Source organism: Pezoporus flaviventris, unplaced genomic scaffold (assembly GCF_033815535.1).
Source record: "Pezoporus flaviventris isolate CSIRO_AGI_PZ_B2104156 unplaced genomic scaffold, CSIRO_AGI_Pfla_v1 ptg000066l, whole genome shotgun sequence".
NCBI lineage: Eukaryota > Metazoa > Chordata > Aves > Psittaciformes > Psittacidae > Pezoporus > Pezoporus flaviventris.
This window is the reverse complement of record NW_026892614.1, coordinates 14,627,926-14,772,104: the sequence shown is the minus strand read 5'-3', so window position 1 is coordinate 14,772,104 and position 144,179 is coordinate 14,627,926. Positions and strand designations below refer to the sequence as shown.

General features: G+C 37.4%; 5 protein-coding genes across 7 annotated transcripts; 2 read left to right on the top strand and 3 right to left on the bottom strand.

Annotated features, from left to right (window-relative positions):
• Window positions 1–35,523: 35,523 nt before the first annotated feature.
• WDR27 (WD repeat domain 27) lies at window positions 35,524–91,919 on the bottom strand. Its single transcript, XM_061471335.1, has 24 exons — window positions 91,503–91,919; window positions 90,486–90,627; window positions 88,498–88,622; window positions 87,922–88,035; window positions 87,281–87,332; window positions 86,125–86,195; window positions 85,114–85,228; window positions 83,609–83,741; window positions 81,401–81,504; window positions 80,853–80,920; window positions 79,765–79,898; window positions 78,740–78,816; window positions 77,067–77,145; window positions 76,477–76,548; window positions 75,651–75,754; window positions 75,199–75,288; window positions 71,969–72,090; window positions 71,238–71,371; window positions 67,097–67,194; window positions 66,670–66,791; window positions 59,412–59,509; window positions 47,881–47,983; window positions 35,987–36,085; window positions 35,524–35,889 (listed from the first exon to the last, which is right to left on the bottom strand). Exons 1-24 carry the CDS (start codon window positions 91,683–91,685, stop codon window positions 35,830–35,832), a joined length of 2,499 nt encoding a protein of 832 aa, XP_061327319.1. The 5' UTR covers window positions 91,686–91,919; the 3' UTR covers window positions 35,524–35,829.
• Window positions 91,920–95,071: 3,152 nt separating this feature from the next.
• On the top strand, window positions 95,072–98,435 carry CUNH6orf120 (chromosome unknown C6orf120 homolog). Its single transcript, XM_061471350.1, has 2 exons — window positions 95,072–95,225; window positions 96,601–98,435. Exon 2 carries the CDS (start codon window positions 96,653–96,655, stop codon window positions 97,208–97,210), a length of 558 nt encoding a protein of 185 aa, XP_061327334.1. The 5' UTR covers window positions 95,072–95,225; window positions 96,601–96,652; the 3' UTR covers window positions 97,211–98,435.
• On the bottom strand, window positions 98,415–117,482 carry PHF10 (PHD finger protein 10). 3 transcript variants are annotated; one of them, XM_061471339.1, is made up of 12 exons: window positions 116,823–117,482; window positions 114,151–114,257; window positions 113,474–113,604; window positions 112,649–112,732; window positions 111,123–111,256; window positions 110,859–111,008; window positions 109,558–109,667; window positions 107,881–108,034; window positions 105,335–105,490; window positions 100,505–100,613; window positions 100,033–100,221; window positions 98,415–98,621 (listed from the first exon to the last, which is right to left on the bottom strand). In XM_061471339.1, the coding sequence occupies exons 1-12, from the start codon at window positions 117,465–117,467 to the stop codon at window positions 98,536–98,538; spliced, it is 2,055 nt and encodes a 684-aa protein (XP_061327323.1). In that variant the 5' UTR covers window positions 117,468–117,482; the 3' UTR covers window positions 98,415–98,535. The 3 variants fall into 3 exon arrangements, with proteins under 3 accessions (XP_061327323.1, XP_061327325.1, XP_061327324.1); XM_061471341.1 differs by having other exon boundaries at window positions 112,649–112,726; window positions 116,823–117,000; XM_061471340.1 differs by lacking the exon at window positions 105,335–105,490.
• Window positions 117,483–118,723: 1,241 nt separating this feature from the next.
• DYNLT2 (dynein light chain Tctex-type 2) lies at window positions 118,724–126,250 on the bottom strand. Its single transcript, XM_061471351.1, has 4 exons — window positions 126,159–126,250; window positions 121,802–122,005; window positions 120,215–120,373; window positions 118,724–118,887 (listed from the first exon to the last, which is right to left on the bottom strand). Exons 1-4 carry the CDS (start codon window positions 126,189–126,191, stop codon window positions 118,777–118,779), a joined length of 507 nt encoding a protein of 168 aa, XP_061327335.1. The 5' UTR covers window positions 126,192–126,250; the 3' UTR covers window positions 118,724–118,776.
• Window positions 126,251–127,250: 1,000 nt separating this feature from the next.
• ERMARD (ER membrane associated RNA degradation) lies at window positions 127,251–142,779 on the top strand. The gene is made up of 18 exons (XM_061471352.1): window positions 127,251–127,349; window positions 127,667–127,835; window positions 128,821–128,960; window positions 129,472–129,573; window positions 130,054–130,143; window positions 131,236–131,333; window positions 131,917–132,053; window positions 133,910–134,024; window positions 134,542–134,644; window positions 135,085–135,114; window positions 135,636–135,704; window positions 136,030–136,200; window positions 137,093–137,176; window positions 137,966–138,045; window positions 138,859–138,987; window positions 140,455–140,664; window positions 141,596–141,709; window positions 142,361–142,779. Exons 2-18 carry the CDS (start codon window positions 127,667–127,669, stop codon window positions 142,518–142,520), a joined length of 2,001 nt encoding a protein of 666 aa, XP_061327336.1. The 5' UTR covers window positions 127,251–127,349; the 3' UTR covers window positions 142,521–142,779.
• Window positions 142,780–144,179: the final 1,400 nt, after the last annotated feature.

Sequence of the window (144,179 nt, the reverse complement as noted above, 5' to 3'; positions counted from 1 at the left end):
TCAAATCAAAACCACCCATACTGTAGTACTTACTGTTGCTCTTGAATCTTGCATTGGTTTGACAGCCAGCAACAATCAAGAGCAATAAGAGAAGGAGACATTATGGAGCTGACTTTTATTATATTTTTCCTGTTCAGAAAGTGGTGTCTAAAGCAATGTAGAATTCCCCACCTTTTACCCTGAAGATCTACAGTATATGAAGGGTTTACAAGCTCTGCTTTTGTGGTGTAACTCAACAACAGAAGACATGTAAGTAGCACTTTGAAAGATTTGTTTTGTTGAAAGATGATTACTTAATTTGACAGCTACACACCAAGCGTTCAATCAGTTAGATCAAAGCCACATGTTGTTTTTTTTACAGACGAAAGACAGAATACAAGTTTTTATTGTTAAGATAGCTGTCCTACTGCAGAAATGAGAACTGAGAAAACACAGAAAACAGGTTAGAAGCTTTTAACTATATAACCATGACGTGTTTCACTGGTTACCCTTCTTCCACCAAATTTGTGATAAGCCTAACAGATCACCCAAGGCTACCTTCACCCAGCCCCAACCATGCCATTTTCCCACCTTATTTCTTAGCATTTGTGCAAATGTATCACAAGCTCTGTTCTTGGCAGCCTAACTTCTATTTTCTACCTGTCTGTTTCTACAGATCTGTGACAATACAGAATTTCTGCACTTTGATTTTTCACAGAAATGTCAGCCGAAACCCAACCTTCAGTTTTAAAACCTTGGTTCCCTTATGATTCAGATTAAGCTCATCCCCTCTGTACAGATGTTCCTGGAACCTCCTGGGCAGTTTCCTCCAGGTATCATATTTCTAACTGTATTACCTGTTTCAGCACCTGCATCTCTTTGCTGTCAGCTTTTAGTATTATTCATGTGCTCAAAAAAAAAAAAGCCAGAAGCCTCATCTATATTTAACATGACATTTTAATAGGCAAGTAAAAACAGTAATTTCTGCACATCAAAACAAATCTTTGGATGTGCAAAATTTATTCGACCAAAATATAATGTGTGAAGCAATCTTAAACCTATGTTATTGTTTCTAAACTAAAATTCAGAAATCTTTTTCATTTAAATCTAATAATTGAAGGAAACCTGAATAAGATATCTCGAATAACTACAGACTCCTGAAACGGATATAATTTGTTTGGCTTTGCCTTCTCAAAGATAAGAATCTGTGTAAGCAAAATAATAAAAACCATATTAAATATCCTCATCTAAAAGAATGTAACCCACTTCATAATTTCCTGCCTCTAGAGATAGGGAAGAAATAAATATCTGACAGAAGACAGTTATAATGCTTACAACACTACTGGAAGACAGGTCAACACAACATCACTGCAGGGCTTATAGATGTGATGCAGAATAGGATCTTATGGAAAACTGCACATTTTCCAGCTTTAGGACATAAGCCAATGCTTGTTAAGCCCAGCAAGCAAGTTTCCTTTAATTTCAAGGAATTCAACTGAATCAGTTCTTAATGTAAAAAATCCAGTTACTGGAACAACACACTAGATTTGCTCTTTACAATTCACAATGATCAAAAAATCTAGTTTCACTGCTTGCTACTAGGCTATTAATGATAACTTACATAGGCCCCCAAATGCTGTTTTTATTTTAATAGGCCATGTTAAATATTTCCATTCCCAAAAGAATGCCATTTTGGCAGTAGACCCTCATGTGTGCAGAGCACTAGGACAAAGTAGTGGTAAATGTTCCTTACATAACTACATATCAGTACACCAAATCCCAGCAGCTAGAATAAAAGTGAAAGCAGACAACCTAAAAAATAACTGAAAATAAAAACATGTCAGACTGAACAAAAGGTTGTGGTGAGCAGTGGCAACACTGGAAAATGGTTCAATAAACACAACAGACATGATTTAAGTACTCTCATATGTGAAGTGTTGCTTGAACTTTGTTGTTGAAGTTGTTGGAGAACTATTGGGAGAGCGTCTCATGCAAAATTTGCATCATGAACCTAAAGAAATTATTTTTTTCCTTTCTTTAATGTAACCTTTGCTCACTACAGATGTCCTCTTTCTACAAACTTATTATTTTTACTGAAATAATTATATTGGCTTGAGCTTTACGACATCAGACATGGCTTTCTATCAAAAACAATAATTGTTTTTGTTATTGATTTCACAGTAAGCAGAAAGCTGAAGTTTAAAAGAATGGTTAATTTAAAACCCAAAACCATCCTAGTAATAAAAAGTGAACTTAGGAAAGGTCTCATTAAGTACAGTTGTTTTTTTCACACAATCTTTTATTTATTAAATTTAGTTCCAGCATAAAGTTCTGCCTCAGCAGACGTTCCATCCTGATGCTCTGACACCTTGGGGGGCTACTCCAAGATTACACAGAGCCTGGAGCTTTGAAGCAGCTAATTCCATTTCAGGTTGGTATTTATCAAATGCAGCATACCACTCACTTTTAAATGGGTGAGGGGGGAGGCTCACTCTGCTAATGGGAATGCATTTGTGCTACGTCAAGAAAAATCACAAATGGCAATACTGAAGAAATAGGTGCGAAATCAGAGGATGAACTATACTTTTCAAGATATTATACACCCAGGACGTGGTCAAGGTATTGAAGCACAACAATAAAGTGCAGTTCATTACTCTGTATGTTTTGTGATTAAAAGGGAAAGTTCTCTACAGACCACATCTCTTGTAACAAGAAAACACCATGCCCCACCTCCCATAACACAGAGTTCTACATATAATTGTTTTAGACATGTAGCTTAGTCCATTGCAGGGACTATCAGAGGTATCAATTTTCAGTTTCAGTAAACATTATTTGTCATTAGTGTAATTACAAGGTAACAGCAGTGGAAGTAGGTAGATATGCTATATATAAACTCTTATAGTAGCCTTCAATCAGAATATTCCAGTCCTTTCAAATGCACATCTCGGATTTTTCACTTTTAACTGAAATCATACATCGGTGTATCATTCAGTTTATCTACAAGAAAGAAAAAGATAACCTTCAACTTATTTAGATCCAGAAGAAAGTAATAAGGCTATCTATAGTGAATAGGGATTGATGGACGTGCTGGTTTTGGCTGGGGTGGAATTAATTTTCCCTGTGTAAGCTGGTGTGGTATTACGTTCCCACGAGAACTGACTTCAAGAAGAAAGCAAAAAGGGGAAAACAATCTCTCAACAGAGTAACCACTGTGCACACAGTTTATGAACAAAAATGCTAACAGAAAAAAGAGATAAACAAGAAGTGCAGGAAAGAATGGTACTAGAAGCCATAGTTCAGAGCCATTGTACACTAGGAAACGAGAAAATTTAGTAGTCAAAATGCACAGGAAGAAAAGAAAACCAAAATGGAGTAAACTAAGAAAACATTTGTTTCTCTGAAGGCACACGTGAGCTGACAAAAGCTCCAAGTGGAAAAAACATCACACAGCAGACATATAAATCATGCTCTGTCCCAAGAAGGAAAGGAATATACGTACCCTTCTTGAAATAACCTATGTTACAAAGCATCTGCCTTGAAGTGCTAATGAACACCTACCTGTGCTCTGAATGTATGTATGAGCTTCGGCAGAAACAAAAGGCAACATGCCGTGAACGTTTCCTCTTCTAACCATAACACTGTGCTACCACCCCACTGGTAATATCATGCCATACACAAACAATGCATGTTTATATGGGCATAGAGTTCATATCCATGCACATATACAAAGTTTATTTTTACTTTCTTCAAACTTAAAAAATGGGTTATGTGCGGGTTGTATTTCAGATGAATAACACCCCAGACCCTTTCTTACTGAACCCACAAAGGTTCAGAGAAATGCATTTAAACAGGAGTGCTATGTTTCTATTACCATGTCTTTATAAATACACATCAATTAACATATAAAAAACCACAACACATTGTAAAATACAGCTGCTTTGCCTCAGGATACTATATTGCAGGAATTAAAAATGTCTTACTTCACTGGTTCATGTACATAAAAACATCCTTCCATTGTTAGAATAATACAACCTAAACCTATACTATTTCTTCAGAATTTGCAGTATCTAAACAGCCTGTGAGCATTCATATCTGTTATTTCCTTTGAGAGTTCATACTCAGAGTTGGTGCTTTGTTTCTTTCTGATAAAAAGCTGAAGAATGACTATGTTCCTGGATGAAGCCCTGCTCCCACTGGGACTGAGAGGAAAGTCACCAGCAACTGAAAAAAGCTGGAATTAATCTGTAGGCATTTGTGGTTTATACCACCAACAAAGAATACTACTGCTTCAGGTATTCATATTGACTGCTACATCTGTTTTGCAGTCACAAAAATAGACTCAATGATCATTATCTTTGCTTAAAGATCTTGACGAGATTGAAATGTGGAATAGGAATGCCACAAAAATATTTTCAGTTCCAAAAACAATGAGAATCTTTGGAACAGATTCTCATTTCTGACCAGATTTAAACTGGATAATTCTACTGGTTTCCATATTGTAACTCCAAATTTTCATTGTTTTGATGATATCATAGTCAATATTTGAGTTGCAAATGATGATTCTATCACAAAATTTGACCATGCAGTTAATTCTCAAGATGCTCACCTCAGATATCCATAAAATGGTTTAAGGAAAAGTGTGCACCTCAGAATGGAATCTTTAAGAACAACATGCTGAGTAGGAAATTGTTTGCCAACAGACCATAGAAGCAGTGATGAAATCAGGGATATGCCTTAACTTCTGTCCTTTCCCAGGTTCAGTGGCTTACTGTGGACTAGGTAGTCAAAAGCTCACTTCACTCTGGATTCATGGTCTAGAGCATTTCCCTGAAAATATTTATGGGCTGCCTTGCTGTAACTGTTGGCTGGCAGTTCAGATCCCTGATCCACGAGGGATTTTTTTAATTTTTTTAAAGCTTCTGAATGTTTTATTTAGTATTAGATTCATACTTAACTTCAAATAAATATATAATATATATATTAACTTTATATATATATTATATATAATTCAAACAGCAAGCTCTCTGGATAAGGACTACTGTGTTTTGGGGTACTATCAAACAACTGATACTGCATAAAAGAAACTGATGCTAGGAAAACAACCACCAGTATATGTTAGGCATGTGGCTGCGATTCTGTGCTGAGTTGTTTCAGTGTCAGTCTTTACAGATGAACCAAATAATAATCTTCACTGACACTTTCCCACAAAGGGAGTATAGGACATGAAATAAAAGGAATATTCTAGGTCAAGAAATGTTGATCTGTTTCATATATTGTCAAGATCTATTTGTTACTAAAAGGTTTTCTGTCCCTACACCTCCAACTAGAAGTCTGCTCCAGGTCCCCGCTTATTTGATTACTGGTCAGGAAACTAAGAAGGAGTTTTTAAGTTTTTCCATGGCTGCTGTTTCTAAGGAATCCTTTTTGAAAGTTTCATGGCTGGACCACAACTTCTACTAAGAAATATGTCAGAATAAGAATATGTCAGAATTCCGTACAATTCTCCTTTCCTTGAAGTTCCCAAACACAAGTTCTGTGAAGCAGATGTAAATTTTCACAAATCAGAGGACAACTGCTAACCCAGCTCTTTACTTTTTCAGCCACATATCCACACATACCTCTTACTTATTCTATTTCAAATGTGCAGCACAGTAATAAAGGATTTGTCATAACTACAGTATACTGAAAGCAATCCCAAAGCAGTCAGATTGCTGTCAGGTTGCCCCCAGATTGTTTGGTTGCTCTTGCAGATGTTTAGACAGAGATGTCTGAAGATACCGCATGATGTACAACAACAAAGAGTGTAACAGAGGACTGTACTCAGTCATTAACATACGAGAAAGGAGGATGCCAAGGTTGGCTAAACTCTTGAGTACATAAAATCAAACTTCAGAAGAATGAAAACACATAACGAGCAGTATGAAAATGTGTAATAAACCATTTTTAATGTAGAAAATACTTTTACTATATTCTTACAATAGTGATTTTTTAAAGTCTGTAAAATACACTTAGAACTCACATGGCTGGACAAATAATCAGGAATGGTTTCCAGATCATTTTCTTTAACGATGGGTTTGAAACAACTTAAATGTAATCTCAGACATTCTTCAAAAGCCTGCCTTAATCTCTGAGGCTGCTAATGCTTGCATGACATCATTGTCATTACAATCCTGTCTCTTCACTCAGCAACTAGAAAAGCTAAGGGAAACATGAAAAGGAGTTTTTACTAGCATCCTACTCAGGTGTATAATTTCAAATTCCACTTCAAAATCTGGACATTAGCTCACAGAAAAATACACTGAAACCCCAAAATCCTTTCATGCAAACCTAGCCACACAAGCGTAGTCAAGCAGTCCCCTTCAAAGTACTTTTTTTATACCCCTAATTATCCTTGATACACTAGAGGAATGAACTTTTATTCCTAAAACCAAAGCATGTATCAGAACTTAGAAAGCTCACATTTCTTTTTTTGTTATTCCACATTCTATTGACTGAACATTTTTACTTAGAGTATATTGTTGGAATTTTTTTTTTCTCAAACCCTTGACATGCTCTACAACTTGCACATTTAAAGCAGTCACTTCATCATGAAATGATGCTTCGTAAGAGAATGACAGCTATCGAAAGATAGCCTTGTGTATGAAGAAATTTCTATGATTTCTTGCATTCAACATTTTCAAAACAAAATACAAGAGTAAATGGAAATGTTCAGTATGATTCATCTTTGATAGTGTTGTTTCTATCCCCATATGTTATTTACAAATTTTCTCCAATTGTTATAATGTTCCTGTGTTACAAAAGCTGAGAGAAAGAGCAATATTATTTAAAAAAGTAGGTGTTAACTACTGATCACATAGACACAAAGCAGCATAATGAATTCATCTATGCCTGGCAGATCTAGACCCAATTGAAAGTAACTGCAAGTGGGTGCATTTCTTCAGGACATCCACGTATGTAGTTCAAATTGTCACCGTAGTTTAAAAGACTTTAAAAAATACAAAGACCTCTTATTCATAGAAAACCAACACTGCCTCAGATTAGTTGTCTAAAAGAAAGGGGTAGAAAAGCAGACACAGCACTAAAACATTTAGCAGTTACTACCTTGACAGGAGGCATCTTAAATTTGCAGTGTGTAAGTATACTTCTGGGTCAGCAATTTAAATAAAGAAAGTAAACAGTGATTAGTATCAATCTTCTTACACGTTCATACCAAAAAATTTGCTGACATATAGTAAGTCTATTTAAATAGATAATTTATACTAAAAATAACACCAACATAATTTTTAAATAATGTTAAATCAATTGAAATGCTAAACAACCTCAGTTCTGCCCTGCACCTACAAAACAGAAAATGATACTTTTATGTAAGTTAAACTGACAGAAGTCTCTTAGCATTTAGTAATGAGTTTTAAGCAGACTAAGTAACAGATGTATTGCAAAATTTATTAAAGTAAAAGTACAGTCTTTAAATAAATAAAAAAATCCAGATGTCTATTCCTTTGGCTTAAAATGGTAGAAAAGAAGGAAATGTATATTTGCATTTTCCACAAATGTATGCATTCAACAAAGCTTAACCTGAGATTAAAATGTAACTTCATGCAATTCTCCATGAATAAGGGAATTTTACCTTGCTGATAGAAGTAATGGAAATGCAATTTCATTAAAAAAAAAAAAAAAAATAAAAAAGTTGCAGAAGTATTATAATATCACTTTCTCAAAGAAAGAAACAGATGGCCCAGGGAGACTTTACTATGTCAAAAATACTTCTGGAAGCAACTACCAAATGTAATTCTTAAGATGAACCTTAGAGAAAAAGGAGGTGCAAAATGTGTTTTCCATGTATAATGAAGTACAGTTGTTGGCAGTCAAAAAACATAAAACATAATAAGACTTCACCACATGAAAATATTATCTTCCCACTACTTAGTGACACACCACAACATCTTGTGCATGAAAGAGTCCAGGTAACTCATTAATAGCAGTGTGAATGTGCATTTATAGTCTCCACAGGCTATATTCTCAGAGTCATGGGCTATTGTTATTTGGAATCTAACACACTAAAAAGCACAGATGAGCCCTAAATCTATATCCCAGTTACATAATAGAATATGAAAAAAAAAGTCTTTAGTCCTATATTTTGATGAAATTTAGTTTTTAAGATTATTGTGAACTTCTGCAGATTCACCTTTAAGTAAGTCTTTAAATCCATACTGTAAGCCCTAGTGATATTTAAATATAAATGCCTTTTCGATAGCCTCCCATTCCTGTGCAAAATATGAGATGAGGGTGCACGTATTTTTTCTTTGTTACCTTGCACTGTTAATAAGAGTAGGTCATCACATCTGGAACACTCTTCACTTCTTTCACAAAAGCAAGCAGGAGTAAAAGGAGAGAATGAACTGATTTTCCTTTTCACATTACATTTTAACTTAGCAAAATTAGGAAGTTTAATGTTTCTGGTAGCTGAAATAAACCCATCAAATGTGTAACTTCCAGATTCATCACCATTGTAATTTGACTATGAAACAGTATGCTCTACATGTGGAATTACTTCTTTCATCATATGAAGATTATTTATAAACAATTCATTTAATATTTTTTGCTTCCATTTGGGAAGTAGGGACTATATTTTAAGTTCCTACAAATTATATGCTTTACTGTTCGCAATTTCCTCGTTAACCTGATATCTTTTGGACAGCATATATAACATAAATACATCACACTGGAAAACTGCACTTTGAAAAGGGATTATACGTATGGGGGAGGCAGAAGGGTCTTGATGAGAAGGTGTATTACATACCAAGTTTATAAACTGCCCAGAAATAAAATTCTCAGAAAAGAAGATTGCTACTAAATTGACACATTCCACAGATGTGACTTCAGTGCACTCACTGCTGGAGATACCAGTACTCAGCACATGAAGAACTGAGTGACTTGCCAGACTATTAGTAACAAACAGCTTTCACTAGACAGATACTAGATCAACAGTCATAAATTATTATGTGAACTGATTTCCATAGCCAAAGCCCAGGGACTTCAAATACAAGCATTTAGAGAAGTCTCACTAAGACAAGGACTCATATACCAGATTTGTTACTTTACAAGAGAAAATAAAATAATTTTTTGTAAGGCATATTTCATTTCTAAAAGAAAATTTTGCTGGTATACCATGGTTGGGAAAATCTATTATTTAATACCATACATAATCCCTCTGAAGTAAAAAGTTATATAAATGATCAGTTTGGTTCTCAATATGCATTATTAATTCTTCATGATTTCATACAGTTTTCTGTTCTTTTCAAACTAAAATGTTTCAGACTCTTTGAACTATATTTTTCTTTTCTACTTTAATGTAATTTCTAGTAGCAATTAATTGTGTATTCTGTATTAATGAAGGAAATACAATATCATTTATGTGAACATCATGTAAAATATCTTCATGCAAAAATGCAAAATAATTTTTTAAATCATCTTTTGATTTATTTAATCTATCATTTCATGCAGATTCCTACATATGCTTTTGACATCAATCCTATAAAATATGAAAGCCCCTAAATATACACTAGGGTAAACATTCTCTATAGCTAATGCATGGTGAATACATAATACTAAGAATATTTTTATTTTCAGAGCACTGAATATTTGCTAATTTCTGCTAACTTTTTGAAATTGTAAATAGGGAGAAATATTCTGCAGGAAAAAATGGAATGACACATTGCAATTTGGAACAAAAATATTGCTAAAATAATATACACTCACAAAATACTGAGAATACTAACAGAAGACTAACCAGAGTTAGTTTCCTGGAATTTCTTAACTCACAAAAGAAAAACAGAAGAGAAATTAGATTAATAGCTTTCTTAAAACGTGTTTTTCCTAAGTGCACGATTTGTACAGCCAAATGAGAAGTTTAAATGTAGCATGTCAAGTAACAAGCTCATTCAGTGTGCTGTACTTCAAATATATATATAAAAACGTTTGCATTAAGTAACTTAGGGGGGTGGCTAGAATGCACACATTAAATTTAAACCCAAGTTTTACAACAACTGTAAGTCTTGTAAGGAAAAGTCTGCTATTTATATTGTAACAGAAACAAAAACAAAGAACTTCAAGGTATGAAATTTAGGGCATGTCTATACTGTGAAATGGACCATGGTGCTGTTATCCTTGAGTCACCAGAGGACCAAGACGATATGTCCATATGGTTTAGTACAGTACTATGCAGTCTTAGTTGCATGAGCAACTCTTATGTGACAACAGTTATTAGCTCATTTATAATGCTGGAATAAAATGGTTATCCTAGGCCACAGACTTGTTGCCAGTACTGCAGTGGTGAGTTTAAGTCTGAATAAAGCAAGGGCAGATTCTTCAAGCACATCTAAATAAATGTGTTCTTACTGCTATTGGGACTTCAGTCTTTACTGACAAAGGGAAGCCACTTATTAGTAACTCTAAAGTGGAGTGGTCTACACAGACATTCACAGTCTGTGCATGTGTGGGTAGTCAAATATCTTAGACTAGGGATAGCCATAAGGTTTGTGCTCCCCTGTTTGCTGCCCTGCTGTCTGAACGTGAGATAAAAGCCACATAGAGTGACACACCTTTGGCTACAAACCTAACCTTTCCCTTTCAAAAGGACTTCAAATCAAGGGGAAGGAATGCAATTGTGAATATGGGCAACACTTTTCTAAAAATCCCCCCACCCCAAGTTTTTAAGGAAACACATTTTTCCTTCAGGTGATTATCCCTGCGCACTCATGCTCCGGGTGACTCCAAGCAGTATCATTCCTAGTCTAACTGATTAGACAAACTCAGAGATACTAGGACATGTTCACTTCAGCCGTAGCACAATTTGTAACAAAAGCATGGGTTAATCTTCAGGCAGCAAGTTACTCACCACTACCTTAGAAACATTTCCAGAATTTTCATGGGAGTCCCTTTGGCTTAAGCTGACATTTTGCTGATGATAGCTCTCTCCAGGACCTTCACAGCAGATAAGCACAAAGCTCGCACTACCGTGGAGGAGGACTTAGTGAAAGCCTTAAAATAATCACATCAGGAAAAAGAAATAATATGCAGCAATTCTTTTTAAAAAGCCTAAATCTATCTATTTTTTCCAGGGAAGACTACGGTCACCAAAAGGTCATTTGCATTGAAATATAAAGACACTAGGTACAGACATAAAGGTTCACAGCAAACTGACATCCCTTTCTGGAATATGGTCTCTAGAAGAAGAAAATTTCATTTACTTGAAGAGCTTAAGGGAGTCAGCATGTGAAAAAAATTAAACACTCTTCCACAAAAGTACTGAGCAGAATGATGCTACCTGCATCTTCACACAGTTCACAGAATTCCTCATGGTAAAGGGAGCCTAAATATTCGGGGGGGGCTGAAAGAAATCTGACTAATCCTACATTAGAATGCCAGTCCACTGCCTGTTTGCAGGTTCCTTTCTGTTATTAGTTATTACAGTGTTCCTTTCTGTTATTAGCCAAGTAAATTCGCTTTAGTCCTCAGAATCATAAAATATTCCAGTAGTATGGACCAGATTTATAAAGTCTGTGTGGATGCTTCATTCCAAGCCATTAGACAAGTCTGCCACCAAAGTTAAAGACTGCACTAGTAAGCAGAGTACATCCCAAAATCAAGACTTGTAACTACTATGGATGTGAAGTAATTTTCTTGGAAACATGCTGCCTTGCTTTCTTCTGTATTTATAGTACTAGAGGAAAACAGCTTGATAAAGCAGAAACAAAAAGACACATATCAGAGCCTCAGATAAAGACAACAGATAGATCCAACAGGGATCCATAGGCTAGCTCTGGAGTACAAAAACTGGCATCTTCCTATTGGTGGAAGAGCTAGCAGTAGAGGAAAACTGGGAAAAGGTCCATTATGGGGCCAGTTCCTGGATGGCAGCAGAAGCTCCTGGGTTCAAGCCAGTGCACAGCCTGAGGGCACTACAGACACTGGCTGTTTCAGGGGAAGCAGAGCACTGTACTTTTTCTTTCCTTTATATTCCCCTGAATTATTCTCATGTAACATAAAGAAGCACCAGTTGTTATAGGCTTCCTCACATAATGCACCAGTCATGCAGAAGGTGAGCATGACCTTCCTTACAAACCCTGGACCAAAAAAAGTCCTTGAAATCTAGAACCAAATTATCGACTGAAAACACCCAGATTTTTCTCTGCAACTAAATCAGAGTCCAAAACCTGAACATCCATGAGTGCCTGATGAAACAAACAGTTGTGAGAATGTCAGAGTTTTTCCTGATAATTCTGCCTAATTCAGGGTTTGGATATCCAAACACTTAGATGCATGCATTGTTCTTTTAAAGAGTGGAAACGGACCCCCAAAACAGTGGCACAGCTGAATCTCAAGCAGTTCATCTGGGAGACAATAGAGAGACCAATGATAGAAAAATATGAAATGAACACTGAAATGTCAACGTGAGAAACATAAACCAAAAACCAGTAAGTAAGGCAGAAGATTAACATATAGAATACAACTGAAACACTACAGCAGAAGACCTTTTCCTCCCCTGGACAGTTAAAAAGAGAGGTGGTATATTCTCTAAGAGTTTCACATAGTAAACAATGGAAGATTAGGAACATGCCTGATGCAGAGCGTATAAATGTCTGGGGTTTTGTTTACTGCCAAGTTTTGCAGGTCAGGCTTTAATTTTATCCTTTCACATCTAATCCTGTCAAGCTAATTAGAAGATACCTAGATGTGTTTGAAAACTTACGGAAATCAGTCCCATTGCACCTGTGTGGAACACTTACACAGGAAATAATGTCAAGAATCTTTCTTCGTACTTTCAAGCTTTTAACATTTCTTGAATAAGTTCTGAAAAAAAACCCTGGTTGTTTATGCACCTTTCACAAAGAACTGGGTTATTTTGCGTATTTAGATTCCCTATTAATTATGTTATATAACTGTGGCTCTAAGTACCACTCTAGTAGGCTTTGCTACTGTTTACTATTATTTCATGACAGCCTCTGGACACAATACTGCTCCAAATGAAACAGACAGCTGTTTCCACTAATGTCAATCAGAGCAAGGTCTACAGTTTTGATCCTGTACTTTCAGCATACAAAACATGAAAGCACCTTTACTTATACTTTGAAATCATTGTAAAATTAAGTCCAACTACAGTGATTAACCTTTAAAAAAAGATCTGTATTTAGAAAAAGATCCTGTCTCCAAATATCAAGATTTTTCACCATACATACTGTATAATGTCCTATTCAGGCTAATCAAACCCTAAGCTCTTGGCCTGAAATGCAGAATCCACATCCAAATAAAATAGCAGCGTGGATCTGTTATAAACATTTGATGAAAATTTGTCAAACCTAGAGTTTTCAATCCTGTGAGTATATTCTGTATTCTAAAGAACTGAAATTCCTTCTGAAGTTAATTAAGCTTTTTTCCAGTTTTTCTCTAAATTTTAACACGTATAAGAAGATGTCTCTGGTGTAAATTAGTAATATACTATTTCTTTTTAAATTAGAATACTTACTAAAACAATTTCCTTCCCAGAACTCTGGAATTTGAAACTATATTTTTTTAATTTATAAGTCTGGAAAATTGGATCTACTTACAAAAGTATGTTTGACACTACTACTATTATTAGTAGTCCTTATGCACAGTGGTTCAGATAATCCTTTGCATTTCAAGATGACATTAGAATCTACTGTTCCATAACACAAACTTTCTCCCATATGGCTATCAGAGCAAAATTCAATTTCTGTTGAATTATTACTATTTTTGGTGAAATGTAATTTCTAATGTCATTGTCTTGCCAATAAAAATCGCATCTCTTTTTTATTCACCTCATACTTACTGGTTTTTTTTAGTATTTTTTTTTCCATTACTCTGTTTTTGAAGAACTTTTCACCTTGTAAAAATAAACATTCTACCCTTTCCTGCACTTTAAAGCTTTACACTAAAATTGTGAGTGAATATGCAACTCTCCTTTGCTTCTTTCTTTCTTTTCTTTCAGGATGTTTTCGTCTTCTTCTTCCTTTTTTGTTGTTACATTCCATGAGTTTAATTGTATACAATTATCTTACATGATGTTTTAATACTGTGATGTGCTAAATTGCTAATACATCTTTTGAATGATAATTTTAAGTCAAATCACTGTCAAATATATTCCAGTATATACAAAAGAACAAACCTGTGATCTCAATAGATTTTTTTCTGTTATTTTTTCCTAGGAATTCTCCTTTTGGTCACAGAAAGAGCAGAAACAGGGAGAAATCTTATTACATACTTACTTAGTAGGTGTGTTTCTTTCTGGAATAAAAGGCTTTGCAAATGGAAACAAATAATCTTTTCTTCCTTTTTTTTTTTTTTTTATTTTTTTCTTAGGTGACAGTATAAAATCAAGAATGTTAAACTGTCAAGGTCTGAAAGGTGTACACAGTGCTAATACCTCCTTTTTTAAAGGTACCTTTAGAATAAACACAAGCAACCAGATTAATAATATGTTCCATGTATAACTGTAGAGTAGGATGGTGCAATTAGTCTTTTGGCAATCTAGAATTTCACATGGAGAATATAAAGTATAGCTATTTTGTCAAGTAATTATTCAAACATTTATTATTGGCATAAGCTAACACTAGTAAAAACTACCCATAAAGCAAATTTTTTTCCCTTGGTTCTTACTTCGTTTGAAAAAGTCGGAACTTAAAAGAAGTTGTAAGACTGATGGATCACTTTGGAACAGCGTGTCAAAGAGTTGCCATCATTCCTATAAAGTGTAATCCATAAAGATTATATTGGCCTATATAGCTAATAAAGAAAGATTTTAAGAGGCTCAAATGGATCTATGTTAAAATTGAGAAGAAAAGATTCTAGACACTTTTAAAGAAGATTACTCCATCCTCTTCCCCAAAAGCATAAGTTTCACAGCACTTTGCATAATGATACATAATATCAAAAAGATTAAACAAAGAACAATTGTAAAAATCTCTGCATACTCCACGAAGGGCTTCTATCTGTACTTTGTGTGCTCAAAGTACAGATCTCAAACATAAAGTCCACTGAAGATAAAATATGGAATACCAGGAAATGCAATAGAAAAAAAGACAACAAACCCCTTCCCTAATGACAGATAAAATCTGCTTTATATGTGTATGGGTCCAGGAGCAACAATTTAAACCCGACCTGGCAAACTGTGCTGCATCAGTTAAGCAGAAGAACAGCTTTAACTGTAGGAACTGTCAAGAAGTGTTTCAATTAAGATTCTGAGAACTATTTTTCTCTGCTTCTGGTGTGGTTACAACCTTGGCTAAATAATACTACTTTTCTAGCATGAAATTTCATGTCTGTAACCCCCATTGCTTCTTTCCTAACAGTCTTTATTTCTCCACAGTATTTTCCAGCTTTCAGCTTCCTTTTTCCCTACTGCAATGCCTGCTTCCTTGTCATTTGAGAAATTTCTCTTCTGTTCTCCTTTCCTGCCTCAAAGCCCCAGGCTCACAGATTAACTTATTTCCTTTATTCTCTCCCTTACTTATTAACCTATCAATGTCATCTGGCTCTTCCTCCTTCCAATGTAAACATTCCTTAGTTTCTGTGTCCTTAAAAGGCCTGCTGTTGTCCACACTTCTTTCTCCAGTTACAGACCATCTCTCATTTACTTAACAAAGAAAGTGCTGTTTGCAGTCAGGTTTGGTGGGTTTTTTTCCAGTCCTTTTCTCTAATGTACGTTGTGCACTGAATTTCATTGAAATGACTCCTCACAATCCCTCTGTTCCTAGCCATAACTGAAAATAAATATCATCCTTATTTGCTTCCACCTATCAAGCTGCCTTCAATATAGCTAAAAATGGTTTTCCTGGAATCTAGATCTCTCTTGGCTTCTTTGGTTCCTCTCTGTCCTGATTATCTTTCTGCTCCATAAATCAGTCCTTCAGAAGAGTATTCTCATTTTCCAGTCAACTCCCTACAACCTCTCACAGAAGTCTTTTTCCACCTCCCTCTTTACATCTTAATTTCAGATATCAAACCACTAGCTCTCTAAGCATGGCTCACAGTTAAACCTCTGTTCCTGTCCTATCTCCACATCTAATTATTCACCATTATTTCAAATCCAACAGGATTAGAACAAAGATCCTCATTTTAATTCTACTGAAATTTTTGCTCAAAACTTCTCCATCACTTTAGACAGCAACTTCTCACCGGTACAGGTAAGTTCGCAATTATCTACAACTTCGACTTCCTTCTACATCATCACTTCTAGGTTATGTGTTAGTCCTACAAATTCTTTCTGCTTATGGCATCAAGGACACAGTCTTCCACATTCATTTAAACATCTAAAACATTTCTCTAAGTCTAGGTCTCATTGCAACAATGTCCTTTTTTCTTGCCTTGCTAGTTGCTTTTGTCCTTCCTTTCCTTCACTATCGGCACCCCTTGATTCAAAACAAAAATCACAAGTCCATCACTTTGACCATGCCACCACCTTCCCTTCTTTTTTCCACTGCATCAGACCTAAGCTAGTCATTTTCACTACCAAATTTGCAAAGTTTGTTCCTGCATCAAGCTTTGAGCATCTTGCTTGCACGGGAGCACAACTCATCTGTATCAGGCAATTCTGCAATGAATGATTCATTAGCCTGCCTTTCTATTTAGAAAAACCAAAACAGTTCTTGTGAAACGCTCCAAAGTGTTTATTAGTGCTACACTGATCTCTTTTGACATTCAAAGGTAGAAACTAATCTAATTGGTTCAAAACTAAGTTAATAACCAAAATGAGAAAATCAAAAAGATGATATTTGAATGCCAAAGAAAATTACTCCTGAAAAGATTATTAATATAAATATAATTATCTTTGAGGTTTACTGCTATGTTAGTATAAAGTAAGAGAAAGCATGCAAGCAAGGTATACTGCTATTCTGTCAGAGTATTAATTCTTTTAGGTTATTAATAGAAAATGTGAATGTTGAATAAAGTTCTTTCACAGAATGACCAAGGACTTACAGACAGACAGGTCTGAAGAAATTATTTTATATTTACTCCGAGCAGAATAATGAAGACTCACAGGGAAGAGATTAAAAATGACTGTGATGTAAAAACACAAAGAGACATACCACTATTATTCTTTAATAACACAATAACAAATTTAAATTGAAAATATTTCCTAGTTTCATAACATGTCATCTATAACTATATTATTATTCTTTATATAACCTTTTGGTTTAAAAAGACCGTATTACATCAGCTATAATAATATGCGTTTCTTGTCTCAAAAAAATAGCCTAAAATAAGCATTCAACACAAATTGCTAATGTTAAACAGAGATTAAGTTTCTTTGGAACTTGGAATATTTAGCTTCGGGAATGCCGAATGTGGGTCTAATGTGAAATTCCAGTACTTACAGTTGCCCACACATTGACCATAGAATCCCTTTATAGCACAAGGACAAACTATAACAAGGCAGGGTAAGCAATCTCTGGATTTTCTTTAACTACATGCTATGGCAGGAAACTTTCTTACTCAAGCAGACACACAACGGATGCTCATGAAGTCATTTCTTTAAAAATACATTCTTACCTTGTTGCAAACTCTCTGTCTCATTCGTTGGAAGTTTAGAAAATTCCCTAGTGGGCTGGTCCCAAAGAAACACATCCTTAAAACATGTCAGGAATTCACTCAAAATAGGTAATTTTGCCTTTTCTTTTTTTTTAATTTTTTGTGGCTCCCTTTGTTTTCTCTCTCCTGTTACTCCTTCTTTATCCACATGCAATTCACTCTCATCAGCCTATTTCCATCTCTCTTCTCTCCAGCTCCACTCCTGACTCAGGATCCATGCAGTTTCTAAAGGGCACAGTTTCCTTGCAGATCAAATGCTGTGCAGAAGCCTAGATGGTGACTATATTTTGGGCAATCTCACTGCCCTGTCAAAGCTTTTCATGTATGCAACTCTTGACATAAAGCAATTTCTTGAGACATGGACAACTTACCAGTTTTCCATTATTACAATTTTTACAAAGAAAGTTGTTAAATAGAAACCAGAAGTGATGGAGGTAACAGGTTGGTTTTGTTGCAAATACTTTAATGATTGATCTTGTTCTGTCACTTGTTATAAGCAAAGAACAAAAGTACAGACTGTTGATAACATCAAACTACCATTCATTACTCATTCTAAGCACCCAAAGTCCATTAAAATGAGATAGAGACATATGAGCCATTCTGCAGATGCTTCACTTTCTGAAAAATTAGTTAGCGTGATATCCCTTAAAAATCCACAGGTGAATTGAATCAAAGCAAAGTAGTGTGCGGGGTTGTCCAGCAGAGCCAACAGATAATCACAGACTATTTGAAATGGTGATAGAGCAGCTCAGTTAAGGACACAGAGAAATCAAAAAGAGCTGCCAACAGTTCTGCAAGATTTAATTATCCCCAGCCTGTTCACCTCAGCACGGTATCAGATCATATATGGGATCTAGCTGTGTAAAAATATTTTTTCAGCTGTAATGACAGGAAAAGATTGCTGCCTAAATTAAATTTCCATTTAGAAGTGTTCAAGAACATGTAAAAGCACAAACAGGTCATTAATTTGCTTTCATTTTCTGCAATCCCAGAAAGATTTCTCTGTCATTACCAATCAGGAAAAAAAACAAAACAAAACCAAACAAACAAACAAAGAAAAAAACAAAACAAAACAAAACAAAAAAAAAGAAAGGTTTTCATTATGCCCAAATAATTAATTTACTTTTAAAAAATACCTGCATTTCTTAAATAGCATGAAGGAATAAATGTCTTCAGTGACAACTGACAATATTTATAGCACCATAGTTATAAGCAGGCTGTAATGGCAGCCACAAACAGAAACATAGAATAGTTAGGGTTGGAAAAGACCTTAAGATCATCAAGTTCCAACTCCCCTACCATGGGCAGGGACACCTCACACTAAACCATGTCACCCAAGAGTGTTCAGCCTGGCCTTGAACACTGCCAGGGATGAAGCATTTACCACTTCTTTGGGCAACCCATTCCAGTGCCTCACCACCCTCACAGTAAAGAACTTCTTCCTAATATCCAATCTAAACTTCCCCTGTTTAAGTTTTAACCCGTTACCCCTTGTCCTATCACTACAGTCCCTAATGAAGAGTCCCTCCCCAGCATCCCTATAGGCCCCCTTCAGATACTGGAAGGCTGCTATGAGGTCTCCATGCAGCCTTCTCTTCTCCAGGCTCAACAGCCCCAACTTTGTCAGCCTATCTTCATACGGGAGGTGCTCCAGTCCCCTGATCACCCTCGTGGCCCTTCTCTGGCCTTGTTCCAACAGTTCCATGTCCCTTTTATGTTGAGGGCACCAGAACTGCACACAATACTCTAAGTGAGGTCTCACAAGAGCAGAGTAGAGGGGCAGGATCACCTCCTTCGACCTGCTGTTCACGCTCCTTTTGATGCGGCCCAGGATACGGTTGGCTTCCACACAATCGAGGAACCTCCTGGATTGCTTAGTCCAGGCCATGTCATCCCTCCAACAGATATCAGGGCGGTTGAAGTACCCCATGAGGACCAGGGACTGTGAGCCGGAGGCTGCTCCTATCTGTCTATAGAGTGCTTCATCCACGCAGTCCTCCTGACTGGGTGGTCTGTAGCAGACCTCCACAGTAATGTCCCCCATTGCAGTTCTCCCTTTGACCCTGACCCACAAGCTCTCTGTTGACTGATCACCTGTGCTCAGACAGAGTTCCATACTCTCTAGCCAATCACTGACATAAATAGCAACTCCCCCTCCCCGTCTGTCAGGCCTGTCTTTCCTAAAGAGCCTATAACCTTCCATTCCAACACTCCAGCCATAGGAGCCATCCCACCATGTTTCATAAATAGCATACTTAACATAAATAGCAACTTCCTTGCCCCATCTGCCTGGCCTGTCTTTCCTAAAAAGCCTATAACCTTCCATTCCAACACTCCAGTCTTATTTACTCACATTCCAAACGACAGCAATGTGAATTCAAAAATGAAAAAGGGATAGTTTATTCTGTCATAAACACTAATATGCAGAGAAGTGACCATACCATTCAAGAAATCAGCTGTGAAATTAACCTGTTGTTAATTTATTTGGTTTCAGGTTCACATGAGGAATTTTGAAAACAAAAGACACCAAGAGCCAATTCTTCTGAAATCACCAGGCAAACTTGAAGTGAATTCAAAATGCTGTCAAATGCACTTGCAAAATCAATTATCAGTGTTTATCTTGGAATAACCTTCATGTTTCTAGCCTAATTAGGTATGGATTTCTAAACAGCAAGATGACAAAGAACCCTAATTACAGCTAAAAGAAAGACTTCAGTAGTCTGTTTCTATTTTCGTATTATCAGAGTAGTAGAGGGATAAGAACAGAGACATAGCGCAGATTTCAGAAACTAGTCTGATTCATATGCTTGCATAACTAACCATAAAATTACCAATAGCTCATTCTGAGCTGTCCTTAATGCTGTTTTCTGTGACAGAATTAACTAATACTAATGCAGTGTAGTTTATTGTTTCTTTCTTTGTGATCCTTTTTTCTCCCCACAAAATTAAGCAGCTTAAAGGCTCATGTCAGGTTTGTTGTACATGTGAAACATGATGCAGCAGACAACTGCAACTGTCTCTTCTCCTAAGCCAATGAAAGACACTTCATGAAAATACTAGATCCTTGTTATGATTTTAGTCTCTATTTCATGCTGCTGAAGTATTCATATTTTTCAAGACAGACAAGAACAAGCACAGAAAACGTGCAAATAAGAAGTCTTTTTGCTCACATTAAAAATACTGAAACTTTTTTCTTGAGAGCTGAGAAGAAAAACATGTGTTATTAATTTGCCCAAAAAGCAAAAAAAAAGTCAGAAATTAATAAACAACTGATGTGCTAAAATGAAAACATTCACAAAACTCTAGTATGATTCAACCTTAATAGCTGTTTATAGCAACATGCTTCTTCTGTTTTTATTTCGTTTCACTTAGCATAATTGTTTTTTATTATTGGAGGATTGACATTTTACAAAAAGACATGAGACTACTACAGTTTATGCGGAATAAACATACATTACTCAGACTGCTGGAATGAAAAAAAATAAAAAATGCTACTTTGCTAATTTGTCATTGCTGAATTTTACAGTTTACCATCTCTGACATAAATATGTTGATATAAACCACTGAGAATGGATAAATACACTGACATATGGGCAATCGATAGAAGAATTGAAACCATTAACAGTAGCACCACTGATTTTTTAAACAAAAGGAACTGTACTACTGGAGGTAGTATCATTCTTAAGAAACAGTCAGCAAAAAGAAACTGCTCTAACAACAAGGCAATCAAAGTGATTCACTCGCATACTAAGCAAACAATTCAAATCAACATTTCCCTACAGAAGTCTGGCACACAAATTCCCTTCAGCTTCAAGGTCTGGAAAAGTTCTGTAGCTTGACAAGAAAGAAGCACAAGGGTGCAACTGTATACAGTATTAAGAAGCAAAACTGTATTCTTTCAGAAGAGTGTCACTATGATAATTAATGCAAAGAGTTTATCTATTTTACAGATATTACAAAGTGTGTAATCAGATGTTCTGATCTTTCACTATCTTACCACAATCCAGTAATTATGCCTGCCTCTCTAGTTATAAATTTAGATTTGCAAACTCTGATTTTCTTCACTGAAAAATAAAAATACAGTTAAACACAGCATGCCTTGAGACTGTGACCTATAAGACCATTTCATACGGAGTTATTATGTATGCAGAATCTCCTTTTCCACATTTTCTATAACGTTTCTCTCCTTCCCAGTGGAGTGGCTGTCACAAGGTCAGCCATGCTTAGGAGAATAAATGGAGAACACATCTATGACCAGAAAGCGTTACTCCCATTCTAAGCAGTGTATTCCTGAAACTGTCCCTCCCAGGAAACCCTTGGACCACCCACGATACATGCTATTGAGAGCTATTTGTTGTTGACGGACTCTCCCAGACCGCCAGTGTATTATGACCACCCATTGTGGGTTTGCTTGAGGAATGCAATTCAGGCCATTCAACAAAACTGGGAAGAGTCTCCATGAGTTAAGCTAAAGGACTAAAAGCTCAAACCCCGAATAAAAGATCTAACAAATTAATAAATGATAGCTAAAATATGACAATCCCATCTTCAAAAGGATCTTAAAAAAGCACTCAGAAGCCTGAATCACTTGAGCATCTTTATGTCATGTGACTTAGTCTTTCAGCCAACATGTGTAGTAGATGTCTTGCACTCTTACGTATAAAATCCTGGAACAGTACAAAAGCCTCTGATACATTAATATGGATTGTATGTTCTTGCAACCTACTTATATTTCCAGACTGCAATATTACTACTGATAAGGTGTCTCTTTATCCATATGAATAGTTGTCTCATGAGTATGTCATGAATATTGGCATATGACCTATTCTAGCTATAAACCAAAATACTGTCCCTACCATGCACTGAATAAATCTCAGTCACTTTTGATGTTCTGTTAGTTTTAATTGTAGCAGTATTTATTTTTACTTTTAAATCGTTCCAATTTTTAGTCTAGGAATTTGTAAGGTAGAAGCATAGTGGAAATGTAAATGGAACAAGAGGATGCACAGTGGATATGGTTTGAATATTGACCATTAATGACCTGTAACTTAAGTTTAGCTCTTAGGTAGCCCTTCATTCTAGGTCTTGAATATAATTCTGATAGACCCTCTCATTTGTTCTTCTCTTGAACTGTGAGGCCATACTTTGTACTCATCAGGCACAAAAGAGCAAACAGTAAATCAAGTAATGTCAGAGAAACGGTATACATGTCTAAGTTGAAAGGCACTTTGAAACTAGTATACACTATTCTACTAAATTAAAGTAAGTGCATTTCATATATGCTTTTTATACTCTGCTCACTGGCATCACTTCTTTCAAATCACTGCCCATCAAAACTCCTAAAATAACTCAGTGGAACAGGAAGTGCTTACAGAAGTGGAAGCTTAAAAACTATGACTGTTTTTCAGTTCAGCTGTAAGCACTGTAACAGGTGGGCCAGCTGTAGTGGTGTCAGTCAAATGGATTCGAGACCTGATATCATATAGATAGTTACAAAACTATTTAATGAAATATATAAAAATCTCTTGTTTCTTTACAATTTCCCATATAGTGCAATAGATTAAAGAAAATCATCTCTTCTCTAATACAAGTCTGAATTAGTCTTTACTAATATTAGTCTTTACTAATATTAGTCTTTACTAATACAAGTCTGAATTAGGCAATTAAGCAAATATATTAACATTTGTTTTCCTTATCTTGGTCCTCAAGAATCAAAAAAAAAGTCTCTTCCTCCAGACTCCATCATGGTCTGTTTTGTTTGCATCTCTTTTTTGAAGAGGCCAGAAATGCTAGCTCTAGTCCAGGGCTCCTTTGCATGCACACAGGAGATAATATGGCTCATTTCACTGTATAAAATTCCCTCACACTGATCAGTTTTTATTGGTTATATAATAGTCATATTTTCATGAAATGTTAATAGCGATTTGCCTTTTAAAATAACCTATCTGAAAGAAATATTTCTGCCATTCTAACACACCCTGTAGTTCTTAATTCGCAACCTCATCATTCCATCTGAATGACTTAGATAACAACTGGTTTTATTAAAAAAGTACTGTTTCCTTTTTTTAGAGGTTTTGTTTTACTCTGGGTGGTACTCACTTATTCTCTGTGGCTGAGAGTTTTATAAAGTATTTATGTGCCTGGATGATATAGCCTGGGACCCAAAATATATTTTATTTCTGAATTATTCCTCCCCATATCTATCTACTGACAGAAAGTTAATTTTATTTTTGGGTATTCCACCTTTTCCTCAGGAAAATATTTGCAGACCATAGCAAATTCAAAAGCCAAACCATGGTCTTAATTGACATACTGCATATTTAAACATTTTCAAGAGAAAGGGATATTCTGTTGTAAAATAATAAAGGCATATAACTGACACTTACAGAAAGTGGAGTCATACTTATTCCATACAGACCTTTGTAACACTTACAGGAACCTTGAAATAATGCATTTCATTTTCAAGATGGGCCTTATTATTTACAAGATGTTCTGAAACCTCTGTTTCTGTATCTAAAGTAAAAGTAACAGGAGCTGTTAAAGTCATGAGATAGCAATGCTTGCATAACACTTGGTAAAACAGTGGGAAAACCAGCTAAACCTGCCAGATTAGCAGCTTCCCAATGGAGAGTATATCATATTCTGCAGTGCAAACAAAACATTTTGAAGTTGAGTCATTCATAGACAGAATTTGTTCCAACCTTCAAATATAGAGTAAATCTGACATTTGGAAAGAGAATGCACTGAGAAGTGAAAAACACTTCACTCAATAAGTATCATAACTGCATGCACACATTATTGATGGAAGAACCTCAAAAGTTGGATTTCTGAGTAGATGCCAGCTAGCTAGCTAGAATTTGTTCAAAACTTTCAGATCTAATATAGATTACAAGGAAAACAAAGTGGTAGTGTGTGTTCATACTTCATACTAAAAATACAACATTCTGCCACACAGAGCAGGAATTTTGGAAATCCTCATGAATTTTGAAAGTAATCACAGTTTGGGTGTCCTTTATTAGGTTATTTTTAACCTTAGGATGAGTTCTAATAGATATTTAACTAAAATAGCAAAATGAAAAGGTTATTTTTCCCAAATAGCACCTTTTTTTGCAAGTATTATTACTTGTCAGTAGGTAAATTATATATGATAGGTGTTTATAGGCATCTATCGTTATCATTGTGTTCCTCTAGACTTTTGAACTGCTTTGTAAGCGAAACCAAAAAAGATATTTCTTAATTTTGTATCCGACTTCATAGTAAAAAGGCCCTGAAAATAAAATGGAAGCAATGCAATTTTTAGTTAGAATCACAGGAGAAAATGTCACGTGCTCCAGATGCAACAGAATGCTGCCAGATGTAGTGTGATATTTGGTTTACAGTACAATTGCTTGGAAGTTCTCAAGATTCATCTGATGGCTCTATATCTACTACTTTTAAGAAATTCTAAAACAAATATTAACACTTGAAAAAGTAACCTTCATGTCATATTCTTCATAAATTTGTAAGAACTGTAATCTTACTTTATGCCTTCTCTTAGAATGACAGCTCTGAGATTTATTTCCTTTTCCTTATTGTATTATTAATTATATTTGGATCTATATATATATTTTTTTAAAATCTCTACTATAGCAAAGTTAGCTAAAATCTGATAACTGGAATCAGCTGTTGCTTTTCACTACTGCAGGCTTTTCAACCCTAGTTCGGTTCAAATTCAACCTGGGCAGCTCAATTCTGATTATTCTGTTCTACAAAGGCTCCTCTACTACACTCCTCATCACATCTCAAAACCAGAATTTTGATTGTAAAAAACATAATCTGCACTGGCACATGCTACATTTTAATGTAAACTAAATGAGTGAAGAACAACCGGTGACTTTGCAGGGCTACTGCTGAGACAGAGCTAGTAAAGTCTAATGGACTCAAGCAGCCTCCATATGATCAGTATCTGTACCAGAATCCCTGGCCTATAATAAAAGTGTCCATATTACATAAACTTTTTCATTGCCTGCAGTATGCCAGACCTTATAGAACTAAAAGAAGAAACTGGTGTGGAATAGCTGCCTTTCAAAACTTTTGAACTGCAGTAGATGCATGATAACAATTCTCTCTATGAGGTCCATCACTTATACTGGATAATATGCTGTTAGCATATGAATCATTTTACTTTTAACATTTTTACTAGCAAAGGATGTTTCATATCGATAGTAGAAGTATTTTCACCTTACCTGTGAGGCTTACAAGTGTTAAAATAAATCCAGAAAATTCCAGTGTTCTGAAAGGTCCCTTTTAATTTTTCTCAAATGCTTAAAAGGAGACAAAAGCCAAACCACAGACCAACAGAAAACTCAAAGGTGACAAAACCAGAACTGCATGATGAAAGATCTAGTGTTCCCAAAGTTAAAGCATGTTATTAATGGCATTGTCCAAATGCCTCTTAAACACTGACAGGTTGGGACATCGATCAGTTCTCCAGGAAGCCTGTTCCAATGTTTGACTACTGTCTCTTTAGTGAAATGTCTCCTCACATCAAGTCCAAACCTCCCCTGACAGATGAAGCTTTGAGCCATTCACACATGTCCTGTCACTGGATACAAGGGAGAAGAGGTCAGAACTGTGTCCACATCCCCATCTCAGGAAGTTGTAGAGAGCAGTGAGGTCATCCCTCAGCCTCTTTTCCCACACTTGACAAACCCAAAGGCCTTAGCCACTCCTCGTAGGAGATGAGCTTAAATGAAAGTCATGAATGTTGAAGTCCCATATGTGGATCTATGGTAAGGTATGGCATGGTAAGATACGGTATGGTATGTCAGTTGGAAAATGATCTATTTCTTTCAGGTAAGGCTCTTGACTGAATAAGCAACTAGCTGGATTGAATACAGCTACAGTTCTGTAAAAAAACTTGTCATAGGGTGTCTCAGCTACTATGATATTCTAGACGAAGTAGATATATTGCATCTGAATTATGAAAAAGCTTAGATGAACCAATCCCCTCAGATTACAATGCCAGTATTTTAATGCATGAATTAACGTAATCATTAAGCATCTCAAATACCACTCTTTAGAAACACAGTGGCTAGGAACAATGGTGATTCCAGCTGCTGAATTTTTCTACGGGGTAGGAAAAAGGATCACAGGATCCCCTTCCCAGCCTTCTCCAGTTCACACTGCAAGCCTGAAAGGAAGAAGGCAAAGGAGAAGTCCCCACAGCTGCCAGATCAGCTCACAGGGGTAAACTTGTTAGGGAGTGCAGAACCAAGCACGTATGAGCCTGCTGTACTTTATGCAATGAACTGGAAAAAAGAGGCACAAAAGGTAGCTTTAAAGAATTTTTGCTTCCCTCCTTCCCCTCACTATGCTGTACACAGTTCACATACAGCTAGGAGCTGGGCCAAAATGCTTGGTGTGGCTATCATACTCCTTCTGACAGCTGGAATCATTCTATGTTGCTATTTTAATTTGAGACAGAAGAAGTTGTGTCTGTTTTTCTTTTCATATTTAATCTGTTAGCTAAGACTCTTCCCTTTCCAAAAGCTCATTTAGAATGCAGTTCATTCCATATTTTCTTTCCCTTATATTTTAACTAATTGTATATTTAATGGCTGAACTCTGCTTTTTATACATCCTCTATACATTTACATCATAATTGCCAAGCATTTTGGCCCTAAGTTTCTTAAAGACCGTGTAAAAAGGAAGAATCTTCTTGGAATGCGAGTACTTGAATTTTATCTAAGTGGGAAAGTGAAACCTACTCCAGAATGGCTTTTAGTATCAGCAAATGTCCAACTGCATTCTATGAATGTTGAGCAAGAGAAACGCATGATAGACACTTTTCAAGATGGCAAAAAAAAGAAATGAGATACCGTAAGGACACCTTCTTAGAGGGCTATGTGAGATAATTAAATTCTAATTTATACTTCTATATAAAAGGCATAACTGAACAAACTCCTAGTGATTTGTCCTTTAGCTCTTCCCATTTGGCAAACCTTCCTCACTTTAGCTTCTCAGGACAGAAGAGGAGACTGTATTCAAAATTCAAAGTACACAACATATATTTCTACATGCCCCTTCATAGAGCATGCACACTTATCCCTTTCAATAGCGTATTACTGGCTCCTGGAAGACAGTTGTGTAGTGTGTGAAGGGAGTAAGAGAGGTTTATTTTGTCTGGCAGTTCTCTTCATGCCCTTTGAAAAAGCATTTTTTTTTCTGAGGCATTGAATACACTGATTTGCAGAACTGTTAATTCAAGAGCAACCTCTTCTAGCTCTCAGGAAGTCTGAAAACCAGGCCACGGGCATCTCAGTTTTCAGAAAAAAAGGCTTAACTAAAAGTGCAGAAAATACAGTTCCCAACCTTGCAGCTATCTTCTCTCTGCAGAGCCTTCAATCCCTCCCTCTAGTCACTCTCGTAATCTCTTCATTATCATCACTTCTCTCCCCACACATGATCTTTCCATCCAGTTCTTACATAGTTAGTCTCCACCATTTGCTCTTCACTCTCATTTTCTATCATCTGATGATTTCCAAGAAGCTGTCTGCTCTCCAAATTATCCCTATGACTACAGTTAGTGCCTTTCCTTCCTACTCCCAGCCAATACTTTCTTTTCAGTCCAGAGGGGACCCCCGCCCTTCATGTGTAGATACTTGGTAAACAGAATTTACATTAAACAGCTGAGTAATCAACTGTTTAGTACCACCCCTTTCAACCTAGTAGTACCATTCAATAAAGTATACCCTTGTAAGAAATGCAGTAAAGATTTTATAACAAACCTGCTATGAATTGAGAAGCATGCCACTGCAAGATTAATCTAAAATCATGTGGTGTACAGCTGTTATTTGTTGGCGACACACTTAGAATGGCCAGAGTATCCCATGATTAAGCTGAATTATAATATCCCTTTTACTTTACAGAAGGCTTTTTCTTTCTTTTGTAAAAATCTGCCATCCTTCTTCAGAGTTGTCATACGTATTGACAAGAATTTCTTTGGTACAAACAATTTTTTCCACTAAACATCAATTCCTATATTAATTGGCACACAGCACCACAGGGTTTTCTTAGAAACTGCAGAAGAAATGATCTTCCTGCTATAAGTAGAGATATACATGTGCAGTGAGGAACTCTGATTCTGAATTCTCAGGGATTGGAATAAATTCAGTAGGACTATCTGTTGTGTGACATCAATAGGTTCTCCACAGGCTTGACCACTCTCATAGCAAGAGTATGATACAACCCAAAGCCCTACACTGTTTTCCATCAAAGCAGCTTTTAAGAAAGCTTGGCAAGGGCCAAGATTTCCAAATGTAACCAGTGACTCAAACACAGCAGCCAAATGAGGCACTGTAAGAAACCAAGTCCACTTTGAGAATCTCCCAAAGGTGAGTAAAGATGAAGCCCCTCTGTTCCCAGAAGCCACATAGGGTAGGATTAAATTTAGGATAAAAGACAAACTATACCTCTGTGCTTTGCCTGAATTTCTAAATTCATTTAGCTGTTGAAAGTTGAAAGGTTATGCAATTCTCTAGATTTGAAGACTATCTCACAGGTTATTAACAAGTTACGGCCTTGTAAACCACACAGTGGCATCAGTCAGTGACTGCTAATGATTTTTTTAAAAGTCCTGTCTTACATAAAAAAACCCAAAGGTCTCACTCACTGTCATAATGATTTATTTGCTCACAAGCACTCAGCATGCTGTTACCTTTTGCAGAGATCTTTTTTACTGCAGTGCTTGGTCCAGGGAATCCAACTTCTCCCTCTGATAAGTCTTATTTATGAGAATTATAAGAATAAGAAAGGGCACATGAATCTGCCTTAGACTGCATTATGTTAGTATCTTAGTACCATTTACAAGTTGATCAAACTGGAACAGCCTTTAGCCCATGAAAATTAAGATAAATTGTATTAAGTTCCATCTCAGGTGTTTTTTTGTTTACAATTAATACCAAGATAATAAATCTGTACATTTGAGGATAAATGAAGTATATTGAACATGATGGTGAATGAAAACAGAATGTTAATAAAATTAAGGCAGACTGTGATTTCAGTAAATTGGATAGAAAAATTAAACTTATATGTTCATTAAATTTAAGATATGTGTACTCCAAATCCTTGTTTAATTCCCTGAGGTTACACAAATGAGAGTACAAAATCTGGCTAAAAGACAAGGAAATACATTCGGAAACCTCAGAAAGCATGCATATGAGGTCAGCAGCAGGCTTTTTTTCTTTTTAATGCAGCTGTCTTCTTTGGCTGGACATAGGTAAAGGAAATAATTTCTCAGCAGACACAAGCTGCAGCACAGCCTTTGGCTGTGACGGTCTGCATACAAAGCCTGCATTACTGCACACTACTGCTCATAAAGACAACTGATGAAATTTCTTCCTCAGCACCTTAAAGTAGTACATAGAAAGAGAACAGGTTTGTGAAATAAGTGAAGAGTTGAAAACTCGATGTTAAGAAGCATAAGGATGTGCTAAGAAAACCACTAGTCTCTCTCTTTTGCAGTCTGCTCTGTTTTGTCATTTAATTTGAATCACACTCTGCACTTGAAGATTCTCAGCCAAGCCAGCTGAGTGACTGCATATACAGCAACAGACAATCAAAAGAATTAAGTCAAACATGCTAGCTTAAACTGCTATAGTTGCAAGCATGCTTTATTTAACATGTAACCTACATTTTCATAGGAGTACAAACCCTTAAGATGGCAGCACAGCAAATACTTGAAGGTCTCTACAGTAGAAAGTCCTAAAGTAAAAAAAAAAAGAGTAGGTTTGGGAATTCTTGTACTCAAGAATAATTAACAACTCAACAGTCCATTTCTGATGAAAAAAACCCACATCTTTGCTTCTTCTTTATCAATAATTCCTGAGCAGGACATTACTGCATTTAGAGAACTATGTTTCATTAACTGTATATTATGTATTATGTAAATTAACTGTAGCTGTTTAACATGCATAGTAGAGGTATATTGAGTTCCAGCTCAGGAAATCTGTGAATTTTCTCAAATTCCAGGAAAGTATGTTTTCTGAGATGAATAGTAACCTACTTGCAAAAGCCTATTACTTCTGAAGATATTTAAAATCCTAAAGAAAGTAATCTGTCTTCAGAGTTTTAGCAGGTGTCCTTTTCCACAGATACGCTTACACCCCTAGCCTCAGTTCCTAACTTTCTGAGGCTTCAGAAAACCCATTCTAGCCTTTATATGTGTGGATCTTTTTATTTTCTGAGACAGTACAAGAGGATCTCTGCCCATTGGCTGCTACAGAGTTGACAGATTTTTGTTTAAGTGAGGTATTAACTCTGATCCTGACTGCTTTTCTCAGACTTCATCTCAAGCCTTTTCATTGCTACCTCGCTGCTTTCTTGTTCCTTATGAGAGCACTCACACACTCCTGAAGTTTTTCTGACATGACAACAGCTTCCCCTCAGATGTCCAAGCTAGCTTTATTTTCCATCTTCTACTTGTTTCATGAATATATAGGTTGCTCAATCCAAAGGTAGTAAATAAGACAAAGGTATTTTACCAAGTAAGTTTTCAACAAGTATCTATAGAAAACTTTTTAAAACCAGATTCTTGAAAGTTATTCTCATCTTCAAGCAGAATTAATTTTTTTTAAAATACATTTCAGAAAAGCAAAAGAAAAAATTGAATTTTAAGAATCTGATAGCATTTTCTGGCCTTTGAATTTGATCTTATGGAATAGAAGATCAGAAAAGCTGATAGCTGGCTCCTTATTCCTCTCAGAGATAAAATTACAGGAGAGATAAAACCAAAAATTATGAAACTACATTTACAACTAGCTTTGATGTACTTATGGATTATGAGAGGGAGTAATTGGGATCGGCTGGGACAAACAGTAGGGTCAAAAGAACCATGCGAAAGAGATTTCCTAACTTCTGTGATACCATATTAGAGGTCAAACCGGTCACAAGTTTTAAATCCACATGATCTAGTCTGTGACAAGATGGCCCTGAATCCTAAGGAAGAATATCATGCTGGAAAAAATGTGCTCTACACAGGAATCAGGAGAGACTAATACAATACTAAAGCCAAAACTCAGCAAATTAAAGTCTGAAAAAGAGTTTTCCACATCACTACAAAAGCTACCTCCATTGTGGAAAATCTTATGATTAAGTGAACCATCAATGGTGAACCAAAATTGCAACAGAATGGAGTTTTCATACAAGTTGATTTAAAGTGAAATCTCCAGATGTGACCCCCAGGAAAAATATACTTTGTTAGGAGCTAGTAAAAGGTGATAACTCATATTTCCAGACACATCCAAAACCACCTGTAGCCAACTCTGACTAAGCTGTGGTTTTAGTGTGAAATCGTATTACTATCTACCTGAGACCCACAAGCAAACATCCTGACTGGGAACACGAAATATGTCCCTCTTCAAGCAGGTCAGCAGAAAATCAGTATGAAATTTTCAGTGGCTCCCACGCAAATCTAGTCTGTGAGAGTTTCCAGATCTCTACTATTCATTTAACTTTCTCCAGCTGCCAAGTAATACACATGTGGTGAATTAGTATCTAATCTAAATGTGCCACAATATAATAACACCTAAAACTACTGTTATTTGAAATAGCTGTACTTCTAAACATAAAATCAGACTTATAAATCAATACAAAATAGATATATTCTATTGAGTATAAATTTTCATTAATAACTACCACACATGTAAATTAGATATTTTATGCATAAACAAGCCACTAGCTGAGCGTACATGGTAATCACAAGATGTTAATATTTACTACACAGCAATTTTAAATTGTCATGTCTCCAGTAACAAGAGATTTATGGAGCTTGTATATATAGCACAGAGAATAATTCAATTTGCAGGAATAACATGAAACCTTATCATCCAGTCTGCTTGAAGGTGAACACTGAACTCAGACCAGGTTGCTGAGGACTTTGTATATTTTAGTCTAGTTTTGATCTGTGGAGTTTTTTTAATCTTGAAGCTATCTCTCGGGATATCAGTTGGATGGTTACATCATACTGTCAGATATTTACTTCCTTTAAATCTATAGACAAAGAGAATAGAACAGATCTTCCATATTTCATATAATGCAAATTATATTTTTGATTATTTTTCATCAAATGCCCTTCAACGACTTATCGAGCATGTGTTTAAATACCTGCATACTTCAAACAGGAAACCTTCTGAGGACTTGAGGAAATGGTCTCATTCAATCTTCCACTCAAAATAAGGTCAATGCTGAACTCAGATCAGATTGCTCAGGGCTTGCTCTATTTAAGTGTAGTTTCTGGTGGGTTTTCTTTCCCTCTCTCAAAGCTACATCTGAGTGTATCAATATGGTGGTAGCAATTGCATACTGAATCTAAAGTTGTGATTCTGTCATAAAACATTAAATTCCAGCACATTATACTGGCTCAGAGTTTGGAGCTTTTTTCTTCTTCTCTGCATTTTTTAAAATTATTTTTCTTAAGCAGCTACTGATGAGGGTAATAATATGCAAGAGTGTACTTGGGCAGTTTTGCCACACAGTGTTCACTCAGCTTGTACAAAGATGAAACCAATACTCAACTACAAGCCACCAAAACCCAGCTGATGACAGTAGTATCCCCATTTGTTTTTATCTTGCTTCAAAAATATTTCAAAGAAAGATGATTTATTGTTCCCATATTTGGAAGATAAGACTCCCACCCTATTTTAACTTAGATTGACTCAAATGTATTATAGTTATCACAATTAAACACTATAATACCCCTTAATGCATTTTCCCTAAAATAGATTGAATTTCAATTAATATTTTTGATAAGATAAATGCTTTGTGCTATGTAAGTTTTGGACAATAAGTGAAAATGAGGAAGTGACAATGAGAATAATGAAACAGATAAATCATCTTGAAAATAAATCTAAGATAATTGCAAAGCTTCTATCTTATTTCTCTTGTCCAGCTTTCATAGCAACCATTTGATAAATCATTCCAGAGTATTATATGATGAAAGCAACAATGCCCCCCATCAGTTAAAAAAAATTGTTATTATACCCATCCGGGTTTTTTCCCTTTTCTTGAAGAACACTTATGCAAGTGAGAGTTATAATAATGGCTGGAACAAACTACCTCATGGACAGGTGCTGGGCAAGCAACCACTGAACTGGAGTTCTGCCAGTACACCTCACTCTTGGCTGGATCTTTCCACAGCAGAAAGCTTAACCGTAATGTTTGAATTTCACTCCTCAGCCACTTCCCTTTTTTCACCCCTTACTTCTTCCCTGCCAGTGTCTCCCATTGAATGTAATGGGGCTTTGTGCAGAGGTTATTCAGAATCCAATATAATTCTTGGTCATATTCATTCAAACTTTGGATGAAACAGGAACAGTGTCAACTTTAAACCCCTCACTAGTGGTAGGTATAAAAATCTTCTATTTTTGGAAACTCTGGTTGCCTAATGAAGTCTTTCTTTCAAGTCATGGCATTATTCTTCACTGATTTAATAGAAGTTTTCTTCCTTTCCACTCCACAGGCTTACCATTTCTTAGCTTCTATTCCTAACTTCATGCTACATCCTATGTTGGAAAGTCCAGGTGATTTTTCTTCTTTTTTTTTTTTTTTTGTGGTTCTGCAACTCCCCAAAAGTACTTATTTAGAAAACATTTAGGAGTACTTATTATACAGATTGACTTGATTAATGGAATTTACAATGCAACTGTAACCCTTCTAAGGAGCAGTTTCTGCACATTCCTTGCTTTTTAGTAAAGTCTTCCTACTAGCATCAGCTTCAAAATCTTCCCCCAAACCATATCTACAGGGAAATTTGTCAGCTGCTTCAAATCCACAGCTCTTGCTTCCCAGGAAAGCTCTTCAAGAAAAGGGTTTCTGGTCCTTGAACTTCAAATTTGGCTCTTAACCAAACTGACTCTACTTCATACAGTTCAGTATTATGGGCTTTGAGCCCCAAGGAACACTTTGCATTTAGACCAGTATGGCTTGTAACCACAGCCACTGTTTACTTTATACCACTTATGGATTCTACCCACCTGATCAACAACTTATTTGCCTGAACATAGTTACTTCAAAGTCTTGATTCACAGCATTATTGCAATTGAGCCTCTAGGCTTTTAACAGTTAAACTTTAATAAGATATTTTTCACTAAAATGCATTACAACAGCTGGACCACAGATCAGGATGCTGCAAGACTACAGATAGCTCTATTACTTGGTATATAATATAACATATTTTTTGCAGAACTCCTTCCAGTGTTAAACCTCAAACTAATTTTTATCTGGGTGCAAAATTTAATAAACTATACCATTTGGTTGAACATTGCATTGCTGAATCCAAAGAACAGAAATTCATAATGCTCACTACAAGATAGCAATTAACAGTTTCTCAGTTCAAACAACACATCGTACACAAGCAATAAAGCTTCCAGCAATTCTAAAATCACAGGAATGCTAGCATCTTTATTTACAAATGAAAGGAGATATGTAAATGTGACAATATTCCCGCATGTAAAGAAATTATGATTCCTCCATAAACATTTTTTGATAGTAACCAGTACAGCCAGTGTTGAGGATGTAAAGAGCTACTGTACACTCTTTTGTATGCAATGACCACTCTTGTCTTTTTAAAATAAGAAGTATAGAAAGCATCAATCCTTCAATGTATTTTCATGTTTCAATGAATGAAAACAAAGAGGGTAAGTCTATAGGATTCAAAACAATATGCAGAAAATTCATGCTGTGGGGAAGCTATTGTTCCAAGAGAAAACATATATACGCAGAAGTCTGTTTTCTACTGCTGCACTATAATTAAACCATTACATTGAAATACAATGCTGTTAACACAGTTTAGTATTAATGATCAATAAAAAATAGGAACTGTCATTGCCTAATACCTAACTTCTTTGGAGTACTTCTTACTTATGATATCTGAAAGGCTCAAAACACAACAGCGTTCAAAACATTGTGATAAAGTTATTACATTATTTATTCTGACATGGCATAATTTAAAATAACATTGCTTTTTAAATCTTTCAGGCCTTTGAGTAACTACAGCACGCCTAAGCCCCTTGCTATTTCCCTGCCCCTACTTACTTCTCTCTTATACTTTCTGAATTAATAGTCCAGTCAGGTAATTTGAGGCAGATGTACATTTTCCCAACATTCAACAAGTACAGTTGTGCAACAGTTCCCATGCCAGAATTCTTCTTTGTAGGCACTTAGTCAAAGCATTTGTCTCTGTAGCATGCAGCATTTTGTATGAGTTTATAATTGACACAATAACCACAGTGGAAGTAGATGAACAACCCCTACAGCCACACAGCACTTTGGCAGGTGAATAAAAGAGTAGTAAAAAGCAAGCTTATAGTGAAGATTTTGCATATTTTAATTACAAATAGGGGGAAAAAAAGCAATGACTTACCTGTGGAGACGAGGGACTAAAAGTCACATTGATAACAGATTCTGTGTGTCCACGCAGTTTATGTGAAAAAGTGCTTGAACGCATTTCATATATGTAAGCCTAAAAAAAACAGTAAAATTGTATTCACATTTAAAAAAAAAAAAAAAACACAAAATATTTTGGAAGAAAGAAGTTATAGTATATGAAGACTAAAGATTCAGCCTACAGAGAAGTTAGAAAAATTTCGTAATAGCTAAACAGATAGAAAAGTCACCAACATCTTAAAACTGATTTCTATAATTCAGGATAATTTAGCAAATGCTTAAGTTCAATCAAAAAAAAAAATATTTAGAGAGAGTAACACAATCTTTTCCCCTTAAATAACAAAACATTAGTTACATTTCACATAGGCAGGTAAAATGACCCTTTAAAAATGTATTTTAAAGAGTGTCCTTCAGAATTTAAACCATTTATTTTAAGTAGAAATATGTATAATCTAAACCCAAGGTTTAGAAACCTTAGTTTCTAAATTAAAAAACTCTTAAGTTTGTTGTTACACTAAAGAATATTTTTCAGTCTCTACACAGGTCTTTGCAGTTTTTAATTAAACAGTATTGAATTCAATAACAAGTCAATAATATTACAAGTGATGTGGATATCAAAAATGAGAAAAAGCATACTCTCTGCTTTTCTCCTTGAAGGAGAAAGGGAAAAGTACTTTCCAAGGAGTAAATTAATTTCAAAGCAAATTAATTATATTCTTTAATGAAAAAGTACTAATGCAAAACTGCATTAAGAAACGAATCCAGAATTCAGTGGAAGTCATAGACATACTGATGAAAATGGCTGCATTGTGGTGTTAAATTAGCATTATCATACATAAATAAAACAGAAAATTATTCAAAATAAATCCTGTAGTATAAGTCCTCCACATAAGAAACACTTGAGAGAGTCACATACAGGCACATAAGATTGTTTTAGACTATGCCTTATCTAGTAAAAATAACAATTATTTGCAGGATACAGTCAGTATGCATACACAAGGCATAGCAAAAAAGACACAAATGTAGATGCAGACTTACTTTGTACATTCTAAATAAAATGTGCCTCTCAAAATAACATATTGTAAAGCATGCAAAAAATAGTCAAATACAACAATCCAAACTTTTCAGTCACAACAAAAAAAAATGAAATATTCCCTTGTCTTTACTAAATCTCTGCAGTTAAGACTATGAACATGGAATTAGGAGCACAGCCTAACATATATTAACCCAAACTGCATAGACACTGTAACAACAATATATCACTCTGTGACATTTTTTCATTGATACCACCCTTAACTTAGTCATCATTCAGAACCAAGGCAGCTGAGCTTCCCATAGCAGATGGCAAACTGCTACAAGATGTGTGTCCCAAAAACCTGTGGACTCAATAGACAGTCTTCCCAATTTATTAAAAGATTCATGGACCAGTGTAGGTCCTGAAAAACACTTAATGCCTCACTCGGAAAACAAATCTTATCAGTCAACTCCAAAGATTATCTAGTCCAAGCCAGCCCTGAAAAAGCACTGGATAGTCCTCAGTGTCAAATATTCCATTCGTGACCATATTGACTGAGAGGTAAACCAACAGGCCAACTGTAAATCTACTTAATTGCATTCATTTTATATACCTCACATATGCTGGATTCAGTCCAGGGTATAAAATTAAAGACAACTACTGGCATAAATGAAGTACTTAAAAACAGACAGAAACATAGGTATCCATTTTTAACCTCTTGATTTTACGTAGCATTCCACAAAGATATTGCCATACTAGCTGGGAAAGTAGCACAATTCCCAGTAATGTGTTAAAATCATTGAGTCCTTCCTAAAAGGATACAGCAAATGCTTGGTAATTGAAATTCTCCCTTAAAAAGTAAGGCCCTCCTCCCTACTTTTCAGACGTCTCAGGAAACTGGTCATAATAATGAGTATTTGATTGCTAGTAATAAGAAAGCAGATTTTTTTTATGTTTGTTTTAAAGCATACGGCCCCACCACAATGCCATGACTTATACCATCTGGGACATGATCAGTTCACAAGGGAACAGATAGGAAAGGGGAACCCCAACAAGATAAAAGTGATAGATATGATGCCACAAAGAAAACCATTCTGCTGTGTTTCTACGACATGAAATTATTTTTCCTGATGGAAAGTACAGAATTAAAAAGAACTGAATGAGGAAAATACTGGAGATAATTGAATCAACTCCAAAATTCATAGATTTATGAAACTCCTATTGCAAACAATTACTTCCATTCATAAGCTAATTACTCTGCAATTGCAAGTTGTTTGAATGCCTGAATCGGTTCTTCTGCATATACTAAGACCAGTCTTTGGCAAACAGGTATAGGCACCAGACAGCACTATGCTGTCTATCGCACATCATCTTTTCCCTTTCTGACCCCAAACTGCCCTACATTTACTTTTTAATCCTACTTTCCTCCCTCCCTTTCATATAATTAGGCACAAAGAAGAGGGAAAGTCAAGGACAGCAGGAGTCAAAGCACCAAATGCTCAGAATTACAGATCTACAATGCCTTCCAACAATTTCTGAGCTAAGAAGAAACATGGCTTCATGTTTTAACCAAGGGAACATACCACAGAGAGACATCGTTAGTGAAGCTGAAATTTTTCCATCCTAATCTAGTGGCTTATAGACCTTTGCCAAACTTATCCAATAAAAATTAATTTTCCATTCCAGGTTCTCAGTTTAATTTTGGGAGTACATTCATTTTTGGCTTAATCTCTATGTCCCCATTCCTCTCTGTAAAGTAGATGTGATAATATTTCAATGTTGGGTTGGTTTTTTTTTTCAAGACAAATCCAATGCTTGTGAAACCCAGGTATTCTAGTAATTTATGCTCTTCCACACAGTTTCTAAATCAACCATTTGGCTCATACATTTCTTTCAAAAATAGCTATGCAGCAGTTGTGCAGCTTCAATAGAATCTAGCAAGCATGTATTCAGTTGTCTAAAAGAGATGACATCTAATCACACCTCTCAACCTAAAAAGCACTGAAGGTCTTACAGAAATTATTTCAAGGCCTGAGCTAGAGGGTTGGCTGGGATGCAGCACTCTTGTGAGTCATCACATTGTGTAACAAGATTCACTTAGACAGAAAAATAATGACAAGCAAGTACTGAGAGATGCCCACCTGTAGCTAACCACTGAAGCATTCATCAGCTAGACAAAACACAGAACATGAGTGGGAACACAACTTTCCCTTGTACTTTATTCATACAATTCTATCCTAACAGAACTAGTGTTAAGCTTCTTTCTGATACTGAATTTCTAGCCCTATAAACATGAAATATTTAGGGTTGGCGGTTCAGCTTAACAAAAAAAAAAAAAGTGGTAGATTCCCTAACATCCCAGAATAGTTTATTATGTAGTGGCAGCTATCATCTTCTCTTCCACTTACGGTAGCTTTAAGGAAAGTATAGCAAATATTTTAAATTGGAGAAATCTTGATGTGTAACACAATAAAATGTGATTAAAAGAAAAATATCACCATTAAAAAGTATATAAAAACAGATTCTATTTAAGTAACTCTGATCACAGATGTTTAAGCTAGCCAGTGATAGTCTTAAACTCTGAGAATAAAAGTCAACTTGGAGCAAGATTGAAAATAAACTTTTCAGTAAATTTATTTTTAACTTCAATTAAAAACAAAAAGGAAATTGTATTTTAACAGAAATTACATTCAGGTATTCATAAAAAGTGGAATAACTCCAGTATAAACATTCTCTTACTGTAGCCTGCCATCATTCTAGTTTTACTACATTTTGAAGTCATTCAAACTGGTTTTCTATTCTATACTTACGAGATATTTTTTTTTAGCATATTCTTCTCTACAGAAAAAAACTTAAAGAACAGTAAGTGGATTATAAATGATACCATAACACTAGCCAAAGAAGAAAAAAAAATTAAAGTTGAAAATATAAATTCAATGACAGAGGAAGAACAGATTTTCAGCAAACCAGATGTAATAAAAAAGAAAGCAAAACAGTCTAGGAAGTACTCAGCAATCCCCAAAACACATATGTGCACATAATCTGTTATAGACTTTAGCCAAAGTCAATCCCTTTTTTTTATATTAAGACCAATTTCTTGTAATAAAAATACTGCTTCAGTAGATATTGGCATTTCCTTTCCATTTCTGTCCAAGGGTCAGCCAAAAGTAAAAATCGTTTACCTGTACCAATAGCTTCCAAACAAGTTTCCTGCACCTATAACCACATACATATTTCTGTTTCTTTTCTCTTGAAGTTTGAAGAAAATTTGGAGTAGTCAGTTTTCATTAACCCACAGTGTAAGAGCATATTTAGCACCTTACACATACATACAAACTTGTGCTTTCTTCTTTAAGTTTGTAGCAAGAGACAAGGAAAAAGGGTGAAGATCCCTTCTTAAGGGGAAGGATTGATATCAACATGGAAAACTACTTAATTGTACTGCACTGGTAGAGAGACTATGCTATATAAATTGACTCTTTATCTGCAGAGTTTCACTAGACATTTTTTCCACTGTTTCTTATACTCTGTCTTCAAACGAAACTTGTCCCCATCTGTTCCCACAGCACCCTAGTCCAATCTATTGCCATATGCATCTGAGTTAAACTACTTGTACTCCTACTCCCTCCTGGGAAGGGAAAGAAAGGGAAGGAAATCACAGAACCATAGAATCATAGTATGGTTCGGGTTGGAAAGGATCTTAAGATCATCTATTTCCAACTCCCTTGCCAAGGGCAGGGACACCTCACCCTAGACCATGCTGCCAAAGACTCTGTCCAACCTGGCATTCAACACCGCCAGGGATGGAGCATTTACCACTTCTTTGGGCAACCTGTTCCAGTGCCTCACTACACTCACAGTAAAGAACTTCTTCCTTATATCTAACCTGAACTTCCGCTGTTTAAGTTTAAACCCATTACTCCCTTGTCTTAAATCAAGCAAAGAGAAATACTGAAAGCATAACAGAAAAATTCTCCTTTTTATCAGCTCTTCAGGGACCAGAAAAGCAACAGCAGTTTCAAGAAAAGACATTTATAATTGCTTTGGCTTTAAACTGCAGCACATATTTTACAAACAAATCACAAAAAAAAAAAAAAGAAAAAAAAAAGAAAAAAGAAAAAGAAAAAAAGAGACACTGGTATCCAGGACACTTAATTGGACTTTACAAAAATAAAGCTTTTTTTTAGTTCAGTAGTTTTGCATGGATTGGCCAGCCATCCCTTTCCTATGATTATTTTTACTAATATTTCAAATGAGCTACAGAAGATGGAGGCTTTAAAACCTCTTGATAGAAAAATAAATAATTAATCTTACTTACACTTTTATGAAAGATATCTGGATTCACTAATAAGGTATTAGTCTCCATTACTTCCATTAATGCCAGCAAACCTGATGCACATTCCCACACTACATGATATAATTGTTTGGCTTGCACTCCACCACCATCCCCTGTTTACACTGGGGCACATCTCCCACTGAACCATGTATTTTTCCTCAATCTCATGCTGAAAAAGCACCTGAACTACTAACACTAAAACAAAAAATAACAATCAGCCTAAAGCAGACACCCAGCATGGAAAGTTTCAGCCCAAAATGTTCTCAATTATAAGCAACTGAAAACAGAATTATAGTGGAAAGTGTTAGACTACGGTAACCATAGGCATCAGTGCCAAACCCACACATAATAAAACAGATTTCACAAGTATCCTAAGTGCTGATTAACTTTCTTTAGTCCCAGGACATCTTATACACTTGCCACATGGTAGCATGGAAAGTCTATTCAACCCTGTCACCAAAATGTTGAGCACAGTATGCCCTCTGAAAGGCCCTTCCCCTTCTAAATGCCTCTTGTAGAGGCTGTCTTTGTGGTAGTCACAGGAAGCTGCCCACTATACTAAGATCCAAGTTTCCATCTGAGTTCTTTCGACATACCTACAAAAGGAGTAAGTGAAAATTAATAATGCTCTTTATTATTAAGAAGTTAATATTATCAAGATTGGTCATCTTTCAATTTGCAGGGGTTACTTTTCAATTGTATCAGTGTGCTGGTAGTTATAGTTAAAGGAGTTTGAATTTTCCTCACTAAAAAAATGATTACATAAACCAATCTAAACCATATCTCTGTAAGCCACCCTTTTTAGAAGCTTCCAATTTATATTTTTCCTTATTTTACTTTCTATTTAATTAGTCAATTTCAAAGCCTCATGTATAAGACCAACTTTACTTATCTGCCTGTGGAATTTGTGTAGCACCAAACACTGTTGTATTTAGGTTCCTTTTACTTTTACAACATACTTAAGTTTGGCAGAGTGCAGAATTATTACCTGAAGATTTTGTTCTAAGAACATAGAAAATTTCACTTATCATTACAAAGCAGCATGGTTGGATCACACCCGCTCTGGCCATGCCTCTTTCTGACTGCTGCTGAGATTCTTCTCTATTAACTGAACTAATAATTACATTCCCTGCTTACATGCCAGTGTTGACTGGCAGAAATACTGCAAGATTTACATGATGCAGAGGATCTTCATTCAGATCTTCAGGTATAATAGGAAATCTCATTAGCTTTACAAAGGATTACCCCATCTTAATAAATTTGCAAGCACAATGCAATCAACTTGTAGGTTTATAGGGATATGTACCAATGACACAAAATTCAGCAGCAGTCAAATTTGTGGAGTAGGAGGTATACATATAGAAAACACAAGCCCTCTGGGTATAACTCTATACATATCCTCTTTTGGCACTTCAGTGCTACATGCATTCCAAATGAAATTTGGGTATTTATATCTACTTTGGGTTCCTGTTATGCTTACGTTTGAATATGGGGTATTTTTCAGTAAAGTTATTTTTCTTTAGCAAAAAAGGCTAAGTTCTCATGCTTTCACTCAGCTCTCTAATTACCAAAATTAAAGGTTAACACAGTAACACACTGCAGCCTCATAAAATTCAGTTTAACAGGCCACTAGAAAAAAAAATGTTCTGTAGTGGTTAAATATGCACACATCTATAGCCAGCAGAAAATCCTCCCATAATCTCAACTGCCAGTCTGTTTTCTTGGTGGTCACTTCAGAGGTGCAGAGGCTTAGATAAAGCAATAGTCTGATCCAATCAAGAAGCAAACAAGAACAACTGATGTGCTCAAGCTCACATAATATCATGGTTCATAAAATAATCTCCCAAGGCTAAGATCTGCAATCATCTTTAAAGTTATACCCAAGAGACAACCAAGTAACAGCACTCTGTAAAGTCATGACTGTATTAATAAGAAATCAATATTTATTTCTTCCCTCCTAGGATAATAGGTCTAAGAGACAATCACACTACCAAAGAATCCAAGAAACTGGAGTTCAAGAGTAACACAAAGTTGTATTCTCGTTTGGAAAGGGATAGATTTTCTCCAGCTGGCAGAGAGGTAGTTGCAGTATCTATCATTCGTTCTCTGCCATGGTTTTCCTTCTGCCAAGCAATGTCAGTCATGGTCTTTCCACAGTAAACATTACCAGTGTTATCTTCTCCAGATGTTTTCCCTTAAAGAGTATCTTAGTTAAACAATATGGACATATGAAATAAAACTTGAGCAATATATCATTGGGATACCAAAGACACTGTAAACCAAAACACCCCAAATAGTCCCCGACACTGCTTCATACAATACATTGTGTTCTGCAAGCCTTCTGGTTTGAAGGATAGACCAGACAATATATACTACGCAACACCACTATCAGACATTTCTAGAAGTAATTTCCCAGTAAAGAAGCTATCCTCATAGTTTTCAAACCCTGTATTAAAGTCAACACTACAGCATACTCTACTGTATCAAAGATACCTAATTTAAATATCAATGATACCTCCAAATACTCTCAAGAATAATGAACTACTATTAAACTACTTCAAGTTATAGAGCTCCTTTCACTACGGCTTCTCAAAGCCAAAACATATGTGGCTCAGTAAAGTAGATGACGAGTTTGACAGACAGCAGCGCTGAATTTTGAATGCATTTGTGATTGACAAAATAAGAAATAATATATTTAAAGATAGTTATCCTGATGTAAGAATCAATAAAAATAAAACTAAGAGTTCTATTATACGTATTTTTCTTGTCCTTATAAGTTATTTTCCTAATCCAAGAGGGAAAATAATAAAGATATTATGCTATTTGAGACAATGAATAATGAGACAACTAAATAAATATATCGTAGCAAAATATTAAAATATATTGCTCAGTAGGACTGACACTCTATTTGGAATATCAGCCTCTGTAACTAACAGTTCTAACAGTTTGTATTATGGCAGATGCAGAATCCTGTATCTGAAAACAACTGAGTCTGCAAGCACTATCAGGCCCAGGTTTGCACCCAGCCAGAACTCACAGGTTTGCAGAATTCTTTGGATCTGTCCTCTGATCAGTATGTTTTCAGCATCACTTGTATAATGGAAATTTACTCTAAAACCAGTTTTGTCCAGATGTTAACATTCAGGGATTAACATGTGGTTAGAACTCTAGCGTTATGTATAAGCATCAAATTGCCTTATCCTGCCTCCCGTTACTTCTTTCAGTGCTGATGCCCTCTGGAGAAGACTTCATCTTACTCTCTCTAGATTTGTTGCCCTCACAGTTAGAAAGCATAAATTTAATCCTGGATTTAGAATGTGCTTCAAAGACAGCGTTTTAGACAAGATCCTTTACTTTGATATAAAGCATAAATAAAATGGAAGACGATTGCATACATTACCTGTTATGGTGAAAAATGTCTGGGTTTGCAATATGCGTCAGTCAGTGTGAACTGTAAGCCCAGGTCTGAGATTTGACATGGACAGTTTTATGTTAGCAAATTCCATTTCAGCACTAGGATCAAACATGCCCCTTAAAGACTACAGTTCAAAGAGAGCTAGCAAGAATAAATTTGTAAACAACTAAAGAGCCAAATCTTGATTTCTGAACTCCCTGCTTTATTTTCTGGAAACTTGGAATTTAATCAGAGAACCCTAAGGTCTTCAGAAACAGAAATGAAGAACCTAATTAGATGTGAAGCAAACCAGCTAACTAGTACTACATGGAGCACAGGAAAAGTTTAGCAATTTCTATTTTTAAAGGTAGCATTTAACATCCTCCAGATATTTTTGTCCTTTTAAGACTAAGATTGCTTTGGCCAACAAATGTTTAGGTAAACATAATTGTACAGAGCCCAGGAAAATAGAAATCTAAATCAAATCAGAGTATTTGTCCAGTATCCTTAATGCTATTGTCTGATAAACAGAAACCTCACACTGCCTTTTTGCACAATGGTTAGAAATTAAAATATTATGTGCATTCATTTAAGAAAATGTCACCCATGTCATTTGCAACCTTAGGCTATTTAAGATAAAGAGAAGATATTAGAAGTGTTGACTTTCTGTGTTTTCTAATCACAATGAATTATGGAAAGGGTAATCACAGTTCAAAGCCAGGATACTGCAGGTACCTGCCTTGATCACACTGTCAGGACCTACACGTGTCTTGACAAAGGTTCTCTTAAAGAAGTTGCAGTAATCAGTTAGGGGAACACTTTCAACATGTGAATTACAATATGTACAAATCTCATACTAACACACACAAAAGCAGTTCAAATAAAAACAAGCAGCTGCTTCAGCCACAGAGAAGTTGTACCAAGTTGTTCTCATATAAAATAGGTCACCTACTTTGTAAGTAGAGAAAAAGGCAGACAGAATTTGCATCTCTTTGTTTACAATAGCATATTTCAGTTTTCTAATTCTATGCCCTGTGGAAATACGGTTTTGACTTTTATATTAATCAGTGCAGCCAAAATATTCCCCTCCGTCAAACACTTCAAATATTTTGAAATAAAAAAGGCAGTTTAAGATTAATGTCTCTCAATTATATTCCAATTCTGCCTCCTTAGTTGTAAATTCAATCACATTTGTTAACCACAGGGTTCAAGCATTGCACTTGATAAATTAATCTCTGAGATGATTGAAGATGCAGTTGCTGGTCAGTGGAAAGATACGTAATGTATTTCCAGAATGCATTATTTTGAGGCAACACTTTGCATCCACACTGCTGAAGTTTTGTGCAGCTTTTTGAATTCCAGTGGACATTCACTCATAAAATACAATCTGCAAAAATATGTGGCTTCTTGATGCTCTTAAAACAGTTCCAGTTGCACATCAGTCCATCTGTAAGGATATTATTAGTTTAGCAATGTGAATGAACTATTCAGTGCCATGTTCAATTTTCTTTTTCAATAGGAAACACAAAAGTACATCCAGTCTCAATATTTCAAAGAGAAGCCTCTGAAAAATGCCCTCAAACTGTATTATGTCCTAACAGTACAGATGTAGCAAGAGTCTGAAACTTGACTCCATTTTCCTGAGGGGACAACAACAAGAACAATGAAAGAGCTTTACAGACATACGATGAAAATTATGCAAAATTCCAACCGAAGAGCCATACTAAAAAGTGTTGAGTGGCACAGCGCCCGCCAGGGACCACATGCCAACTGGAGCAGGATGCAGTCCAGATATTCAGCTTCCTTTGACAAGCAGCCAAGTGCCAAGAAATTTGGAGTAATGGCAAAATCAAGTTTTATGCCTTCCTTTTCTTGAATCAGCAGTAATTCCAAATGACTTTAATGCAAAAGAGGAGACAGAAGGTCTTGTGACTGCACCTCTTTATACTAATCAAAATCAACTTTAATTAGCAATCTCAACTAAATATATTTATATCATATGTCAAGAGCTGAGATCAATATTAGATGCATTTTGTTTCGCAAACAAAGCAACAAGTCTTTCTTTTGTATTGCAAGCTACATTTTGAAATGCAAATTACCAAAAACTTGAAAAAAGAAATTTATCATGGAAATGTCAAGAACACATTAGGTATTGCCAAACCTCTAGCAATATGCCAATAAAATCTCTAATCTTCACATGATCGGAGCCAGTATTTCAAAACTAGCCACAACAATAAATTCCTCTTGTTCTGAATTTGAAGTTGACCAAAAAACGCTGTGTCATGGTCCTGGTGAGTCACCAAGAAATACGTAGAGGTTAAATAGCTTTCCTACCTAGTTGTTTTGGAAGGATGTGTTTACAGTGAAACCAACCCTAACCTAGTTTCAAAGGCATATATTACAAGCTAGAAGTCATCTACCTCTTAGAAAACACCAAGAAACTGAGGCAACAATGCAGGACTTACTGAATTAAAAATAAGTGCATAGTCAAAAAGGTAGCAACACACATTTACTCAGGACTTTTCACTAAGTGTAATAATTTAAATACAGTTGACACTGAATGAGAAGAGAACCTGTCTGAGGAGGAAACACACACACACAAAATTACACCATGAATTATCAAAAGTTCTAATTACAGTTGAATGACTTTTTATTTTGTATTCAGCTGATGGGTTCATACAAAACAAGTAATTAAAGATTCATCATGCTGTATTTGGTAGCTTAAGTAAAATAATGTGTAGTTGATACATAGTTCCTAGTGGTCAGATATGTACACACTACATAAAGCTGTGCTACAGAGGTATCATTCCCATCTTTGATGGCACGTGACAATTCAGAGTCAAAAAACTATGAAAACATTCAGAAACAAACTTTTAACAATTACTTTGAACACTAAGATTTGGTTGTTCAGGGATTTTTTTCAGGCAAAATAATGAACATACATTATGTATATCTGTATACCTGCTAATCATGCATAACTGCTACATAAAAATTAAAGATATGAAAGTATAATAGACCCGTTTTGCATCAAGCTGAATCCTAGAAACATGCATAAAAAGACTCCTTTGCGTACAGTAGGAGTAGTTCCTATGATTTAAGAGGAAAATAAGGAGAAACATTACTTACATATTTGTCATCTGATCCACTGGCTATAAACCGTCCACAAGGAGACACTGCAATTCCACATGGATAGCAGCGGCTACTGTGCCCTTCAAAACGACGTTCACACCTTCAGAGAAATTTCAGTCTTATTAAAACCAGCGGAAAACTAGCTCCTTTACTGCCATTTTCATGAAACGCTGCTGAAGTGTCATCTATTTCTCTTAGTCTACAAACTTACCGGAGCAAATCCACCACTTAAGTTCTAAATATCTCCGCAGTAGGATTTTGTCAAAACTGAAAGTCATTAAAGAATATTAACAACTAAAAAGAAAATAAACACACAAAATTGCCACAGGTAAATGCCCAAAAACATACTTGGGCATTGTTTAGTTTACAAAGATCGAAGAATCATTCCTATTTAAAAATGAGAAGCTGCGATGCCTACCACTAAGTTACTGTTAGTTAGCCATCACAGCAGGGAAAGCCAAACTCCCCTGCATTAAAGGTAAGGTGCTGTGAAAGCCAGTCTGCCCTGTGACACTTCAGAAATCTCCCTTGAGTAATTTATAATACCAAATGAAAATCCAGTATGTGGAATCATAACATAGATAATTACTGTTTGCTTTTCTTATACCCAAATCTGGATATTTAATCTGTGCTACTCTATTTACATTCCTACTCCATGTACTAATTTATCTTGTAAATTCAAGAAAGACAATATCCAAATGACAATCAAACTGATAAGTCTAGCTATCTACCCTACAGCTGTAGATAACTTCTTACCTATCTGTGTTAATATAGTCTAAAGGAAAGAACGCATTTAAATTTAATACAAAGAATTAATTTCCTACTTTACATGTTAACATTGCAAGGCACTATTGTAGAGTGAGTTCTTGACAGCTGAGCACACTTGGAACATTTAAAAAGAATGTTTTTAATGAAATGAAGATTAATATCTAAAAAAAATCCATGGTTGTAAAGATAACCTGGTAGCCACTACAAAACTAAGGAAAAAAGTAGTGTTTAAGAGTTGCTTCTATGTTAAAAGACATTTTAATAAAAGTTTCAACCCCATCAGAATTATTGTTTACATGTGAATAACTCCTTTCAGAGCTTTATTTCTGTAGCCATGAGGTATTATTTCAAAAGAGGCATAATAAACTGTTTTCTTCTTTTGCCTTTATTATGAATGTTATCAACTTCACCATAATGCAGCTGTTACACATTCTTTTTTTTTATGCATGCTAGGTCCAGGAACAAATCTGGAAGAGTAAGATCTCCTGCCAACACCTGTGATACACAATTTTTCCTGGCCAGTGAAATCACAGTTGCTGTGTTAATGTGATTGACTGAACCCATATGCAGGAATCTCTAAATCTTTATACCACGTCGTTCTGTTTTAGACACACATGTATATGTAAGAATGCACTGAATACCAAGTTGATTTTGTTCACCCAGGTGAAACAGGCATACTTCAACAAAAACATCACTTTATGACTGATCCAATGGCTATCATGCAGTAAAACATAAAAAAAAGACACATCATTTTACAGAGTCTAACTTTGAACCTTCACAGATAGTACACATTAATTTCTGTATAACAAAACTACTGATACTAATGGACAATTTCAGTATACAGTAACTGGACCTTTCATCTCAGACTAGTTCTACACTAAAACTGTTGAAGAAAACACTACAGTTCAGAGAAGTAATTTCTAAAGACTGTCAATTACTGTGACTAAGGTGTAAAAGTATTCTTTAACTACAGTTTGCACATAGCTCTGCAAGAATATTCAGAGACTTTGACTAATCGATGGCCACATTCGGGTCATTGAATAACCTACTTCAATTCAAGCTTCCTGTTGACACTAAATGAGGATATTAGCTACCTCAGCCTCTTCTCAAATGCAGCAGTCTAACATATACAACCCCAAATTTTAGGCAGTTTATGACAAGCCACATATTTGATTTATACTTTCAAAAAACTTTTTTTTTTCTTGACGGTAATCTAAAAGAAAACATAAAGGGTAAGACACGCTTCTCACACCTCATTCTTCTCACAACACAATCATAATGATTGAGGTTGGAAGGCACCTCTGGAGGTCACCTTATCCAGCCCCCCTCCCCACCTAGACTGTTACTGAGGACCATGTCTGGACGAGTTTTGAATATCTCCAAGGTACAAAACTCAACAACCTCACTGGGCAACCTGTGCCAGTGCTCAGTCACTGGAAATGGTTTTCAGAATTAGTTGTTCCATCACCTTCCCAGGGACCAAAACGAAACTGACCAGTCCCTACTTCCATGGGATCTTCTTCTTGGCCTTTCTGAAGATAGGATTAACATCTACTTTCTTTCAGTCTTCAGATACCTCTCCTGACTACCGTGATCTTTCAGAGACAATTGAGAGTGGCCTCACAATGACAGCAGCCATCAATGAGCTGAAGGTTGGCTTTAAAGAAAACAGACTTAGCTCTTTTCAGCAGTGCCCAGTGACAGGACAAGAGGCAATGGAAAAAATTGAAATACAGGAGATTCAGTCTTATCAGGAAACACTTTATTACTGTGAGGGTGACTGAGCACTGGCACAGGTTACCCAAGAGAGATCACAGAATCTCTATCCTTAGAGATATTCAAGGGCCATCTGGATGCAACGGCAGACAACTAGCTGTAGGGAACCCTGCTTGAGCAGGGAAGTTAGACAATACCTCCAAAGGTACCTTCCAACCATCATCATTACATAATTCTGTGACTAAGCAGCAAAGGTATTATTGTAACTTTGGGCAATCCTTTCAAACTATTTAGGCAGAAATAAAAACAAAGCATGACGTGTTGCACCTGTCAGCTGTTCCCCTTTGTGGTCTGATTTGACATTGCAAGATTTTGCCCTCAGGCTCCCACCAAATATTCACTGCATACAGTAGATCTCTCCCAGAACTTAGCCTCAATCATGTTTTTTTATTGTCTCTGCCAGTCTCAGTTGCACTGTTTGTGAACCAGAGTACCACCCCAAGAGAAAGTTCTTGTCAGTGTCGCTGCTCACTGTCACATGTGGAAAACTTTCATAGAAATGTTTGAAGGAAAAGTTTCTTTTTAATCTTATACTTGTACCATTCAAGGGCATCCCACGAAAGAAATTTCCTCATAAGAAAAATAAACAAAATTCATATATCCTCTGTCCCTCCTGAATATGCCTTCAGGATGACCATTAAGTAGAGCTCTGGCCAAACAGGACTAGTCCTCAGTGTTTAAGACCTTGGTCTCAAGGCCTGTAAAAGCTAACTTTCTCAATGAGGTGTTTCTTCTTCACAGAATGGTCGCCTAATAAATCACTGCAAACAACTTCTTTTCACAGGAATCTGACTCCTCCACATTTCTGACCAATAACTCAATTACTCCACCTAGAAATAGATGCATAAGAACTAACAGGATTCCAGTGCTTTCACTGATCATTTCTCTGCTATACTACAGCAACATAAAACAATGTCTGGGTGACAGAACAGTGTCACTTTTCCTTGTGCTAGTATGGTCGTAGTAATAACTAACATCCTGGATTCTATTTTCTTAATTGTTTTACTGTTCAACTTTTCCATTACAATCAGGATGTAAGTATTACAACTACAGCCCCACCTCCTCAAAACCCCGCTTTAAAAAGGCATTTAAAAAATTGATTCCAATTAAACTTTCCACAGAATCAAGCAGAAACTTTGTTATGCAATTAACTTCAGATATCTCCAGACAATGGAAAAAAGTGGATAAAATATCTCAGAATAAATAGATAGATATTCTGCATATAATTTTAGCTTATTCTAGGAGTTCTCATTTCAACCTTCTTTTTTTTTTTTCCCCTGTTATTTTTTAAGTAGCAACAGGTGGTGATTGAACTGATTTTGGATTTTGTAAGCTTTACATAGCCAACTGGCATGATGTCCAGCCTCCTAAGAATGCTTCTCTGGTTAAAGCTTTTCAGGGGTTACCATGACAAACATGTGGTAATTGCATGGGACAGCAAACAGCCAAGTTTTCCCTATGTTCTCCATTGTATAGCTCCATTCCACATTCCAAAATATGTATCTTTTTATGTTGCAAACAAGTTGTAGAATATTAGAAAAAAAAAAATGTTTTCTGTCTTTTTAAGAAAAAGATACTGGAATGGTGTAGACTTTATAAAATACTCTCACAAATAAGTCTATTTCATTCTACTTGCTGCATTAAAAACCATAACTTGACAGCAAACCAAATTTTTTTTTCAACCAGTTTTCCTTGTATTCTACTGCTTCGTCTTAGTGTTCTGGTAATTGTTCATTGACCATTCAGTACTAAAAGATCCACTGAGGCTCTATGAAATCCAAGTAGAACTTTACAGCTGTAGAAGCTTTGTGAAACGTACATGTTTAATTTTAAACACACAGCAACCTTTCACGTAGGAGCTCAGCATGTTTTCGCCAATGGCATGCATCAGGTACTGCATGTTCTCCACCCTATATACTTTCATGCATCCCCAGTTCCAAAATTGGAGGAACTCCAGCCACTACTTTCTCCCTTTTTACCCTCAGAATCCACATAACAAGACTGAAAGCTCCAGGAAAAAAAAAAGAGATGACAAATCATGGGATCCTCATGTTCAGAAGAGACCAAGAAGTAATCAAATTCTGAGTATGTATATATGCATATCTAAGGATGATGTCAAGCAGTTAGTTCACAGTGGAGACACAAACTGGAAAGTATCTGAAAATTTAAGGGCCACTCACTCAAACTGCATGTCTGACCCTATGGCTCTCAAAGGGTAATTCTTAGAAAACGTATGAGATAAGCTCCATGCGGCTGCAGGAATTCTACTAAAATATGTGGCCAGGGAAGTTTATGATCTAGTTGCACAAGATGATAATGCTAGTTGGAGATTTTACCTTAATGCCTGAAACCATCTATATATGACTGGCAAATCTTCTCAGAGTCTGAGAGAGGGTAAAATTGATTTTCCCTGGGATCATGCATCAAAGCACTATCATGCATCTAAGTTTCTGCAGAAGAAATTCACTATGTCCAAGTAGCCCAATGTTTTTTAGGTATCTTTCCTGTGGCCCAGTAAGCTGCCTTTTTTGCAGAAAGAGATGAGGAATGGTTATTTCAGCAGTAATCAGCATTAGGGCAGCTGAACTTCTATTCCTCAACTGTTCAGACCATGCATCAGAGGGAGGCTGCTTCTGCCACCAAAGGTAATAGTATGGTGGCGGTTGGGAGCTCCTCCCAGCAATTTGTCCCTGCCAATCCCATTACTTACACCAGCAGTCTAGCAGCTTTCACATCTACCTTCCCGCACCTACTGTAGTAGCAGCTCAGACCTCTAAATTGAGCAGTAAGAACTTTTCCCTGCTCTCCCCACCTCTCAGTAGATGACAAGCACATCTGACAGCATTTCTCATGTCTTCTTCCTAAATTTATTTCCAGTTTCATAGAAACATAGAATGGTTTGGGTTGGAAGGGACCTGAAACAGCATCCCGTTTCAACCCCCCTGCCATGGGCAGGGACACCTAACACTAGACCACCAGCTTCTCTGGTCAACCAGTTGGCAGTGCCTCACAGCCCTCACAGAAAAGAATTTCTTGTTAGTATCTATTCTGAATCTTCCCTCTTTCAGTTTAAAACCATTGCCCCTGCCCTAACAGTATGTGTCCTTGTAAAAAGTCACTCTCCAGCTTTCTTATACACCTCCTTTAGGTACTGGAAAGCTGCTCTAAGGTCTCCCCTGAATCTTCTTTCATACTGCTTTCTTACTTAAGATTATATCTGTTCTCCCAGCAAGTTTCCTATTTTTGTATTTCCGTTGGAAGTAGAGAAGACCAAATGTTAATTTCATAGAATCACAATGTCATGTTAAGGTTGAGGTTGCTAGGCAGCTCTGGAGGTCGTCCTGATCTAATTTCCCTGCTCACATAGAGCCAGTGTTGCTTCACCAATGCTAAGGAGAGGGGGACCATCACCTCCTTCAGTCTGCTGTCAACATTCCTTCAATGCAGCCCAGAGCATCCTCAGCCTTCTTTGCCACAAAGGCACATTTCTGACTCATGTTCATCTTGGTGTCCTTTTCTGCAGAGCTGCTTTCCAGCTATTCAATCCCCACCCCCAAGCATATACTGGTGCCTGGGGATTTCACTTTTTGCCAAGGGGACTTTGCACTTCCCCTTGCTGAACACACGAGGCACCTGTCAGCCCATTTCTCCAGAGTGTTGAGGTCCTAGATCACAGCACAACCCTCCAGTGTATCAGAAACTCCTCCCAGTTTTGTGTCACCATAAAACTTCTTACTCTCTGCCCCATCATCCAGATACTTAATGAAGATGTCAAACAGGATTGTTTGGAACCAGTACTGATCCCAGAGGTACACTGCTAAATACTGGCCTCCAATTAGACTTCATGCCACTGATCAACCCTCCTCAATGTCTGCTCATCCAACCCATACTTCATCAGCTTCAACATGAGGATGTTATGGAAGACTGTGAAAGCCTTATTGAAGTCACAGTAGACAATACCCACTGCTCTCCCCTCATCTACACAGCCAGTAATTTCATCATAGATGTTTATCTCATTGGTCAAGCATGACCAATGAAAATAATTTTCAGAATTAAAATTGGTGAATGAAGTTAATTTTACAGACCTATGCACCTTATGTGAGAAATAAATATAATGGTGAATATGCATGTCAGAATGGAGCAAAAGCAGGGCTGCTACAAGAGGGAAAATGAATGAGAAGCCGGTGGTGGTCATGGCACAGTTTTGTCACTGACCAGGGCACTGTCTGACCATATCTAAATAAGGTGAGCAGAGTAGCATACTGATAACAAGGTCCACCGACAGTCCCAGAAAAAAACGACGTGACAAACCAGGTCCAGGGGCATCCTGGGAGTCCATTCAGGTGTAGCAGGAGGTGAAGGCAGATACAGGGCTGAAGGCAAGATTGCAGCATGGGTCCACTGAAGACAGAATTCAAGGCAAACTACCAGCAAGATAGGTCAATGTCCATACAGAAAACAAGGCCAGAGGCAGGACCTGAGACAGGTACACAGCATAGTTCAGAAAAGGACTAAAAGTCCAGGCCCAAGCTTAAACAGAGTGCCTGAACCACAGAACAGAGAGTGCATGTGTGGGGTTTCAGGGCTGATCAGGGCACTTAGGACCCAGTAGTGCACTCAGGGCTCTTAGAGTGCAGTCTGTAGCATCAGTAAAGATATATCCGAAAACCTGAGACCAACGAGGCCATACAATGTCAAAAGAAGGATGAAGCTTGACTGCACCATGACTTCAGCTGCATTTTACTGATGAGCAAGGAAGGTCCACATCAGTGCCTAAAAGCTTTACAGAAAACCTGAAATTTGCCTTGGAGAAGAAAAACTTCCATTACTTCACATACAAGAACATCTCTTAGGAAAGTGGCTCTTTGGAATGAATCATGCAAGGGAAACAGCAAGCTACGGCAGAAATCTGGACAGCTGTTTTTTCTCAATATCAGTCAGTCATGAAGAGGAGGCTATTCATGTAACTTTACCAGCAAAGGTGAGCTGGTGCTATAACTAGGTGTTTAGTCAGCATTCTAAATGTCTTTATCAATGTGAAGAGGACAACACATTGAATTTATAATTTCCTTTAACATAATTAATGAAGGAAACTTCCTTTCTCCTAGATGTTTTAATATACTGAATTATCTGATCAACAAGTGGGAGGAAATGAGAAACTAGAAGGATCCAGACAGAATTAAAACCTGTCATGTGAAATTTAACTGACATACGAACATATTACATCAGCTAGTATTTAGTCTAGTCTGTCATTTTACGTTCTTATGGGTTTACTGTGTAAGGGAATGGACTTTTCCTAATTCCCAAATTTCTACGCTCTTTCTATGCCTTGGTTTTACAGAAATAGGATGCTGAAATATCTGTCTCTCATTGTCCTACATGTTAATGAACATATTCAATATAAACAGGGAGTACTGGCAGATGAGGAGGCTTAGTGTACTGGAATTTTCTGATGTGTCTAGTCTGGGTGATCTGTAGACTCACCAACTTGTGCCATTCCAATCCAGACTTTCTCAAAAGATTAAAATTAATTGGTGGAGATAACCGGTACAGATCCCTATGAATCATTGTTAGATTCCAGACTTCAGAAGTTGTGATGTTTCTAAAAGACATTCAATAGACGGACAGCAGACAGAGGTAGAACAGTAAAGTTTCTTGCACATTATGGACAATTAAGAGTCTACTGCATCTTCTGTATGATTCATCATACAGAACACAAACTCCTTCAAAACATGTAAGCATGCATCAAGCTTTTGTACCTCCCAAAAACTAAATGTTTGTCAGGCTCTTTCTTGGTAATCCTGAAGATGGTAACTGTAATGATCTTCTCATTCAGTTTCCCATTGCACCTCAGTCTAACTCCTGTGTTCTGCTTCCACTTTGGACCCCAGAGAAAGTATTTTCCTTTGTTCTCCAAGTAGCTATTCTTTTAGACAATCTACTTAAATTCTTCTTCACAATTTCTTGGAATCTGATCAAAGGTCATTATCTTACCCTAATGTATTTATTCATGAAGCCTCACAGTTTATTATCCTAACCTGGAAGAAAAGTAGTCACCCTTCTTCTTCCAAAAAGATCTATTCTCCTTGGTTCTTTATTCATAAGTGTGCATTGTAGATTGTCTAGATCTTTTCTTAGCTGCAGTTATAAACGAGGAGAATGCAAGAGAAGTATAAAAACATTTGAAATATTGAGATGAACTTTTATAAATTCATGCATTTCAAAGCAAATGAAGCAGGAGTCTGAGTAAATCCAAAAGCCACTAGCAGTGTCCAAGATTCCCTCATTTATTGGCAAGATGACCTGGCTGCATGAGATTGGCTGACAAGATCAGAAAGCTAAAACATCTTTTCTTGTACCACCTCCAGAGGAGCCCATAAGATTTTCTGGCATTCTCTGAAGAAATCCTGGAATGCCTCCAGATCATGAATAGTGAAAGAGAGAGACAGATCCATAGCTTTATCCAGTAAGGGTGATGAAAATGGAAGTTGCAAAATACTCTCACCAACTTATACATATAGAAAGAAAAAAAAAGTTAAATTATTTCCACTGGGGAAAAAAAAAGTAGGTTGATAACACAGACCGAGTGGAAAAAATCTTGCAGAACTCAGAGAAAACAAAAAAAAAAAAGAAAAAAATCAATATATTCAAAACCTCTAAAGCCACAGGCCAGGATAACAAGTCTGAAGATTTACTCTAAGCAAAGATCAGAAAAGAACCTGAGAGTCCTGCTGTGATTCCTGAGCCAATTAAGAGAACAGGAACACATGTCAGAAGAATAAAAAAGAGCAGCCATCATCAATGAAATTAAATAAAGAAACAACTAAAGAGTCCCAGGAAACTCAGCAGTATTACTCTGAAAATTATTTCCCATGCTTTCAACTGCAGCTTTCTAGAGCACCATGCTGGAGATTTTTTCCCCCTATTTAATCAGAATTTTGTACTTTACAGAATTATTAAATACAGTAACAATGAATTGAAATCATGAAGTGCAACAAGCAAATTAAAACAAAAAGCAAAACAATTTTCACTGTGGATGTTTAGGGCAAATATTTAGAACACAAATCAACAAACAATAAAGTTGAGATCTTGCAGTTAGTGTTATTAGCCACAACACTGCAAACAGTATAAATGAGAAGGTGGACTTACCTTTGCTATATTTCAAGAACACTGGACAAACATTTCGCTAAACAAACCCTATTCTGGCAAACCCAAAGCAGAAACAAAAAGAGGTCATTCCAGAAGGACCATTCAAAACACAGCTATGGCTGATGCACCAACTTTACAAATCAACAGCTTTAAGAGATTAAAGGTACTGGCCCACCATAAGATTGTATAGGAACTAATCTCCCCTTTAAGCACCCAACAGTGCAAGGGATGGACTAGATTTGATTGGACAAGACTATGAACAAAGAAAAAAAAAAGAAAGAAACTGTACAGTAACTGTACAGTAGACCTAACACTTCAGGGGAGACTCATTCCAAGTTCAGATAGATCTTTCCAAACTCAGCCATTTCAATTTTATTTATGTGTAAAACACCTGGTGAACACATTAGGAAAAAGTGAACAGTTTTCTTCCTTCTGAGAACTCAAGAATAGATTTTAAAATGCAGAAGATTTGATCTCTGTTCTGAATAATGAGTGAAAATTTTGGTTTTAAATATTTATCTTTTTTTTTCTGAAAGGTGAAGTGAAAGGGAAAAGTAATCATTTGTTTTCATCATTTCTTCTCCACAACAGTTACTACCACTGTGTAATGTGTAACAAACACACACATATACATAATACTTAACACCCTTGAAATATATGTCATTAAGGACTTGAACTACTTCTTTGAAGTTTGGCTAATAGAACTCAGGGGACATTGGAATACACCAACTTTGCCAAATTAAATATAGAGCAATAACATACATAAATTATTCCTCTCTTCCCAGGACATACTCATATAATTGATTGCCCAGATTTTACACTTTAACTATTTTACCATTCACCTGCTCTACTTATATTAACATTTAGAAACAAAGAGAAAGATAAGTGATCTGTGAAAAGCTTTCTACTTTTTCATTACTCTTCAGCAACACAGTTTGAGTGGCTTATTAGAAAAACATAAAAAGGTAACAGATTCCAACCCCAGCAGTCTCTAGTTTCAATACTTTTTGACATTCAGTGCAGGTAATACAGCAATGTTTTTGGCAAGAACATATATGCCCCCTATAAATTTAATGTATTCTTTCCACAGAAAGAGGGAAATACATGAAATACTCATTAAGCATTTCCTAAATAGAAAATTCAGTACTAAAAAAAAAAAAAAAAAGTTACATCTTTCAATAAACTTATGCATACATACACACAAATCAAATATAAAATTATTCTTTAAAATATAAACATTCCCCTATCCAAACCCCTTTGCTTTTAAACAAAATTCTTTCAGCTTCTTCAACAGGGATTACCCAAGTATTTCCTTTCCTGACCAACGTTCCCTTCCCACCACTATCTCTCTTTGTCCCACAGCTTTCCCAAGTACAACACTGAAACGTTTTTGGCAAGTGTAGCATTTTATTCTGAGTTTATGATAATGTATTATGCAAATTCATTGCACTACATACATAATTTCTCATTTCATACAATTACTTTTGTATTTTAAAAGCTGGATCATAAATTTTACCTCCTCTAGCAGTAATGAAATGCCATCAGCATTCAGTTCAAAATACTATTTTATATATACAATTAGATGTACAAAGGTAGGTAAACATGGGTGATAAATCTTGAACATTTAGTGGTACAAAACTAACCACTACTGAGGAAGCAGCATTTTATCTGGTCTGTTGAAATTAGTAAATTCCAATTAGCCTTTAATTTTCTTTTATAAAGACCTGACTGTAGATTTTATTCCACATCCAAATTGCTACTGGTATATCACAGCAAGTACGACAATTCTGAATATAGCATGGAGTTTTATTCCAAGGTATCTAATTCAGCCTTACCTCAGAGTTCTTAAATCCCATAGTTTGATGCCATCACCTGCAGCTGTGGTCATGAAGAGATTATAAGCTTCGGGTTGTTGAGTACTGAAGGATGACCCCTGTAAAATATGAAGTCAGCTTCAGATAACTATTCTTGTGGCACTAAATATATATAGAATTAAAGAATCGTAGAATACCTCAAGTTGGAAGGGACCCACAGGGATCAACAAGTCCAACTCCGTGCTCCTCACAAGACTACCTAAAACTAAACCATTTGACTACAAGCATCATCCAGACACTCCTTGAACTCTTATAGGCTCGGTGCTGTGACCACTTCCTGGAGAGTCTGTTCCAGTGACCAAGCACTGTCTCAGTGAAGAATTTAGTCTATTTAAAAAACAAACAAAAGCTGTTTGTTAGACTATGTGTAAAAAAGCTTGTCTGCCCACACATAAAGGAGTGCAGAGGCAAGCTAGCATGTGGAGAAACCTCCATAATGCAGTCAGAGAAATGGAGCACTGCCTTGACTCTTTGACTGCCTCAACTCTTTGACTGCCTCGACTCTTTGCAGTGTTGTCCCAGGACAGCCATGTGAGCCCTTTGGTCCAGGAGTGACACCCACCATGATGAGTCAACGGGAGAGGCTCTCCAGGTCATCTCACAAACTGATGGGGATTACTACCTATTGGGGTATGGGATCCTTTATAGGATGCACGGGAAGATAATTTTGTGATTGCACAAGACAATCATAGAATCATAGAATCAGAATAGTTAGGGTTGGAAAGGACCTTAAGATCATGTAGTTCCAACCCCCCTGCCATGGGGAGGGACACCTCACACTAAACCATGCCACCCAAGGCTTTGTCCAACTTGGCCTTGAACACTGCCAGGGATAGAGCATTCACAACCTCCCTGGGCAACCCATTCCAGTGCCTCACCACCCTAACAGGAAAGAATTTCCTCCTTATATCTAATCTAAACTTCCCCTGTTTAAGTTTTAACCCATTACCCTTTGTCCTGTCACTACAGTCCCTAATGAAGAGTCCCTCCCCAGCATCCCTATAGGCCCCATTCAGGTACTGGAAGGCTGCTATGAGGTCTCCACGCAGCCTTCTCTTCTCCAGGCTAAACAGCCCCAACTTCCTCAGCCTGTCTTCACATGGGAGGTGCTCCAGTCCCCTGATCATCCTTGTGGCCCTCCTCTGGGCTTGTTCCAACAGTTCCATGTCCTTCTTATGTTGAGGACACCAGAACTGCACACAGTACTACACGTGAGGTCTCACAAGAGCAGAGTAGAGGGGCAGGATCACCTCCTTCGACCTGCTGGTCACGCTCCTTTTGATGCAACCCAGGATACGGTTGGCTTTCTGGGCTGCAAGCGCATTCATTTAAGGCAGGAAATAAGGGCAGGAAAAGAGGGAGGGATCAAACAGTAGTCTAACAGTTAATTATAAGCCATGTTTAACCTTGGCATAAGTGGGCATATTTTCATTGACTTCAGTAGCAATTTCATTCATTCATAACAGGACTGATTTTGGCTTTGTACCTTTAAATAATTAAATTCAGCCTATATTTAAAACTCTGCTTTTTTAACATCCATGTTGGCAAATCCTGTGGCCTTTTCACTGGCTACAAACTTGTTTCTCCAGGGAACTAAATATAAACAGTTAAAACTCCTTCTTTCCTTTCCCCACTGTTCACATTCTTGTTCTGGCTGAATACACCACAGAAACCTCAAGGCCATTTCCCGCAATCAGTGCTTCATTGCCAGGAATCTTCTATTTGTTATGAAAACTGGCATATAACTGGAAAATGCTTTAGTATTTAGTCAATAGAATTCCCCAAATGGCAAAACAAAGTGGCATACTCAGCATTAAAAAGACTATAGGAGCTTTCATTTATTTTGCTTTAAGTGGGTTTCCTTTCTAAACTGAGGATTACCACAGCCTGCTCTAACAGATGAACTAAAATGTACCATATTTCCCAACAAAGTCTACATAATTTCACATTAGCTGTATCTGTTAAAAAAAGAAAAAAAGGAAAAAAGAGTAATTGTAAAAGAGAAAGACAGTAGTTGTCCAAAGGATAGTACCCATTAAAAGTTACAGAACACCTTTTTTTGCTTTTGTAACTTTTCCTCACCATCCCTTTCTTCACTCAGCCATGACCTCAGAGTCCAATACAAAAAGTTCTAAACATACATACACGTTCACTTCATGAACTAGTTGGAAATCACTGTTTGAATTTGATTCCATCAAATTTGAGTCTATCAATACAACAGTGTCAACACTGTTGACATACAGCAGTGTCAACACCAGCCTGTCACTGAAAAGTGGGAGATTTCCACCAGTTGCCTCAGGCTAGAGAGGAACAATAAACCTCTTTCCCCCAGCTGCTAAGTACCCAGAGAAGTAAGCTATTACATGAACCTGCAGCAGTATCACCGCCACATCTCCACAGGACCATGTATTTAGCCCACTTTCCCAATGAAATTATGCTTATGCAAGTGTACTGTCTGCTGATTCCCATACAGAACTTTTTTAACCTGCTTCACTATTTAAAACCAACCTGACAGAGGGATAATGGTCTTACGATGTTTCCACAATATACATATAATTAGCAGACAAGTTAAAACCAGCACAGCCATTAAGAAAAGGGATTTTCTTTGACAAGTCATTAACCAGCCAACATAAGAATAATTTAGAACAGGCATGGAGTATGGCATGCCTCTCAGTCAGCTAGCAATAAGGACAGCACAAGAAGATAAGGCTGTGATAGGGGAGAGTCTTTAGGGAACACAGGGAACAAAACTGAAAGTGCATGTGGTGGGAGCTGAAGGTTATAAAGAACACAACAGTAAAGTTTCTGTGGTGGATTTGGAAGGCGATATTTGAGAAAGCAGGCTTTAGAAAGAATGCTCAGTTTTATTACTGCTGCAAGAACCTGCACACAAAGACAGACAAGCTTTGTATCATCATCATATGGTATGCCCTATATTTCAGGGGAAATTGGTGCCAAAAAGTTTTTTAAGGAAACTAAAATACACTGAGGTTTAGAATAATGAACATTAATATGCTTAATTAGATTAAGATTATAGATGTTTTAAGCAAGCAGTATAAGGCCTGAAGTTCTGCAAGGAATTTAATTGAGTAAACTCTAATCATACGTGGAGGTTCAAGAACTAGGCATGTTTTTTGTGGTTTCCTCTGATGGACTTCGATAAACTAAATTGCATTATTGTAATTCCAGGATTAAGGGTTCTTCATATATCAAATCCTAAATAACTGTACTAATCTAAATTAAATGTCAAATGGAAAGTAATGTGCCACATGTAATACAAATATATAGACAAAAATCTGGTGGTAAGCATACTACCCAGAACAACTTCTTCCCAAGGTGAAGATTTTGTTGTTACAATTTTGCCCAGTTTTCTCTTTTCCTTTTACTGACTTATTTTGTCCAGTACTTTAGATTTGTCACAGCCCCATATACGTAGATCTAAAATGGCCTTTTTATAAGTTTCAGAATATCTATTTCTCATCAGAGAGATGTTTGCTGCATTCTTGCTCTGATTTCCCTTCCCTTATGTTGACAAAATAACAAAAATTCACAACACAAAATACTGTTCTGTAGAATATAAGCAAAGACCCGAGGAAAACATAATCAAGTCAATGAAAACTATAGATGGAAAGGTAAAGTGTGAAAATGTTTATATATATATATGTCTGCCAAGGATATATAGAGTGTATATAGAGAGACATACATTACTTTCAACCACTGCTGTAATTTAAGGTTTTCAAATTAAGCAGGCTGGTATTAAGACCTTTGGCTATTCCTACAGTTAACAGAGATAAAGAAGGAAAGATAAAGCACAGCAATGTATACTTTCCATCATGATGTGATGTTAGTGTGCAGATATATTTTCATTGTATTCATTACTCTTCATCTCACGATAAACATGTAACAACACAGCAGAGCTTCTTGTGCAAATGTGGAAACTACTGATTTTTAAGATTTACCAGCTAAGACTTTTTTCTTACATTTCCGTCTGCTCTGAGTCACAGTAACAACTATTTTCCTCCAGCTTCCATGCAATTTTTATAATTTGTTTTCAGCATTATACTGTTGAATTTTTTGTTTCTGAAATAAACCTTTGCATTCAAAGCTGGGTGTAAAATGAGACTTTCTAATTGTGCTACTGCCTTTAATTTAAAGATGCTTAGAATTATTCTTTATACTAAAGCAGAAATCTCAACCTTCTGGGAGTGAGCTTTACTGATGCTGCTCTCTTCGCCTCCCTGCATCCTTCTCCTCATGGCCATTACCTCTTTAAACTTAGTTTCTTCCAGTCCCTGCATATGTGTCCTCTGGACCCTTGCAAGATACTGAGGTTCAAGGAGGTGAGAAGGGAAGATGTAATAAGGAGCTCTGGAACAACAGTAATTAACGTGTGCTTGTGACTGGAACAGTATGGGGCAGGGGTAGTGGGGGAAAGATTTTACTAGAGTGAGGGAATTAAGTATGAGAAGTAGCAGAAAGGAAAGAGGTTTTAAGAGGTGAAGACTCAGTTGCAGAAACAAAGCACCTGTAATGATATAGAGAGATACAGCCTAGCTTCAACTGGTGAAACAGGTGTGGAGATGCAAACTGGCCAAGCGACACAGAATCAGAGGTGCAGGCTTCAGCCATATGTTGGTTGCTCTGGAGCTCCAGCAAATTGTAAAGAAGCTTGAGGCAGTACAGTCATCCCAGAGGCTGCCAATGAGAAAGGGAGAAGAGCGACAAGATAGAAGACAAGCTGGAAGCCCCATCTGGTTGCTGCCACTGTTCTTGTCTCCAGCAAAGGAGAAGAGTCAGTAAGAATGGGCAGAACCACTGCCAGGTTGACACAGCTGAAAAGAACCATCGCAGCAATTTGCTAGCCTACAACAGCAAACACTCCATGTACCTATTTTACAAATGTACACTGTATAGCTATGTACTCTATGTTCATCGGCAATATATCACAAAGTGATAACAAGAACAGAAATTATTTTGCATAATTCAAGCTTCAAGTAAGGGACAAGTATTCATCAACTCTACTTATATCTGTACATAGGCTGCAGATTTAATATCTCAGGCAAGGATACAGTCTGATTTTACAACCTTTTTACAGTTAGGAAGATTTAAAACATTCCTTTGTGATAAGCTAAGCCATAGCAAGTGATTCAGCAGGGTGGTTTATCATCTTCAGCATTCCATTACTGGATACAGGCTTCATCACATCATTGTAACTGCCACTGCAACAAGGGATGTGCTACTAAATGTAAAGTGATGGTTTGGACTACCTATGGTCATGGCACAGTGTGGGTGAACTCAATTATTTTAGCCAGCATAATTTGCACAGATTTAACGAAGGGCAACTATACTGCAGATTTTGACAAAGCAAGACAGGAATTACACACAGCCATTAAAACAGGTGTCCCACCTCATCATCTTCTAAGAGATATACTTTATAATAGTTCAGCCAAATCTTTAATATGTGTATATATATATGTATACATATGCATATATATACATATTTGCAATATTCCTGCTAAACTATTATGGAAGAAGATTCAGAATACTGCTTATTATATATCAGACAATGCTGTAAAGAGAGCTCATTCAAAATTATACAATAAACTTATCAAGTAGATATTGACAGTTCTTGCAAATAATCCCTAAAATAGACCAAAAGATAGTTTAAAATTGAATTCATTACATTGCAAGTTACATAGACTTGCTTACAGCTGCTGCTGTCCAAAACCAGAAAAAACAAGAATGTCCTGCTCTTCACCTTTTTCCAGAATACCCTATGTATTTAATCATTTGCTAACAAGTTTTTCCCACACTTAATCAGAACATATCTTCCTTAGTGTTTTACAAGACCTTCTAAATAGATTTTCCTTTTTTTATTTATTTAAAGAATATATCTGATCATCCCGACTTACTACTGCCCAGGTAGCATCAAAAAGCAGTCTTGGAACATGGGGACTAATTTTAATGAATCTAAACCAGAAAATGCACTGCAAGAATATACATATGGCAACCATCAATGAGCATTCAGTCCACAAGGCAAAACTAGGGCTATTCAAAAGGAAAGCCTTCATAAATTTTGTTGTGTAGGCACTGGATCTTCAGCATCAACTGCTTCACTCCACAGATTTACTTCTATTGCACTATCCTTCATGACTACCTAGCCTTAGACTCCAATATGTTTCACACTTCAAACAGAATGTAATTTATACACAGCATTCTGCATATTTTTCAAGGTCTATAAAATTTGTAGGGTATTTTCTTAATGTAAATTCACTGGCTTATATTTATGCTAACAGATATAAACTATACAACTGTAACAAAACGGTGTGTAATTTTCCTATTGACTTATCTAAAGTATTAATTTCATATAACAAAAAATAGAGAACCTTGATCTATAATATTCACAAAATTGTCAGTTTTCTTTGCTATACCACATACCTCTAGGCTTTTTCCCAAGTGAATACTTGCCCACAGCTTTAAAGTTTTTCTTGATTAAATAACCTGAAGACACTAAGCTGACCAAGCAAAAAGAAAAGCCAGAAACTTAAGCCTATGTGTTACAAACAGTACTGAAATAGTTAGCAAAAATTTAAGTGTTTTACCAGATCACAGTTCCCAGGAAAACCCACAAAAGTTCTACAAAAGTAGTAATAAGGAATTCTTTTAAACCCACAGAAGCAAGGACTTTCTAAATGGGGACGAGGAGCCATATTCAACCAAACCTAACGCAGTAGGCATTCCAGCATGTATGGTACCATGAGACCCCCAAACATTCAAATTAATCTTCAAGCAAGAGAAAACAAAAAAAGAGCAAGGATGAGGGATTTTAAGTTATCTGTTTTGGTGCAGTAGTAAGCAATTTTTTTTTTTTTTTGGTTGCTGTTTCTGAAGTTTCAGAGTAAACCAGATGACTTCAGATTCAACTTTAGAGGAGAAAAATTACATTAGGAAAAGTTCCCACTGAACTACAGTATTACAGTCAAGTAAAGCCAAGGGCAATATACAATCCCCTGATAGCAAGCTTGTTCATTTATTTTCACTGCTCCCTGCTTTCCATTAGACATCAAATGATATCTGGGTGCCTTCATCACACAGACTTATAACCTTGCCCATCCTTCGAACATATAAATACTCTATTACTATCAACAATATTTTTAGCCTCCAATTTCTTCTTTGATGGAGTTGTGGTACTACAAATAAAATTCAATAAAGTATATACCTTATTTTGACAGATCTGATGAACTGATCTAGTATGAACTTCTGGTATCGCTGCTGCACTGCAGCCTGCATTGAGGTCAAAAACTTCCAGTGCTCGGTTGCTACCGGCTGTAAGTACAATATCTGTACAGTTCTCTGTGTTAAAGTTAATCTGATCTAAAGGTACAAAGGCACAGATAGACAACAAGACAGACATACAGGTATCAAGAGCCCGTTGTATTTACTGCTTTATGAATAGCATCAAAAATTTTACAGTCCAAAAATATTTATGTCCAGTTCTGAATTTCAATACCACAAAAAAAAAGCAGCATTTTTACTCTGATAGAAAAACAGTAGTAAAGAACCAAATTGCAATTACTTTAACTGAAGTTATTTCCATGTAATTAAGTCCAAAGAACTATAAAGAATATAAGAAATATAAAGGATACAAGAGTAGAATTCATTTACTGCTGAAAGGCTGGTGATCTCCATTGTTGAAGCCATGGGAAATGTCTGTACCAATTTGCAAACACTTCTCTGTTTATATCTGCAAAAAATATCCAGTGACTGCTAGTGTTAATGAAATAAGTCATGATTTGTGGCCACCAGTAAACTCCTATTGGAATCACAAAGCAAATCAAGATGCTCTCCTTCATTATTAAAAATAAAAGCCATAAACCTTTTGACTTGTTGCTGAACTATATTAAAAACTTGGGAACAAAACTCATTTGGATGAAAAGAAACACGATATTCATATACATTAGATAGATCTTCCGTCAACGTGAAACACTGAAATAATCATGTATGTATATTGAATCTTAAATACACCAGTTTCAGTTACATAAAAAGAAAAAGAATCACTTCATCTTCTGGAATGTTTAGAATTTATCATAACTGAAAAACTATTCTCTCTCTTACACCAAGGAGAAGAGTGGATGTCATTCAATGACCCTCTAAAATGAATCTTATATATAGCAAAAGATAAGCACCAGAAAATCTAAAGCAGTTAGAGATGGTTGCCGTTAGAATCTTGTTAGAATTTGTCTTATGACTTAGGTACTTCTTATCTAGTTTCTCATAAAAAGCAAAGAGCGTTTCAGTTCTTTGATCTAAATGCTAAAGCTCAAAGGAACCAAGCTCAGAATATTTTTGTTATTATACTGCCAAATCAGGTTTGTGTAGCCCAATTATGAAAAAAGTCTAAACTGGCCTAAAGTGGCTTGCATGAAAATAATTATTTTCTTAAACATTAACTTTCCAGAAGTACCTGAAATAATCACTCCCCTATGTATGATTAGCATGCTACATTTTAAACCCACTTAGCATGGCCTTTGCTCTATTCATCTATAATATGCTCTATTATAGTTTCCCATTTAATCAGCGTAGGGATTTTCTCATTACTTCCCTTGCTGTATGTATAATCACTACAACTAGCTGCTAAATATAAATGACTTTTAAAGGCATTATTTCTGTGAATGGAACACATTTTCCCCTTTTCAAACTCCTTTCAATTTGCTCATGCTGATCTTTAAAAGAACATATAAAACTAAAAATGAGATAACCCAAATATGCTTTGTTCCGCACATATTCATACGTGAATTAAAAATAATTAAGAAACAAACAAAAGATAAACAGCACATTATATTTCATAACAGCATGCACAACTACTGATGAGTATGGAAATTCAATAGTTAGTAATTTTGGAGAATGTAATAATAACTTAGGTTGTGGATAGTTTTCAGATTAATCGCAGAAACAGAAGTCAGGGCATCTGTATCCTATCCCCAGGACTGCAATAAATCTCCTCTATGGCATTTGTAAATAAGGATATATTTAAATACGGCAATAAGAAATATAACATTTTTTTTTCTTTTTTTCCACTTCTCAGTTTACCTTTAAAACTGAATCAATATTTAACCATTTTATTAAGTCGTTGTGATGCTTTAGTTAATTAGTTCTTTGAAAACTCTGCACAGAGAAACAGTGATTTCTCATTGTACTGTCTTCACCTCTGAAATACAGTAGCAATCTATTGGTTAGCCAGACTACACTGCCATGCCCTTCTAATTAAGGGTATAAAGCATGCTTTTGGGTTAGAAGTAGCATCTTCTTGAATTAGTTCCATTCAAACATTCTTCCAAACTTGACTCAGAAGGCAGAATGACAAGAGCTGTGAGGAAAAAAAGAAGGAATGCTGCAGTGTTCCATAAAACAAATGCTGGGAAATTAACTCAATTCACAAGAAAATGTCAAAGCAAATTAACCTTTAATACCTTTTTTATAGATAGATATACATAAGGCCTCAAACTATTTTGTGGATTTGTTGTAATGCCTACAATTGTGTGTTTGGTATTTTGGTATTACACTAACATCTCAGAGTATAAATGCACTTTTTTGAGGTAGTGTTAATAACATCAAGAAATACTGACAGCATGACAACAAAATTCTGCCATAAGCACAACCCTGCATACATACTTTGACAGCTTTAAACCAAGATTCTATATGGTCCTAACAAAGAAACTGGAACAACACAGAACACAGTACAAGTTCACTGCCCAAGTCCTTGGAAAACTGCTTGAGTGGATTCTACAATTACATCAAGTTCCATACTACTTTAAGTTTCTGAACTAACTAGCTTAAAGGTGGTTTAGACAAGTCTCCCATAACAGTAAATGCAGCATGGATTTTCCTCAGGTTCCTGGATACCTTCTCCTGGGAGGCATAGGTATTTGTTAATAAATAAATAAATAAGATACCTAGAGCCAGCACATTATATACTGCAATATCAGCTCCTTACTGAACCCTAAGCCCACACAAATACAAGGAAAAAATAAATTAACTAAATCTTAAATCTGAAAATCATTCTGATCTGAAAGATCAGAATATGGTTTTCCATCTTCTTTTTCTAAGTTCTTCCACAATCGCTTCTATAAATTTTAAGACTTATGAATGGTATGAGAGAAGCAATTGCCTGCTTCAGTTTCCAAATATTACTTGTCTGCACTATGAATAGATTTCTAGCAAAACTGGGAAAAGGAATCACTTTTCTACCCTTTCAGGTTCCTCCTGTACTGTTACACTTTGGGTTTCAGGGTTTGGGTTTGGGGTTTGTTTTGGTTTTTTTTTTCATTTTATTCTGTTAGTTTTACCCTCCTAATGTAATGTATATACTATAAAATCAAAGCAGAAAATTATCTATTTCTTAGTATTTATATTCTATCCTATTTGCTATATTCCCATTCCAAATAGAGCATATGGCTAAAATAAGAGCAACGACACCTCCTTCTATTAAGGATTTTGACCAGAAATGTAAGGTGAAGAATCACAAGTGAGAGTGGATTAACTGAAAAACCAAGCAGGTGCCTGAAAACCACAATTAGTTAGCCATTTTGAAGAATTTTTAAAAATAATTTAGATCATAATCTATTAGCTACTTTTTCAAATAAGAAGGAATTTCTGTTCTTTAAGAAGTATATATTAAAGGAGAGAGATAATTTGCCATTTTTTCTCCTTTTGTTTTATTGATAAGCATTTAACATTTCAGTGGTTGTACCTACCAGGTTCATACCTCAGTCCAGGAAAGCACTCCTATTCAAAAATGTACTTAACGCTGCGCTTAGTATGGTTTTCTGTACACTGGCAAAACTACCAAGGATATAGGCCAGTTTTTCCATCTAAGGCTGCAGCACAGTTATTTTTAATATCATGAACAGACAGAACACACCATTCACAATACTAATAGACTTCAGTGTCGCAACCTTAATTCTGTTTGTCCTTCCAGTCAAAATCTGAGGTCATAATATCAGGCAAATATCTCTTTGAGGTGTTTTTAAATGTTACTGTATTTAAACATACACATGTGTATATATATTTGAACGTAATAAAGTCTCATGTACACAAATACTGCTGAAAACCAGCAAGAGCAAATTAAGAGAAACTTAGTAAAAGGATACAAGGAGAATTTTAGCTCCAGTTAAAAACTAAAACATAGAACATATATCAGACATTCAATAAAAGAACTGATTTCAAGTGGGAAAGAAGGAACAGGACAGTAATAGGAAAAAGTGTATGAACTGTGACTCATAATCAAGAAATACAGGGACAAAATAGGATAATAAGTAATTTGATGTAACGGTTGGAAAGTCAGTGAAAATTATAAAAAAGTGATTACTTCCATTTTACAGAGAAGGAAGAAAAGTGTCAGAGCATGTTGGTGTCTCTGAAGGAAAATGTATATACAATATTCCCACAAGAGAAAGTTTTGCAACAGCTACTCAAACATAACTTCAGACATTAATTCACACTGGGACGTAAACAGGCAAAAGGTAAAGCTCAGAAGTTCCCAAATGGTAACACTAATAGTAAAATAGTATTTGCAGCAGTTAAGCTATGCACTATAAAAAAAAAATACTATATGTTTTTTCTATTATGCCAGAACAAATATGTTTTTACAATTGGCTTTTACTATTTGGTTGAGGTTTTTTTCCTTCTTTAATATTCTTGCCCCCAAGCCAATCTCACCACACACAAAATCCCAGATCAAACAGTACAAGTACTTTCACTAGTTTGTTAATGAAAAATTGTACTCGCCTTTTGAGGTCATCCTTGGTTGTGTCTGGATGGAAACTTAATACATGAAATTCAGCTCCACAACACAGCAATATAAATGCATCTATAAAATAAAACTGCGCAAAGCGTACAGTCTTATGGAACTTTTCTTTACCCTGAAATGTGAAGAAAATTATTAAGATTGGATTCTAAGATAATTAATATTTTTCCTGAGATTCCTACTGTTAAGGCATAGTTTCCGTGTTTATCCTGATCATATGCCAGGAGGTTAACCTATTGTGTAGTGGCACTTCCTATTTTTGAGATGTTAATCTCAAAGTTTTCATTCTACTTAAATTAGTTGGCAGTAAAGTCAATAGTATCTGTAGTCTATTGAATCTAACACAATCTAGCTTCACACTCAACTTCCATTTGAATTGGGGAGTAGACTACACAGTCAAGTAGAGATGAGCCAATGAATGTAGAATAAACAGAGCAGAAAATAAACCCAGAACTTCCAGACATGTCCTCTAGTTTTGTCCACCAAGGTTGGTTTCTCATTTTCATAAATTAGCATGATAAAAGCTCAATATGAAGCCATAAGGATCACCTGGATTGTAGTATCAGTTGGAATCACCACCATTCAGTAGCTCTGAAAATGAGGCTGCATATTTCTTCTACAGAGCTGTTAAAATGGAAGTAGATGAAAGTGCAAAACAGTGCCCTTTTAATAAAGTGCCCTATGAACCAAACCATACAAAGTTTCTCATTACCAGAATTAAGGCAGGTTCATTACTGCAGACTGACCAGACTCTTAAAGTTCTGTCTTCTGATGCAGAAACTAACCACTTCTTGTCATGACTCCAGCCAACAGAGTTAACAGCACCATCATGACCTAATAAAAATAATAATGGAAATGTCATAAAGGTTGTTTCTTCTGTTTATATGTTTTTCCAGATTTAATTACATTGTTTTAATATAATTATACACAATATTAAAACACATTTTAAATACAGGCTTCAAATGGTTGGATTAAAACTGGTAACAGTAAACCAGGTATTGATTTTTTTTTTTCCACCAAAAATCATGGAAAAAATCTCTCTCATTAATAATCAGACAATGATAATTCTGACATTTTCCGAAGTTATTTGAAGAGCATTTCCAAGAAACATCCGTGATGTACGATTTAAGCAAAGATACAATATTACTTGAACAGAGAAAGCGGGTATTATATTAGGATGAAATTTTATATTAAACATGATCTGGAAACAAGAACTTGCAAATACTTGCAATACTTTATTTTATTCATCAGGCTTTTACTACTGAGTTATCTGTTTTAAAAAAAAAAAACACAAAATGAACATGCCACAACAGGTTCTGCAGGACTGCCTCATTAGATTAAAAAAAAAACCAGAAATATAACTGCCTGTTTAAAATCATATTTTAAAATATTATAATCTCTAGTTAATAGCAAAAAGCTTCTGCAACAGACTTTTCCCCTTTGGTGTCACACAGTTAAAAACAAGATTAGAAACTTTCAAAGGAAGAACTTCAAAAGCCAGAAACATCATCGAGAAGCTAAAATTATTAATGTGATATAAAATTATGCTGATAAAAAAGGTTAAGAAGAACAACATACGTTAAACATGTTTAACAAACTTTGGCCCATGTTATTCAAATTTGTCCAGATGAAGTCTGATGAATTTCACCTAGCCTTAAAGCATTCAAAGTTCTTATGCTGCCCTCTTGTGCACATTTTCTCTTTAGTCAACTGAAGTTTTATATTGCTTTAAATTACAGGAAGGCTAATCAATTTATCTCAGCAATTAAGATCATCTGTGGTAATACATATCTATAAAAATGCTTATAAACAAGTTTTTTTTTAATTCCCAGTTACGGAAGTGCTGTAGAATTTTCAACAGGAAACTACACAGGTGCTTGGTAAATACATATGTAAGTACTATACTTCTTTTATTCTCAACAAAAGCATTTATTTGGAAGCTTTGGTTTTGTAAAACCATTTGGAAGCCTTGAATTACCTGCATAAAAAAAAAAAAAAAGAAAGAAAACAAAAAAACAGGAACATCAACAAAAAACCCTTACTAAAATACACAAAACAATAACACAAAAAGGGGTAAGGAACATGAGAAACTTCAGGAAAATCTGAGATTTGGAAAATGGAAGAGCCATGCAAAAAAAAAAAAGGCTTAAGAATCTCTACACTCTAGGCCCCCCAAACCCAAAGCACGTAGAGGGAGATAACTGCATGCCGGCTGGCTTGCAAGAGGCCAGTAAGCTTCCAAATAGGCATTTCTCAGGGTCCCCAGTGCTGAAGCACACTGAGAAGGACAGCAGCTGCCTTTGTAGAAAGACTTCTTCAAAAAGGCCATGCTGACTGCAACTCTTTTAAAGCTGGTCAGCATTACCTGCACTTCACTATAAGGCACACACACTTGAAGAGCCAACAGTGAACAGGAATGCAAAACTACTTAAAACTGTAACTGAGCACTTCACAGAACAAAACTGGATAGATCAGGCTTATAGCAAAACTGCTGTTGTTATACCACTGCTCTAAGGCGCACTATAAAAATGATTTTCAATAAACGGCTATATTCAGATGTCAATGCTGCCTCAAAACCAATTTTTTTTTTAGAGTACATATCAGCTATTTCTTGAAAAAGGAAAGTTTTACATTACCACTGATTGCAGCTCTGAATAAGAGTAATGCATTCTCATTTTTAATGAACAGAAAATACATTTATTATGACACTTCAAAACCAAAAGTATCTGAAGTAGAAAATAGGTGATTTCATGATAATTTGAACTATACAGAACGACATGAATGACATAAGCATGTAACTGGTGGTTTGCAGTTCCTACTGCCCTACAGAACACTATCTGACATAAGCATGCAACTGATGGTTTGCATTTCCTACTGCCCTACAGAACACTATCTAACAGTGTCACATTTACGTGGCTTTTGAAAAAAACTGTATGCACAGGTTGCACTCTTATGCTACCTAAAAAGGACAAATTAGAATTTGGTTTACACCAAATTTATGTTCTACTTCATGTTCAGAGTAGCACTGCTACAAACAAAACGACAAAGTTCTTGAAAATGATTTACATTTTAGTTTCTTCAGATTACTTAAAAAGACGTATTAATAATCTGAAGAAACAAAAAAAAATTCTTTGGGCACGACTGTTAATCTGTTGTGTGCCACTGCTGTAGTATTATTTTTACAGATGCTTGTAACAAGTAAGGGAAGGAAATACAGAATTTTTGATCTCTTTTGGTTTATTGCATTTTTTTTAAAATCCTGATCTTCTTCAGAATAATGTTCAATATATTCAAGATATATGGGGTCCCTTCAGATAAAATTACTGCTTTTGTTCCAATAAAACCTCACAACACTATTCCTGTGTGTTGTTTATATAAAATTGCACCATGAATTTGCTCAAATTAGTCTGTGATACATAAGAAAGAATAACTTCAAATAGTCTAATTCTATATTTGTTAAGGTCTGCTAGTAAATTATAGGCATCTTCCATTATGAAATTACACAGGAAGTTCATTTAATTGGATTGAGATAAAACCGTAAGATTTACTGTTCTTAAAAATTTAACAGTTCTTGCAGAAATTTAGAATTAATTTTTAAGGCTCATTTGCAATGCTAACTAATGCAATATACACAAGAATTACCATTACAACTGCCTTTATTATTTCTATTTAATTATTGTCATATACATATGCAAGCCAGATCGCATACATTGTGATAGATTATTATTTACCTCCTAAAAAATAAGAAAACCTAGTAGGCAGTTTAATTCTAGAACAAAATTAACCAATCACAGAAATTATTCTACATCTTGAATCAGCACTATCCCCTCTCCCTTGTTCTTCTCAGGGTGATATAAATGAAAACTTTTGGTTACTATGCTATTTTAGGTTAAACTTGATCATATTAAATAATTTATTAAATAATATAGTTCATAACTCTACCTGAAAAAACATTATATGTATCAGTGAGATTGGAACTGAAGATCAGCACACTTTTGTCAGCCAGGCCGCAAGCCAGCATCTCTCCATCCCCTGTAAAGAAGAGTGTCTGATGATTTACGTTTGAAAGCAAAAGACCTAATATGCTGTTTCTTTTATAATAAAAGTCACACATCAACAAAATACAGAACAGATACTTATTTCATACATTTAATACTTATTTTGTATGGACATCACAAACTCATGTTACAGAATTTGGTAGGAATTTGTACACAATTAATTTATTGTCCTGGCATAGTCTGAAAATAGTTATCCATCACACGGGATAATTTCACTTTTCACCAAAAAAAGGCTAAAAAATTTAAGTGCCATGGTCCTAATAAACCATGTCAAACAATTACTTGTTTTCTTTCTGCACACTGACAGAATTGTACATTTTATAAACCTGTACATACCAGAATACTGAATGGAACAAATTGGGGTTGGTTTACAGGTTACAGATATCTCTTTCTCATACTTGATTGGAGGACAACTTTCCAATGGATATTCGTTATTTTTACTTCAAAGAAGGAAAAAAGACAAAGAGAATAAAAATATTAAGATATCTAAACCCAGCACACTTTCATTTCACTTACAAAATAAATGTGCTTTGGGTGTTATTCTAAGCATCTTTATATAAATATTTCCAGGGAAAAATATGTTAAATCCAACATAAGAGGCAGGGTTAATTTTAAATCATCATAATTAAATTACTCCTGTTATGAATTCATGAGAATAAGAATTAACATAGATTGGTACATAAAACCGCTTAATTTTCATATCTATCTAATAAAAGTATTTAAAGAATGCAAACTCTACCTTGTTGTGACAAAAAGCAATTTGAAAATATCTTCATATGTAAAAATAAGAATTACATTGATCATTTAATCAAGATACTGAAAGAACACCACACAAAAAATACTAAGTAGCTTAACCTGTCATAAAATACCACAAACCAACCTTGAAATTATCTGAAGTGCTTATCTAATATGTGCAAGGATTATAAAAACTTAGTTTTAAGATATGGAGCAGTTTTTAACACACTAACAGGTTGCTGTTTCTTTTTTTAAGAGCATAATGATGGCACTAATTATTCTTTACATGTATATTTGTAGTACATAGATCAAAGTCTTTATATAATGCTAAAGAGAAATAAAAAGTTCCAATGGGACCTTCCAACAGACTTGTATTTATCCTCATTTTAATTTTTTCCTCCTCTAATGGAATTGTTAAATAATCTACCGTTTACAACTGGTCTTCCACTTCGATAGCCTATTTTTCTTCAGATTATTAACAGGGGAAAACATGGTCATCCTAGAAAAAAATGAACACAGATTCTCCTATATGAAATATGAAACACTGCACGAGAGAAACAGTTTATTTCAAACAAAAACCAATCCTGCTTCATTCTTACTATTCATGTCTACATGCAATGTCAGTAATTAAGATAATGTACTCATTGATGACAACATAACTTTCTAAAGATCTAATGCTCACACTTGCACCTAAGTTTTGTTTTCTGCATGTTATTTGTCGAATAATTCATTCTGAAGGTCAAAATCCATTGACATAAAGTTCTCAGATACTTCTTTCTGCAAGCTGAAGGAACAAGAGTTTAATTATGTGAAAGAGACAGAACACCTAATACAGCTATTGAAAGGAGGTTGAACACCGGCCAGAAGCTGTGAATTTTTTTTTTACAACATACTTTTTAAATTGTTTGATAACATATCTGCTTTTCATGAGTGATTAATTTTACAGTCACTAGACTACGTGTCTTTAACGTGACAAAACATCACACACCAATAAAACGTAGTAATGCATCTACTCACCCTGGTGCTGCTGTATAACCCGATGACTTAATTTTATTATGGAAAACTAATGGCTGATCTTTCACTGTGCTTTTTGTTCCTACAGTAAAATAATTTAATTTACATTAAAATGAGGGGGGTTTAACATCATTTTTTTACAGTTATGTAGATAGGCTAGTACAGTAGAAATATCTGATGTCTCCTTACGTTACAAAACATTTATTATGAGTCACTCTAAAATAAAGATTACTGAGGAAAGAAATATGAACTGTTACACTGCATAATAGTTCTCCTCCAATAATATCAATGAGAAAGAACTTCTTTAAACTCTGAATTAACAAGAATATAATTCTGTGGAAATTTTTTCATCGTTCCGTCACAAATGTGTTTTCTCAAGGCCTACTTTATGCTTTGACTTTATACACACTACCCATACTGTATTCAGACCTTATACTTGGAATATGGGATCGGTAAAAGATCATTAAAATACTGTCAGTGGGTACACATAGATGCCTGAGGTTTTACGTGACTTAAGTCATTAATAATGTCTGCATTCACACTACTGTACTAAGAAGCCTGAAGGACAGCCTCTAGCCCAAAACTAATTATGAGTACTTCACACCAGCAGAAAGTAACTAATAAAATAAATGTTGCAAAAGGGGAAATCTTGCTCATATTCCTGGGGAAAAATTTCAGGTGCATTGGGAGTGATCTCATGGACGCAGTTACGTATGCTCAGGATAGAAGCTCCTTAAACTCCCACAAGCTATCTTTTCTCTTTGAGTATCGATGAGACAAAGAAGTGCCATTCCTGGGAAGCTCACAGTACCACTTGTCATAAGAGACCATAGGACTTCCTCAGAACACCTAATCTATCTGAGTATGAGGTCTCAACATGGGTAGTACAGGTGTCAGTGCTGGGTGTCCAAAGCAGACAAATTCTGTAGATGCATTCTTGGAATATCATACAACATTAAAGATAAAACCTTTGACATTTTAATAAGTCCAACAAGTGCAATTAGTGTAGTAAAAATCAATTATTTCTACATGTCTACAGCTGCCAGTATTTTTACACCTCTCCTAAAGAAACAGTGATGAAGATAGTTATTTTGTAAGGACTTTTTGGACTTTGCTTAACTATTGCTAAGCAAACAAGCTACAGATGTTTCAACAGCAACTGGAAGTCAGATTTTTATTTTTTTTTAAACAGGAGGACAGTGAGGCCAAAATTAACTTCCTAAACTTGCAGGTATTGACAAAAGACTATTCAGGACAATAAAATTAACCATAAAAGGTAATCAAAGTCAAGAAAAAAACAACAAATTATAAGGAATAGAGTGCATGCCATGGAAAAAGAAATGAAAAAAAATGAAAAAAATGACTTACGAAAAATCTAAACATTCTACACCTTAACTCATTTAAAAACCACATAAAGTTCTTAAAGTATTGTTTTTTAAATAAGTAAAATACCTTACTACCATCATTTTCACTACAATTATATATGTATGCTATGAAACACTGCTAGAAGTATAAAATTCTTCCGACTAAAATAAAAATATAATGCAAGATATATTTAAAACAGAAATCAATATACTAGCTATATTAGGCACCAGCCAGATGTGACTTAGTTGTTTTTAATTAAAAAAATATATATATAACTGTATTAATTAATTTCAAGATTGGTTTATACTTACCAAGTTTTTTACTAGAAGGTTCTTTCATGTTTTTCTTTAAACCTTTACACAATGGAGAACTTTTCAGTAAAGAACACCTGAGTTATAAAACCAAGCACAAAAAAACAATCAACATAATGAACAAAAGCATCATATTAGGAAAAGGTGCCAAAAATTTTTAGTTATTTGTGTGCTTGCATGTATGTATATGTGTGGTACCAGTGAGATATCATAAATATAGATAAGACAGTGTATTAGTTATCAGCTCAGATATCCAGCAGCACAGGCAAGCCTTGGCCCCAAGTAGATTCATAGACCATTGCATTTACATGTTAAATCCCATTTCTGTGACTATTACCTGATGATTTTACTATAAGTACTGAAATCCACACTTCAATCATAGAAAACTTAGGGTTGGAAAGGACCTTATAGTTCCAACCCCCCCACCGTGGGCAGGGACACCTCTCATTAAATCATGTCACCCAAGGCTTTGTCCAACCTGGCCTTGAACACCACCAGGGATGGAGCATTCACAGCTTCCTTGGGCAGCCCATTCCAGTGCATCACCACCCTAACAGTAAAGAATGTCTTCCTCATATCCAATCTAAACTTCCCCTATTTAAGTTTTAACCCATTACCCCTTGTCCTATCACTACAGTCCCTAACGAAGACTCCCTTCCCAGCATTTGTTTTCCTGACAATGAAGTGCATCAGATGTTTTTGTACAGTGCTATCTGTTGGCAAGGTTTTATTTTACTTCTTTTTCTGTCATGCCTTAGTTGTATTGAGTGGGAGAAGTCACAGAATGGTTGAAATTGCAAGGCATCCATGAAATGGATGGTCATCTTGTCCAACTGCCCTGCTCAAGCAAGGATACCTGGAGTCAATTGCCAAGCACCGTGTCCAAATGAGTTTTGAATTTCTCCAAGGAGGGAGACAACACAACCTCTCTAGGCAACCTGTCTGTGCAAGTGCTCAGTCACCCTCACAGTAAAAAAGCGTTAAAAAAAAAAGAAAAAAAAAAGAAGCATTTAGTTATTTTGTACCTGGCAATAACTGATAGACTCTTCTCATTTCCACATGGGAGAAAAGCCCTCTGCTGAGTTCTCACCAATGCAGTAAGGTTAACTTCCAACACAGCAATCATATCTTCGAACATTGATGTGACCAAGCATAAAACCTGCACCAATTACGCCATCAGATCTATTTAATTCATAATTGAAGCTTCAACGCTGTATGGATGTGTATGAATTATATGGAGTATTTATAATGAAAAATTAAATCACTTTGTCACTTATGAAAATTAGCAAAAAAATCCACGAGTTTAATCTTGCAGAGCATTAAAGAGCAGGAAGTCCTTCAAAATATGCTTATGTTGCTTAAATATGTGCCTTATATCTGGAAGTCACAGAAATTCCAAAATGTTCCACAATAGAGATATTTCTGCAGTAAGAGTTGTGAGAAAAGCAGCAAACGTTGAAGAAAGATTGCATTCAGAGACATGCCGAGAACATGGTAAGAGCCGAATTTCAAACAAAATCCGTCTTTAAAAAAAAACACTGGTATGCTAAATATGTAGAAAGGCCTAGATTGAGCTCAGTTCTATAGGAAAACTCAGTTCTACAGGAAAACATCAAAAATGGACTAATCAGACAAGAATGCCTTTCAATTCCTTAAAAGCACTTTTAGTGACTTTTCACAAACATTTTTCACAACTCAAATAGTTTTCACAGATTTTTTGGAAGGATTCAAAAGTAGTTCATCCTAATATTTGTTTGAACAGGGTGTAACAGTGCTTATATCTTTTTTCTCCCCCTAAAAGATTGCCTCTGCTTCCCCAGTGGTCATTCTTGAAATTCAAGGTACACACCAAACACTATAAAAAACAATACACCTTTTGCTTATTAATCACTTTGGACAGTACACAAATTATGACAGCTTTAAATCTACGCAGCTATTGAAAATAGCAGATCCCATAAAGAAGAATCAACCCTCTCCAGAGAAGCTACTGTGTAATTCACATCAAGAAAAAGAAATGTGTACATCAATCTGCAAACAAAATGCATAAGTGGTAATTACTGAAAATGAATAGAAATGTAAACATTCGTTAAATAGATATTTATTGTATACTCACCTTTCCATTAACTGACTTCCTTGTTAATGAACATGATCTGACAAATCGAATGCTGAGGTCACTGAAATCTTTATCAAAAAGAACATAGTGCTATAAAACTGTATTTGCATTTCAAAAGAAAAAGCTATCATCTATCTCTAAGAGTGAAAAAAAAAATTACTCATACTGATTTTACACCATTATAATTCACCATCTTCAGTGTACATCCTGCTAGCTTACTTATACATTATAAAGTGGTAGAATAACATTCCTTGTGTTTAACACTCATGAACTGCAAAATTGAAATAAAAATTCATTGCTAGCCAGTACCAAAATCTAGTGCCAACACATCTTCTGAGACAAGTCAGCAATGCCAGAAAAACACAGAAATTAATTAGAATGAACATTTAGGGAAAAAAAAAAAAAAACAAAAACCAACCAAACACAAAACCCACACACAGTTTCTACTGTATTCTGCTATTTTGCAAACCAAATTGTTATACTATTTGTATCAGGTAACAAAGCAAAGCAATCACATTATGGTATGGTCAGATACCTTATAATCATACCTTTGTAAGATAAAAAAGCTTCTAATTCAAAGTTTGCCAAATTAAGTATTAACAAGCCAGTGGAGCTTCCTATCCAAAAGTACCTAGTATTCAGGGCTGAACACCTGTTAAGAAAGGAGGGAAAAAAAAATAAATCTAAGTATGATGATGAAGCTTTCCTTATTACCATACAGGACACAGCAACTGCTTTTTTTTAATACTTGTTACCTAGTCCCAATAAAACAACAATAAACACCAAAAAGGGATTTTAAATTTACAGCATTTTTATGAAATCTGTAGCACAAAGTAAAATCTTTCAATCAAAACTGACGAAGCTTTGAAAACTAAAAACAGGACACAATCATTGATTTTATGAAAGTGCTCGTGGCAAGTCTAAACCAGCATAGGAAATACTTTTCAAAAAATATCGTGGTTTGTAACAGCTGGGAGGTACTGTAAAAGCATTCTATATACAGAGAGTAAATTCAAACAAAGAGGTAAGTCCATATCTATTCTTACTTTCACCACCTGTAACATGAACATGTAAAAAATGGTGAAATTTAAAGTGTCTTTGTACATAGTTAAAGTACTAGAGAAAAAACAGCACAAACTAAGGGGGAAAAACAAACCAGGCAAGCCTGGAACATCTGTCTCAGTCTCTGCTTAGTGGCAGTAGTACTGCTGTTAAGTAATGAAACCCAGTCTTCACAAACACCAGAGTAAACCAACCGGTTACAATTTCAGTCAACACCCTCACAGAAAAAAAATGTTATCAAGCAGAAGATGATTATTACAAAATAACAGTTGTCCTTCTCAAAACTCAAAAATGTTTTGATGCCACAGTAAATAAAAATTGACATCAACATTTTAATAGATTTTCCAAACAAGAGTGAGTAAACTTATTAGTTTGATTTCTAAAGTCAGACCACAAGAGCAGAATCAAGGGTATGAAAAAATAATCAAGCTGAAACTTGGCATGAAAAGACTCACCACAGTGGCTTTTTTCTTTTCTTTTTTTTTCCCCCCTTATACAAAAAAAGGGAAGAGAAACAGTCGGATACTTTATAAAGCAGACTGGGAAAGAGTTTCAGTTCTGGTCTGTGATACTTTTATGTGCTTCATATAGTTTTATTTGTGGTTTATGTTACTTTCATGCACGGTGGTAACAGACTGATTTAATTTGTGAATCCTTTGAATTATTTCAAAGTGGCATTATAAAGTTATTATAAACAATGATATCAAGTGATAGATACAGGAAGTTGATCTCACACCCACTTTACAATAATGAAAGGCTGCGATGAAATTACTCAATGTCAAAAAGTTTATAGAAGACACATAATTTTTGGACATCAGTGTTGCAAAAATATTTCATTGTTGCATATCATTTCAGGCAGAAAAAGTGGTAAATCAGGGATTGTTCAGTTGTCCAGAAGAATCTGAGCCACCTGCTAAAACCAATACATGGTAATTTTAAAAGTGAACAGAAAAATATTATAAAAACAGAAACATAAAACCAGAAGACAATGGAACTCAATTAATAATAAGATTTTTATTGTCATGGTTGTTTATAAGCAGAACAAAACCTCCAACTGTGATGCAATAACTGAAAGGGTAAATAGTCCTTAGATGTACAATGCTAGGCAGCACCAGGTGGGTATTGGAAATTGATGTTATCTGAACTCAGAAAATTATTTCAATTAACGTATTACCAGGGGTCAATTTCAGGCAACCATGTCCAGAAAAAAAGCATTGAAAAAGAAACGAGACTGAGTCTGCCAAAAGTTTGCCTAGAACAGGTTATGTAATTTAGAAGTTATTTACATTTAGAAAGCAAACAGGCACAGGCACACAGTGACTGCATCCGACATATTTCCACGGGAATGCAAACTAAAATAAATTTGGCTTTTTAATTCTAATGGGCTTCTTCATTATTTTTTAATTGTTATTTCCCTGATCAACTGGCATCAATAGATGCTAAAACGGATATTCCCAATGCCATTTTTATAAAATTACTTTGCAAACAAGAAACCAGTTTTAACTGTGTATCACTTTGTGTATATTATCTCCCCAAACCAGACCACCAAAACTTGCAGATCACTAAAAATATTCTTTTATTCTTCCTATTGCATGTTTAAAAGAGAAAGCTGCAATGAAAATAATCCAAGAACCAATGGGAATTCCTAGGAATAGATTCCATCCAAGTATTTGGTGGTATTTTAAGGGACTTACATGTTCTCTTCATTATGGAAACACACCAAAAAGTCACAGTGTTCAATTAAGAGGATAGGTAATGATGTTTCCACTGATCCTTCTGGTCTCATGGGTTTTGCTCTGCAAAGCTTGGAAGTATTTTGCCCTTCACCTAAGAAATATAATCAACACTAGCTATCAAAAAACAATGGACTAAGGGAAAGAGTTAGGATTTAATAGAGAATTTGAAGGAATAAAGTACTATAAATAAATATAGCACTATAAATATAAAAATAAATTACTATAAAGGAATAAGGTAGCACGAACTAACTCCACACTCCAGAAGTTTCTATTTCAACAGACTGATATAGCCTAAGACAGCCCTCTTGAAATATCCTCATTACTATGCTTTTTTTAGTACAGTCTTCTTTCAAATACCTAGAGATACAAATCTAAAGAGCCTACTTATGTACCAAAAAGCAGTTGGCAAAATTCAGATGTGTCCATCTCAAAAAGCCATATTCTAACAACCCTTAAATATGCTGGGCAACTTTCCACTTAGTCTGAAAACTCCCTTGACCCTAAAGTTATAACATAATCCAAAACCAAGTTGGAAAGTCACCACTATTTTCATCCTCCCAAGAAGTCTCCATCGATTATGCATACGCAGTTAAAACCTAGGAATGACTAGCACTGAATTCATCATTAGACACAGCCACTATATCACTCTCTTTCAAACATCCAAATATGAAAGTGCCATCCATATATTTTAAATAATCACAAGAAATGTAGCAGTCTTTCTCATTAGATCAGGACCTTAGAATTGTTGAAGCTGGACCGCTAAGAACGCAACAGTCATTGAATCCAGAAAAAGAGCAAGCAAGGAAAACCAGATCTCCCTTTCCCTAAAGAAAGCTTCCTCTTGCTTGCCTTTCAGAGGACCTGATCTCACTTCATGTGGGGTGCAGGTAGTCTGAATGCCTCATTTGGGAACATGAAATCACCTTGCTGAGGTGACCAAATGCAGTCTTTTGTAAGTACTCTGCATTATACCACCGGAAATACCACAGCCAGAGAAATATCATACCATGGAGGCGTTAGTATGGATTTAAACAAAAAAAAAAAAAAAAAGAAAAGAAAAGGAAAGTTTCCTAGAAGTATCAAATGTAGCTGAGAAATGGTATCCCACTTAGACAACAGATTAATTTTTAGGCACCCATTCTGTTCTCACTAAAGTCTTGGTCAATTAATTCAGTAAAAACCAAATACTTTATAGTTCACATCCTGCAATGTTTTATAAGCAGATGCATTACCCAAGATTTTATTACACACATACAAGCTTAATTCTTTCCAGATATGTCATATAATTCTTTCCAGATACGCGAATACCCCACTTCACATCAGCTTCAGTAAGAATTCCATGCCACAGTCTGAGACTCGTAACTATCACTTATAAAAAATTCTCGTTGTATGAAAAGCATACAGTCAGTAGCCAATAACAACTAGACTATACCATAAACAGCATTCTAAAAGCAATGTGCTACCTATTTCTTTTCCAGATTTCAACATTTCAGTATAGAATTTCTCTTGCTTTTTCTTTAAGTTGATATGTGTTACACAACGGTAATTATGATCACTGATTAAACTGAAGATCCAAAGCTGCAAAAAAAAAGAAAAAGCAATTGCAATAACCTTTTGACAGTAAACATAAAGCTTACATGAATACAAACTAAAGGTCAGATATAAAACTATACATGTAACTGTTGAATTTTTGTATCTGTAATCTGAACTTGGATGAAAAATTCAATTATATGCATTTTTAAGATTATTAAAGAAGATATTCAATATTAGCAGAAGCAGTCATTATAAAGCTCATTATATGAGCTGCACATCTAATTCCCATATTTATGTCTTTGGAAAAAAAAAGCCTCACAGGCTATTTTCCACATTAAAAAGAACAAGTAATCTGCATGTAATTGTTCACTGAATAATGTACAACAATATTTCATTTATACCTCTCTGATTTTAGGCAGCACTATAGTTAAATCTTTAACTTCCTTCACAATTCACTGAACAATAACACTGAAGGAAAGTAACTGGAAAATCTTATGTAAATATATTCTTAACATTAAATTAAAGAGCAGGTAAAATGCATATTCATATTTATCACATTTTTATTAGAATTTCAACATGCAGAAATCATAGTCTCTTCCATTTACTGTCATGTGTTTCATTCCTTAGCTAGAACAGAAGAATCCTATTTTTCACCTTTTTGATTTTGAAACAGATATATTTATAGCCTGTCAGTGTACTCTTCTTATATAAACACTGACTGTGCTCTTAAACACTTTCCTGGTTTTCAGAAGAAAGTTTCCATTTTGTAATAGAAGTCTTATATGCCATTTATGGTTTGTGCTCAAAGCATTGAATTATACCTAAAAAAGTAACTGTTGTAACAATTCAAAACAAATATGCAGATTATGAAGCTTTTTTATAGACAGATACATTAACAGTAGATGACTATTTTGACAGAGACTTTTCTGGGTAATTCTCACCTGTCCCTCAGAACATCCAGTGATAATTTGTTTATTTTCTTCATCAACCAGCAGACTTAGCAAAGGAAATGCTGGTTCAAAAAAAGATGATAGAATTATTTCCAGAGTAGACACAAATCAGATATGCAACTCAAATTGAATCCTCCTGTTTATAAAAATGAGTAGAAAAAAAACTCTTACTGCAATTCCTATGGTTGCACAATACTTTGTCCGGCTAAGGGCTTTCCATTCACAGGTCTACAGTCTGCTTTCCACCCACACTGCCACAGCAGTGATTTTCTGCAACCTTTCACCCATGCTGCTGTGGTATGGTTTTCAGAGCCCCATGTGGCAGCTTTCATTCCCCTGCTGTTCCTCTCAAGGCCTCCACCTGCAAACCCTGATTGCAGTTGGGGCAGGTTTTCAAGGGAAGCAACTGCCACAGCCAACCAGGGTAGAATCCCCCCTTCTTCCTCTCCTTTCCTACCATGTGGTGTTAGCTTTTAGTTTACATGAGACAGTTCAATAATACATATGCACAAAGCTTAACAACCAGTCTCCTCACAGCTCATGCCCCAGAATGTGCTCCAATAACCACTAGCAGCACCACAATCAGGCACAATCAAAGGCGAGTTGGCTCAAATCCCATTGAAAACTACATGTTTCTTATGTGGAAAGTACTATTGGAGGATGAAGTCCTGCTGCACTGGAAACAATGCTTGTCCTCCTCCTCCTCTTATCTTGCCACAAAAGTAGCTTTCACCTTTAAAGTCAACATATGCCATCAGCTGCAGACACTGCTAATAGATCTACATATGACATAGTATTTCTTTCTATGTCATATATAAGACTGAAAGAAAACAAGCACATAGTACTCAGAGAGCAGAACTGTACCTACAAATAGACAGCTTCATTTGCTTATCTCAGTAAAATGGCAACAGCTACATGCACACCCTGTACAAAAAGAGCTGTTTATAAAAGTATACTAAATCTACCCAGAAGTACACATTAAAGGAAAATATATTTACTACTGGCTTTAAAGGATATGTTTACTACTACCTAGTCTACTAGAATTATTTTCACTAAATCATCTAAATACTTCTATAATAATTGTGTGTTATTGTTTAGGGAAAACAATTTTTTGCTATGAAAAAGCATATATAAAAATAAAACTTACCTGTTAATACTCCTGACTGATGTATTAACTGGCCGGTGGCATAGTCCCACACCTTTAGGGAAAAAAAAATATATAGTCAACTACTTAGATCCTTAAGGAAAACAAACTTCAAAGGCCATCGTGTGGTGAAAACGGAAAAATGCAGCCACTAAAGGTGATGCAACACGGTAAGGGCTTCTTTCAGCATTTTTTAATAACTACAAAGAGATTTGCTTAATTGCTAAGTATCTACAGTGGAAAAGGTGAAACTCACCTGGTAAGGATACACAAAGTACTTAGAATACTTATCATCTTTGCTTAGGTGACTTAAGCTAAATCAATGAAAATACACACTTGAACTGGTTCTAAATTTCACACAGGGACCTTGCATAATGTCATAGTTTTCATACTGAGCTCAGGAATAACAGCTATAGACACATATAAGTCAGCTTTCTTTATTAACAAGACAAAGTGATGAATTCTGTGCTTAATAGTCAATTAAGATAGCCAAATAAAACCAAATTTTTCCTCTTGTTACCTCTACGAGCCTTCCTCTCCACAAATACTTTCACTACATTATTATAGTTATCACAGCTGCGATTGAAAAAGTCACAGCCAGACAGTCCCTGCTCTTTTAAAGTGCAACTATGCAATTTCCTTACCTTAAAGGTTCTGTCTTCTGACACTGATATAAGCATACTTTTCTCCCATGTACAAAACTCAGCAGCAGTCACTGGAGCCAGGTGGCCATCCAGTTCAGCTAGTATAGCTTCCTTCTGTGATAAGTCAAAACAAAAAGAGATTATATTTCAAACTAAAAATTAGAATTAGTTAAACATTTTAATAATTAATAACAGTTGCTAAGAATTGTGAGATTTGGATACAAAATATTATATCAATAAGATTTTTCTTTTGAAACTGCAGCCCTGTATATTATCCTGTGAGAAAACCACACATTTACATTTTCTTCTTCAGAATGAATGATATAGGAGTAACTTTTCAGATCTCCTCAGAATGTTTTCTTCTTGTAAGTTACTGCAACACAAATTCAATTTTTTAATCTAGTCTTCTACCTGGTGTATGATGCATTATGAAGCATTAGTTCATACTTATTGTCATCTATATGAGAAAAAAATGAATGCTTTTGTTTAATTATGCTAATATTTCCGTATCATGATTTTATTTGAAAGTAAGTTTAAAAAATACCAGCACCATATCAACAAAGAATGGAGTCTCACCTTTGCACTTAACATGCAGATCTGATTTCCAGCACATACTGCCACTTGTTGATCATCCAGACTAAATCTTACATGAAGTACCGTTCCCAGAAGAGTTCCAATAACAACTCCTTGAGGTGTTAATCCTGCAGCAATTTCATTGTTAGGGAGACTCACTGAAATATAAAACTCTAGTGCAGTGAGATTCTTAGAAACTTTTGCCTAACCACAGTGCTATCCCAGTGTGTGTCAGGAAGCTCTACCGAACAAACCACAGCTTTATTGTACCAGACTATTGGAAAGCAAAGCACAGTACTATGTACCAGTAAGATTCCTCCGTTTGCCCTGTTGCCTGGACATGACGTGGTACTCTTTGAAACACTAATAAAAAGTGTGCCTATCAAATCATACTTCCATGGAAGATTGCCAGGGACAGGACTTTTGGAGTAGGGTTATATGCCCAAGGAACCTGATAGTACCATGTTCATTTTAAAGGCAAGAAATCCTGACAGGCATCATCATATAAAATGACTGAAGCCCAGGAAAACAGGCATTTGAAAAATACTTCTTCCAGTACAATATCCCAGACATTCAGCTATCAAGCAAGGGAGACTTTCCTTTTCCTGGTTTTAATTCTTCTGTGCGCTGAAAGAGGAAGTACACCACTAAATATCATTACAGACTCAGATGGTAAGACTAGTTTTGAGAACAGGCTCATGTTTCATCCCTCTCTTCATAGTTTCATTCTGGTCATCTCACTTCTTCAAACAGCCTGGTTTCTGCAGTTCCCAGTTTTAGGATGCTACCTTTAAGAGTGTGAAAAGGTTTCAGACATCTCATTAAATTTCAGGATTTCACAGGCAACAAATTAACTAGGATACAGGCACAACAACTATAGGTGTCCTTTTATAGGTTTTATTCTAGATGCTATGGAGTGCTTCTACAGCTGATTAATAAGTCAAGATATAGCAGGATGGAGAGATGGATCAAACACCTCGATACAGTTGTTAAGAATATGGTCAGAGAAAACATGCCAAGATTGTGTAGAACACAGTCTGGGGAAAGAAAGCCTGTAGATAGAAAAAAGAAAAAGAAGCAAGCCAGAAGCAGAGAATCTGGCTTTCAAAAGTCTTTGTGCTAAAACTACATGACTCCTTTTCTTTGTTTTTCAGCATTCCCCTACTTTCCAAACAATTTAAGCTTGAAGAGGGGTTAGAACTGATCCTTAGAATCTAACTCCATTGGCTGAGGCTCCAAACCAAGCAAGTAGTTAGGACACTAGAACTTCGGCTTCCTTTGTTTAATGCCATCACAGCTCTCTTTCATGCATGCACTCTGCTCCCAGATCCCTGCATTGCTCACACACACACACCAGTGTTCCAGAGAGAGGCAGAACGAGAGACAAAGCAGAATGTAAAACACTAGTTCTATAGATATTCCAGAAAAGGCAGCATTCGGTTATTCTGGCATTTTATGTTCAGTTACGCAGTGCTACTGTGATTAATTTTTTTTCCCGTCCGTGTTTTTCCACAGTGGCAGAACTCCCTCCCGTTTCCCCGCCTGTCTCCAGCGATCGCCTACTCCTGCCCAGCACCTCGGCCAGCTCCCGGGGTCGCCCCGGCAGTGCACGGCGTCCACCGCAGGGCTGCACGGCCCAGCGGCCGCGAGGGGTGACCCCGGCAGTTCCAGAAGGTACAGTGAGCAGGCTAGCTGGGCCGCTGCCCTGATGGCGCTTGGAACTGCCGGAGAGAAGCAGCAGAGAAGTAAGCACTCTTTATTGGTGCTGGGGCTGCTGAACCTGAGTGGCTAACACCTGCTCCTCAGAAATAACCATCTCTTTATACAAGTAGTACTGGAAGAAAGGGTGGTACTGGGGGGTCATCTTATAACGTGGCCATTGCTCAGAGACTGGCTGGGCCTTGGTCTGTTTGTAGGAGGTGGTGAGTTATTGCTTTTGCACTTCTTTTTTATATATACAACATGTATAGATTATATAAACAGTACTCTACCTTCTTGCACCTTCTGTGTGCATTCATCAAGATTCCACACTATCACACGTTCACGAGATGCAGAGCAGACAAGAAGGGGGTTGGTTTTACTTCCAAATGACAATGCAGAAATTGGGTAATGATGTCCTGACAAAAGTAATGGCTGACAAATGTACATAAAGAAGAGTTAAATGAGTCACCTCAAACAAAGGTTATGACAAAATTACAAATGGATCATGTACATGCAATTAACAAGACAACAACTATTTTTCTTTATTGTTTCAAAACCACTTAATCAGCTGCAGTGTACAGGGTTTGGCTGGGATGGGGCTCACTTTCTTCATAGCAGCTTGCATGGTGCAGTGCTTTGGATTTTGTAATGAAACCCAGTGATAACCTGAAACAGAGTTTTGGCTGTTGCACAGCATGAAGACTTTATGAAGGCTTTCTCTTTTCCCACTCTGTCCCAGCCCCAAACTGCCCCAGCAAATAGGAGGGAGGGAGGGAAAACAGCTTTAACAGCTTACCCAAACTGGCAAAGGGATAATCCCTATGATATGATGTTGTGCTCAGCAATAAAACTGGGGTATTGGATAAAGAAGGTGTTGGGGACAGGAGGGAGTGTGTCTTCTAAGGTGGCCATTGCTTGAAACTTGTATGGGGATTGGTCTGCTTGTAGGAACTGGTGAGTGACTGCCTTTGTATCACTTTTTCCCTCTTTCCTTCACTCGTTAAACTAGCTTCCGTAGTTTATCATCGGGGCCCATGACTTCTCACTTCTGCCTATCTGGTTCTCCCTCCAAGCCTGCTGGGAAGGAGTGAGCCTGAGACTGGCTGGTAGTTTAGCTGCCAGACACCACAGTTTACATTATTCTCATCACGGAAACAAAGCTTTATAACAAAAGCTAGTCTCTTTACAGCACTAGAGTCAAACCCTCACTCCTACACTGCCCTCAGATATTTTTATACCTTCCTTAAGAGGTATAAACAGCCACCTTCTGAAATAGCAGCCTGTGGAGGGATGTGGTTTGGGTTTACCTGAGCAGTCACTGTATTCCAGACGCATAACTCATTTTGATTCAAAGGGAAAGCGCAGTGATGGTGACTACACGCCAGCTGAACGAGGGACTCTGACAGTTCGGACCTAAACAACTGTTTTTCGCAGACAACGTCAGGATCGCAGCTTCCTCCAGAAGCACATCCGTCCCAGTCGCTTTCCATCCTACGGCGGGGCACCGGATTCGCCTCACCGGCTGTGTCCTGATCCCCTAGTAGCGGCACCCTTACACGGGGAGGCGGAGGGGCCCGCCCGGCTCCGCGCCCCGCCGACAGCACAACACGGGCTCCGCTTCACCGGCCCCGCCGCACAACAGCCGGCCCGTAACCAGGGCAGCGGCTCCGCCGACGGGTCGCCGAGCGGGACAAAACCTCCCTCGCCCGCAGACCGCGATGGGCCCAGGCGGCCGCCTCCCTCGGGGACCTCTAGCCCATCTGCGGCACCGGGCAAAGTCCCCTTGCCTGGGCCAACTGTCCTTTTTACAAGGACATGTAGGGATAGGACAAGGGGGAACGGCTTTAAACTGACAGAAGGAAGATTTATATTAGACATTAGGAATAAATTCTTCATTGTGAGGGTGGTGGGGCACTGGCACAGGTTGCCCAGAGAACCTGTGGCTGCCCCATCCCTGGCAGTGCTCAAGGCCAGGTTGGATGGGGTTTTGAGCAATCTGGTCTAGTGGAAGGTGTCGCTGCCCGAGGCAGGGGGCGTGGAACTGGATTAACTTTAAAGTCCCTTCCAACCCAAACCATTCTGTGGTTCTTTGTTACAGTGGGCACAGCATGGACCAGCTCATGACAGTGTGTGAAGCATCACTGAGAAGAAAAACAAACCTCTTGCTCTCACCAAGTTTGTGGGTGATGGGAAGCAGTCACCAAGGGGGTGGGCAGGGCTGGCAGTCAGAGGGACTCATCAGGCATGAGAAATTGCTAACAAAAATCTCATGGAGTCCAACAATAGTAAATGCAGAGTCCTGCGTCTGGCACAGGGTAGACCATGCAGGAGGGCAAGCTGAAGGCTGTCTGTCTGGGAAGAAGCTCTCCAGAAAATGATCCAAAGATCCTGCTGGACAAGCTGAATATGAGTCATCTCTGCACCCTTGCAGCAGAGGCAGCCAGCTGCATCCTTCAGCCTGGAGAAGAGACCTTACTGGTCCCTACCTAATGGGAGGATGCAGGGAAGTTGGAGCTAGACTCTTTTCAGAGGCAATCAGTGGTAAGACAAGCTGGAACCTGGGAAAATCCAATTAGATGTCAGGAATTTTTATTTACTTATTTATTTTAAATACCATGAGGGTGGTTGAATATTCAAACAAGTTTCTAAAGAGAGGTGGTGGATCGCTAAACCTGGAGTTGTCCAAGAGTCACATGGATATGGCCTTGAGCAACCTGATTTAATTAGACCTGTTCTGAACAGGAAGTTGGAGAAGTCTGAAAGTCCCTTTCATCCCAAGTTATGATTCTATGATCAAGATTTTGATCCACCAACTTAAACCATTTTGGTGCAGGTCAATCTGCAGACTCAGCATCCACCTCAACTGCATTTCAAACAGATACTTTCTACAGGAATGTCTTTCTTGTAACTGTCTGTAATTAACAGTACAAGCATTTTTGCACTGTATGACCACCTAATTTATATTATCATTGACAATACAACCCCCTTTTATTAGTTTTGCCTGGAGAAAGTACCTATCCAAATTCTCTTTCATGTGTCCTTGTGAATTTGGATAAAACCACCGTACTGAGCACTGGCCACAAAGCAGTAACTCAGTGTACTGCATAGGACAGTATTTCTTTTCTGAACTGTAACTCATGGATAAGAATACTAGTGAAAAAAATTCACTGTAATTTGCTGATGACAGTTTCCATGACTGATACAGTCATGAATGTGTCATGACAGTTTAGGTATCAGTATAGAAAAATAAACACCAGTAGAGAAAAAAAGGTGTTGTTCAGACAGGGAAACAACCCTTAGGAGTAAACAACTTGTTCTGAAACATGGTGTGCCTTTGTCCATAACTGTTCCTAGGCAGTTTAGCATGTTTCTCCCCAGTTCTTTTCACTATGGTTTATTTTCATGTTAAAAGTATTGTAGCTACAACAACCCCCTGTCCATAACAACTAGGGAACTAGTAAGATCAAAAAAAGTATTTGAGACCTTGGTCTGATTTCTTGACTGATCAAACAGGGGTTAGAATACCAGCTCCTTTCCTGCAGCTGGACCCTCAGCCAGCAGCATCAACCTCATGGAGACAGATTCAGACAGGTGCAAATCATCAGTGATTTTTGCTTTCCAATAGATGCTGTTACTTCTCAGTAGCTAAAACACCGCTCATCCAAGAATGACAAGAAGCAGATTTCTGCCCTTTTGGCACAAGGTGACAGCTGCATGTGAATACTAGTGATAGTGTGAGCGTGCAGTGAGAAATTTATATCACACGCCCATAAAGCACACTTCCTGCCACATCCCTTTTCTGTGCAACAGGATGCTCAAAGATCTTGGCTCCGGCATGTTCCCTCAGCTCGGCTATCCATCCATTTCTGATTGAACTGACAGACATGTGAAAAAAGGGTCATTTTAGCCAAACAGCAGTTCACTATCATAGCAGTTTTTTCTATCATAGCATATTTCTATTGGTCTCAATATTCTTCAAAGCTCTCTAACTTCATAAACACTAGGTAACACATCCTATCAAATCATACGTCAAACTAACAGGCTGCATAAACTTGCCAAATGTAGATTCTGTTACATCTGAGTTTTATTAAATCAATTTAAATCTTTCAAACAGGCTTATCAACTGCTTAGTACACACTGAAATATTAAAACTGGTAAATTTCATTATTTAAAGTTGTTCTATCACTGGTTACTTAGGTAAAGAGACCAGCCATCTCTTCACTCCGTCCCCCCTTCAGGTAGCTCTAGAGAATAATAAGGTCGCCCCTGAGCCTTCTCTTCTTCAGCTCTCCCCAGCTGCCTCAGCCGGTCCTCATAAGACTTGTGCACCAGGCCCTCCACCAGCTTCGTTGCCCTCCCTGGACCTGCTCCACCAACTCTATGTCTGTCTTGCGGTGAGGGTGAGCACAGTATCTGAGGTGCAGCCTCCCCAATACAAAGTACGGGGGATGGTCATTACCCTAGTCCTGCCACAGCCCACCGACCCAGCCTGCCCAGACTCCTCTGCAGAGCCTTCCAACCGCCGCACTCCGCCACAGCTCCGCACCGAGGGGGCACAGCAGCATCCCTGCGGCCCGCGGCCCCGCCGGCTCTGTGGGCGCGTATGTGTGCACCGGGTAGTGCGCGTTGCCGTGGGGACGCCCCCCGCCGTCCGCTCTCGCGATAGCTGGGAGAGGTGGGAACGCTCCTCCCCGCCCCTTCGGGGAGGTAGGGCGGGCTGGGGCTGGAGTGCTCGGCGGTGCGGGCTGAGCGCCGGGCCTCGTTGGTCTGTGAGGGGGGGCGGTGCGGAGGCCTTGTCCCGTCCGTCTCCAGCCAGCCTCCTCCGCTGGTAGCCGCCCTTGCGGGGCCGGGCTCGGCTCCGGGGTGTGCAGGGGCCGGCCGGCGCCTCGGGGGCCGCCTCCGTGCCAGCCCGCCCCGGGGAGGGGCTCTTCCGCGGCGCCCCGGCCGCGCTGTGCTGCCGCACGTCCGCGGAGCCCGCTGCTGTGCCTCGCCGCGGCCTCGCCGTGCCGGAGCCCCTCGGCCGGTCAGAGGTGAGCCGTGCCCCAGCTGTCTGTCGGCGGAGGGTGGCGGGGGTCAGCGGGGCGGGCAGCTCTCCAAACCGCGGCCCTTCGCAGGTGCTGTTGCACTCCGGAGCGGCGCCTGGTGTCCTTCGGTAACTTCATCGTTCGCCGCTCAGGAGCGGAGCCGTGCGTCTCCCCGCGCGGGTACCTCACCGTCGCTTCGGTTTGAAAGTGGCCGAGGGTCAGTCCCCCGATATGGGGAGGCAGAAGAGTGTTTTTTAATGTCGCTGTTGAGGGTGTTGTGTCGTCTGGGCAAGTTCTGCGAATGCTGTGAGGATTGCTTTTATGCCGTCTGTGCTCAATTGTGGCCTTGTATAGAGGCCTCCGGGGCAGCAAATGCGGAGCTAAAGAAATACTCTCAGCTTTTTCCCTTGTTGTGTTTAGCTGTAAAACCTCTTAAGGTTTAAGTGACATCGCAGTGGAAGCAGTTTGTTTCGATGCCAGCAGGGTACAAAACAGGCTTGCAGCTTTCATGTTTGACACTGTAGTGTCCTAATGGAAGGAATGAAGGGATGAGAAGCTTCCTCTTAAACCTGGAAGTGTGTATGTCTACGTGTGGCTGTTGTACTTGAGTGTGACCGCATGTCACAGTCAAGTACACAGTCAGCTGTGTACTTTGGAAGCTGTCAGAAGGGTTCACAAGTTGCGTCTGAACAGTTGCATTAAGTTTCTGCTGCAAAGAGCTGAGTGCTTGTGCGGCAACAGGATCTCTAGGAAACTCCTCTTTTCACGGGTAATATGCCAAGTTTAGTCCTAGAAACAATCACACAGTAGCATCATATCTGAATGTGTTAATTCAGTAGATAACTCGGTTTTATTTCTAATTCCATTCCCGGTGCAAGTCAGAGTGCGTACTGCTTCTTGTGTGTGCCCAGGTTTACACCTTTACTGCCCTTGGAAGTTAAGATGAGTGGATGGGGGAACGAATAGGATCCTCTGAACACCTGAACAGGTTGAACTTCTTCAAGCATACAACAGCATTCTTTTTAACTGCTTTTTTTTTTAAACAGGCTAAAATCATTATTGGGTTTCATCTCAGTCAAATGTATCAGCTATGCAGGTAGAATAAAACTAATGGCCCTGTGTCAGTCCTGGATGATAAAACATCTACCTGCTTGATTAATTCCTGTTTAACTTCATTAAGAAATTCAGGCCACTTTAATCCAACAGAGCTCTGAATCTTAGCAATGAGGTTTTCTTACTAAAACCAGAAAAGTTAATGAACATACTTAATTAAAGTTGCTTAACTGTGTGTGGACTAGAGAACTTATAAAAATTACCAAGTTAAATTTGATTCCTTCCAAGAAGGGTATATACTGAAATCTGAATTATGTTTTGTATTCAGAAGGAGGAGACAAGAACAGGAGAAAGGAAGAGTCTGAATATAGCTCCAGACCATGGCGGCACGCTGGAAAAGAATCCTGATGATTTTTGTAGCAGCTCAAGTACTCGTTGTGGTAAATGCCTTCGAGGAAGAGGATGTACCTGAAGAATGGGTCCTTCTCCATGTTGTTCAGGGTCAGATTGGAGCAGGCAACTACAGCTATTTGAGACTAAATCATGAGGGAAAGATCGTGCTTCAGATGCGGAGTTTAAAAGGTGATGCAGACTTGTACGTATCTGACATGACACTTCACCCCAGCTTTGACGAGTACGAGTTACAGTCTGTAACCTGTGGCCAGGATGTTGTCCACGTACCGGCGCACTTCCGCCGCCCAGTGGGAATAGGGATTTATGGCCACCCCTCTCACTTGGAGAGCGAGTTTGAAATGAAAGTGTACTATGATCGGACAGTTGTACAGTACCCATCTGGTGAGGCTTCTTACAACCCTGAGGAGATGGAGGCCAACCAGAAATACTCACAGTCTACAGAAGATGAGTCTCAGGACGAGGAGTCTGTTTTCTGGACTATACTGATTGGAATCTTGAAATTAATACTTGAAATTCTTTTTTAAATTGACGCACACTGGGCTAAGTCACATTTCAGCCTGTGAAATTGAACATGAATGACTTGCTGTGATATTTAATACACTTTGTAATGGTTCCTGAAGAGGTATTCAGGTTATTTTTCCTAAACCATAAAGGAAGTGGGGGAAAAAGCCATATTTAATTTTATATTGTAAATCCTCCCTCCCCTATACATAAAATGAGCAGTGAGTACAGTATTTGCAGTGTTCTTCAGAGATCAGGGCTTAAAAACAAATGTACAGTTGGGATCTTGTTAAATTAACTTTGAACAGGTGCTTAGGAAAATCAACTCTGATTCAGTATTTTCTATTCTTTTTATAAAGAAAAGTAAAATTAAGTGCTGTACTTCAGGGCCACTCTCAATCTAGTGCATGGTTAAAAATAAAATCTACTTCTGAGCAAGGATCTCCAGTATAATTAGCAATGAGGCTTGAGTACATTGAAGCTGAGGAGCCGAGGGCGAAGGGAGGAAAAACCTCTCAATCGTCTAGGGGGATAGATGATCTGTATTTTGCCTGCTTGTGCTCTACATCATGCCAAGCAGAGATCTGTCCAGTCACTCATCACTTCTGCAAAGCCACCACCCAAACTGAATGCGTGTCACTTCTCTGCTGTCACTGTGAGCTGTCAGCTGTTGTTGTCAGTAGGGTGGTTTTGTTCCTCCTTAAAAGCGATGCACTGTAAGGTATCTTGAACTTGGGAGGTGTTTTCTTACACCTCCCCTGATAGCTTGTTGTGATTGATTGTTTGGTTTTCTTTTTTTAGAACATCTTTATGAATAAGTCATGAGCTTGCAAAGAAAACTTCTGCTGAGTGTGCAGTCGGCTGTAAGAAGGTCAGGCTGTGCCCACTCTTTGTTGAAAATCGGTTTTGCCAGGAATAGTTTTTGCCTTGGTTGAGTCTTTCAGAATAACCAGTTGCTATGCAAATAGTGGGTATTGAAGTTGCTCTGTAATTTTCTCTTCACAGAGCTTACTGATGAGTGCACTGAGATAAACAAGTACATTACTATAACTTTATGCAAACGGTGCATGTACAATTTAAATTTCATTACCAAAAGCCTTCTCTTTTTGAGTGGGAATTTGATTTGTCTGTCTCTATCCAGACATCCGACAGGATGGGATTAGTGATTTGTATCACAAAAAAAAGTCATTATATAGACAAAATTAAGAGTTTATTTGGTAAAAAGCTAAAAAAAAAAAAAACACAACACCAAAAAGAAGTGGTATTGTTCCTCTTAGAGTGGTTGGTTAAATAGCACCAAAGTATTACTTCAGTTTGTGCAGTTTTGGACAGCAAGGTTTTGGGGGTTTTAGCCCTCCTTGCTGGTTTTCCCCCTTCTTCCTCCTCTTCTTGGTACGGGAGAGTCTTTCTGACAACAATCACAAATCCAGCGACCTAAGAAAAGAAAGTTATCAATTATTGGGAAACTTTGTTACTCACCCGCCTAGTTATGCACCTTTCACCACTCTTTATCAGTGCTCATCTGTTGGCAGTACTTCCTTCAATGTAAACAGCCAGTGCTTTGCTTTGAAATGCAAACACCTTTGGAGAAGGTGCTGAAAGCAGTGTGTGCAGTGTGCCCTCCCTTGTGGATTCTTGATGTGTAACAACTGGCTACACCGATCTGTGGACCTCAGGAAGCTCCAGCACTGCTAAGGAGGTGGATTATTAGGAAAGAACCTGATGAACGATGCTTCGCGTTTGCGGATTGTTTTGACGTGAATGACCCATGGCCCAAGGTGAATGAACAGCAGCTGGGGAGCATTGCTCTCCTGCTGCAGGTATGCGGTCCTGTTCCTCAAACCAGTGCCTGTTATTTGAGCGCAGTCAGGCAGCAGAGACAACTGCTGGCAGGGCTTCATTACTAGACCTTGTACTGAAAATTACTGACCCTCAAAAAAGGGTTGAGCAAAGAGCAGAAGTATTTAACTGTTTGTATTACAGCAGCTGCAATCATAAGGGCTGCTTTGGTAATTTCATTGTCTAGCAGGCGTATAATCTGTTTCGTTTAGATTCTGTCCTTACGTCAGCCTGAAATGGGCCACAGAACCTGTACTAAGGTGACAGCTAGTGCCAGTGCTTCCCAAAATGGGAATGTACCACATATTTGGAGCACTGTACTTACAGGGGATTCTGTTGCTGCACAACTCACAGCCACTGTGCACTTATTCATGAATTTACTTACCATAGATTTAGTATTACACAAAAAGCAACAGTACCACCAGTTATTTTCTTTACACTGCCTTGAGCTGGCTAGCTGATAACAAATGACCAAGTAATTTTAAGGTACAGGCTGCCTGACATCTAGGTACTGCATTCCAGCTTTGATGTTTAAGAAAAAAAGGAAGGAATGGGTTTAAAAAGATGTTTACAAATACTAAATTGAGTGTACTTTTTAATTTAGAAACTGACGTGATAGCACAAACACTTTGTTAATGTGAAAGCTATACTCCAGCAATATGCAGCAATACAGCCTTTTTACAGGTTTCTTTTATGAAGAGAGGTAATTATTCTCAGTATTCTGTGGATTTGGGGGAAAAAAACCCCTAGTTCTGAGTGAGTCTGTTTGGATTCTGTTGTACAAGCCAATTCTATTTCCTATACAGGAATGGCCAGGTTAAACTGCACAACCAAATATACCAAAATAAAGCTTATTAAAAAAAATTGTATCCTATGGTGTGCTTTCCTACAGCACTTCTCACTCCTACTGTTCACGTTTGTTTTAAACTATTCTTTCAAAAGCAAAGTGTATATTAACTCTGACAGAGAAAGCCCAGAACTCCAAGAAGGTGGGAACAATTATTACCTGAAGGGATGGCATGAAGTCCCACACAGAAAGTGTGGTAACCACGGTCACATACATCACAGAACATCATTTCTTCTTCATGGTGAGGTTGCCCGCATATAATGCATGTTTTACACTCCATACATTGCCAAGGGTAAGTCTTAATCATAGCAACAAGCTCCGGGGTCATATCAAGGCAAGAAGGGTGGCCTAGATTAAAACCAGTATTATTACTTCTATGTCTGAAATGAAATTTAAAATTAGTTAGAATGTTTGCTTTTACAGAAGCTGAATCTTGGCTCACCTCCTGGTGAGATCCCACAGCACACCCAATGTGCTGGTGCATGTAATGTTAAACAGATGGAGTCTTTAACGAAGGACAGAAAAGGCAGCTGAACCGTTGAAACGCAAGCCTAGTACACTAAGTATTTCCACAAACAGATCTGACAAACAGACTCCCTTAGGAATCCACTTAGTGTATGCAGATACTTACCGCTGTTGTCACACTGGGAGCAATGTATAAGAGCTTCAGCTTTTCCTTTCTTGTTGGACTCCTTACCCTTCAGACAAATCCCACATATAGCATTTGGAATGACCTTTGGCTGGAAGGGTAGAAGAGGGCTATAAATTCGTTCCACAAGAATTGACAGATTTAACAGGAAATGTCATAGAACTCCTTAACTCTTAAAATCAATTAAATATCTGTTAGGGTGTGTGAAACTTAAAACAGGACAATCATTGACAAGCAGAGGCACTGAAAAAAAATGCAGGTTAACTACGTAAGATTTTGCATTTGGCACATGTGGCAACTTATACGTAGATCAGATTGGAGCAAAAGCATGTACCTGCTGCTTCCTATGAATTCATCAGCTAACATTCTCCTCAGTGTAAATAAACTGTGACAGAGGATGAAATTGTCAGTCATTTTTTTTCCAATAGAGGATACTCCTGCAGATTTCCCATTTATGGAGGAAATAAAATTTTCCATTTGCAATACATCTGTCCCTGAATATACAAAAATAATTACAAAATCAGTAAACTTTATTTTTCTTTAATTTCAAAATACCTGGTTAGCTCTGCTGCACACAGCTGCCTGTTTTACCATTCTATCTCGTATCCAGCCATAACTGTGGTTAAGAAACACAGCCTTGTATTTAACTAGTTTTACATTCATCATCTGTCTAAATTATCACCTGGAGTGTATTTGGGTTCCTGAGATCCATTTAGAAGGTAAGAGAAATAGCAGGCTGCTACAGTGAGCAACAGCTGTGTACATATTCTGTGTGCCAACCCAAGAGATACACCAGTGGGAGTTTAAAATCCCAATGAGGACAAGGCAGGAGTAAGGCATTGCAAGTTTCTGAAACGTTTCAGTAGTTCTGTTGTTCAGCTCTGCCCCTACATGAGATCAATGAGAAATGTTGTTTAAAATTAACACTGTACTCACTGGTGTTAAACGGTGTTAAAACCCAATGTTGCTGCAAAGATGTAGCTAACAGAGTTCAAGGCACAACCTGGTCTCAAAGGAGCTAAACGGCTTGTCAGTAACCAAGAGTTCCAGTCAACTACTAACCATGTGTGGGGAGATGAATGAGGTTTAATTTTAAAATAAATTTTAGAAGCAAAACCAAATAAATATGTGCGTATCTATATATATATTCATATATATACATATATAAAATCAGTGAGATCTTCTGCACTACAACTTATCTGAGTGTGCCTATATCCCCAGACAGTTTTTCTAGCACCTAGCAAGATAATTAGCATCTTGACTCATGTTTAGAGCAGTCACTTTGAGTTCTCGGAAGTTTTCATCCTGCTTCTGAAGTTAAAACATGGCTACAGTGTGCTTCAAATTGTCTGAAGCAGTTTATTTACGAAACCAGCACAACACACCAGATGTTTATAGGTGACTTCCTTCAAAAGATGACAGAGGCATTTATGCAGACTTTTTTTGCTTATTTATTTTAAAAAAGCAGAGTCAACCTGTTTTATACATAATTATAATAAAACAATAAGAAAAGTCTAACATTCACAAATGTCTCTACAAAATAATAAATATAATGAAAGCAATACTACACAAACTCCTTTATGGTTTACTATGTGTCCTACATGTATACCTTTATACCCTGCTCCTCACAACAAAAGTGGCACATGCTTAAACCTTGTCAGTGTTGCAGCATTTACCCTTCCATTGATTAGGCTAAATTCTAATTTTATTGTGTTTTTATCTATTTCTAAGTAAACCAAGCCTTTCTAGAATATCAAGTGCACTTTTCTAATCAGACTTCTAGTTTGTCACGGATTTATATCTGACTGCCTTTAATACACAGCAGCGTACTCCCTGGTAATCAGGAAAGCTAAAGTGAGTTGCTTTTCAGTCACTGTTAACCTGCGTTAAGTGTATGTGGAGTCAACACTCTGATACACAGAACTCCCAAGTTAGACACTAATATAGATGCATTTACCAACAGTGCTTCCATCTAGGTCTTACTTCACTAAATTGTGTTCATTAGAAATTGTGCATGTTGGGGGGGTGAGAATCACAGCCTATTAACAATAAAGTTTCAACAGAATGGAAGTATTTTTACAAAAACGAAAAAATTTAAAAGAATGCAAGACTATTCACATTTCAAATCAGTTCAAGTTCTACCACCATAAATGGCTTTTAGAAACACTATGAACAAAGTCTATAAAATCCAGATGCAAAGTTACAATATCCCATCTGATTAAACTTTGCTTTCTACATCCTCATCTCATTGGGATAAGGAATGGAGAGGGAATGAATGCAGAGTCAAAGTGACCACTGCCTGCTCTGTAAGTTTTTGCTTCCATGATGCTGTGCTGCAGCTCTCAAAGTAAGCATTCCGACTACACCACTTTTAGAAGGTCCTATTCAGAATGCAAAGCGTTCCATTTTCATATATAGTGACCTGAAACAGAATTGTTGTAAAATATAGTTTCTAAATACATTTCAGTTTTATGTGCAAAATATCTCCTGTACTTTCAACAGTACCCTGTGTGTGCAATTGTAGTAGCAAGTACTGCAGCAACAAAGACTCGCTACCTGTAACATGATAAAAATGTAAAACATGCTAGCCGTTCTTTGTTAAAGAACTGACAATAAAAATGCCTCTGTATAAAATACATTATTCTTTTACTCAAAAATAACTCAGTGGAAATGTGTGAATTCTATAATACTTATAAACGTGTCTATAACTATACATTTGCATGTTGATGCCATAGCAATTATCCTTCAATTTTAACTACATGTAATGAAAAATTACTGTCCTACAAAAATAGTCAAATATTAGAGAACAATACAGAAGTATTACAAAGATTTAGAGTTCATAGGGATGACATTTTAAATGAGTTAAGCCTTCAGCTCAAAGTGCCTTAACATTTAGACACGTTTGGTGTATCAGTATCTGGTGCTTTTATGACTAACAAACAAAAAACTTTGTGTTTTACCAGTTAAAACAGCTCACGTGATTGGGATTACTGAAAGCATTCAAACGTTCCCACAAACAAGAAAGCCAATTCTCTCACCCTCCCAAAACAACATCACCACCTCTGACTTACCAACAGCCTGATGGCTGCTGCGGGTCAGGCATGCCACAGTGCAAGATGTGGCACTGTACATTTACAGTAACACCTTGTTACTGTAACACTAATACAGCCACTGATTTTAAACCAATAAGCAACTGCTACCAGATCACATTTTCAAAATGCAATGCTGTATGCTACCATTGCTCTTCTACAATTAGAAGTTCAGAACCTTACAGGAAGCTCTGCTCCACCAGTTCTCTCTCTGTGCTTTCCTAATGTCAATTAAACACACTGGACTAATCAAGCACTCTGACATCTCACAGCTAAGTGAAACTTCTGTAACAAACCAGTGGCACACAGTCTCTAATGTCAAGTTAAACAAAGCTAAAAAATAATTTCAAGCTCCATCTTTGGATTTCATGTTCATGGGAATATTGGTATGCACTGTGTCTACAACAATTTGGAAAGTCACATATAAAAAAATATACATATGGTACCACAGTCTAAATCTCCATTTTCACATATTTCTGAGTAAGTTCTGGGAAAGAGAAAACACAGCTGGTGCTTTCTCTTGTACAGATATCCTATGTGGAGAAAATTTATCAGAGCTGTCCAATTCTTGCTGGAAATTAGCTTCTTAACGTAAGTGACAGTTTACTTCAACTGGTAAATACAGACAGTAAATATTTATGAACATCAAATGCAAGCCATCAACACCTTGCTTTTGCTAAGACAGTTTCTCCATATGCATGATCCTTTCCCTGACAAAGGTGTTCATTGTCTCATAACCTCTCTTAACAAGCACTCCTGATTGCTAAATACTAAACCCTATCTTAATGTAGTGTTTTAGCTCTTACAAGTTTAGTCCTGCTCCCATGTAAGTCAACAGAAAATTCTCATTCCTTTCAGTGGAACCAAACTAGGCACTAATGTGCTTTGAAAGTGTTACATTATATTCATACATTACATATATTCAGGTCCTCCCTTAATATGCAGAAAAACAACACATAAATAATGCATGTCAATTCCCACTTCCTCTGAAAATTATTATTTTATCTTAATTTTTGAAATTATTATACAATAATACTGAAGATTTGGGCCCTACGTTTGGCAACCACCTCTTGACAGCTGAAATGTCTTAACATCCTCACCAAGTCTTTAGCTTGGATATAAGCATATTGCCCACAAACGTTTCTACATAGTGTGAACTACATAAAAAGCTATTTTCCATATACTGTTAAAGTGGTTATGTAGTGTTGCCTATACAACTGTAGTAAGCTTCTTGCCTTCCATGCTATACATAGCAACATCTCAGGATGAAAGGCTGTATTTAAAAGGAACATCGTAACAATATGTTCAGCCACATAGCTGCACTTTACAGCACTGATCTCTTGGTATGCTGCCATACTAAATAGTAGAAAAAAATATGATGGATACTGAATGGTAGTTTTGAACTGGCAAGTAATTTTGACTGTTACGTTAAGGCAGACAGAAAGATGCAGAGTTCCAGTGATAAAACCGCAATGAATTTTTCTGATGTTACTGCCTGGGAATCTGAGAAATACACAGAAACAGAGGCCACTGTATAGCTAGGGTAAAGGAAAGGCCCACATGAAATAAAAGTAAAAAGGAAGTAAGGAAGCAAACAGGTGGAGCGCACAAGAGAGCAGCTAGCGAAGTACAGCAAGCAGAAGTTCCATATTATTTTAAAAACATGTATTTCAGGGAGAGGCTGGTCAGTAAAGAAGTTCCATCAGGGGCTTTTTTCTTCTACCTTGTACCCAGGAACTGATTTGGACAATACAGAACGTTTGGAACCATCTTTTCTTGGAGTAGCACTTTTGTCTCTTGTTTTTTGTCTTCCCTGAAAAGAATCCTCCTGGTTCTCTGTGGCGCAATCACCTTCAGATACATTGCCAGACGAATTGTCCTATAATAAAAATACCATAGCTATTTTTTTTATTTTTTGGATAGACAGACAAGTCCTCCTTTGCCCCTTAGAGCCAACTAAGGTAAGAGAAGGATACATCTTTCCTTCTGCAAAAGCACAGGGTACATTATAATCTAGAACACCTTTGCTTATAACCTTCATTATCTATTTTTTCTTATGCTGAGAGACTGGCATCAGCAGTACCAGTCATGTTTTCCAGTTGGTCTTGATAACAGAGTGGGAGCACATTAGTATAGTTCTTTGAACCGTTTTCCTTTAAAAGTCAGCAAGAAAACAACTGTATGTGAGATACCGTTTTCAATGTAAAGGGCCAGCAAAAAGTTAAAAGTGCCCTTGCCATGCATTTAAGTGTACTAAAAAATAGCACTGCTTTGAATTAAACATGTGAAGGTTTTTTCTGCCACCCTCATCTACTATTTTCACCAGGAGCAATCTAAATATTTAATTTGGATTGCAGCAGAACAGTGCCATCAAAGGCAAAACACAATAGAATTTATGAATATATGCTGCAGTTAAAGCTTTTTTGCTGTCGTCGTTTTGAGGAATGAGGAGGCAAGAAAGAGGGGCTTGAAAGAGGTTCAAAGAAGGTAAAAGATCAATGTAAGCATAATTAATAGCAGCAGCACAAGATTTTTTTCAGAAAAGCGTTAACAAAGGCCTCCAAGAAGCTCCAGAAGAAAGCAATATAATTAATAACATTGATTACAATAAAAACCAAGAGGCCAAATAACAATGGTGCCCTACAGTAAAAAGCACTCTATATAAACATAACAGTAGTCAGCCTATGTCCCAGAGCTTAAAATCAAAACAGACAAAAGAGACACAGGGCAAAGGGAGGAGTATAATACAAAAGTAAGCGAACTCTGTGGCAGGAAGAAGTGGTATGTTTCATCATTATTTTAGGGGGTTATTTATGACAGGCCTGTTAAAACACTACAGAACAGGCAAACTGCCACCTGACTCCAACAATGGGGAGGGTGAAAGGAAAAAGCATAAAGCATATTGTAGGACTCACCAGAGAAATCTGAGGAATGGTAGGGAGCCCAAAACTGAGGCCTGACAGCTGCCCACTTCTGTGTTCAACAGATATTTTTCCCAAACAGTATGCCCCAATGACTAGCAAAGAACCCCTGCTCCCATAGTCAAACCACACTCCACAGGAATCTCATTTCAAATTTTCCCTATGCTTTTCCAACACAAGCACATTTTCCCTTCTGCACTATCACCAAAAACTGTGAGTTTCTTTGAAAAATGAGAACACAGTCTGTGTGGTCCAGTTACTATTCTTTACCACTAGGGGAATGGAAGTTAAAGGAAAAGGGAACTAGGAAGAAATGCTTAAAGACCAACTGTAAAAAAGCTGGAATGTAATGAAATAAAAATTTTGAGTTGACATTTAGCTTGCTAAGTTTGTATGATCCTTTCTCCACAAAATGCAAGCAGAAAGGGTGTATTAATACTGATCTCACTTTTGTTAGCCTACAAGCAGACCATTTCTTTTTCAGTTACGAGTATCTTATGAATATTCAAACAAAATAAACGTTTATATGGCAAAATTTAGCACTAAATACACCCACCATCTAAAATGTTTGTGAACTGAACCAGAAACTGTTCAATGCACCCGTGACTTTATGTTCTATTTCTCTTAAAACTAGGGTTAACTTTCTGGAAAATGGTTTTCACCAACATACTAACTGTACCGACAGACCAATGGTTCAGTTGTACTCAGACAGCTCATCTGAAGCTCAGCTGCTCTTAAGCATTTAAAACACTGCCAAGGTATGCATGTGAAAGTTTCCCTTAACTTCCAGCAACAGTTAATTCGGCATTTGCATACACAGAGAGAATACAAGCATCTTTTTAAAGATGTGTTGTAAAGCAAAAAAACTAGTGCTTTTCACCTTGTTTTTGAATTGGAATAAAGTATCTGTTTCTGTATTGAATACTTCCCGCTTCTACTTCACAAGAAGAAAAATTCCTCAGACTTTAGCGACAGATTCTGGGGGACTTGAATAGCAAAATATACTGTGGCCTGAACTACAAGGCTCATTCCCCTCAGAAATGCCAGCAACTTCCCACTGAGGAAAAAGGCATAGCAGAGCTGGAGTTGGGAAGGCTTTTCAAGATTTCTTTAAAAAGAACAGAGAAAGGGCCTGAAATTTCAAGTATCTGTTCAATTTACTTTAAAACGGATCAAAACAGAAAGCTGGAGAGCAATGTTACAAAAATAAAAAGAAGCACTAAAAACAGGGAGTACACTTTTAATTTATGATTCTCCTTCATTTTGCAAATGTTAAAGATTCTACTGAACCTAACAAAAGTGAAGGGAAAGGATTTTCCTGTTGAAGAATACTTTCAATTTGTCTCACCGAATTGCCTTTGGTTTTCCGTTTCTCATCCCCTCGTCCTTCTTCTGCATCATCTGAATCTCCATCACTGTCTAACGCAGGCAGCTCTGGATCCAAAGGAGGTTCGTAAAGAGCTGTGTTTAATGGCAAGTAACGAAGTTCATCTGGAGAGTATCTAAAGTTAATAGACAAATTTAATTCATGTGTACTTTATACATTAATGTTACGTCACACAGCGTACAAGGACTTCAATGAAAAAGAGCAAGAAAAGCTCCCTTTTTTGTAGGGAAGCATGTAAAAACATGCAATTCTGAAAACAAAGGAAACATTAATTTCTCCTTCCAAACGTGGTACCCTATAGTACTTGTCTTCTTTGTATAGCAGGTATTTTTGGAATGCAGGAAGAGTATCTCTGCAATATTCCAAACCTACATAATCATAAAAGGCCACAGACGACCTAAAAATTTTTAACCAATCCATATTTCTATGCCCAACAATACACTTTATTTATAAATGTAGTGTCCATATAGCACATGCACAACAGTTCTAGCACAGGGCACATGAACAGCTAGGGTCCAAAGCAAAGTAGGTAAAGAATACAGCTATACATCCAAGTTCCTTGATTACTGAAGGAGAATAAAAAGTGCATATAAAAATACAATTTCAGAAGACTGAAGACCTAATCACATTGCTTATAACCAGATACAGTTTAACAGGTGTAACATACTTCTTTTTTTAACCTGAGATACTAAGAAAAAATTGAAAGTCCTCTTATTATTAAGGACAGACATTGTAAGGAATAGGATATTATTTTAATGCATATTTTGAAAAGTTGTGTCCTTCATTAACAAGGATAAGCAGATCCACTTGCAGCTTGTGTGAAATAAGTAAGATATTTAATCTTTAATTCAGAATTAAATTCAAACTCTTTAATTCAATTAATTTAATAAAATGTAAGTCCTTCAGAATGTCCTGTAACATGCAAATTTGTGGTGGTCTGTATGCACACACACTGGAATAAGCAAGGCATTTACAGATAAAGAGTTTCTCTCAAGAAAACCGTGCAGGTACAGGATGAGTACTGTCTCTGTTGTATGGATGGTAAGACTTAGGGAACAATTTTCAAATCAGTGAGTATTTCTCAAATGGGATCATACCACTGGAAAAGTCTTAAATTTGTGTAGACAGTCAGGTCCGCATTTTTCGCAAAATACAAGATCCAACTAGTGATACCCTTCTCACCCACTTACATTAAACTCAGCCCACAAGAACAATCAGGGTGTTTTTTTTTAATTAAGAATTTTGTAAAGAAGGACAGCAAGACTGTCACACAGAAAACACAATTACAAGCCAGCATTACAAAATTCTGACATAGTAACATTAACCGTAGCACTCATGCAGATGATCAGTAAACACATGAGGGTGGCAAAAATGAAATCAGTGCCTCCTCTTACCACAGTAAAATCTGAGTAGGCCACATTCCAGGCACTGCAACACATCAGCAGGGATATACCCCTTGCAACTAGCACTGTTTTGTTGACAGTTCTTGTCACACTATGCATCTCTTAGACTAGCAAGTGTCTCAAACATAAAAATTCAAAACCTCACAGGAAATACATTCAAATGTTTTCTATTTACTAGATGCAGAGAAAACAGATCAGTGCAACAGAATCAGCAGTTAGGATTCTTTTAAAATACCTTTTGTAGTACTCCTGGAACTGGCCGGGTATGAGAGCCACTGGATAAGGACTAACCTTTGTTCTCTCTGTAGGTAAGATTTTATATTTTCCTTGAGGCACCTGGATAATCTGTATTGTTTAAGACAAAACAAAGACATTTTTGTTTCACACACAAACTTTTGAGCCTTCTTCACCATCTTGCCCCCAAACATTTTTTAACTAGTCAGTTTTATTGAATTGCAACAGCTACCCAAGCTCTCCCATGGGAAATTAATTCATTAAAATGGTTAGAGATCCCACTCACAAAATAGTACCACAGTTTAAATCCAATCACTGAGTATCTAGTGAACTGAAAAATTATCAGTTAAGACTACTTCTAATAATATATTACATAAAATAGTTTGAAAATTAAAATTTGAATTGAAATTGAAACAATACAATTGAATTTCAATACAATTGAAACTGTAAACATTACTTTTGTGACTGGCATCTTTAGCATGAATTAACATTGTTGGTCCATACTGGCAGCAAGCAGCAAGAACACATCCATCTAATTCTGAAACCAGATTGCAGCATTAAAAAAATACCACTAATAATAAAAATATATGGAAAGGAGAAGCCTACACAGACGTCTTCTTTCCCTTAGAAAGAAATTAACTATCCACTATCTTGTCTCTAACATGGGTCAGTACCAAAAAAACATAATAGACTGACATGTAACAATTTGCACTGAGAAGATTTTCACTGTCTTCACATGAGCAGGACAGTCCTGCTTCAAAATGGCAGCTAATTTTTTTTTAAACAGGGCACTGAAACATTAAATCTATCTAATACAAAAATCATATAGCACCTAACAAAAACAAAGGCATAATATTGCAGACTCTTAGGGCATATATAGTTTACTTTTTTTCCTAGGTATTGTTTAGGCAAAATTTTGAAGGTATTCCAAAACAGAATTAGCCATTCATACGAATAGATAAAATAGTAACAGAAGCTTCTTAGTTACCTAAGCCTCCCTCTTTAAGTTTTGTACTACCAGTAGATGACAACAAAGTTACACTGAAACTTTTAAAGCTTCCCAAGACAAATGTTTTCAGGTTAAAAGAAAAATATAAAAATTTCACATTAAATGTACTTGAAATTATTGCTTTTAGCTGTATTACCCATTTAACAGCAAAGCTGTTTAAGTCCCTACATGACTGAAATAAGACTAATCAAAACCCTTGACAATAACAGTTAAAAATGGTATGAAAACCAACTTAACCTTAAACAAGCAAGGAGATACCTATTAAGATTGATAAGAAATTTAAATCTGCCTACATGTGTCTGTAAATCAAAATAGGCTCTACGTTCTTCCATCCGCTCCCGGTTTAAATTGCTGTTGAATTCCGCAGCTTTCTTGGCAGCTTTTTTAATGTATTCTGGAACTTTGCTGGCTTCTACTTTCTGTGTGTTCTGCTGCTGCATTTGCTGGAATAAAAACAATTTTATCAATTCACATATATTTCACTATCAGCCTGAGAACAGCCTTTTCTTACACTGCACATGTTACAGATCTAGTTAATTTATATGCTAGCTACTTACAGAGTACTCTTTATAATGATCTGTTATTCGCTGACGCTCTTTCTCTTGCAGTATAACAGAATACTCAGCATGTTTGGCAGGATATTCTTTAATCATAAGGTCAATTACTTCATCACTACGCAAAGCTGTTAGACCTAAAATAGATAAAAGCAATAATGATGCTATCTGGCAAAACTATCTGTAGGTTATTTATATCTCACAATGATCAGCTTAACTTTTTGAGCAGCTAGAAACAACAACCTGCTGTGCACAGTACTTCTCTCTCTCTAAAGTAGAAGTGAACTTGTGCCATTTAGCTCTCAAGGCTGATTAGGGGTTTGCTTCTACCCAATGAGTCAAGACTCATTTGTTCCTTACAGTTACAGACCCCTGAACACTGACTCAGACAGCTACTGAATTCCTGTGTGAGGCAGAACCTTAGTTCTAAGCGGGACCTGGTGAAATGGAACATAGCTTTCATTTCCAATATTGGTGAAATCTTAAGTTTCATTAACTTGCAGAACCTTAACTGAAATTAAGAGGTTTAGATAATCTCTACATACAAATCAAGGAAGAATCAGTGTGAGGGTAATTCAGAGCAGCAAACCACACACAGACTTCTGACTCCAAAGTAAATCATTTGAAGTTCAGAAAGCAAAATGCCTCAGTTTGCAGCTACAATGCACAACTCCTTTAAAGGTTCAAACACAACTATTCTCTCATCATTAACTATAGAATGGAGGATGACTTATGTTACTACCACCAATTATAAATATAACCTTAAAAAAATAGGGATAGTTAACTCAGCACACATCTCTACTGAATATACGAGGCAGGATACAGCATTTTACTTCTATTGATAAAGATCAGACACTGTTCTTTCACACATGTTTAAGTTAAAGAAAAAAAATAATGAAGAGGGCTGGCAGAAGAGACATAAAGGTGGTATTCCAAAGACTGTCAGTATATAAAATGACACTGCATTTACACAGACCCATGAATTACAGAAAAAAGATGTGACAGGCACCATTCAATCTCTAACATGCTCCAAGGCATGTGTACTAGCAGAGGAAGAAGAAAATACTTCAAGCTCTTTCAATATATGCCAAATCAATGGGATCATTCAATTTCAAGTACATTAAAGTGCTTTAATACACACCCTTCTAACTTCAAACATATAAACTGTACCATGTAAGATACACTAATATTTGCTGGGTTCCAACTAACTCAACAAAACAAGACTGATGCACTTTTCAATTTGAAAAATTAATGGTGTTCTCTTTTCTAGAAAAAGGTTCTAGAAGTTAATTTCCAACACAGAAGGGATTTTTCTTAGTAATTAAAATAGATCCAAAACTTACTTCTTATAATAAGATTGGAACCCTGATACCCTGTGGCCAATTCATGCAAATTAATAATAATTCAGTTTTCATTTCAAAATTTGTTTTCATTTAAGAGTGATGCAATTCTTTACCAAACTGAATCACATTTTCAGTGTGTCATATTTTTAATACGCTAAGAAGGAATCTAACAATTTGTTTTCTTACCTAGTGTGCACTGAGTCTCTGTGATAACATTTAGTTCTCTGAGGTAGAGTTTCTCCTTGTGAGATAGATCTCGTCTTTCTAAATCTCCAAAGAAAACAAAAGAGAACAGTAAAAATGTATGAAGGTACTCAAACTCACCCATAAGCAGGGTCAAAGTATTTTGACAATTTTATTTCTAGGCCATGAAAGTCTGTATTATATTACTATTTCTACAAACATGTAAATCTTGTAAATTAATCTTAAATTAAGCTTGTACTGTAGGGACATGGTCAATTTTTCTGAGTACCCTGCCCGTTGTTATGATTTCAAGAAATACCAAAGAAACCTGACCCATGAGCTCAGACACGAAAAACATTATCAAGTACTGACAGTATTTTTTCTTTTAATATGCCTCTTAGAAATAAGCTCCATGACAGAAGTACCAGATTTGACAATTCTGAATAATGAAGGCTCAAATCCTAGAATGTCCCCATCTAACTGTTGCCACAATTCAGAAAACAGAGATATAGCTATGTAGTAAGAAATCACCAAAGGATTACTTAAAAATGAAACTGAGGTCAGTTTTCAAAAGACACTTGCTGATTTAACCCCCAAATCAGACTTGTTTACAGATTTTCAGCTGCAATACCAAGAAATCTTAAATTATTTGGAAAACCATGGGATACATTTTCAATATGCCAGTAACAAATTATAAAATAGAAATACCAATATAAATAATTCAGGGTCTTTTTAATCAGTTGGCTCATGCTACATAGTCAAAGAGACACAGATTACATCCAAAATATACAAAGATTTTTTTAGAAGAAAAGCTTCAAAAATAAATACCTGGGTATTTTCTTTTAAAGGAAGTCACACCCAAATATTCACTGACTTGCTCCTGAAGCATATAGTATTCTCCTGTTTCATCTGGTGGCCACTTGTACTCTATCAAGTTTTCAGCAGGAAAATAGCTGTATCTAAGAGCAATGTAAGAACAAATCAAAGAATCCTTAAGAGGGCCACTTGTATTTCTAGAAATTCAGTAACTTATATTTATATGAAGTTGGACAAGCACTTTAGGACACTGCATCCTGTTCATCCACTTCAAAGTCACTTTGTTACACCCCACTTCACATGTATTTCTCCAAACCCGCATTCATCAATATGCTGAGGGACAGAATACAAAGGGATACCCATGATAGCAGACAGAAGACCAGGAAAAGCAGCTACTCAAGTGTCAAAATTAAGTTTAAAAATTATGTTATGTTTTAAAACATGTAAGCTGTGCCTCTGATTGTAAATTAGATGCAGCACATTCTGTGCTGTTTTACAATAAAATTTCTTAAAATATGCTGGGAGAAAAATACAGCTGGCTACTCACAGGACACTGCCTCAATTCAGAAAGATGTATGAAGAACAAGGGCAAGCAAAGGAGGAAGAACTAATTCTTATGCATATCAAACAATACAGTAAGACTAGCAATAAAAAAGTAGGAATTCTTAAAAAAAATTAAAAAATATTACCCAAGGTCTTGGCTAGAAGTTTCACAGCTCCGAGAACTGTCCCCTGAGCCCATGCGTCGTCTTTTGGACGGCTGGCTGCCATCATTGGAATTTTCTTCTGTGTCATCCTACAATGAAAATAAAGATGAACATTAAAGGAATTTAGAGTAATCAGCAGATAATGTAAAACATCAGAAAAAATTGTGAGGCAATCCAGATTTTAAATATACCTGAACTACCAAGCTACTGAATAACGCTCTTCACTAACAACTCATAGGACAGTTTATGTAGCAAATTATTCTTAGCTATGAACTACCTGTATGACACAGGGTGGCACAGAAGGAGGATTTGGTAGTTTCTCACCTGTGGTGTAGGTGGAGCACTGAACAGACAGAGCTGTAGCTCTGACAACCAAGTTCACTGCTCTTGATGTAAACTACCTTGGCATTAGCACAGCCAGACAGCTGTAGACACAGCATACTTCCCTCACTTATGATTGTTAGAGACAAGACCGATTCACCTAATCAGACTAGCTCACAAAAGCAAGGGCAGAGCAAAACCACCAAGCCTTTGCTGAGAGCTGATACTCACAAAATCAAGGAAAATATTATGGAGGCACAGTTAAAATTAAAGGACTAGTACACAGTTCACAAAAAGATATGATTACAGCAAGCAGCAAAGACTTGTCTTTTGTGAGGAAACTATAAATAACAAAAAAAAAAAGTTGTATTGCAACAGATATAGAAGCTATTACAGGCAAACATTTAGAATTTAACTTACAGATGTCACTACTCAGATTTCATGAGATCTATATAAAGAAAGAATAAAATGACAACAAAACAAGGAGTTCTGTAAAATCAAGCAGACCAGGATTCAGTTGATGATTCTGTGTTTTTTACTGCTTTGTTATCCAATAACGCTATACAACTCCTACCTACATTATCAATTCTCAAAGCATTTAGTGACTATAATTAAGAAACAGAAGGCAGAAGTGTTCAAGTGAATCACCGGTTGTAACCAGTAGTAGAGCCAAGAACAAGATAGCTCTCTAGGTAATCGAAACTCTGAGTGGAGCGCTATGGAAGAGTCACATTTTGTACCTTCTGAGAAAAGTTTAAGAAAGAATTAACATACCAGAAATAAATGGATGAAGCCAAACTATACACACTTATTAAGTAACAATTATTAGGTCTACCTTAGCTAATGTCTTCATTCTAGTACATTTTACATACTACTTGAAATATAACTTAAAAAGATTACAGCAAAAGAGAATATATTACTTTTGATAAGTACATTTCAAAGTACTATAACCAAGACAGGACCCAGGCTTTTGTTTCCTGTATTTTTAGTTTATTTAATGTTTTTCGCATTTTTTCTTTCTTGTGGACTAGCAATAATGCATTTCATAAGTATCTTTCATACAACAAAAAAAACTGAAACACAACTTAATAAAGCTATACTTAAATAATCAGGTAAGTAGCATCTCCCCCAGCATCACTACTAGCACTATTTCCCAATATTGTTGAGAATACCTTGTATAAACCCAATCAGACAAACCAAGCAGCCATCTTCAATTAAAACAGTATAGCACCACGGTAACTTGTGACACAGCTATGCCTCATCAGTAGTTCATACCTACTTCCCCCACAGAACATGAATGTATGCCTAACGTTTTCAACCGAGATAAAAACTTGAGCAGGGCCAAAGCCAAGTTTTGCTATACCAAAGCTACCGAGAAACTTCAAAACATCTTTAAAAGACAGAACTCGACAATAAAGAGGAAGTGCCTCACATCAGTTTCTGCTTTTGCTTTGAAATTTTATTAAATCCAGTACTGTTAAAAATGTGTACATCCACACCACAGGGAACAGCAGTGTCCTCCATTTCCACTTTCGGTTTCTCATTCGCTGAAAACGTCAGCAAACTCTATCACACAGGCTCACAAATTAAAACGCTCCCGGAAATGAGGCAGCTTCTTGCAGAGGACTTTGCAGAAAGAAGTGAAAACATTTGCACTGCGGTCTAAGAAACACACACTGTACCTCAACCACTGCTACTGTAAACAAGATTAGTAATGAGGGAAGGTCTGTGACTTTCTTCGCATCGAAAGTCAAACATTGGTAAAAAAGGCCTCTTCTTCCCCTGAAAGCGCATGTTTCTGTTAGTCCTTACAAAACAAGGTTACATTACGCATTCCTGGTACGCCTATCAATTACAAGATCTACGTAACGATGCCTTATTATGCAATGGGAAAGCCTGAATGACCAAGATGTCTTTCAAAAAGTAACTGCCCACCCGCACCCGAGCAGCAAGTGCTCGGCGCCACAAACCCTACCGCTGCCTGGAAAGCGCGGGTGCGACTCCGCGGGCCTGCACACGGGAGCCTGCCACTAGACACAAACTTTGCTGGGCGCCGCACCCGGGAAGGCGCCTCAGGACTTTGAGCGAGGCTCCGGGCACCCAGCGGGGCCTTCCCCCCACCAGCCTGGATCCAAAGCGCAAGTTCGGAGCGGAGGCCGCCAACCCGCCGCCCAGATCCCCTGGGAGGCGTGAGGTGAACCCAAGGAGGGGGTCACGGAGTTCGCGCGAGGGTAATGGGGCGCAGCCCAGGCCTCCCGCCGAAGCGGATGCTACACCACAGCCCCAGGCCTCCGCGCCGAGCCCGCAGACCCGCGGCCGCCACATGCTCTCACCTTGAGGGACTGTGCGCCTGGCGTAGCCGGGTCGCTGTCGCAAAGGCGCGGGGACAGGACGGCCGCCATGACCGCCGCGGGGCCCGCCGGCGGCTGAGCGAGGAGAAGCGCCGCCGCCCCGCGCCCCGGCCTCGCGCCGCGCCCGGCTCCGCCCCCCCTTCCCCTGCGGGGGGTGGCAACGGCCCCTACCGGCCAGCTCGCGCACGAGCGCGACGGCTCTCGCAGCTCCTGCTCCGCCCCCCTCCGGGCAGCCCGCGGCGACCCCGGCCCGCGCCGCCGGACCGGCAGCCGGCCCGGGCCAACGCCGCCGCGCGGGCCCAGCGCCGGGGCGCCGCCGCCCGTGATGCTGATGGTGGTGCTGCTGCTGCTGCCGCCGCCGCCGCCTCCGCCGCTGCCGCGCCCTCCTCCTCCTCCTGCCGCCGCTCGGGCGGCCGCGCGGCCCGGCCGCGAGCGCGGAGCCGAGCCGCCCCGGTATCGCTTGGGCAGCAGCGCGGGGCGAAGGGGCAGCATCCCCCCGCGATGGTGAGCGCCAGGCGCCGCTGCTGACCGGCACGGGAGCTGGCAAGCGGCAGGGCTGGGCTGCTCCGCCGCCAGGCTCCCGTCTCCGGGAACGTCAGCCGGGGACGAGCTACGTTTGTGAACCATCAGCCCCCGCAGGAGGGGGGCACGGGGGGCGGGGGGCGCGCTCGCCCCTGCGAGGAAGGCGCTCGCAGCCGGCCCCGCCGCTGCGCGGAAGCGCTGAACCAGCTGCGCGCCGGGCGGCGCCTCGTCCCGCTCCCGCCGCAGTGGCGGGGCGAAGGCGGAGCACGGACACCACCACCTCCCACCCGCCAGCAAAGACCCCCGTCCTGTCGCCGCCGCCTATTGCGCGCGCACGCGCCGGGCACCGTGGCCGCGCACGGGCCCCCGCTCCGACGAACAAAGCGCGAAGCCGCTCCCCAGCCGCAGCCCCCACGGGCTCTCTTCGCCCACCCAGCGAAACACCGCCCGCACCTCGGGCCGGTCCCCCTCCCATCGCTTTCTGCCCATATGCGGCCAAACCCGAGCAGGCCAAGGGACACTCAGAAGCACCACAGCCCACTGGTGCTCGAACACGCTCACTTGCGGCTCCCCACAATACAAGGGATGTGGAAAAGGCAGTGGCGCTCTGCTTCCACGCACGGCCGTTCCAAAGCAGATGTCTGCACACCGAACATATCTGCCAAAGTCTTACTTTTCAAAATATGGTCACCGCTGTCGTTGCCCATTAAGGCCCAGTTATCAATAACCTTGACACTGACACCACCATCCTGCCATTGCCATCAGAAGCCACTAGACCAAAACGATCAAATCTGCCTGATTAAGCACTCAGCCACCAGCCCCAACGCAGCTGACGCTCGACATGAAGGGAACATCAGGGAAGTTCAAACATCGGCGAAGCTGCTGACTGAACTCACACTTCATGCGAGGCAAACGACTGGAAATGTCCATAAATTTTTTGGGTGCGAAGCATACCTGCCCTCCTGGCCAGGTTTCTACACAGACTGGCATTTTACCATAGGTACAAGTAGGAAAAGACTTAATGCTGGGCTTTTTTTTACAAGGAGAATGTTTTTAAGAATAGCAATACCTGCCATTTATTGTAAACTTTCATTATCAAGCCTAGGCATGCAACAGACAAGCAACATTAAAAATCTGGCAAAGTTTGGTCTCCAAGCAGCTACCAAGCTGCTTCAACTTCCACAGCAGAGCATTCCAGCAGTTGAAGCTCATAAGTACAGAATAATACACATTTCAAAACTTTTTCTTTCATTTGTTGGGTTGTGTTTTTTTTAACACAGAAAAATGAGCAAAATTATCTCAACTGTATGTCAATTTCAACAAACTAAGAGCACTAGGGCAAAAAACTAGTGCTAAAATAATGACATTCTGGAAAATTTTTAATATACCAAAACCAGGTGTGGCTTTTAGAGTATTACTCGTAATAACAAGCCACTACCAAAGCCAGTGCAAAAAATGTGTTAGTTTCATATTCAACTGAAACCCAAGTGTCTCTCTGAACATCCCAGACCCATCTGCTGGCAACCTAAGGGAAAGAAAAGAAAAAGTTATTTGTGAAACTCTATACTGCACAGATTTTGTATGTCTCTATAGAACACACAGCATTATAGACAAGTAGTAACTGCAAAATCACAGAATAAACAGGTCCTATTCAATGTTAAAATACATATTCTCGCTCACACCCCAAAAGATCCAAAAATCTCTACACCAAAACTTCAATTCTCTCATGTTCTCTTGTTGGTACTTTAGCGTACTGTAACAGCACCCCTTCAAAAGCCAGGTAAATAGACATCAGTTTGCGGAACATGTAACAAAGAAGTCACTTCTCCCACTCTTCCACCTCCAGCTTACTGCAGTCCATCTCAGACCATTCACTGGGCTCTCAGCTTTTTTGATGAAACTGTTTTCAAAGCTAAAAGGTGTGAATTGGCTTCTGGAATAAACACATCCTTGGGAGAAAAAAACACAAAAAACAAACAAAACAACTTGAACCTATCCTACAGCTCCTCAGTCAAAGGACAACTTCAGGGCAGCATGCCATGAGACAGTACCAGAAAAGTGGGTAGGTCCTCTTGTCCTAATGCTGCTGGCTTGTTGAAAAAGCAGCTCTCCCCCCGACTGGCTTTGGTACTGAAGATGACAACCCTTAGGAGACTGTTTCTTGTAACCCACTAAAACCACGTATAGTCTCATCAGGTTTCATCAGGTTCAAGAGCTGATGTCAAAACACTCCTAAATAAAAGTGCTCTGAAACTCAGCAAGATATCTAAAGGTGTTCCGAATGTCAGCAGGAGCTTGCAATACATGTACATTTATATACAAACATAGGAATATCTAGTATACTTTTCTTTTGGGTGTGCCAAGTTCAGATCACTAATGTCAATTTATAGTTCCAGGAGCATGTCTGGTGGCAGCTACAGTTGAAACAGTTCCTATCCCTTTCTTTGTCACCCCTTCCTTTCCATATCACCTCAAGCTGCAGCCACACAGCATTTTGTGCTGAACGTGACAACCCAAGTGGAGATCAAAACACACTGAAAAAAGAAATTCACTGCAGTTGTGCAATTCCACTGGCACAGCACACAGTGGAAATAACTGCTTGATGGGGAAGAGCAGCATGGGCTGCTTACCACTGTTGCCAGTCTCAGATTACACCTTCCACAAGGGTTAAGCAGAACTGCAGCAGCACTTTCAACTGTCCCCCGGCCTACTGCTCCACATAAAGAACCCAAAGGCTCCAAGACCACCTCGAACTAATAAAGCTGCTGAATGTGGATGAATGCCTAGGAGTTAACAATTCTAAAAATTATTTTCAGTTTGCAAGAGGTAGTATGAGTAATATGTTTGCTCACTTCCATTGCCTGATTTGCCTTTTCCACAATTAGTACTGATACCACATATTTATAGCGATCAAAGTTCAATTCCTTCACAGCCTTTAATATTTCTTCTGAGATCGAAGCACACAAGGTGAGACTAGAAGCTCCATCATATTTGTCTTGTTGAAGTTTACTCTATCAAAAACAATTTTGAAAAATCTTAAGTTTTTCATCCTGGTAGTCTTTTGCTGAAGAACTTTTAGAGTCATTTCTGTTACAAGAGCATTAGAAGAACTAATGAGTACAACAATCAATATAGACAGTGCTCTCAAACAGCAAAGGCTGCACTATTTTTACTCTTAAATGTTTTACCTATTTCTTGAAAGTGACAAACACAGCCAGCCAATTTCTATTTATCAAACAGGAGTGTATTTTCCATCAGTTGAACTTGGTTCACTGGAAAACAGCACTACAAATACCTATTCCAAATATCCGAGGTATGTCTTCCAGACAGCAGAATTACAGGAGTTCGGTTTATCTATTTAAGTTATCACTAACAGCTACATATCTCAAGATATTATGTTGTCCTCCGCCACCAGTGTGGTGAACAACCAAGGACAACCTGGAGCTTCAACAGGGAGGAACATCTTTGTGTTTGCCACATTTCTGTTTTTCTCTTTTACTCATGAAAAGGCAGAAGGCTGAAGCTAAACAGAATTTCACAGCAATTTTTGTAGGCTCCTAGAAGGACTTAGGGTGGAAGGGTTCCCTGGAGGTACCTAGGCCAGCCTCCTGCTCAAAACAAAATTGTCACAAACCTCGCTCAGGCCCCTCTTAATGTATCCTTTCAATACATAAATGGGCCTTATAAGGAGGATAGAGAAGACTTTGCACCTGCACCTCCAGTGACTGGACAAGGAACAATGGTTTTAACCTGAAAGAGGGTAGCTTGAGATTGGATATAAGGAAGAAATTTTTTACAATGAGGGTGGTGAGACACGGAAAGAGGTTTTCTGGAGAAGATGTGGATGCCCCATCACTAGAAGTGTTCAAGGGCAGGCAGGATATGGCAGCCTAGTCTAGTGGAAAGTGTCCTTGCCCATAGCAGGAGAGTTGGGACTGGATGATCTTTAAGGTCCCTTCCAACCCAAACCGTTCTATGATGGTTCTATAACAGATTGTTCTCCTTCATTGTCGCTTAATTTTTGTACACGGCAGTCAGACTGTCAAGGACACCAAGTATATTTTGTGGTCATGTGACAGTAGTGTAACTAATTGAAGGAGTACAATCCCACAAATTCAAGGCGAGGATCTTTTGATAGCTCGATGCAGATTAGTGTACTCTTAACTTTGCTACAGCTCAATTTGATTTAGAAATGGCTAAGAGTTTAAGAAGCTTCAGCTCCATCTTAATAGCATGTGCTCACACCGTGGTGACCTTGCAGAGGGCCACCTGCACTTAGCAAAACAGAGCGCATTCATTCTACATTTGTGTGCAAAAACCCAAAGTCTGCAGATTTATCATACGTCTAAGATTATGCAACTTACACCGTCCATTAATATAGTCTTTGCAAAACACACTACTTTTGCAATAAAATCAGATAATTAAAATAAATACTATACCATTAGTACTGCTTGAGCTTTGTTTCTTACTAAGTAATCCTGAACTCTATTGTACGGATCCAGCCTGTAAGTATTAGCATATCTTATCTTTGCCTTATTAGCTTTGGATGCTAGCTTAGATTTTGCTGGATCACTAGCTTGCTCTTCTTCCACTGGAGCCAGACCTGAAACTTCATAATAAGACTGTGCCCTTTTTCCTTTCACCTGTGAAAAATAATAAAAAAAAAATCTACTTCACATGTCAATATTTTAGCATGTAACATTTTAAATAATACTTTATGATTTACAGTTAAGAGGAAAAAAGCACCACAATTTGTCTAGGAAAATGTGACAAAGCAGAAAAGCTAGAAAATGGGTATCACCTTCTGGCTGTTTTGACACTACTGTTTTGACTGAAAAAAAGAGAACAGTAGTTAATTTCTGCCTAAATTTGACTTCTTCTTAAACAAAACCCAAATTAAGTTTGAATTTAAACTCAATCAGACACATCATACTAGCACTCTGAATCCGCTCCACTTCCAAAGTAGAACCACATAGACATTAACATGTGTCCAAAACTGTAAACCACAACTTCTAGATTTTCATTCAAAAAGGCTACACAAAACATATGCTCAATTAATTTACTATGTAATTTCATTCTTGTCCTCATTCCTTATGAAGCTACCAAACAAATGCGTCCTGTTTTAATGATTTAATTTCTCATTAATAAAAATAAAGGGGGGAGGGAATTATGCTCCAATTTGTGAGCTTTGTAATTGCTTGGAACTTAAAAAACAGAGCAGTTCTTTTTATTTGTCATCAGAACTCTGAAGAGCCATGTTTTCTTCCCATTCAGCTTGTATATGATCATTCTCTTCAACAAACATAATAAAATTTGGCGCTCTGTGAATGCAAGCTGCAAGTCTGATGATGCACACAAAAGTTGTCACCTCCTGTCCTCCACGGCTGGCTTAAAACAGAACTGTAAAAGGATAACAAAACAGGAGAGGAAAGCACATGGAACCTATGAGATCACAACAGATGCTACAGACTGTGGTCTTCCATACCTTCTGCCTCCCAACTAACTGCTTTCAAGTTCTGCTAACTCTTCAGTCTCTCGCTCCATTACCTGACTACAGCTGGAACTTAGGTGAGAGAAAATCATCAGTTCCTTTTCAGAAGAGCAGAAAAGAGCAAAAAGGTGATAAAATATCACAGTGTAACGCTTACACTAAGACGTATAATAAAACAATCATACACTTATGGATAATATAAGAGTCTGGTGAAAAGATTCACTGCTCAGGGGCTCACAAGCCCTTCAGTCAGAGGAGTTTGAGAATAAGGGAAGCAATGCAGTTTCTTCTCTATGAGATCACATACATGCTGTCATGTACCCTGTCAACACTGTGGACATTACCTACATCTGTCCTTTAGTTCCTTACCATTAGATAGCTGTTGAAAACTAGGGATATTGCACTAGGGCTGCCATACTGGCTGCAGGTGTTTGTTGATACCATGCCAACAATGCAAACTCCAAATAGTACTTACACTACACTAAAAATGCAAGAAACAAACACATATGCACTTAGGTTGTGCATACTTGTTATCCTCTAACTGAAACTCAGATCTACAAAGACTACAACTCCTACTTGCTCATCCTAACAGAATAAAAACCACCTCAAGTTTGCCAGCTGAGCTGCTCAAATGAGCATCCCAATCCATGTCAGTGGAAATGAACCTGTGAAAACCGTCTCAGTGCAAACGGCAATTCTTTGCTAACATGGTTCAGCATAAGTCACAACACCTTCAGGTTGTACCAGTACAGACAGAAGAAAATTCATGTCTATAGCACATTACTTCTAACAATGCTGTTACTTACAAGTTTAACTGCTACTATTAGTGATAAGAGTCTTCCTAATCATTTGCTCATGTGCAAGAAGCAATTTATTAGAGACAACCAAAAACATTACTGATACCTCTACACAAATGGCTTGTAAATAAACTTACCTCTTTATTTCACAATATGGTGATTCAAAGTTTCAGCACAACATAACGATTACCTTTCTATATATTTGCATCCCTTGTGAAAGGATTTACATTTGACACTGTCCATCATATTTGAAAAATCATGACAGTCAGGTGAAGCTCCTGACAACTGGAAAAAGGGAAATAAAACCCCCATTTTCAAGAAGGGGAAAATGGATGACCCAGGGAACTATAGACCAGTCAATCTCACCTCTGTGCCTGGCAAAATCTTGGAGCAGATTCTCCTGGAAGGCATGCTAAGGCACATGAAAAACAACAGGGTGCTTGGTGACAGCCAACATAGCTTCACTAAGGGGAAATCCTGCCTGACCAATTTGGTGGCCTTCTATGATGGGGCTATGGAACTGATGGACAGGGGTAGAGCAGTTGATGTCATCTACCTGGACTTGTGCAAAGCGTTCGACACTGTCCTGCACAACATCCTTGTCTCTAAATTGGAGAGACATCAATCTGATGGATGGACCACTCAGTGGATAAAGAACTGGCTGGATGGCTGCACGCAAAGAGTTGTGGTCAATGGCTCAATGTCCAGCTGGAGACCAGTAACGAGTGGTGTCCCTCAGGGATCAGTGTTGGAACCAGTCTTTTCAACATCTTTGTCAGTGACATGGAGAGTGGGATTGAAAGTGCCCTCAGGAAGTTTGCCGATGACACCAAGCTGTGTGGTTCGGTTGATATGCTGGAGGGAAGGAATGCCATCCAGAGGGACCTTGACACACTTGTGAGGTGGGCAGATGCCAACCTCATGAAGTTTAACCATGCCAAGTGCAAGGTCCTACACCTGGGTTGGAGCAATCCCAGGCACAGCTACAGGTTGGGCAGAGAAGAGATTCAGATTTCTGTGGAGAAAGACTTGGGGTGTGTTGGTCGATGAGAAAATGAACATGAGCTGGCTTCAGTGTGAGCTCGCAGCCCAGAAAGCCAACCATATCCTGGGCTGCATCAAAAGGAGTGTGACCAGCAGGTCAAAGAAGGTGATCCTGCCCCTCTATTCTGCTCTCTTGAGACCTCACTTGGAGTACTGTCTGTAGTTCTGGTGTCCTCAACATAAAAAGGACATGGAACTGTTGGAACAAGTCCAGAGGAGGACCATGAGGATGATCAGGAGGCTGGAACACCTCCTGTATGAGGATAGGCTGAGAAAGTTAGGGCTGTTCAGCCTGGAGAAGGTTGCGTGGAGACCTCATAGCAGCCTTCCAGTATCTGAAGGGGGCCTACAATGATGCTGGAGAGGGACTCTTCATTAGGGGCTGTAGTGACAGGACAAGGTGTAATGGGTTAAATATTAAACAGGGTAAGTTTAGATTGGGTATTAGGAAGAAGTTCTTTACTGTAAGGGTGATGAGACACTGGAATGGGTTGCCCAGGGAGGTTGTGAGTGCTCCACCCCTGGCAGTGTTCAAGGCCAGGCTGGACAGAGCCTTGGGTGGCATGGTTTAGTGTGAGGTGTCCCTGCCCATTGCAGGGGGGTTGGAACTAGATGATTTTAAGGTCCTTTCCAACCCTAACTATTCTATGATTCTATGACTGTACAAAATCCTGTTCTTATGTAACTGTATGCTACTAGATAGGCTTAACCTTGGACACACAGAAATAAGCATACCAAGGTAACAAAGCTTTTGTTATTTGAAAGAAATGCCGCTTGGTGACAAGTCTGTTTTAACAATCAGTTGCTTTATAATGAAAGAAATAGTTCTTGGTTATTTCTTCAAAAGAGGGCACACTTCCTAAACTAGAGAACCTAAAGTACCACCCTAAGCTGGAAAGACTGCACCACTAAAGGGAGGCTCACTCTTGCCTTCTTTTTACCTTCACAAGCTTTTAATAACTTTGCCTGCCAATGCATGAGGCAGCATGGCAACTGCAAGGTTGACATGAACATGCCATTTGACCAAGTGGAAAGGGGACAAGCTATCCCAAACCTGGTATAAACCAGATGGCAGTAGCATTTCTGGTACAAGTTTGAACAAGATCACACTCACCTTTTAAGCACACACCAAGCCCCACATTCTCCCACTGCATCGGCCCTCCTAAGGGCCCAAGCCCCATCACTCCCTCCTTCCACCGGCAGCTGAAGCGCTCCAGGCCAAGCCAGCGCCCCTGCCTCACAGAGCACCACAACGGAACGGGAGGACACGAGCCACCGCAGCACACCCAGCCCGCGCTCGGGCCACACGACGGGCGCGCGGTCCGGCCGTTGCGGCCGTTACCGCTGCCCTCACACCCGTTTCCCTTCCCACACAGCTGGTATACCGCAGCCGCCAGCGGCTTAACCCGCCGGGGCTGCCAGGCGGCCGCTCATGCTGCTTTTATCCACCAAGCCCTGTCGCACCGGAACGTCGAGCTTCTGAGCCTTGGAGCCCATCTCTGGTCCTTGCGGCAAACAGCGCCGCTTCCCCCGAGGGGAGGCAAAGCGAAGACCTACGCCGCCTCGCCTCGCCTTTCCTCTCTTCTCTCCTCCCGCTCCCGCCGACGTGCCGCCAAATACACCCACCTGCGTCCCCCGCAGCGTGGGCCAACCCTCTGCCAAGGCGGGGCTCTTCCCGCGCGAGCCAGGCGTGACGCCGCGCGCTAGCCCTGCGTCGTGACGTAGAGCGGTAGCGTCAAGCAGTAGCGGAGGTAACAGCGCTATGGCGGGGTGAGCTCCGTGAGCGGGAGAGGGCTGCTCGGGGGCTTTCGGCCCCGGATTGCTGCCGGCCTGGGGAACGTGCGGGTGCTGCGGGAGGGGCGTGTCAGCCGCAGGTGGAACCGGGGCTTGGTCACGCTCCCTGCAAATGGCAGCTGCCTGCTCCGTATCGGGTCTGTTCTAGGCAGTAAAGGGCGGCGGTGATCATGTTTTGCATCCTGTCTTTGACAGTGAAATGGGGAGCGGGGCTCAGAGTAGGGCGGAGAGCTGAATTATATGTTGTGTGAACGTTATAGGTATTTTTTTTTCAGTAGTAGATAGGATACTCCTGATGGCAGCCAATGTCAGTTCCTGGTACGAGCTGTCATACCTACTCTGTGCTGTTACCCACGTATATGTATAGTGTCTCCTTAACGCCGTGAATTCAGAAATCGTGTACTGTCATGAGGGTCAATTCCACCACCTAATTAAAGAGGGGAAAAAAAAAGTTTAATGGGGTCTTTTTATATTCGTTGTGATACTTCATTTTCAAACCATTTCTGTCTATTTTTTCTGTTTAATTAATGAGTTTAATTAGGTTTTGGTGGTTTTTTTTTTTTGTGGTTTTTTTTTTTACCAAATCAGAAGGGTTTTCCTCCTTTTTTAGCATAAGTATTTCTATCTTTGCAAATTCTTTAATTTAAATGTGTACTTCTCTATCCGTCTTTCTGTTTAGACTAATGTGCAAATAACATTTATGTTTAGGTTGTTCTACCAGTTCATGTAGAATTCACGTCATTTTCCTCTCTCCCCTCCCTCTTTTCCCCCACTGATTTTGCTATTCATAACGACTGAAGGTCTTGGTTTTACTTGAAGTAGCATAATTTTCTCTGCAAACTCAAAAACTATACAGAACAGGTATATGTAAACTGGGATCTTTTGCTTCAGTCTATCTTGGTATCAGTTCAGTAGATCAGACATTCAGAAACATACCATCCTGGTGTTATGCAAGTAGAGCAGCTCTTCCCCTCAATTTTCCACAAGGTGGTTCTGCTCAGAGTTCCTTTCATTATATGCACAGATGCAAGTTGCATTGTTAACCTTAACAGCTTGCATACAGATGCTGTATTGGTATATGTATGTCTGTGCTTACGGGTATGCTTTAATGATAATTTTGTTTCATATACTTTCTTAATTGCAAAGGCTCTTTATTTTTCTGTGTGTGTGTGTTGTAGATGGCGTTGTCAGACTCAGTCACTACATGTCTTTCTCTACCTGTGCATTATCTGATTTGCAAAGTTGGATTTGAGAAGAAAGACACCTATGATATTAATAATATTTTATCTGAAAATGGCGAAGTATGTTGGCAAGCTGTTACAGAGCATGTGTGTTACCTTGAATCAGGTTCGTGATACATGAATGCAGAATCTCAGTACAGTTCATAGCAATCCTAGCTTGGTTATAACATTTTATCACAGTACAGCATTAGATTTGCTGCAGATTAGAATACATACAGTTCATATCTACAAGCAGCTTTAAATTTTTCATCCACATTTGGTATTTGGTTATTGCTGGCTCCAAAGATTCATGTAATCTGTGCTACATAAGTAGCTGCTCCTTTGCTTTCTCATTCATCTTGGTTCTCAACTTCTTGTGCCTGTACATAAAGGGTTCAGTTCATGAAGGGTTCAGTTCTGCTTCTCTCCTGCCTCGTCATTGCTTTCTTCTGTGTTCTTTATAACTGAATTTTCATTTGCCAAATTGCATCATACAACCTCTATTACTTATTTCCAGAAATGATACATACTTCTGCCTCAAGCAGTATCTTTCAGTAAATCAGAAGAATTTCTTTTCCTATAAAAATGTCCCACCAAAGAGGAGCAGTTGACACCACTCTGTAAGGTATCATATCCATCTGCACTCTTTAAAGGGTATAGGTGGTGCAAGTTGACTGATCCCTCTGAGCCTGCACTAGCTTCCATCTTGATGTGGAATTTATGTGCACTAGTAGGTTCTTCCCATTTCAACAAAATCAGAACGTAATAACCCTCTTCCATTAAGTTTTGGGGTTTTTTGTTTTGTTGTGGTGGGGTTTTTTTTGTTTGGTTTTTGGTTGGTTGTTTTTTTTGGTGGTGTTTTGGGTTTCAGTTGGTTTGGTTTTGGTTTGCTTTTTTGGTGAAGGTACTTGATCTTACCTGGTTGCACACTACACTTTTCTGTATCTTATCTATTTTGGATAGTAAATTGTATTGTATTAATTGTGCTAAAATAGTTTGGGTAAAATTCTTTGTCATAAATATGCACACAAGGTTTTACTCCCTGTGAGTTTTAAAATATTGGATCTTTGGCAGGTTTGGTACTCTAATCACCTTCTGTTTTTCAATTTAAGATCAAAGTGTGGATTATATCAAAAGTATACGATCATTAGGACCTGTATGTGAATCTGTTTATTTGCACTTCAAATCTCTGACCAAGGAGCAATTTGTAATTCAGTATGCATTGTGGTTCCACTGGACAAACTGCACAGAGGTATGGCTATTTCTGTTTACAATTTGTATTTTGGTATATGAACCCTTTGGGGAAGTTTAATTTCAGAACACAGAAGAGATATCAATGTACGAAAATACTTAGAATTTGTAACTGATTGTCATTCTTTATACATACTTGCTTCTAATTTTCCTGACTTTCTAATTAGGTTTTAAATCAGAGAACATGAGGTGCTAGGCCTATTCTAACCTAAGATGGTAGGAATTTATTTTTCTAATAATCTGTGTTTAGTACCAAGTTTTACCATGTAAAATTATTGTTGATAATTTTCATAGATGTAAGGCACTAGATACATTGTGACCGAAAATACAAGAGGTTCTCTGGGGAAGTTTCTTTCCAGGCATCTACATTTTCATGTTGTTGGGATGGTTTTCTTTCTACATTTATATAGCAACTATAACAGAGGAATATTTAATTTTCTCTACGCTTTTGACCATTTGATTGTTCCTTCTGACTGTTTAACACAGCATTCTTCCTCTTCCCCATCATACAGTTATTTCTTGAAATATTTGATGTTCTACAATATACACAAACTACAGAAGTTGCTCTTGGATTAATGAAGCTAACATCATGCCTGGAACGAGCCTTGGGTGATGTAAGTGCCAGCATGAGAAGCCTGTCACAGGTTTGGGTTTACAAGAAGAGAGTAAGCTCTTACATTTAATTGCATGTTGAGAAAGTGAGGTGACACTGTACTATGGTAGTACACTAGTAGCCCAGTTGCATTTTAAGTTGGACACATGTTACTTTCTGGATCCAGTTTTGCTAATGGAAACATCTGGGACTCCTTTACCTGTGCTGTTAGAGTTGCTTGTGTGAGTTTGATTTAAAAAGAGCAAAGTTTGCTCAATCAGTGTACGTATGGTGGGTCCTTATTGGGCCAACTTACTTAAGTGAAACAGGGAGCAGCATACCTTTCACAGAAGATCTGATGGTGTAGTAACTTCTGTGAGGCAAGGCAGCAGCATGTAGCATGGGTGAAGTAGTCAAGTTGTGTATTTGAAATACAGAGAAGTATACTGAATTACTTATGTTATCTGATTTGCTTTTGTTTGTTTGTTTTATTTTTTAATAGGTGTATTTACTGATTGGTAAAGATTGCCCTTTCCTTCTAAGAGACTTGCTTGCTTCTGAGCAGCTTGCAGTTGTCTTTGGACAAGCTGTAGTAAGTGCATAGTTTTGAAATGAGTAATAAGTGTTGAACTGGTTTTCTTCTTGCCAAATGGCAGATTTCCAAGAACAGCCTTTGCTTTCACTGAAGATGAGTTTACAAATTCTGTAAAATATTGGAAAAACTTTCATTTTATATAGGTTACAGTCTGGGGATATATGGGAAAAATAGTGACTATTGTAATTTGAAATATTTTATAGCCAAGATAATAAGTTCTTTCTTGCTTTTCTACATGAAAAAACCCTGTGTGTGTAAAATGTCACGTATCTGTCAAGGAGGTGAGCATGCTGCAGAGTTGTCTGCCTCTTTCTGAGTTGCATAGCTTTAAAATACACATCTTGCACTGTTTCTGACAAGCTGTGTTCCCCTTCACCATCACTGTAGTAAGATGCTTTGTAAGGTTTACAACACTAAAATTTTTTGAAATAGAGGAAATTAGTTTCTTCATCCTCATGTGCAAAAGCATAATAATAAGAATAAAATACTGAATTTACAGCCTGTGTAAGCAGAGTAGATGGTCTTTCGCATACAGTTTTGCAAACGTAAATTCTTTGTTAGGACAAAATATTGAATATGAACTGTCGAAGCTTTTATTGTTAGCCACTCTATTATTGTTATAAGGATTATTTATTAAATTTCGATAGAATGTGGAATAGGTCAATTCTTACAGTTAGAAAATAAAATTTCCCTTTTTGATTGATAGTGATCTAAGGATACAGCTTTGAACACAAATTTTGTATTTTTGTTAATTTGTGTTAAATTGTAGTGGATTTACACTACAAGAAGTAAGACCTAACCTTGATCTTATTTGTTTTTGTGCAATAACTGTTTGGAATGTCTAATAATTAGTTTTGTTCTTCCTGTGTTATATTCGGTAGCATGTACAATTAAGCTGAAAGATTGTCTTTCAGAGAACACTGGGAATTGCAAGTAAAGAGTTGCTGTTACTGTGACAAGCTGTGGCCAGTTATCTTGACAGTAGACATTGTAGTTTCTCAGTAACTTCTGAAATTTTCTGTGAGGGAAAGAGGCAGGTGATAAATAACAGATTTCTTCATGCAGTAACTACTTTGCTTTTTTAATCAGATGAACGTACTAAGGGTATTCATTGGATCTCCATATGGTCTGAATCTTCGTAATGTTTTGTGGCATGGGTTTGCATCCCCAAAAGAAATTCCTGCAAAGTAAGTCACCAAAAAGAACCTTATTTTCTTACCAGTCAGACTTGAGAGTGCTCAAAAAGCCATTAGGAAAACGTACTGCTTGTACTGAAAAAGAAAAAAAAAGTCCTAAGGCCTCTGGCAGCATCCTGACTCTTTTCCGTTGCTGCTGCTGCTTCATTTGAGGAGAGATTTCCATAGAATACTTCAGCTGTTATAAAGTTGGTCAGTTTTAGGTCCAGTGTATTTTTTATTAACAGGAAAAACAAGAAAGCTGAAAGTCTTTTATTGAAACCTAGTTCATTGTCTGTTGGAGCAGTCAGGCATAACTCAGAATGAAAGGCAGAGGAATGGGAGAGGAGGAGCAACAGTCAACCAGCATAGAATACAGTGATGCTTTATTCCTAATTCTGCATAGTTTTATCATGTTTGTGAATGCAGTTGTATTAACGGCCCCTACTCAAAAGAGATGGGGAACCCAGGTTTTGGATGGCCTTTGAAAGATAAAAAGAAAACCCCAAACTTTATCCTCAACCCAGAAATGTTGATTCTTTATAAAAGATTCAGTTTTATAGGCTTTTCTAATATATTATGGTATTCTCCCTAGATATTGTGCTATGCTGCTTTTTTTAACTGCAGGATTGGGTCAGTTGTTACAGACGTATCTTCTACAAAATAAATGCATTTTAGTACATCGACCTTATGTGATCTTCGTTAGCTTAGAGGAGCTTGATATATTTCCAGGCAAGTATTGAACCATTAGCAAGTTTTTGTCATACTATATTTGCTATTCTTTCATTTTCCAAAAGTACAGTTGAAAATAATGCATTTTTCTCTGTCCTAAGATTGAATGTTAAAGATACCTCTACCTATATACACTGGCATAAGATGAGTAGTCATACAAGTAGTATTCTGCTCTCTTCAGACCTCACTTAGAGTATTGTGCAGTTCTGGTGTCCTTAGCATAGAAAGGACATGGAGCTGTTGGAGCAAGTCCAGAGGAGGGCCATGAGGATGATCAGGGGACTGGAGCGCCTCCCATATGAAGACAGACTGAGAAAGTTGGGGCTGTCCAGCCTGGAGAAGAGAAGGCTGCATGGAGACCTCATAACAGCTTTCCAGTATCTGAAGGGGGCCTATAGGGATGCTGGGGATGGACTTTTCATTAGGGACTGGAGCGATAGGACAAGGGGTAACGGGTTAAAACTTAAACAGAGGAAGTTTAGATTGGATATAAGGAGGAAGTTTTTTACTGTAAGGGTGCTGAGGCACTGGAATGGGTTGCCAAGGAAGTTGTGAATGCTCCATCCCTGGCGGTGTTCAAGGCCAGGTTGGAAGGAGCCTTGAGTGACATGGTTTAGTGTGAGGTGTCCTTGCCCATGGCAGGGGGCTTGGAACTAGATGATCTTAAGGTCCTTTCCAGCCCCAACTATTCTATGATTCTGTGAAACTTTTTTAATATGTAGGCAGTTCCACTGACTATTGAATAAAAAAATACTACATTCTAAAATAATTGTAACAATTTGAAATGTGTAGTGTTACTGCTTTTGAAAGACTTCAACTGTATATTCCAGGTTTTTGGTGATGAGAGTCTTTTTCATGTAACAGTCATCTAATTTGCCTTTATAAAATCTAATTCTTTCCAAAATCAGTGGGTTCTAGCTGCAAGGGTCCCAGCAGGAGTGCCCTGCATTTTACTGGGAAGGTAGTGGTGAAACAGAGTAAAGAATGGTGACACATCTTCAGTATACTGATGTTTTTTTCAGGGAAGAAATTGAAGTGTCAGATTAAGATCTCACCTCTCTGGCTACTGACCTTTTTTGGTTTATTCCTACTATTTTTAAACCAGTAAGAGCATATGAGGAATCTTGGTGTCAGTGATTGTCATGACATAGTTTGTGCTATGTCATTGATTTACCAGTGGCCTGTCTGCTCACACAACTGAGATAGGGCTTTTGGGAACCAAATCAATCTGATAACATTCCAGTCATCATGTAGTATAAGTCCTATAGCTGTTGATATGCTTTGAAACAGCACCTACTGTAATAAAGTTGCAGTTGCCATTTTAAGCTTTCTTTTGGATAAGATATTTAAAATGTGCATTCGTGTGAGTTTCATTATATTACGTTATATTGAAGTGCAAAGTGTGAATTTGTTATGCCAGCACAGAAAATTGGTAAAGTAGGAACAATGTTCTTGTTCAAATGTTCGTACTACTGTACTGATTCTGGCTGAATTAAAATGATTAATACATATTGCACTTTTAAAAAGTATTTGAAGTAGGTAGAGAACAAGTAATTTAACACAAGCTTCGTCCAGTTGCTGTGTAGTCTTTTAATGTCAGTAAAAAGCAGCCATGACTTTTTAACTAGTTTTACTCTGTAATTCTACATTATCGCTAAAAATGCAATCTTATAAACTCAGATCCTCATCTGAAATGTGACTACCATTGTACTTGCATAGTTAAAATAAACTGGGTAGCTTTCAAGTCTCCCTTTACAAATGCTGAGATTATCTTACATTTTCAGTGAAATACTAAGAATTAATTAGTAAACCATAGATTGTATGTAGTTTTTCAATGTTGGTTTGCTAACTTGCAGATCTTAATCATGAAGCAGTTTCCATAGCTGAAGAGCTAGTAAACCTGTCCAGTTTTGTATTAAAAACAATGATACCATTTTGGATGGCTGCTTTAACAGCTTTCAAGCAAAGCAGGTAACAGGTTTGGTTGTTTTGGTGTTTTCTTTTTAATAGAATGTAAAAATAATATATTCTATATTTAAAGAATAATAGCATTTTTAGATAGCAGAGGTTTTTGCTAAATCTGTTGCTTAACAATGTCTAGTTATGCATTGTGGAGGTCTCAGAAAGTTTGTAGACTTTATTTTATGTCATTTAGGATTATAAACTATTTTTGAAACCTAAAAAGAACTACAGCAGATGTAGCAAAAACCTGGAATTTTACAAAACAAGTGGAGACAAATCTTCAGTTGTTAACATTTTGTTTTCCTCACTCATGCTCCACTTTCTTGTAAGTTATTCTCATCTCTGAGCTGGCTTGAATTTGGTGGTCAGATTCTCTTGGGCACAGCTTGTCATTTATTGTTTGTTTATAAAGTACTGGTCTGGGTTGTTTGGCCTGAGAGTATAAGCCTGAGATGGCTTTAATTTCCATTAGGATTGTATTTATAAGGGAGGAAAACCTCTTTGGCTATGTCTGTTATTTTTTCAGGTATGCTGACTGTGTGATTCTCTTACTTCCTCAGCTGGAAGTTGGACTTAGATTGCTTTTCACTACAACCAATAAATGTCCAAATCGATTGCTAACAGCTGAGGTAAAATTTCTGTCTAAAGTCAATTTTGTTTCAGTGCTTAAAAATATATGCAAAATAGATAGTCTAGAAGTATAATGTCTAAACATTTACAGATTCTCCCCCAAAATTTTTTCAGTAAGTTGTGGAACATTATTTACAAGTTTCCAGTGGAGTTCATGAATGCCTCTTATGGTTTTTGTAAAAGTATCTACCAGTAAAAGAGGTCTGAAAAGGCACTTGAAGGTTAGTGTTCATAAAAAGTAATTTAGGATGGAAAGTAGATCATGTTACATATATTTTAAGAAACTTGGCACAAAATCCAGAAGTCCCTTTTGTAATTTAATTTATTTGCAATTCATGTACTTTTGGTATCTCATGCAAATGAACAAATATAAGCTTGGTATACGTGTCTAGTTAATTGTTTTCATTTGAAAATCAAATAATACTGTCTTTTATTCCAGTCTTCTGCTCTCTACACCACTTTCGATGAGGTATGTGTGAAGTTTTTTTATTTTTTTTTCTCAATATAGATCAATGTCAGAATTTAAGCACATGTATGTTTCCCATTACTGGAGAGCAGAAGGCACTTTCTTGTGTTGCATAAGACATTATTTCTAATTTTTTTTCCCAAACAGAAGACGATGGACAGAAAACATGTAAAATCTGAAATTTCCAGATGATACCAAAAATAATAGAAATTTTAATAAACAGAGTTAGTTTAATTTCTTCTGAATATTTTTATCTTTAATTTCTTCATCTCGCAGAAACATTCTGTCATGTTTCCTAATTTCAGTTACTCAAAATAAATGTAAATAAGCACTGCAAGCAGAAATCTTCAATTTTACAACTATCTTGATTTATCTCAAATAATCTGTCACTAATAATTAGGCAACTTGGTTCTTGTGTGGTGGAAATAGTTCCTTAAAATTAGGGAAACCAGTTAACTTGGTGTTTCCTCTTTGAGTGTTTGGCTTTCAGTTATAGGCTTCTATTCAAATTACATTTTTTCTAGATGCTAGCAAAGCATTTGGATAATGAAGAAGTCAACCAGCTCCCCGCAGTTCTTGAGGAGCCAGCCATGGCAAGTGTTTTAAAAGTTTATGCTTTGCTTTTTTGTTGTTTGGTTGGGGTTTCGGTTGGTTTTGGTTTTGTTTTTTTATTATTGGTTGGTTGGTTGGAGGTTTTTTGTTTGGTTTTGTTGGGTTTTTCTTTTGTCGTCCCCCCCCCCCCCCCCCCCCCTTTTTTTTTAATACAAGTATAGTTTGCATTGTTTTCTCTATATAAATGCTCCTTTCCTATGGACATGATCGCATACTTACCTTTCAGAGGTATTTTATATGCTGAATGTATTCTATTCAGTATGAATACACATGGAATAGAGTTCTATACACTTGGTGTTTCTACAGGAATTTCTTTGGGATTTCTTGAGCCACCAGGAGGGTCCACGTATAAGAGATCGTTTAAGCCATGGAGAGATCAATCTAGAAGCATTTCCCAGAGAAGTAGCTAATCAGATAGTTGCATTTGCAATTACTCTTCTCTGCAGATTCTCAGATGAGGATATGTTTGCTTTTAAGGTAGGATCAATATGTTCTCAGAAGATTTTTTTTCATTTGCTTTGGATGCCAAGTCAATTTCAGAATATCTTATGACTGAATCTTTCCTGACAGCAATTTTTCATGGAAATGAGGTATTCCTCCACATAAAGATTATGAAAGTATGTTTTTTTTCTAGTTTTGTAGTGAAATAAGTACAGGCAGTTTTCCTAAAGATTACCTTTTCTCACTGTAGCCTAATTTGTTTACTTAAACACTCCTGATTCGTATGGTTGATCCAAAAGTTTTAGTGATTCCACTTAATTTTATTTGTGAAATTGTATCAATACCTAGCCTGTTCATATGCTGAATTATCTGGAAGTTTTTTAGAACAGCTGTAGCTCAGCCATGGAGGTATGTAATATTTGAGATTTTTTTTGTCTCAGAGACACTATATAATGGCATGGAGGTGTGATTTGTATCGATCTACATGCTCTGAATTTGTGAACACCTTTTGTCTAGCAGTGCATGTTTCTGAACATTAGCAATTATTATATATTTTCACCCCAGTTTCCTCTTAATATTGGGGATTACTTCTTTCAATATCATACACCAACCTGTGAGATAAATCTTCCATTTATTAGTTGCAGCTCTTGTTAGTGTAACAAGATATATTGCATGCTGCTGATTAGGGGAGTACTTGGTTGCTTTTCTGTCAGCTGCTGTCAGGTTTCATAGTTAAAATGTGTCAAAGAAATTAAGCTTTAAACACTCACTGTGCTGATTACTGCTTTCAGCCCTCAGACATTTGGAAGTCTTTATTGGCTTCAGTACTATAGGTGGCTTGCATAAAATTAAATATAGACCGTGGTCTGTATATGATTAGGACAGTTTAAAGAAACCTTTGTGTATTGTGTGTGATTTTGTAAATCAGGAACACATGGTCATAAAACCACTGATGAAGTGTGCAAGTTGCTACTGTTCTCGATTTCATCCAATTTCCCGACTCAAGAAACAGGTATGTACTTCCAACTGTGAAAGCATTTCAGTCCTTAAAATTTCTAATCCTTAAGAATGGTCCAGTTGTTGTCTTCTTGCTTTGATTCTAGCAAAAAGTTAAAATCTTACATATTTTTTGTAATGTTATCTTTCAGAATTTACAGTTGCTAAAATGAAATGTAATTAAGCACACTACTGTGGATGCAATTGATGCTGTGTTTGTGTATAGATCACTGAATAGTTTTATTCTTGCCTGAATATTTGCTGTTCTGTAGTTTTCTTAATTTCCTTGTGCTTTCTTATATCAAGAGCACTCTGTTTGGTAATGTTGCTGGTCATCTTGGATTATGCTATGACTAATGTTTTTAGTGTGTGAAAGCCAGCTGATTAAGATTCTGTCACTGGAGCAAAATCTGCTTTCAAGTGATGTGACAGTTCTCTGCCGATCACTCTATGAGTTATTGAACTGCTTGAATATATTCCTCTAGTGAATTGAGATTGCAGTAAGCATACTTTGTGCTTTTAATTTTTGACAGCATTCAAACTGAATTTTACAAAATCTATGGGAAGAAGCAGTAGTAATCAGTTTATTCAGATGATGTTTTAGCATAAAAGTGTACATCAAGACATTTTGACCTAACATGATCCTTAACAAGTGATGTCAGCTTACACAGTTATGACTACTGAGCAAGTACCTTACTGCCTGTTGCGTTTTTTTTCTAAAAATGCCACTAAGGAAAATAAAATATATTGTCCTGGCTGTCAAAGGCTATACTTTACATAACATTTTTCATGATATATTTTTAAGGTACTGGAATGTATGAAGAGCATTCACTTATGGCCTGAATTGCCAACAGTGCCTGAAGAGCATGTTCAGACAATTAAAGGGTATGTATATGCAAAAAAACAAAAAAAAAAGATAATTCTCAAGGTAGTGATGAAGAATGGGATTTGAGATGGTGAAATGTCTCTTCAAGTACTTTACTAGGAAGGTAATAGATACCACAGGGGTTGTGAGAAGACCCCTTTGCTCTTTTTAGCTTAAGCCGTGCTATACGCATCAGTACAGATACTATACAATCAACAGTATGCTATCTTGAAGGAAATGAGAAGACATCTGAAACATACAAAGGTGTTAGTGAGTCCATATTCTATTTCTGAAAAGATGCTGAGGAGTCTCTTAGGAAGTGAAACTAAAACTTAAGTTTCACAATTTAAAAAAAAAAGGTGTGCCAGATGTAAAACAGAAAACAATTGCTGATTCTGAAAAGGACTTGGTAACCTCATCAGTGAAAGACTTTACATGAGGTATTACTCATAAAAGGAATTTAATATTCTCTTCTTATTTGAAAAAGAGGAAGTCAAGAGTAATATCACTGGAGGAAATTATACTTGTTTATAGCTGAGAGAAGAAAATTCAGTGTGTCTACCACGTACTCAATATGCTGCAGGATTTTGATGAATGGAGTGTTAAGAGGGCTGAGGGCTTCAAAAGAATGCTGAGACTGAAAAAAAGTTGGATATATTTGGAGAAACAAAATCATGCTCATAAGGTAGAGGGAAAAGAATCACAATATCAGAGAGTGGGTACTGAATATAACTCTGTCCCCAGAATCTGCATTTTGATCTATGCCATTTGAGAAATAATGAGTACTACACAGTTTTATAATCTCAAATTATTTTTTTTCTTTTTTTTTTAAGATTGGAAGGAAATACAGAGGCTAGTACTTTAATTTTTATAATATCTGAAATTCTATCTCAGTTGCAAGAATACATGCCCCAGAATTGCTGTAGTTCAGATGATCCAATCAATAATGTCCTAACAGAGAGGTGAGTTTCACATCGTACTGATTCCCACTGTCAGCTTCTCCACACATCCCAACACAAGTGCTCTCAAACCTGAGTTACTCATTGACTTTTTTTAGAATAGTGCTTGAAATACTGCATGTTGCTGCTGATTTAATCTAAATGTTTTCAGAATGCAGCTGAGCATCATCTTCAAAATGAAAATTGTAGATTTGGGACATCATTACAGTAGAGATTTTACTTGGAAATCTGCATGAGAAAAATGACCATTGTTCTTCCAGACTGGGGAAGCAATATGCCTTAAATATTTATATACTGACTATATTTAGTTGGTTTTACTCTGTTTTGTGTGCTAAAACTGCATCGGAAATTGATTTTAATGTACTTGGTGTCACAGCTGTGTGTGGCATTTAAAATAATATGTAGCTACATAATTCTATTCTTACATGCTTTAGTATCAAGATTCTGAAATAGAAGATATCTTGTTATACTCTTGTCAGACTTGGAGGTATGTTAGTTCCAATTATATCTGACTTGGAATAATGATCAAAACACTTTTAGTTGTCACTCTTACAGAAGTCTTAAGAGGCCTGTGACTGAATAAATAGATTGGAACAAAACTCCTCCTAATCAAACCTGTTAGGCATGGATAGGATAGTGCAAGGAAGACTTTATCTGTTACTTTACGTAACATAGCATGTGTGCCTTCTGTTTTCTATCTACCGTTCTGCACTTTATTTACGAAAAAGAAGCCCAATTACTAAAGTATTAAACTGTTTATAGAGTTTTCTCCCTTTATCACTTTTAGTCATTAATGTTTTGCTGTCTCAGAGATAATTTGATCATGAGGGAGATTAAGAGACATTTCTTTAAGAACAGAGTATTTAAAGTGACGTGTGACACATTAGGTTAGCAGATCAGAATATGACAGCAGAAAGATAATTGAGTGCTTCAACAAAGCATATTCTGGTGTGGTGTTGATTAAAACAATAGCTCCACCACCTGCATTTTGCGAAATGTGAAATCTGCTTCTTGTTCTTCACAAAAGAAAGACCACACACTAATGGGAGGACTAATTAATGCCATTTGTTTGAATGAGTTTTATTATGGTAGATGTTAATTCATTGTGAATTGAATTATGGTGGGAGGCTTCAACCCCAACGACCCTACTGCGATTTGATGTGTTCAGTATATCATTTCAGCCAGGCAGTTTTGTTTACTGTGGTCATATTTCTTTGATCTGAAATGGGAAACGTATTTATCACCAGAAGTTGTGTATTTAATATTAAGTAAAGCGATAGAGAACACAATCACTACCCCTACTAATAGATACAGATACTTGTGTTTTTTCAGTCATGAGGTAGCAGTAACCTGATTGCGGGTTTTCTGAGTTAAAACATGACTAATCAAACCACACCGAATCTGAAATGTACCTCATGTTAAATCCAGCTAACAAAAGATTGAAATTAACAATTCCTTCCTGTTTTGGAGGCTGTTGACTGAACTCTGTGATACACGTATTTGCACACTTTATTCTCCGAGACCTGTTCTGGAAATACTGGTGGTACTCCGTAAAATAAGCACACAGTGCCATCAAGTGTCGGAACAAGTTATTGCCAGCACAGAGTTGAGATACAAACAGTGGGTGAGCAAGACTCTACGTTCTCGGCAGAGGCATAACTATCTACGAATGTTGAGCAGGTTGGCTGTTGGTTTTTCTTTACTTCGTGGTTAGGTTTATGAGAAAGTGGCTGCTTGCTGCTGTTGCTAGCTTTCAGTGCTTTGTCTTAGAAGTTTAACGTCAACGGTGCTTATGTGCTCTTGTTAACCATTTCAGAGTAAAGTGTCAACCCGGATGTCTGTTTTGTAGTAGTACTGAGATGACAACAAAATCTCAAATTGGAGAATAATTCGTGGGTGTTTTTAGCATTGCTAGATTATTTTACTGTAAATTTTAAGTTTTCAAATAAAAGTATAAATGCTACAGTGTAATTCTTCAGTTGCTAGTTTTTCCTATTTAAGCATATAAAGGCGATTCAAATTTTATCTGAATGTAATAGGTTAAACTGCTTTCAAGACCATGCCTACTTTATTTCTACTTTTTATCTTTATACCTGGGTCAGCATCTTTATAGATAGAAGAGAGTTTTTTTAGTATTCCATTAATTTTGTTCCTATTCAGAAGTATTTTTCAGGGATTTATGAATCTACTTTAAAAACTGGGAAAATTGTTAATATTGTGTTCTTGGTCAGGTTATGTTCCTAAAAGTGTTAACCATCTTATTTAAGAAGCATAGCTTAAACTGACAACTTGTGGTACATATTTGCGCATCAGTTGACTTCCACTTTGTTATCTGTGGATTAATAGGTGCTGGTGAGGTTTCCTTTGGAATCTTAACTATATGTGTTACTCTTTTTTTTTCCTCTTTTTGAGGCTTCATCATTTATAGTCTTTAATTATAATATTGATATTTGCTCTGCTTTTTACTGAAGGACTTTTCATAGTCGTCTCCCCCCTTGTCTCCCACATTATCCAGCTACTTAGGATGGAAGCAGAAGAATTTATTATAGTAATGAATTGTATTTAGTTTGGAGTTAGTTTGTTTATTTTAAAATATTTTTCTTATTTCTAGCATTAAATTTTTGTCTCCAGTGTTGCGGCTCATCTTAGTGTTGATGACTCTGGAACTAGTCAACATTCACTTGGTTTGTAAGAAGAATCCTTCAGATTATCAGCAGTATCTAAAGTGAGTATATAAGTTTACTTTATGAAAACAGGAAATTTTACACATTCCTTTTTGATCTGTAATACAAATTATGTAGAGAAAGAAAAGGAACAGCATGACTTTAAGTACATTATCAACCTTCTTGTCATTATAGTCATCATACCTCAGACAATGTTCACTCAAGAACTAAAATAACTGAAAATATATGGTGCAGTTATTCACATTTTTAATTTTTACTAGACTCTTCCTTAGTATAGATAGAGAAAAATCACTCAAAAAAAATATTTTAATATATAAAAGCCATATTTAAAATTTTTTAGTCCTTGTGTGTCAATTCACAGCTGGTTGGATGCCATAGGCGTTGTGAAACATTTGCTGAGAAAGGAAAGGAAGCCACTTGGGGAAAATTCTATTACACATTTTATCACTGCATTCTTTCTATGGCAGTGTTCAGTTGCAGTTCTGAAAATTATGACTTGGTACTGTGGGAATGAGGGAGTGGTTCTCTTCTAGAAGTAGAAGAAATCTTTAATGTATTCACCATCCTGAGGGGGATTTGGAAATTTGGAAACATTAGCCGCTTTCCATTAGGCATTGAGATAGTTTTCTTTATTTTATTTTTCCTTTTAAATCCTTTCTTGAGTTTTTATTCTTTTGTCTTATTTCTTGTAGGTTTTTGAAGTCAGTGTTGCAGTATACTGAGAACTTGGTGACATACACCAGCCGCGACAAAAACAAGTGGGATGAAACCCTGGAGCTTACAAACAAGACTTTGATAAAAATCAAGAGAATCAGTGACAGAAAGCTAATGTTAATGCAGCTAGCTACATAATGGCTTTAAAGTTATTTGGACATTGTTATATCTTAAAAATTATGGAGTCCTCAAGTTTGATGAGTCTAATTCAAAGTCAGACATCATGAGTCACTGTCAAAGTTTGGATGCAAAATTTACTCTTTTTATTTGAAGGTGACTGTTGAGACTGGAGTTGTTATGATCAAGCTTCTGAAGAACAGACTGTTTGCTAAATCCAGTGATAAAGATTTACTGAACTAAATCAGGATGATGCAAGTTCTACTTTATGTGTTTTGTAGCTTGGACTTTTGTTGTTTGGTTGTTTTCTTGTCATTTTCTATTGTTATTGTATTTTTCTACTGAAAATATTGAAGAAGAGGGTGTGAATCAAAGCTCTGGAAAATTTTAAATGCAAAAAGTAATTTTTTACTTTAAAATATACTGGAAATTATGTTAGACACTGGCAAACGGGTTAAGAAATGATGAACATTTAGCAGAAGGTAGTGTTCATTGGCAGCTGTGCTGCTTGTTAGTTCAAAACAGAATCGGATCTTGCACTGAGGTAGAGCTGATAACGTAGTAACCAGCTGTTGATGTACTAGGATTTAAAGGAGACAGGGTGGAATAACTTTTGCACAATATGTGTTTCTTTAATTTCATCTGCTCTTCCCCAATAAATATCTAGTTAGTTAGTAAATAATCTCCTTCAGAATAAATGAGCACTTGTACGTAGTCACAGTCACAAATGTATTATGGTTCAAAAAGTTACCGTCTTGTTGCACACAACATCAATTTGAATAACTTGTTTTTCAAAATAAATTCTTCCCCTTTTTCATCTCCAAAGAGTAGAATTTCAGAGGAATGCAGCAGTTGAAGAACAGATTCACGAAAGATCCCCGATCTCTATCCATTTGCTTTCTCCTGAGGAGAGTAAAACCAGAGGGTAATGTCTGGAGAATGTTTGGCTATACAAAGGATCACAGATTCAAGTTACTTTTTAATAAGATTCTTTGCAGTGTTTCTTGACTGGAAATTACAGTGAGAGAATTACTAGTTTGGTTTATTTGATGTGGGAGATGGAGAAAATCATATTGCTTCCTTTATGTTAATTTTGCAACGTATTATGTGTATTTGGAATCAACTATTGTCACTTTCCATGAGTTTTTTTCTGTTACTGTGGAAATATATGATGTGAAGAAGTGTGAACTAGCTAAGAAAGATAAAAACTAGGAATAGAGAATAATGAATTAAACGCAGCGTATGAGCAACAGTCTGAAATTTCGGCTCTTTTTAAAGTCTGAGTTGGCAAATCCTCATTATATTTTTGAAAGCTTATTTTGTACCCATTGACTGCTCAGACATGTTAACATCTGCTAAGTGTAGGTTGGTAGGGACATTTATGACGACACTTGCTTTGATGGTGGTAAATGTTGTAAGGCAAAAAATTTATTTAAGTTTTACATATTTATTGTAGGAAAGAGATCAAGAAATCCAAACACAGAGTCATGGTTTAAAAGTACATTAACAGCTGACCTGCTCTCTCCTTTTGGATGTATATTTATGTACTGAAAAGCACCTTATAGACCACAGATGTATATTTTCAGCAATATAAGTTGTCCTATATGTAAACTTTGCGAAAATGATCTTGCATGTTGTTCTCTTCATATGCTTTTACTTAAGATGGAGCACCTTGATAGT

Excerpts from the sequence above, each read along its gene's own strand:
- PHF10 (XM_061471339.1), bottom strand. The coding sequence starts at position 117,467 with ATGGTTCACAAACGTAGCTCGTCCCCGGCTGACGTTCCCGGAGACGGG. Across the intron at positions 111,009-111,122 it reads ATCATTATAAAGAGTACTCT|CAAATGCAGCAGCAGAACAC; the intron begins GTAAGTAGCTAG and ends TTTTTATTCCAG. Across the intron at positions 105,491-107,880 it reads GGAAAACCAAAGGCAATTCG|GACAATTCGTCTGGCAATGT; the intron begins GTGAGACAAATT and ends TTTTTATTATAG.
- ERMARD (XM_061471352.1), top strand. The coding sequence starts at position 127,667 with ATGGCGTTGTCAGACTCAGTCACTACATGTCTTTCTCTACCTGTGCAT. Across the intron at positions 127,836-128,820 it reads TGTGTGTTACCTTGAATCAG|ATCAAAGTGTGGATTATATC; the intron begins GTTCGTGATACA and ends TTTCAATTTAAG. Across the intron at positions 129,574-130,053 it reads TGGAACGAGCCTTGGGTGAT|GTGTATTTACTGATTGGTAA; the intron begins GTAAGTGCCAGC and ends ATTTTTTAATAG.
- DYNLT2 (XM_061471351.1), bottom strand. The coding sequence starts at position 126,191 with ATGGGCTCCAAGGCTCAGAAGCTCGACGTTCCG. Across the intron at positions 122,006-126,158 it reads CTCAGAAGCTCGACGTTCCG|GTGAAAGGAAAAAGGGCACA; the intron begins GTGCGACAGGGC and ends TATTTTTCACAG. Across the intron at positions 118,888-120,214 it reads AGGCAAATCAGGCAATGGAA|GTTGCCAGCAGATGGGTCTG; the intron begins GTGAGCAAACAT and ends TCTTTCCCTTAG.
- WDR27 (XM_061471335.1), bottom strand. The coding sequence starts at position 91,685 with ATGGAAAGCGACTGGGACGGATGTGCTTCTGGAGGAAGCTGCGATCCT. Across the intron at positions 85,229-86,124 it reads CTGGATGTTCTGAGGGACAG|CTTTGGATCTTCAGTTTAAT; the intron begins GTGAGAATTACC and ends TTTTTTTTGCAG. Across the intron at positions 67,195-71,237 it reads ACCAAGGATGACCTCAAAAG|ATATAAACAGAGAAGTGTTT; the intron begins GCGAGTACAATT and ends TATTTTTTGCAG.
- CUNH6orf120 (XM_061471350.1), top strand. The coding sequence starts at position 96,653 with ATGGCGGCACGCTGGAAAAGAATCCTGATGATTTTTGTAGCAGCTCAA.